This window comes from Rhinolophus sinicus, linkage group LG04 (assembly GCF_036562045.2).
Source record: "Rhinolophus sinicus isolate RSC01 linkage group LG04, ASM3656204v1, whole genome shotgun sequence".
Lineage (NCBI taxonomy): Eukaryota > Metazoa > Chordata > Mammalia > Chiroptera > Rhinolophidae > Rhinolophus > Rhinolophus sinicus.
Window position 1 is genome coordinate 27,112,174 of NC_133754.1, and position 144,179 is coordinate 27,256,352.

Consider the following 144,179-nt stretch of genomic DNA (forward strand, 5'->3'; position numbering starts at 1 on the left):
GGTGTAAAACTAGAAAAGAAACAGCTGAACCAAGTTTTGACACCAGGCTACAAGTAATTCACCTAAACTTGATGTTGTGGTTCAAATATAGTAAGGGAAAGCTTTAGTGTAATGATTGAAATTGTGAGCTTGAATTCAAGCTGTAGCAATCTTGGGGAAAATGTTTAATGCCGCTAAGCTCAGTGTACTCACAGCATATAGGTAAAGATAATAGTACTATGTCAAAGGTCAGTGTAAAGATGAGATAATTCACATCAAGTACTGAACACAGAATGAGCACACAGTAAATGTTAACAATTAGTCTTCTTTATAATAATAATTCTGAAAAGTAATAATAATTCTTAATAATTCTAGAACTTTTTGTATCTTTGAGTTCTTAACTTTGTCTCCCCTCTAAGTCATCTGGGGTGGATATTAAATCTTTGGTTTCACACAAAGTTTTATGGTAATGGTTTTTGAGTTTTTATGTACTTGAAAATTCATTTATATTGTTTTTTTATACTTGATCTTAGCCAAAAGGCCGAGAAGCGACATATATATATATAATGAAAGACAAATGTGCAAGTATTTCTTCTAATCCAAGTAATTTTCTCAAAGGATTGTAGCTGTCTCTACTTTCCCTATACAATTAGGAGAAGTCTGAGGTTTTGTTTTTTGTAAGCGACTTGTTTGTCTGCCTACAGCTTGTAAGATTTTTGTTTAAAACGTGTTTCTGCCTTCCTTCCTTCCTTCTTTCCTTCCTTCCTTCCTTCCTTCCTTCCTTCCTTCCTTCCTTCCTTCCTTCCTTCCTTTTTTCTTTTCCTGGTAAGGCATCATCTCTTTTTAGTTATTTTACCTGGAATATTATGATCCTGTTTTAGATGTCCTTGAATTTTTCCAATTTACGTCTTTTCCCTTTGACTATGTCTTTTAATATTTCTTCTATTACAAATGTTCATATTCCTCTCTCTTCTCAACCCTCCTCAAAAGATGACACTTTTAAGCTTTTCCCTTTGCTTTTTTTGTTTGCTTTTAGTAATAGCCTTTCAAATTATTTCTCTGATGTATGTATTAAGTTTTCCTTGATGTCATTACAAATTTAAATTTAATATTATTATTTTCCTTTTTGACTCTTTCTTATTCTACTGTTCTCCCTTTATGTCCCATATTTGCATTTCAGCTTATTTCTGTATTGAAATCATGTCATCATCTTGCTTTCTGATGTAGATGTCAAACTCTATAGCTTTTTTTCCTCCTAAATATTGTAGTTATTAATTTGAATCTTTTTTCTAAACTTATTCCAATGGATAGATTTTCTTTTCTTTCTTTCACTTGAATTTTTTTATATCCTTGTTTTATTCTTTATATATCATTAAAAGAAGTAGAATTTTATTCATATTTGGCATTGTCAGTAGACAGAAACCATAGATTGTTTTTTGGCCTCATTTTCCATTTACTTAGAAGGTCACATTGAGCCATAAGATAAACTGATTGCACGTTTCCAAAGTTCCCATTTTGAAGCAGTTTTGTTTGTGTGTGTGTGTGTGTGTGTGTGTGTGTGTGTGTGTGTGTGTGTTTTCATCCCAGGGAAGATCTGTTATATCTATAGGAGAGCTTCCCTATCCTTATGGTCTGATTCTCCATCACTGTGAATATCTGGTACACATGGAAAAATGTTATCTTAAACTCTCTTGCCTTCTTGCCTCTACTTTCACCTATAGCACTTGACTTCATAGAGGTATATCTACTAGCGTTCATTCTCTGAATGCAATTACTGAATTACTGATGGGAAATACTAATGAAAGCTATAGATAAGGGGATCCAAAATGTTGGAATATCAAAAATAGCACTAATAGTAGCACAGCTGACCAGTGTTTTGATTTAGCTAGGTCTTGATTGGTTGACAAATACAGAATCTATTTATGTACTTTTACATGGATAGTGAATTATGTTTCTGGCAGCATTGAAGGGATAATTCACTCTTTGAACATGTCAATCAACTTAAATTGACATTTTTGTCAGTAGAAATTCTTTTCATATTATGATGATACATTGTGTGAAAATTCTAACAGTGGCATTTGTGTGGTGTGTGTGAGTATGTGTGCACGTGTGTTTGTGTTGGTATCTTTGTTGCCATTGTCTGCGTATACATATTTTCAAAAAGAACTGGGAAAGTAAGTGGGGATAGATCATCAGATACCACTTAAAACTAGAAATACAGACTTTTATTTTAAGCATGATAAATGAATGTGTGATCTGGGACTTCCAGAGAAAGCCATGCTCACCATAAACATTGTTTACTTAATGTGCATGAATGGAAATCTTCACCCAATGCTCACTTCGTTTGTCTGCTCATTCACTTTAATATGACATATATTTTTGTACTTTGTCTGATTTTGGAGATGCCCCCACTTCATAAAGCATATTTACTTATTGCTTATGAATCTCTTGTCAACAGCAGCCAGGTAGAGCAAAGGACCATATTAGGTAGCATGAAGAGAGAATTAAAAAATTGCATGCAAGAAAACCATGTTTAGCTTTCTTTGACCGGATTCTAGTATTTACTGATCTTGCCTCAGCTTCCACATATGGGAATGTCCAGGTAATATGGAACAAGGAAGAATAGTGTTCTAGTTATTTTTGGCTTTTATTTAGCTTGATTGCATTCCTGTTAAAAAAATTGAGCATGATTTCTAAATACTTTCTGACAGCTATTCTGTGCTCTCTTTCTCTGCCTCCTTTTCTCTTTTCATTTTTCCACCTACCAACTCACTTTACCCTATTTCTCTTTCCTATTGGAGATAAGGTGAAGAGTCAAAAAAAGAAAGAGCAAGTAGAGAAGGAAGAGAATTGAACTGAATTGTTTTTTTTGCATCCTCTAATTGCTTCCACCTCAAGGCCTGAAATAATAATGATAAGCTATAGGATTATCCTTTCAGATCCTACAAATGAGTAAGTCTTGGTGCGAATAAGCATCTGTATTACAGAATGAGGACTCCTATGATAAATTTGAATAGGAAATACAGTAAAAGCATAATAATTTTTTTTCATTTATTTTAGATTCAAAGGGGACATGGTCTTCTTTGCATTACTTGATATGCGTAAAGAAATTTGTTTTGTAAATCCACGATGATCCTTTGTAGATCTCTATCTAAGCTGTCATGTTTGCCTCATTTCTGTATTGTTTTGCTGTTGCTGTTTATTTCAGAAGCATATTTTGCCTTTTGTTATACTCAGGTATTAGTTCATGGGGAATCTTTCAAGACTAATTATTCATGGTCCATATGAATCAGTGACTAATTATTAGTGATCCATATGAATAAGTTTGATGGACAGACATTATATTACTGTTTCCTGCTTTCCAATAGCAGTTTACTAAAGCTATACCACGTGCAAATGGTAATTAAGCAGAAATACTTTTCAAAGGCTGAGTATCACATGTGACTGTTATGTATATGCTGAGTAATGCACATTGAGAATATTTGTAATAGGGTGTTTTTCAAATGTAAAGAGCTCTAGCTTTGTCAGCAATTTAAATCATATTACATGACAGGCAATACCACATACATTTTTCTTTTATCCGTGGCCACTATATAATTTGAAAAATAAAAGGGATAGGAAATGAATTCCACAGCAAGTAAAAGGACCATTCAGAAGTTGAAGGTAAGGTATAGCTAGAATCATAAACATGCTCAGAGCATTTAGAAATTTCTTACAGTAATTTAACCAAGAGATGATGGAGACTTGGGCTTAGTTGGTGGCAACCAGGTAAGAGGGAAGAACATACATTAAAGAGCTGAGATCAGCAAGATGTAATACTTTGTCTCATCTTATAAGTGTTACATTTGTAGGTATAAACATAAACTTGTTGAATGTTAGAGGTCAGGAGTCCTGGTTATCATAAGCTCCTGCTTCCTCACTTTACACATAAAAACAAGTTTCCCAGGTCATACAAGTGTTTGGGGACAGAATTGGGAATAAAATCTAGAGACAGAATGTTAGAACTTAGAGTGAATCTTAGGCTTTCGGGGAATCAAGACGTCAGTATTAAAATGCTCATCTCCTTCAACTCAGGCATCAATTATCTCAAACAGATTGAATTAAGGACTGTAGGAGTAGAAATTGACTAAATGTTCTCCTAATGCAGCTGCCAGAGAGATGGCTGGGGAATATTAGGGATCAATTTTGAGACTCACCTTCTTCCCCCTCATACTAAAATTTAATTAGCCAGCAGATCTGTTGAATTGATGTGATGAAACTCAAGAGTTTGGCGCCAACTTGAGTCTGGCTTATTGAAAGAGTCCCTGGGGTAAGCTGTGACAGAAATAGATGCATTTGACTTTACCTTCTCTCCTACCTCCAGAAACAAGCCTATCTAAATAGGAATAGAATTTATAAAATGTGCTGAATAATGATGAGTGTGTATAAAACTATCACCTGCCAAAGAAGACCTTGTAATTAAATTAGTAGAAGTGACTGAATTTGTAGAGCTAAAATTTAAATAATTTCTGTGTGCATGGTCTGCCAGCCTCAGCACACAGCCTGGGCATCTTGCCTGTTAGTCTTTGACCTAGGAGGGCAGCACAAAAATTACCTCATCATTCAATTTGAAAAGTCTGATTGACCTATCCATTTAGGTAGTCTGATCCCTGCCTTAAAATTAACCATGGATCTCCTTTCTAAATGAGTTTTGACGGGGGAAACACCCTTAACTCATATTTTTCATACTACATTTAAGTTTTCTTGAACAAAATGATTCAGAATATATGCATCACACATGTTTGAAAGGCTGAACATTGCTACAGAAAAGCAGAAATTAGCGACTCACACTTCACCTATTTCCCTCCATGGCTTTGTACGTTGTAACTGGTCAGGCTTTCTGGTGTAAGTGGGTCCTGACTCCACCTTGGCTAGTCAGTATCACCTTTAGTGGTCACCATCAGGCCCAACATTGTCATCATTGACAACACACATATTTATGGAAAGGCGTGGGGGCTATTGCATTGTCCAGCAGGGGCAGCAGTATTGCCGAATTTCTGGTTATCAACAGGAATTGTTGATTCAACAGTGGAGATGTGGTCTGGCGAGTTCAATATGGTTGGCAGGACACAGTCCAGGAAGCAAAAAAGACAAGTCCATAAACAGTTTACCTTCTCCCCCAGATTCATCCTGAAACTTTTATAGCAGCCAATGATGAATATACTATTGATTGCATTTCATATTTTCACGGGGATCTACAATTGTTTTCAACTTTTGGTTTCTCTTGGGTGAGGCAGTTAGATTAGCCATAATAATCACCTCCATTTCCTTTCTTGAGTGTTTTGATGTCAAAGACTGAAGCTAGATATAAAGGTGGAACTAGATCGACTAAGTAGGCTGGGATAAGGGCCCTATATTGTGTTCTTTAGCAGAAATCCTTAGGTGTCCTGAGTAATTCACTTATGTAATACCAGGAAACAATCCCTGGGATAAAAATTTACAGGGGAGCTTAAATCCGCAGGGAATAAGTGTGACCGACTTTACTATTTTCTTCCATGTCTAACAATACAGTTCCAGCATGGCCTCACAGTGGATTTTCTGAGATTGGAGCAATGTACACTAACTAATACATATGTCAATTTTCCTGACTCTGATACCTCAGGGCAACCAAAAGAACTTCCCATTTCTCCAGTGCCACAGGTCCTTCTTCATTGAGGAAGATGAAGGAAGAAGGAGATATAATCATACTATTCTTGGAAAGCTTGGGAATTTGTTAGTGTTTGACCATGAAAATATGGCCATTATATCCTCCAAACATTGATGGCTTTTGTATGTATATTTGCTAGCTTCCTTTAACATTTGCAGATCATTTTTACCTACGATCTCTAGGAAATAGATGTATTACTGAACAAGAGGGCAGCACTCTGTGCAGGGTATTATCAGGTAAATAATAGTAGAGCATAGAAACCTGAGTCTACACTGACCAACACCGATCCAGAACAAAACCCTTTACTGTCTGATACCTCAGTCTCTCTGTCTGTTAAAACTTTTGTCTGTAGACTGTCTGTTAAATCTTTTGACTGTAGGCAATAGCTACAGTCATTGATACCTTGGAAAAGATACTGTGATGCGTGTGGCTTTGTTTTTCAAACCGCTTATTTTAGAATTTCTTTCGTAGAGACATTAATGATATTTTTAAGGGCTTATAGAATGGTATTCATTTAAAAGGTGGCTATGACAAAAATACAAAGGAGAAGGCAGCACAGTAGTAGTAGATGCTGTGATGTGCCACCCAGAACCTCCTTCAGGGGTGAAGGCCGTATTGTCCCCACTGCTGGGTGTGCTACCAGCAGCCAGCTCAGTTAGCAGCCTTCTTCAGAATTGTGTCAATGGAGGAGTCACCCTGCCCAACCTTGACATGAAGATGTAAAGGCTCAGCCTCCCCACCTTAATTCTTAAAATCTGCAAGGGACCCTCCTTGGTTTGAAGCCTCCCATGTGGTTAGCTGAGGCCTTCCTTGTGACTGCATCACAGCCCAACATCGTCTTCTGCCAAATTCTGCTTTCTTCCCTTCCGCAAATGCTGATCTCAGGAGCACTCCCTAATATCCCTAATAATCCTCCTCCGTGTTAATCTCCAGCATAGAATCTGCTTCCCTAATTGCCCAACCCGCAGCTGACAGCATATGATACCTCTCCTTTGTTACTGGGTCATGCATTACACAACTAAGATTCTAGGGCAGGGCTCTTCTTGATTTCCAATAATAAAGTTCCTCTGATTGTACTGGGGACGTAGTTTTCTGATGTGGCATTTTATGGTCTTTTTCTCTTATGCAGCATAAACCCAAGTAAAATAGCTTGTCTGCACTTTGCGCATTCATTAAATGCATTGACTATTCGAGGAAGTTGAACTTGTTATTTATGGCTTCCTTGGATAAATGTATTTCTTAAAATTCAAAGTTTGTAAATCATTTGAGTTCACTGGAAGGAGTTTGATAGGTTATTTGACAGGACATTGAATGTTGTGGAGGGAGGCATTATTTCAATTGCTTGATGTTTTAGCTGTCCTTATGATGTCTCTTGATTCATGGAAACAGCATAATTTTAAGCACATTATATTTTATCTTTAAAAAGCACATTATCAAATAGAAAACCTTGCTGCTGTATCATTTTTAGTTCAAAAAGAAGAGCTCAAATTAAGATATGAAAAGAAGGTTAATGATAGACATTTTAAAATGAATTTAGCTTACACTATTCAACATTAAAGGAAAAGTATGTAAACAAGAACTGCAAAAGGATGAACTCTAAATAGAAAAGACATTTTCTTATTTACAATCCCTGCAGAGCACTTCGAAGTATATTTAATTCAAAGGTATTTCAGTATGAGAACAGGAAAAAAATGGACCATGGAGATATTCATTGTGGAAAACAACAGATAAATATTTCTATAAATAATATTTAGTTAACATTTTAAATTTTATAGAAAAAAAATATAAGGAGGATTAATTATTTAAACTAAGGGTGGTTTTCTTTTAATGTGGACACTAATATTGAGGCAGAGTTTCTCCCCTAACCCCCAACCTTTGATTACTGAAAGATTTATGTGATCTTTTGGTACCAGGTCTATTTACTCAGTAGTCTAGAAAACAAGACAGTTGTCCTAGTCAAGAATTGATGGGTCACAGAGTAACACAACGATCAAGCAAGCAGAAATGAGACCCACTGCAAGGGCACATGCATTATTTTATTGCATTGAAATTTTGCATAGAAAGTGTGTTGTCCTGCATCCCATTCCTCGGCTTCAGGAGCATGTGAAACTTGATTATGAACCCCAGGAGGAAAGACATCACCTGAACATGAATAAGAAAGGATCATGGAAACTAACATGTTTTGCCCATCTGTTTCTGACACAGTTCTAGATGCTTCATTGAGCACACTTAACAGAGAAGTTAGTAACTTGGCCAAAATGATGCTGTTAAGAAAAGGAGAGTCAGGATGCAAAGCAAGGTCAGTGAGGCTCCAGAACCCAGGTGATTCATTCCATTACACCCGCGGGAATATCATGTGCGCCTGTGCACTCTGCTGCCCTCTTCAGACCCTCTATGCTCCCTGTCCTCCTCGTCTTCCTCCTCGTCCTCTCCTCCTGCTGCCCTTCTTCCCTCTCCTTCATTGTCCTCCTCCCCCTTCCTTCTTTTTCTCTGAGGCTCCTCCTCCTTCTCTGTCCCCTCCTCTTCTTCCTCTTTCTCTTCCTCCCCCTTCTCCTCTTCCTCCTCTTCCTCCTCTTCCTCATCCTTTTCCTCCTCCTTTAGATATATTTGATTTGTTTGTTTATTTCATAAGGGCTTGGGATCTTAGCTATGAATTACAAGGTTACGTGAGGTAAGAAAGATGTAAAAATTAATTGCTATCTAGGGTTTCCAGGCAGGAATTCCCGCCCATTGTCAGGATTTTTTGTCGCTTTTCCATTCCCGAATCCCAAGATATAAACTATTTTCTGTTCTCCATGATGAATCGTTTCCACAAAGTGACGGCCGATACTACCAACCACCTGGGTTCCAGGAGCCTATTTTCCCAATTTCCCGACCAACTTTTCTCTGGATTCGGGAACGGGAAAGCTAAAAAAAATTCCTGAGAACAGGCAGGAAATCCCGCCTGGAAACCCTACTGCTGTCTAACCTATAATGATAGTGCTATGAAATATTTAGCTTCAACTCACCTGAGTGCTCCTCTCCTCTTCAAATAGCAAAAATCAAGTGGTTTAAATCACAGAAGCAAAGGACTTTTTACATTACAATGAATTCATCCCATAGTCTTAGTGTGTTTGTAAAGACTAACCTATCTGTAATAAAGTCATTTACCACGTTTCTGAGATGGCTGTGTTTTGAAAACATTTATAGTTTTAAAGAGACTTGAAATTATTTTTAACAATTCAAAACTGAATCAGATGCATCTAAGTCAGTGGTTATCAAAGAGTCGACTTTGTCCCCTATGGGACAGTTGGCAATGTCTGGAGACATATTTTGGTTGTCACAACACAACTGGAGGAGGTACTTATGGCATCCGAAGACTAGCATCCAGGAACATTGTTAAACACTCCGCAACGCACAAGATAGCCCCCCGCCCCACAAAAATTTTCCAGCCCCAAATGCCAGTAGTTCCAGTAGTTGCTTTATTGAGAATCCTTGGTCTAGGTAATGTGCCAATTTAAAAAAACAGGACCAATCTTTCTCTTGTAAGATGTCACAGAGTCAAAAGTTGTAGGACATTTTCCTGCCTCAAACATTTATATCTTCATTTAAAAATTTGATATTTTATTCACCATGAATTTTTTGCATTTATGTTTATTTTTTTAAATATTTCATCAGAATATTGTTCATTTTGACTACCAATTTGTGATACCCCCTTAAATTTTGTGCCCAGGGTATATGTCCTCCCCTCCACCTTCCCAAATCCTGGCTCTGTTAAGGGTATAATAAGGAAACGTAATATAGTATGGTGGTGAAGAATAAGGCTCCAGAGTCTAAATGTCTGGGCCTAAATCATAGTTATACCACTTTCTAACTCCATGTCCTTGGCACTTTATTTCCTTCCTCGTCTATAAAATGGAGAGAGTAGTACCAATGGCAAATGCTTGGTTCAAGGGGTACATTTATCAGTTAACAAAGAACTTGGAATAGAGTCAACCCACTCCAAACACTGGCTATTAAAACACAGCACTAAACTGGGTGCACTTTCTGGTGTCATGAGGATGAAGGAGAATGCCACTTTGTCTGCTGGTGGGTCAAACTTTTCTTTTTCTCTGCCTATTCCTAAACTAATGGCAAAACACAGGCTTTTTTTTTTTTTTTTTTTTTTTTTTTTAATGCCTAGAAGTAGAGTCGCTTTCCCTTTCTACTATAATAACAGAAATTTGAATATGAACAGAATATTAAAGCCAAAAGGCAAGTTAATAACTTGTAATATAAAGTAGAAAATAAGAAAAAAATAATTAATTAAGGTTATAAGTAGCTGTTTCTAAATTAAGCAAGTCTGGTATATGTCTAAATCTTAGTTATATTACAATCCTGGTCATTATCATCTGATATTAAACAAACAAACAGACAAACAAACACTGACATTTCCAGATTCCCTTGTGGCTAGTTGTGGCATATGATAAGTCGTGTTGATCACCGTGGAGACATACCAACGTGTGTAAAATTCTAGGAAAGTTGTTTATAGATTTTAATTATTTGGCAGGGAGATATTTTTGCTCTATCTTTTGTCTTGCATCTGGCCTGCAATGCCAAAGTGATGGCTGGAGCTCTGGCAGTCACTTTGCATCATGAGAACACCTTGGAGCTAGCAGGCATGTTAGATTACTGAAGTAGAAAAAGAGGCATCAGGATCCCTGATGACAGCATGACAGTGCCACACCGGCCCTAACCTGCCCACCATTGGACGTCTTTTAAATAGGAGAGAAAACGTACAATCTCTTATCTTTCTTGAGTCTCAATGTTTATTTCTATTATAGCCAAACCTAATCTTAACTGATAAAATGGCCTTTCCACATGTCATTTTGGAACCTCGAAGAGTTAACTAGCTTTCCTCCACCACACTTACTGTAACCAGGATGGGTATGTGTATCAGACTTTCTTAATTTAAAAACAGCTTTTTAAGACCAAAATTTCCATATTTGTCCTTATTTGCACTTATATTTCAAGTTCTTGACTTGGCTTTCAGCTTAATATTCTGTAGCTCAAGTTTTGCTAGTTGTATGTGCAGATAAGCTGCCCACGCTTTTCTTGACTTGCTCCCAATAAGGAGTATTTGCTTAACAATGAAACACATTTTGTTTTTCACATGTAACTTCTCTGACCATAAGGTGGAAATTTGGATGTCCTTGCTTGTGTAAGCTGCTTGGCAACCATTATTCCAACATTATTTGATTGAGGCTATTTTGGGATGCAAGAAAACACATATTTGTGCTTCAAAGCTTAAGTTGCATAGCTTGTTCTCAGCGACAGCTACCAGTGTAAATCACTGAAAATTCCCAACAGGAGGGAATAATAAGGAAATTAAATGGAAAATGGGTAAAATCATAGGGTCAAACAGGTGACAGAAAAGTCTGCTTGGGGGCTTCATGTTCATCAAGTATGAATCTGCACTGTATTATCCCTCAAAGGTAAGGAGGAGAACAAAAGAGAATGAATGAATGAATGAATGAATGGATGGATGAATGAATGAATGAATGAATGAATGAATACATGCTTGTTTCTTTCACTTCTGCTTTTCTTTCTTCTTAATGCTTGAAAAAGTCTAAAAGTCTAATGGCAGAATATTTGAGCACATTGTCAAATTCTACCTAATCATTTTTTTTTAATATGTACAGTGTCTCCTTAAACATGTTATTGTAGCAGATACTGTTGTGTCCCCCTCCCCTCTATTTCCATAGGCCTCACCAACTTAGAGAACTTTCTCTGGCCCCCAGATCCTGCTTTGTCATCAAACAGAACAGGCCAAAAATGCCCAGGAACTAACACCTCTCTGGTAGTAGACCACGAATAGTGACTGACAGAAGTAGTTGGTGGTTAAAACCCCAGTTACCTCACCCACTGAGAATAATTCTAAGATGGATCTTTACACCTTGCCCCAGAGTTCCCAGTGTGATTAAGCTTAATAACCAAACTCATTCTGGCTTAGTAGTAATACACTTCTAATGAAAGATAATCATCTGTTGCTGTATAAGTGTAGCAGTAACTAATTTCAGGCAACATACTTATAATCACTAGCATCACTGGAAAGAATCTCGAGTACACCCTCTGGTTGCCTTAATCATGGACCCCCACAAGGATCTTCACGGACATCACTTGCCCTCCAGGTGCTTGCCAGGGAGGAAATCCAGAAATGTTTGAGTGACAGGAACAGTATTTGTGAAAATTCATGAATAGTATGCATTTATTCAATCTTAAACAGATATTTATATGACTACTGTGTCAAAAGCTTTGCTTGCAGCTGGGGATACAATGCTATTTTTATTCTCATGAAGCTTATAACCCAGAATGAGATCAATGGCTTAGTTATAATATGTGTTAAGTGTTGAGTTCTAAGAAGAAAAAGTGCCCTGAGAAGTATACTTACTGCCTGTGCATTCCCTTTGCAATAAAATCCACCTCGGAATCAAGCCATCCTCTCAGAGAGAATTTTGTGTGGACTGCAATACACTGTCCCTGGGTGAAATGATTTTTACTGAACTGGGTTTTGTTGGAATGTCATCTGCTCACATAAAGGTACATTATACAGAAGCAGTACAATTCCATATATCACTGTGCTTATTTGAAGGATGGTAAAAGGAGTGTTTGTTAAATAAATCTCACAATACCTCTCCAGAAAGACACAGAGAATTTCTCTCCTGTCTCATAAGGAATATTGGTGCCTGTCCTAATCAACTGATTTGCTTTTAACTTATGGATTTTGTTTTCCAGTTTTGTTACCTACTAGAAAGCATTGAACACTGATCAATGTTCTGTCCCATCTCCCATGAGTGGATGGGGTTTCACTGCCTCTTTTATTTGTGGCTTTCACTCTGAGATTCATTTTATTTGTGTACTCTGATTTTTCCTTTATTATGTTTCTCTTGCTTTTTAATAAAAATTTGTCTTTCTAGGTTGCCTGCATAGTTTTAGCTTGCCTCAAATCATTCCAGAATAAGACTGTGTATAGAAAAATCATCTAAAATATAAAATTATTAGAATATCACAAAGCAAAATTTACTCAATTTCATCGATTTAAACTTACATTATGTAGATTACTAATTTCACTTGTAGTTCTTTATCTCAGGTGCTGATTAGAAAACCCATACCTTAAATAATAAATATATTATTGATAAATTTGAATAGTGTTGAATTTATTTCAAGTAAAAGAGAAACACTTTTACATGGATGGATAGAAAGGAATAAAACAAAGATAATAAAGTTCTATATTTTCAAACTGAATAAATTAAATTCTTATGTCTTCCTGTTTATAACATTTTCAGAGGGAACTTTCTTTTTGAGAACTCAGAGAAAATTTTTTGATGGAAATGCTCAGGGTTTAATATTTGCAGTTGGAATACATCTGCACTTACGATGAGGAAAATAAAAATAATCCAGCAATTGATAACCTGGAGTTACTGGGTGTTAAATGTTACCTTAGATAGTACCAAAAAGAAGGATATCTCAATCTTTTACAGTCACTAAATAAAGTCCTGAGATTGAACAGTCTTCAGAATTTGGAGTTTATAAAATTATAATGCCTCTTTTGTGGAACTATGGTCCCTCACAGCCTTATGTCCTTTGTTTGCAGACCATTTATAACTGTCACAAGATTTTCAGTTATTCAGCCTTTGAAATATCAATCTGAGATTGTATAGCTCTGTGTGGTTCAAATTAGTCAGATACATTCGATAGGTTGTTGGCATTTTTTTTTTTTTCAGCTTAGTTCTTATTTAATTAAATTCTCCGAAGGGCACAAATGAAAGAACTGATTGACCCATTGGTTTCTTCATAAGGAAAAGAGTAGAGTTATTTTTTGAAAATATAAAAAGGATACAGACAATATCAAAAGCTTCAGGCACTTTACTTTTCCTAAATATTTTATTTTATTTGATGTATCACATGTACGTGATTTCCATACAAATATGTCTCGGAATTATTTATATCACTCTTCCTCATTATTCCTGCTCTTTTCCCATCAGAGACTTTTTAAAACAAGACCCCTGTTGAGACCTGAATTATAGTAACTTATTTTAAATGCCTTCCTGGTTCTGGATCTGTGACTTTGGGCTCCCTCACTTCTCTCAGGATGGAAGAAAAAATAATCTTACCATTAAAAATAACTATAGCAATAGAAATGTTCTGCCTTTATGTAAAACCCCTCCTAAACCATAACAATTCAAATTGATTGATACTAAAATATAGATGGTAGTTGATATTAAATTAATAACTAAAACAAGCTGGGGTGGGGACGGCGGACTGGTAGAGGACATAACTTGTTGACTGCGAATGTGTTTCATTCATGTTGAAAAATGGAGATTCCTGGAAATGAAGTTTCTTGGTGGGCCTTTGTGGTAAGAGACAAATCTGGCCTTTTGGTCTTATTCTGAAATGATGAGGGATTTTATTCTCCACGGCTGTCATTCCAGTACTTTCCACAGGCGAGTAATTGAATTTCCAAAAGCCTCATAATGGAAGAGCCAAGCTCAACATCCTCTCTTGGATTCCATTCCATGCCTTTTTCCTGCTGAATAAGGCCCACTGAGAATAACTAGATTGTAGTTTATTATGCTGTCCTGATTATGAATCAGTGCAATTTACAAATGTTTTGCATTTGGAACCTGGAGTTGTTTTAGGCTCATTTGCTGACATATGTGAATTTGCTAGAAAGGGCCAGTATCAAATGACATCCACCATCTGTGGAGGGTATTATGTCTAGAGAACTGGAAACATGAGAGGTTTGCAAAGTGAATCGACCCTGTTTCAGTCCAAAAGCAAAAGCAAACGTTTATTCCTGCAAACTACATACAAAATCATTTAGTTTAGAATTATATGTACTCTTGAATTTAAAAGAGTATTATAATGGGAATGTTAAAGTCAATTTTTAAATCATGAAGAATATTAAGAACAAAGTTAGCCTTTCAGGTAAATTTCTGTATAACAGAAATGATTAGAAATTGTGAAATAAACAAACTAAAAAAAACAAGTTATCTTTTGTTCCCAAAGTAACTCCTCTTTATTAACATATACAAAACTTTAAGTTCAAGTTTCATATTTCCATCAAAAACTATCCAACATGGTCTTCTTATATTCCTTTTTGTGAATGTAAGTTAAGGTCCATAACTTTTCCCAGGTTAAATCTTGTTTTCAAATTTAAAATTAAAGGATTGATTTCTTTGGATGGTATTTTGTGGTGAGGGGTGGTGAAGATGGGGAGGCAGGGGAGAGTAGGATTATTTGAAATCACTTCTCATAATGGACATAACACATTACCTATATGTCAGGTCATTCCTGTTTTTTTGCCAACTAATATTAAGGTTATTTTTGTTGGCAAAGCTAGGTGGGTGCCACATTATATGGTGGTCAGTCTCATAGTAGTGTATAAATACCAGTAGAGTATGGAAGGAGTATAGGTGGAATCTAGGACATTCATAATAATTATGAATGGTATTTCAAATCAAAGAACTCAATTATTATCTCTTAATCTTGGTGATAAAATGACTTATCTTTCATTTGCTTATTTATTAAGTAAATATTAAATAAATGTCTATCATACACCAAGCACAGCTATCAAACTTGGGTCTAAAGCAACAGACAATAAAACAGACAGAGCCCTTATTGAAACGACACCTACATTCTCATGGGGAAAGCATAAGAAATTAACACAGAAATCTATATATTACGTGATAGTAAATGCCACACAGAAAAATCAACCAGGGTAAGGGGATAGGAAACCATTTAGATACTAGGTCATCAGGGAAAGACTGTGATGAGATAACACTTGACCAGGACTTGAAGTAAGAAACAATTAATTCAAATAAAATGGGAAGAGCAGAACAGCCAGTGCAAAGGCCCTAAGGCAAGAATGTGCTAAGCATATCTGGGGAATAGTCAAGATACCAGTGTGGTTGTTGTGAAATATGCAAGGGAAAGACTGATAAGAAACAATATCACATAGGGAGCACTTGGCCTTATGTCCAAAGTAAACACTTTGAGATATATATATATATATATATATATATATATATATATATATATATATATATAATTGTACTAAAAAAACAAAAACAAAATCTACCGTCTTAACCATAAGATGGTATAGATGTACATTTTAAATGTGCAGATCAGTAGTATTAACTATATTTACATTATTGTGAAACAGATCCTTAGAGCTTTTTATGTTGCAAATCTTAAACTTTAGACCTATTAAACAATTCTCCTTTTCTTTCTCCTTCCCCCAGCCTTTGGTCACGACCATTCTACTTTTTGTTTCTGTGAATTTGACACCTTTAGATACCGCATATAAATGGAATCATATGGTATTTGTCTTTTTGTGACTGGCTTATTTAACTTACTATCCTCAAGGTTCATTCATAATTGTAGCATATGATAGGATTTCCCTCCTGTTAACAATATTCCTTTTTATGTATATACCACATTTTGTGTATCCATTCTTCTGTCTATGGACATAAAATCTTAGAATTATTCTTGACTCCTATTTGTATCACATCTTACATCTATCTATATTTTTATAGGCATTTTACATTTGTTATGTGAATATTACTCTTTTTGGTAATTTCCCTTTTCCATTCAAAACTTTTCTGTCTTTTTCAATCTTCTAAAACAATTCTTATCCTGTCCAATCTTGCTACTATCACGGCTGTTGCCACGGTGTCTTCATTATACTCAGTTCCATTATTAGCATTCATCACAGCTAAAATAAATTATCTGTATAACTATTTTCTTTGTACTTTTTTAATACAACTAGCATATAGCACAGAACAGATCTTAGAAGTATGTGTGTGTGTGTGTGTGTATTTAAAATTTGTTGAATGAATACTGAGAATCTGTACCATTTGCTTTTACCGTTTTCTCTGATGTATACCTAGCTCTCTGAGTAATAGAATAAACACTTCTTATAAAGCCTCAAAAACATAAAGAGAGAAAAATGCTTTTTAGGGCAATAGCATTGTTACTAGGAATACTAATTAAGATGCAGATAAGCAACACAGAATACAGTGCACATTGTTTTATAAATAAAATATCCAAGCATATCCATAAGTGTCAAATCATTGTGCTGATGTATTAAATAACATCATCGCTAGTGTTACATACATTTATGGTAGGTGAAAATAAAAAGATAAATTTTAAGACAAAGGATTAAAAAGATCTCAAGAATAAATGAAACACGTACTTAACTTTTGAGGGGTAGAATTGGAGGAAAAACATTGTAGGTAGAAGAACTGCCTAAGCAAAGACGAAAGGCAAGAGGTTAAAGACAGACATGTGGACTTAATTTCTAATGAAATAATATGACATAAAGCATGAGTATTTTAACTATTCTGTCGGGGAGTAATGGACTATAAGCCAGAAAAGAAAATCTGACTAATGCTGTGTGATATACCAAGCGGGGTGGGGGTGGGGTGTATCTGATTCAGCAGAGAGAGAGTAGGAAGATGTGGAAGGATTTTGAGATGGTGAGTGGTACAATCCAAATTTTCACCTGGGAAGGATGATCTGCTAACCTTAGAAAATTAGGGAGAAAATGCCTGCTGACTGTGAAACCAGGCAGGTGGGTATTCAATAATCTCTGCAATACGTGACAAAATGCACGAAATGGTGAGTAGCAGTGAGGATGAACAGTGAAGAGATGATGAATGGGAAACATATTTTGGAGATATACGTAACCACATTGGGTGGCTGGGTGACTATGAGGAATTAAGGGGAGCAAGGGTGCCAGGAGAAAGTTCTAGGAGCTGGAGAGCATGGCAGAGACATACCATTAAGAGTTAGGAGGAACAAGAAGTTGAGGAAAAAATTTGATAAATTTGATTTTGAATTTTTAACTTTTGGGGCTACATGAGTCATGGAAAACAAGGAAAAACTATGGAAAATCATTATAGTGGACTGATAGGGATATGACTGCAACTACTATTTAGATAAGGGTGGGTTTTTGGTATATTCATTAGTGGTTGCAGAAAATACAACATAATAATAAAAAAAAATTATTAAACATCTAAGTGTTGGAAACTAGGCTAAACTCTTCTATGCAATTTTAAAACACATATTCTTCACAATAGTTCCATGAGGTAGTCACTATTAGCTTGATTTTCTTGAAAAACAAACAGACATATAGAATAACTTGCCCAAGAATACATAGCCAGTAGGTGACAAAACCAGGGTTTTGTGACTTTCACAGGCTACCTGGATTAGTGGTAAATCTCCTGCTTTTTCCTTAAGACTAACTATGTCCTTCTATCTGTGTCTGTTTTTGATAATGCAGTTTTTGAAATTTTATTTAGGATGCTGAGAAACATCTTGGGATATGTGTAGCTCTAAACACCCAGAACTAATAAAATTACATTGATCTGTAGCATATCAAAATCACAGGGCAAAGCAGTATCCAAAATAATTCCAGCTACTTTTGCCAATTTAGCTGTAATTAGCTGTAGGGAGGCTTGGGAGTCCTGTGCTCCAACTATAGCTAGAAGTTTTTGCTTTCTCCACCATGCTTCCAATTATATTTTGAAGATTGTTTTCATTACCATCCCAGGAAGGAGACTATGAAACCTTGTTTCCCCCCTTATTCTAACTAGAATTAATCTGGCTTTAAAGAAAAACAAACTAACAACTACCACAAATATCTCATACCAAAATACCTTTATTTCTGGGCATGAAAATGAAGGTTGCCAAGAGAGCCAGAAAAGTGAAAGGCAAAATTCAACAAAGGAAACTGAAATAATGTCTGCGTGCTTACTCAGAACAACGTGCAGCTTCTTTTGCTTTCTTCTCCTTCTTCACCCTTTTAAATGAACTGGTGATGTTTTTCAAACTTCCGAGTGAATATTTATATCCCCTGGATATTTCTAACTGAATCATGACATTCAAAACAGATTAAATTTTAAATATTTCCAATATCAGCAGGAAGATATTTTCTTGCTTTCTTTTTTCAAAAGGTGCCGCTTGGAAAAATTACTCGGTGTTACTACTGGAAACCTCCCATAAGAGTGTCTAAGGAAGGCAAATGATGCTACTGATCAAAAATACGATTCCACTTTGGAGATCGGTGCTTGGTGGGTGTAATAATTACTGAGTTACACCTGCAAGATTATGCAGCATGTAGTAACCATGATTTACTAATATAAAAATATATTTACTATGTGCATTTGGGAAATAATTATACAGGGCTCCTCTTGAATTCATACTCTCTTTAAGGTCTCACATGCAAGACTAATGGGGACCTCTAAGGTCCTCGACTGTCACTCAATATTATGGCATCATTCCATGTGAATATTTTAAATATATACAAAAATGGTTAGATCAAATAATTGCTTTTGTCAGATTCAAATCATTGGGAAATCAAGCAGTTTCTCCAAGATAACACTGGGACAAGCTTTTCTTCAAACCTAGAGAGGAGTTATCATTTCATTTTTCTGTCAGAAGACATATGAGAAATATTTTTGTGCCTTTTCAACTATACAACTATAAATAGTATTTAGGATTTGCAGCTCAAATACCCCCTAGCCAGCTTCTTGTAGTGTGTTCACCATTATAACATGGTCAGCATGGAGCTGACCCCAGTGGTGAAGACAAGTCGACATTTTTGCTTTTGAGTGGAATTTCACATAATGCAACTTTAGGAAAAAACATTTTCCATTGATGACCAGCCAAATTAATTATTATTTAGTGATTGAAAGCAAAACAAATTGATTATTTACACGGCTGTTTTAATAATACCTTACAAGCTGGCGGGATTTAAGATGAGATGAGAATTAAATTTTTATTAAAAGCACCAATATGTCCAAAAGAAAAATTTATGCATAGATAAGCATTAGTGTATCAAACTTTTCAGAGCAAGGAAAAAAAACAATGGCCTATGTTGGTCTTTCATGGGACATTTAGAGTGGAAGAAGCAGAGTCTCACCATCAAGGAAAAAATGTAATGGTGATACTTTCATTGGGAACAGCCTAGAAGATGATAGCAATATTTTCTAGTTTGCTCAGGAGTCTATGAACACATATGTAGAATTTTCTACTAACAATTCCCAATATTCCGGCAAAAAGTATTCAAATACCACAAATTTTATGTAAATTTTTATTGTATGGAAAGAGCATGGGTTTGAAGATTAGAGAGGCCTGAGTCGGAATCCTGACTCCACTATCTATTCTGACCTAGCAGAATATATTCAGTTTTTCAGTCTCCTGAGGAAGAGCATCATAATTTGGGATCGCTGCCTGTTAAGAGGATTAAATAAGACATTATCAGAATACATATTCCAGGAAGCATGAAATGTATGTGCTTGTCGTATACACAGTATTTTCATTCTATGACTTCATTCTTCCCATTTCTTCTCCCTAAAGAATATGCTTGCAGTCCATGAACAGGGAAAGATTGAGTGCTCAGAAACCAGAGGGATAGCCCTATCTCACAGTCTCTGGAAGGACTAAAGGTCTGAGATCTAGAACAGGGTGAGAGATGCACTGCAGGCTCAGGACAGCATTCAACACTGCATCACACTCATCTAGATTCACATAACTGCTCTGTCATTTATGAGCTGTATGACCTTGGGAAAGTTCCTCTATGTCTTGTGCTGTTGATTTTATTATTTGAAATAATGAGGATAATAAAAGATTACTTAATATAATGCCTGTTAATAAGGCACTTAGCAAAATCTGGCACCTAATGTTTAATTGCTATTAGTCATCATCATTGTTATTATCATCATCATCACCACCATCATCACCACCACCACCATCACCACCACCAGCACCACCACCACCATCAGCACCACCACCGCCACCACCACCATCATCACCGCCACCACCACCACCATCACCACCACCACCACCACCACCACCACCACCATCATCATCATCATCATCATTTCTATGCAAAAGAACTGAAATAGAAAAGGATATCTCTGGATGCAAAGGAGAAAGTGCTGATTTCTGATGGCTTTTATTTTACCTGTAGGCAGGAAATAATGCCATCCACTTTCTTTGGAGTGGGAGCCCAAAGGAAAAAGCAAAAGGATGCTTATCAAAGCGGTGAGACTAAAAATCATTTACAAAGGCAAAAACAAGATGGGTGATCTTTGATTTTGTTTACCAATCCCCACTCCCCAAAATAATACTTGATGGATGGTTTTCAACTAGTGAGCTACTTTTTAAAAAATTATTTATTTGTTAGAATCAACCATTCTTTGCTATTGTAGTTTGACTCATATATAGAAAACAGATTTGTGAGTTAGCATTAGCATCCATCCTGAAATATAGAAAAAAACTCCATGATTGTCATTACTAAAGATACTTTTCACAGCCAATGTATACATTTTCAAGTATTCTTGTTTTTAAATCTCTCTATATGACACACTACCCACTGCAGGGGGTTATGTTTTCTTTTAAAATAAGTATTTATATTTTTGAGACTTCCATATAGGACTTCAGAATTAACATTATGCTATATTTTCAGAAAGACATTTTAATATTCGGGGTAGCAAACTTCTATTTAATAAAAGGTTAACATTATTTCAGTTTAATCACACACTTTCCACACAAGCTTCCTGGGCTTCAACAATATTTTTTGTTCAGGAATTTAGGATCTCTCTATATTTAGTTACTCTGATCTTTGCCAATGGTTTAAGTAATTGGTTAAGGTGATAAAGTTGAAAAATGACCTATAAAAAACTTTAAAAGCCACTTTAACTCATAACTTAGCTGAATATTTAACTATTTCAGCTATATATCCTTCGATAAACAGATTTAAGAATTGACAGACAATCTCTTGTAAAAATGTATTGATCCCCATCCCCTTCCCAGCCATGCCCAGTCCAAGAACAAAACAAGCCAAGGACAATATTGTGTTTGTCATCACTTACCATGTGCTGTATCATGTATTATAGAATTTATTGAAACTTCATTAAGGCAAGCATCAATATTTAGAAAGCCCTGAATACAGAGTGTAAGTTCCTTGAGGGTCAGAACTGTATAATCATCGTTGGAGCTCTAGTTTCTAATACATGACCTAGCACACATAAACACACAACATTGGTGAACGAATGAATGATTTATAAGAAATTCAGATATGTCTTATGTTTACCTCTTCCTTACATACTCGTACATCTTATTGGAAGACCTAATTAAAATTTTTGCCATCTTGGGCTTATGTCTTCATTGCAGAGGCCCATCTGGGCTCACCAATCTCACCCTCTTTACCAAGCAACTCAAGTCACACAGCAGATGTTTAGTAATTTATCACCTTAAAAAAAAAAAAACAACAACAACAAAAAACTCTAAGGAGTAATTGCAGTCCAGAAATTCTCATTAGTAAAGAACAGCAAGTGCAATCCTCCCACCTAAGTTTTCAACACTGCAAAAGAATAAACACCTGTCCAATTCAAGAAGTGATCTTATTTATATGATCTGACTGTGATGATGTAGTTTGTATTATGGCATGGCTTTGGAATAGTTTAGTTTATAGATCCATGCAAATTGTTCAGTATATGATGGATTCATTCAGAATAAGACTAAATTGCTCAGTGATTTAAGTGTCCAAATGTAAAAAAAGAAAGAAATTGTGAATGCCAGTGGTAAGATTTTTTTTTAAATGTATTCACAGCAACCATAATTCTGCCATGTCAAATGTTTGAACATATAACTGTTTTATGGAGCCTTGACCTTTCATATTTTTGAAAAATCTATTTATAGCCAATAACCTTAAATAGTAAATGACTTCGTATTTTCAATATTTATTTTAACATCTGATAATGCAGTATCATTTTTGCCTGTCTAACTTGTGGAGTGGAATATCTCTAGATCCTACTCAAGTGTGCATTCTGAATGTGTCAGACAGAACACAGTTTAGTCTACCAGAAGCCATCTATAATGGAATAGCAAAAATGCCAGAGAGCAGTGCAGAGGGTGCCTGAGGCCTGCAGAAAGCAGTAGAATGACAGGTGACAAGTACATGTTCAAGGGTCAGACTGCCCATTTTTGAATCCTGACTTAGCCAACTCTGTAAGCTGAACCTAAATTTCCGTTTCCATCCTTAACACGGAGATACGTACATAGCAGTTTCCTCAGAGGGTTCTTGTGGGATTCATTGACTTGATGCCTGAAAGCCCTTATGCAGAGCCAGCTACATCTCGAAAGCACAGTAAATCTCACCTGCTATTATCTTGCCCTGTAATTTCTGTTTGCACAAGGATGGGTAACGTTAACCCTCTGGCAACACTTCCTCATCTATAAAAAGGGATATTAGTCACACCTGTCTGTGTGGTCCTGAGGATCTAAGGGTACAGTGGAAAGATCAGTGTGAACCATGCCTAATATTTACTACTCTTATTATTATATGAGTGCCCCCAAATCAAGTGTTAACAGCTATTCATTTACCTTAATATTTGTTGAATTCATATTAGTCACCCTTGATGTGTATGTGTGTGTATGTGGGGGGCGGGGGTTCTTTCTAGTAATATATTTCAATAAATGAAAGAATGATACTATAATATTCATGGAACAGATATTTTTATATTATCATATAAGTGAAACACTAAATATCCACTCTGATTTAAGCACAGTTCTAGATGCTGGGGATATGGCAATGAATAATACTGATGGATTTTCTACTCTCATGGAGATGACTTTGAAGAGAGACAGGCAAGAAAAAAAAATGTGTCAAGTGTTGGATAGCTGTTACCAAAAACATGTGACCAGAAAGTGTCGGGGGTGTGGTCAGAGAAAGCTCCTTCTTAAGAGGGTTGTATTTGGCTCGAGATCTGAAGGAAATGAGGACTAAACCGTGCACAGGAGGTAACAAGTGCAAAGTTCCGCTGATGAGTGTCTGCTTGGCATGTTAAATAGACAATACAGGAAACGTGGCTGGAGAGGTGTGAGTGAGGGGGAGAATGGTAGAGATGAGGAAAAAGAAAACAATATAAACATAGCCTCATGGGGCATGATGAAGTCTTTGGTTACCCTCTGAGTGAGATGGCGCCCTTGGAAGGTTTGGATGGAGGACTAAGGTGATCTAATTTACATTTTAAAAGATTCACTATCTTAGTCCATTCTGGCTGCTCTAACAAAAATAGACTGAGTGACGTACAAACAGAAGTTGGTGACTCACAGTTCTGGAGGCTGGGAAGTTCCAGATCAAGGTGCCATCAGATTAGGTGTCAGATGGTAAGGGTCCACGTCCTGGTTCATCCACAGCTATCTCTTTGCTCGATTCTCACATGATGAGAAAGGGAAACGATCTCTCAGGGGTCTCCTTTAAAAGGACACTAATCCTATTCATGGGGGTGGTGCCCTTATGACCTAATAATCTCCCAAAGGCCCCACTTCCTAACACTATCCTAATACTATTACTTTGGAGGTTAGGATTTCAACATCTGAATTTTGGCAGGACACAAACATTCAGTCTGTAGGACTCACTTTGGGTGTTATGGGGAGAATAGACTGCAAGTGGAGCAGTAGTGGAAGGAGGGAAAAAAGATGGATAGACAATTGTAATAGCCTAGGTGAGAAAGCAGGGTGGCTTAGAATGGAGGATAGCAATAGTGATGATGAGACAGTTATGATTCTGGAAATATTTAGAATGTAGAGCTGAGAGTGTTATACTGATGGTTTGGAAGTGGGTGAGAAGAAAGAACGATGTAAAAGCTGCCACGAAAACTGCTGGCCGGAACAACTGAGAATGTATTAGAATGGAGATACCGTTCATTAAAGCAGAAACTACTGGGGGAGGAGAAGATTTGGAAATAAAGATGAAATTCAGGTTTGGATATGTATAGTTTAAGCAAATTGTTATAAATTCAAACAGATGTGACAAGTAGAAAATTAAAAAAAAAATACAAGTTTAGGGTTCACTACAGAGGTTTGTACTGGAGATACAAACTTGGGGGTCATCAGCACATAGGTAGTATTTAAAATCCTGATATTAGACTAGTTCACACCTGGGAAGAAAGAGAGAAGTTCAAAAGGGAAGCCCTGGGACACCCCTGCTTTATAGGATGAGAGTAAAGGAGTTGCCAAGGGGGGGAAAGTTATATATATGTTTTCATTTCTCTGTTAACAAATATTGGCTACTGATCAATGTTTTTTCAAAAGTGGTCTTTGCACTATCTGCCTTATAAATATCTGAGGTGCTTATTAATAATATAGATTCCTGGCCCCATTGCACACTAACTGTACAGAAACTCTGGGAAAGGGGTCTCAGAGTCTGTGTTTTCCCAAGTTTCCCAAGTGAGTCTTGTGCATGCTAAAGATTGAGAATTAGTACTCGCAAAAAGCTTTTTTTTTTTTTTTTTGTTGGTCATAGCACATGTAGAAGATGATAATATTTATACAATATACTGAGTAGATAAAGTGCTGATATGGGCAGAAGGCATTGCTCAGGCTGCCCAGCCTTCCATATGGCTTGAGGGATCAATATGTTGGTGAACTTATAAGCAGTTCAGGTCAGATAAGAGTGCAGTGGCCGGCACACAATTGGGAAGCTCTGCTTCAGCCTGTCGGACATGAAATTTACTATTTACAGAAGTATGGTTATGTTTGCACATTTATTCTAATAAATATGGGAGTTATTGTATATGTATAAGTATAAAATATGGATAATCTAATATCTAAAGGAATTCTCATAGTCTAGCAATTCATGGTACTGAATATTAAGAAAAGTAGAAAAGCTTCTTTGATTTCCATATCACTAATGAGTTCTTTCTTGTTTTACTCACATGGGCATTTAAGGACTAAAGTTTTCATTTGACAGCTGTTCTTTTAATGTATTTAAACTTAAGGTGATATTAAAGTAACAGTTCCTAAAATCTGTTCAGTGAAATGGTAATGGTTCCCTGGTTAATTTGGGGCAGTTGTATCTCCTTTGTTGGTAACAATTCATATAATGTTATTAAGAAAAAGATTTATGCTGTTAAAAATAAACAAACAAAAACCTAATCATTTGTCATCGCTAACTCCAGTGTACACCAGATATAGTTGACCAAAACAACTAATTTTTTCTGAAGAATTATTAATGTCGCAAAGGTCAGTTACTGTTCCTCATATTTCAGTCTTACCTAAAACCTGGTCTAGAAAACTGTCACAATATGATATGATATGAGAGCAACCCCAAGGTAGCTTTGTAATCTGCATACTGGATAACTAAGCAGAGAGAAGTGATGATGAGCGAGGTGATTAATCTGAAGAGACTCCGGAGCAGGTGGATCTTGGCAATAAGGAAGGATGTGCTGATAGAAAGGAATTGATAGGGCAGAAGGGAGCATGGACTTAGGAGAGACAAACCTGTGTCTAGAGTCTGGGAACTATAGTGAAAGAAAGAATGTTTTTAAGCAAAAGTAATTACATATGGTGTCAAAACTCTAGTTTAGGAGCTAAGAGATATATATCTCTGAAAAGTATTGAGAAAGATTATTTCATCGGGGTGATATTAATGACTGACCTTAATGGTGAGAAACCAGTTGGGGTCTATTCCAAGGAATGCAGCTCTTACTGCATAACAACTACCTGAGAACTCCGTGGTTTAGAAGAAAAATAATTTAATTAGATCATGATTCTATGGTTCAGAAATCTGGGACAGGTGCAGCTGAGTGATTCTACAGGTTTGGCCAAACTCATCGTATATCTGCATTTAGCTACTGGTCAATCAGATGGCTTTCCTTCTGAGTTTTAGAAACTATTGCCGGAGCAACAAAGGCTTATAAGCCACATTTCTTTCGTTTTCCAGAAGGCTAGCCTGAGCTTGGTCATGTAGTTCACAGGGTATCATTAGCAGCAGGAGAGGAAAGTCTTTTGAAGTATTAGCTGTGAAATTGCATGACATCACTGCCACCCAATGCTATCAGTCAACGAAAGCACAAGAAAGCCTGATATAAATATCAGGATGAGGACATAGACTCCAGCTCTTGATGGAGCTCAAAACTCTTGTGTTCCTTTTGCAATCTACTATGACAGGTGATACAGACTGCGTTGTGGAGATGCCTCATGAAATGGGGAGAAAAAGAAGGAAGCCAAAAGTATTCTGGAAGGGGCACAGGCAGAAAGGGGAGTAAAGTAACATGAGGTTATATATACAAGTATAACTGGCGGGATTTGGTATAATTACCCTGTTTCTCTCTCTCTCTCTCTCAAATCCAGCCTTTGTGGATTGAGAATTAATGATTAATATTCTGGCAAGTTTACCAAGGCTTTCTTTTAGTTACTTCTCCTAAAACTTTATCCCCTAAACCTATCTTAAGATTGATTCTAGATCATATGCTCGCCATGCACTGCTGTTCAAACCAGGCTGTTCTGGCACTTCATTGTGGCAACATTCGTCAGGGATAAAACCTGCATTAATACGCTCCATAAACACATGCTTCTTTGTTATAGGCTTGGTGTTTTACAAAATTTACATATGTTCTAAGTGTTTAAAGTTAATAATATTCTAGAGCTAACATTCCAGGTACTTTCAACCAATCCTGGGAAGTGGAGGAAAATAGAGATGAGTATAAGTAAGCTTAAAATCTTATATAATTTTCGAGGGAGTTTATAGATACATGTTTGTCCCTTTAAAATATTTCTTTTAACAGGTAATACATGTATAACATATAAAATTAGAAGTTCTAAAAATTATGGTATATAATGAAATGTATCATTTTCATTCCAGTTCCCTGGTTCACTAATTCTTCTCATTGGGTGAAACACGTTACTGACTTCTTATCTATTCTTACAGATATATATATGTGTGTGTGTGTGTGTGTGTGTGTGTGTGTGTGTGTGTGTGTGTTTCTTTGTTTCCGTCTTCATCTTCCTTTTTAATTTGAGGAGAAGTCTGCTACCTCTCCTGTTCTGCACCTTACATTTCTCTTGTTAACAAGTTATTCACAAGTTATCTTGTAAAATCAGTCTATGTGCATCTATCTCTTAGTAAACACCATGTGGCCTCATTTTTTGAACTGCTGTATCTATCTCAAATTGTATACCAAAATCAAATCAGTCCTTTATTGAGGGACAGTTATACTTGCCAATATTTTGTATTTATGAGCCATGCTAAAATGAATGCTCACATTTAATGACACATTTAAATGAATGACACAAATGTGTCATATCTTATGCATACCAGTATATCTGTGAAAAGAATCCTAGGACTGGAATTGCTGGTGTAAAAAGGTGTGCACGCATTTGTCATTTTTACAAATTACTATCAATCAAGACCTTTTGCTATGTACAATTTAAAAATTATTTTGTTGCAATTAAATTTACAATATCTTTTACTTTATGACTTCTGAGCTTTGTGTCATAACTAAGATTTATTTTTTCCAATTCAAGAATGTAAATCTCTCATTCCTTTCTAGAATTTTGAGGTTTTATTTAGTTTGCTTGTTTTATTTAATGTATTATTTTAATTGTTTAAGCTACCTGGCATTTTATTTTTTATAAAGTGTAATGTAGAAATCCAATTTATTTTTTGTATTTGGGTGTCTACTCAGGTGGCTCAATCTAGTTATTGACATATATATGTGTATGTATACATATATATGTGTGTGTATATATATATATATATATATATATATATATATATATATATATATATAGTTATTTATTTATTTTTTTATGGAGGGCGCAGTGGCCCATACAGGGATCAAACCTTCAACCTTGGTGTTATTAACACCATGCTCTAACCAACTGAGCTAACCAGCCACCCTGAGTAATATATATTTTTATTAGTGATTTTATTGGGGTGGCAATTGTTAGTAAAGTTACATAGGTTTCAGGTGTACAATTCTATAATACATCATCTATATATCACATTGTGTGTTCACCACCCAAAGTCAGTTCTCCTTCCATCACCGAATATTTAAATCCGTTTACCCTCTCTGCTTTAAGAAAGAGGGTCTGCTAATCCTAAACTCCAGAATTCTTTAGATTTAACCACTTAGTCAAAGCAGCACAACTCCAAAATATTCCCGGAATATTCTTTCTTCTCCCAGAATAGCAGCAAAGTAACACTCGCTGCACACATCATGTTTCCTAGAGGGATAAGGAAAGAACCGACAGAGCTTGTCTAGATGTTCCCAAACAGAAACATTGCTCTGGGTCACTCAAGCAGAAGCAGAGTGAGGAAAGGAACAGAAAAAGGCAAAAAGGGTATCAAAGTTCCTCTTGTAGGAAATCAGGAGGAGGAAAAGGTGTCTCTTTTAACATTAGACTTCTCATGAATGATGAAAGAAATGATCCCTGAAATAGAAAAAGAAGGCATCAGTTATAGCACGCTAAAACATTAAATGTCTGATTGCCTGGGTAAAGGAATGAGGGAGGTGGATGCTGTTAGGAACTGAATAATAAGTCAAGTTTTTGGTGTTATGGAAATGGAAGAGCATTTCCTGAGAATTTTGGGGAATAAATAGGCAAAAACACAAAGTTTAATGTCAATGACCACAAAAAAACAAAACCATGATAAATGCTTCTGTTATACAGTTGTAGCCAAAAAGAAATCTATGATTATGTTAATAAATGTTAAGCTTTAGAGATTAAAATTGTGGCCTGAATGTGGACCCTTCACACACACACACACACACATACACACACACCCTGTGATTTTAATCTGTATCCCACAAGATAATCACTATTATCCTTAACACTGACAAAATTCTGGAAGCTTACTAAGCTTCAAATACATAACTGACTGTTTGCAATAGTCTTTGAATGGCTAATTCCGAAAGTTAAATGAAAAGAAAACTATGGCAACCACTGAGCGATAGATTTCTGGAGCTGGAAATGCTAGAAGTGGTCCCCAGGAATACCATTTTTTGCCTATGCAAAGTCTATGACTTCCTTGAGCCTCTATTTACACAGTTTTAAAATGTATATAAATATTAAAACACACAGCCCATCACTGGTTGGACCCAGCTTATGCCCACCTCTTCATCAGAACTCCCAGTTTAATAATAGAAGTACTTTTAATCTTAAGAATTTCAGACTAATGACATAGGTAAAAAGCAATACCTGATTTCATTATTCTCATTTGTACCACCAACCTGCTAATTTCATAAAAATAGGATTAAATGATGCTGAACTGAAGAATCAGTTGGCTTATTTACAATCTTAGATTAAATAAGTGACTTAATTCTATTCTAAACATTGGAATGTATGTCTTTATTATTTTAATGTATAAAGTCTAAAAATTCAAGGAAGTTGTTTGTAGCAACATCACCATATGACAAATCATTATCAAATCCTGAGTCAGTAGATTTGTACTTGTGTAAATTGTGAGGAAAATACACTTTCTGGATATCTGTCTTAAAGATGCCTGTATACGTGGTGTTAGAAATAATAGATGGAGTATGTTAGTTCTTTATTGTTTCATTTCTTGAAGTCAAAACTTCTGAAAACGCTGTGCCCAGGCCAGCAGCACTTGAAACCTTGAAAGTGCAAAATCAGGCCCCACCCCACACCTACTGAGTCAGAAACTCTGGGGATTGGGACCCAGAAATCTGTGTTACAATAATTTCTGCAGGTGATTCTGACACATGCTTAAGTTTGAGAACCACAGGTACAGAATCCATGCTGCCTATTCCAGAATTCTCTCCCTAAGAAGAGAAGCTAAAATTGAGTCACAAAAACCCCGATAATGTATCCCAGAGAGTCGTAATGACATGGTAATAGTAAATTATGATATTGTATTGAATTTCTTTTTAAGGCAAATAAGTGTTTTGATGGGAATCTTGCTCTTTCTTGATCTGGAGAAGATAGGTTTAGGATTCAAGTGTATATATAATTCAGAATGAAAGGATGTGTATACAATTTATTACTATAGAGCAAGACTAAAAGGCCTATTCATATCTGTTGAAGCTAATTTTTACTAATTGTTCTTTCAATACAGATGATTCTCACTCCCCAAAGATAAATGAGCTCACCAGTACCTTTTAGATGAATATTTTCAGGATTGTCTTGGCTTGGGCCCTCAGGGCTGCCACAGAAACTAAGATGGGATGTCACTAAAAATCAGCTTTTAGCTCTGCCCAAAGTGTGTTGCTAAAACACGCTCTTGGTGTAGACAAACGGAACAAAACAAACCAAAAACACCACCTAGGTTGTCAGGGCCACAAAAATTCTGCCAATTTATGTAGCTTCCTTGGAATTGACTCAGCACCTTTTGTAGAACTAATCTAATGATGTTCATAGAACTGTCTCCTCCTCCTGTTTTTTTTTTTTCCTTCATAGCTATGTAATACTTCCTTATACAATGTGTAATACTTTATTCAGTCAGTTCTAGATAGTTCCCATTACCTGGGATATTATGAACATTGCTTTGTTAAACACCCTTATATCTAGAATTTTGTTTGATCATTTTTCCCTTAAGATAATATTTCTTTCAATTGCATCTCTGTACCAGAAGTCATGTATATTTTTAAAACTTTTCACACATGTTGCTAAATTGACCCCTAACATGATTCAATTTTTAGAGTGTGCCTTTTATTTATGTGCTTGCTAACACTAGATAGTAATACCATTTTCTTCTTTGTCCATCTAATTGTTGTATTATATATACATATATATTTTTAAATGAAATGTTCTTTGATTTCTAGTGAGGTTAGGCATTTAAAAATTCTAGCCAATTGTATTTCCTCTTTTGTTATTTATTTTATTTACCAATCTTTCTATTGGATATTTATCTATCTTAATTATTTTAAGAGCTTTTGTGTATTAATGATGTTACTCCATTAATGATATTAATGATACACTGCAAATACTTCTTCAAGTTATTCTTTTTCTTTTTTATTAATTTCTCCAGCTTAATTGAGATATAATTTACATTTAATATTGTATAAGTCTAAGGTATACAACATGTTCATTTGGTATATTTATATATACTGCCAAAATGGTTGCCTCCATAGTGTTAGCTAACGCCTCCACACCATCACATATCCAAGTTATCCTTTCTCTTGACTTTATTTACAGTGTTTTTTCATGTTTACATAGAAAATATATCGGTCTTGTTTCCTATATGTTTCTACCTATGTGACAACCTTAAACAAATGTTTCCCATTCCAAAATTATTTAAAGAGTAATATGTATTTTCTTCTGGTACTTGTCTTTTTCATTTAAATTTATACCTGAAATTTGTTTTTATATACATTAGGAGTCTATTCTTCTAAGAAACTCCCTATCCCAAGATAATATTGTTGTAGGAAAGAGCGTTCTTGGCTCCACACAGGAAAGAATTTAAGCTTGAGCGAGGAAATAAAGCAAAAGTAGTCATTGAATAAAGATCTACTCCGTAGACATAGCAGAGGTTGCCTCTGAGTGAGAGACACCCTCAATTTGAGGTGTGGTAGTAATTTTTATTTGGTAAGTATTTTACATGGAAATGAAAGGGAGGAATATATTCTATTAATTCCAGGAACTGGGTGGGCTTTTCTGAGAATCAAGGATACACCCCTTTTTTGCCCCTTATATGGTCCTATCTGGAGGTGTGTCATTTACCATGGAATTGTATCATAATGACCATATAATGTGGCTAGAAGTTACTTGGAGGTGAATTTCCTCACCAGTCTTGGTTACTTCTGGCTGGTTTCCTTGTCTCATCTTGATTTACTGGTCCTTTGTCTTTGACTGGTGGTTATGTTTTTTTTTTGTTGTTTTTTTTTGTGTTTTTTTTGGGGGGGGCCTGCCCACAACCCCCACCCTATCTCAATATAAGGTAGGAAAACTTTTTGACTGTTGGAGAACTTCTCAATACTAAAGAATATTTGAAAATTTTAGAAGTCTGTCATCTAATCTATTATTTCTCTACAAACCATTTAATATTATTTTATCATTGTTTCTTCAGTAAACTGACTGAAAATTGGCAGGTAAATGTGAGGTAGAAGAGTAACTGGTTCAGTAACTCTGACCTTTTTTCAAGTTACCCAGTTCCTTCTCAAATTTTTATCTGTGTTTAGGAAAATTACAGTGATTTTCTTTCTTATGATCCCAGTAAGCTATTTGTTTCAAAACACATTCTGGAAAGTTTCAGCTCAAAACACAAAAGCTTTGTTCCCTTGGTCCCTCTTTATTACTCTTTGTTGCAAGATGACACAATGTTAAGTCCCTTAAAGGCCAATTGCTGATTTTCTTCAGCATATGTGTCCTTTCAGAGGAAATCGAACCATGTCTTTCTCTCCATGGACGTCTGAGGTAAAGATACCATCTCAGTACCTCAGCGACCCATACATTCCAGTTAGCTTTCAAAGTAGCTTTACGCTGATCTCTTACCAAACTTGGGCATCCCTCAGGGCGCCCCTCTGTAATCATGGAGCAGTATGTTGGCTGCACTACAAAGACTCTGAATATGATTGTCCAACAGAGACTCCATAGTAATCCTTATGGTGCCGTTCATTAGCTTTTGATTCTTGCTAAAGCCCCTAAATCTTACAGTATTTCAAGTTTTGCATCTACAGCAAGGGATAATAACGCTGATATATTCTACCAGACGGTTGTTAGGACCAACAAATTAATAGTCACAAAGAGCCCTTTAAACAGAAAGTACCAAATGTCTTCCCTGATCATCATTTTCCTTGTCTTTTTATCTGCCTTGTGTTGTCATTCTATCTTCTGTGTCTACTTTCAGAGTGTTTAGGCCCATCTACTTTTCAGTTATTCAATTCCTTACAAAAGAATTTTAAACACAATGAAAACTACTTTAATTCCCAATTATGGGTAAGTCATCCTGCTTTTCTAGCTCAGTGCCTGAGGGACATGAGTCATAGGTACTTTTGGTTCATAGTCACTGGAATGTTTAAAATATCCAAAGCAAATGGCCCAATATAGAATAAAACAATTTCAAGAGATCAGAATTCAAATTACCAGACACCTCAGTTAACTGGAAAGCATCTACCCGAGAATTCTGCTTTCGTGAAACAAGGAAATTATATATCTGATTTAAAAAATATACACACAACTTCAAGGATGTCACACTCCGCTCAATCTTCTATAGAGTTATATCTATTGACTAGATCATCATAGGATGTATGATCCAAATCAGGGCACATTTGAGAATGAAAGAAGGTGCTATGAGGGATTTTACCAGAAGATCAAGCTTCTTTCAGAACCACCCCAGACTAATGGTCATCCTTTCCTACATCTACTGAATGATAATCATAGGCACCCAGTTTGATGATACTGATTGACTCAGGCAAGATTTTCAGCTTCTCTGTTATTGACAAAAATAGAAACACAGAACGGTATTTTGTTGTTTAGCTTTGTGTTAACTAATTTAATTAGAAATTTCTGTTTATTAATCATTGTAGAACTATTAATACTCATAATCCAGAGAGGCACAAGGGCGGGAATTAAATAAAACAATTGTCTGTTTTCAGAGTATCAGGGTTATATCTTCTGCTTTTTAGTAGTCCCAGCTTATGCATGCTCATTGCAGAATCCTGCCTTCCCCGGATGTGTGCTGGAAGGGAGTTTAGGCTGTTAGGGCACCTCGCAGAGACTCAGAGTCTTTTGACTTGTTCAGGCTGCATATGTTTGCAAAGACTTGCTCACTGTAGAAGGATTCATGCTACCAAGTAATGGCTCCCAACCCGGATGTTATGGCTCCAGTCAATCACACCTCTGAGTGCAAGAGCAAAGAAATAAGCCCTTTATTCTGGTTTTTAGTGTGGGTAAAAAAATCACTAATTTGTTTATCTGAAATAGAAATTTCTGGGCTCCACCCGCAGAGATCCTGACGCTTGACAAGGGACATAGGATCTACATTGCTCCAACACACCAGGTTATTCTGAAGCATGTGGCCATGGACCTTTTCTCTAAGAAAATTGTTTCTCAATTCTAAGCATCAAATTTGGGCCATAGCTATCCATGATCCATATATATATATGGTTTTACACGTATTTACATAGAAGCAGTTTGGGCAATGATGGCTGCAACTCGAGAGACTAACCAAATCTAATGTTTCCTATAAAACAAGAGAAAGTAGGAGAACCAGCTTTTCTTTTGAAGAAAAAATTGTAAATGTTAAGTCATGTAAAACTGGAAGCTTGATTTAATAACCCTTTCCCCCAAAAGTATACTTCTAGAAAATACCTCAGGCTATCCTGAAGTAAGTGGCCAAGGGTGCTTACACACACGGAAACAGTGTCATTAAAGGCTGAAGACCAACTTAGTTGACCATAACACAGATTTATATTTCATGACAATGATTTTGTAGATTTATAAAATGGATCCTACACATTTAGGGTATTATTATCATTTTTTAATTAAAGTTTATTGGGGTAACAATTGTTAGTAAAGTTACATAGGTTTCAAGTGTACAATTCTATAATACATCATCTATATATCACATTGTGTGTTCACCACCCAGAGTCATGCTCCTTCCATCACCATATATTTGATCCTGTTTACCCTCATCTACCACCCTCTCCTCCTTACCTCTGATAACCACTAGACTATTGTCTACGTCTATGAGTTTTTGTTTCTTTGTTTGTTTGACTTGTTCCTTTGTTACCTTCAGTTTTATATCCCACACATCAGTGAAATCACATGGTTCTCGACTTTTTCTGTCTGACTTATTTCTCTTAGCATAATAATCTCAAGATCCATCCATGTTGTCACAAATGGCATTGTTGTTATTTTTTTATCCAGCAACCATAAGCAAACATCTTGGAATCTCTTACAATTTAATGGGGAAAATGGATGAAGTGCACAAAACACATATGGTCATGTACATTACATTTTATTTATTTCCCTGCTTATTTAGAAAGTATATGAATATCTATATTTGTTTCTGGACTTATTCCATCTTCCCCATTAGATTGTAAAATGTGCCAAGATATAAGTTGTTATATTGGCTAATAATTATAACAATAACCAGCTGTTATATGCTAAGTATGTGCTAAGTGATGTATACACAAAGTCATTTAGTATGAATTTATTCATTCTTATTAGTTAGTCCCACAACTATTTATTTGCCTTCTCTGAAATGGGGCATATTATACAAGATGCTGGTGATGATGATGAATGCAGTAGATGATAATAGGGCTCTAACTTCACACCTCAATATTGACATTTAAAAGACAACTTACCTAGAGTTGTAAATTGATCAAATGGATGTGCTGGTATTGATTAGAGAGAAACATGCCATAACTCAGAGCCTTTTTCATAGGTTCATTTTTCTAACTGAATTCTCATAAAATACAGTTAAATCAAGAGAAAAGACATGTGGAAGATGTTTTAACATGGATGAGGAACAAAGGTTTCAAGTTGTTGTTGTTTTCTCCCCCCTGGAGTTTCCTCTATCTTTACTTACTGCAATTCTCCAAAGGCTCAGTCTGAAAGCCATTACCAATTCTTGCGATAAGCCAAAAATAGAAGTATGTTTTAGAACACTAAGACAAAAATACAGGAAAATAGCTGCAAAGATAAATAGATATTATCTCTAACTTTCACAATCCTGGAGCTAAATTTTGTGTAATTAAAATTAAACAAACGTAGCCATAGAAAAGTTTCATGAAAATACCTTAATTCAAATCAGAGAGTTGGCTATTTACTAGTTATGAGCTATCATAACTTAGTTACTGAACTGAGCTCCACTTTATAATATGAATGAGAATAATACTGATTTCACTGGGTTGTTCCGAGTATTAAGAGGTAATGTACTTAAAATAGTTATCACTGTACATGGCACATAATAAATGCCCAAGAAATATTAGGTATTATTTTACTCTAAGTAAAATCACTTAATTCATTATTTCTTAATTCTATTTTCTTTAATATGAGTAAAATATTGTATAGTATTAGGGGTCATGATGATTTTGTGGCTATTTAGGTCTCATAAGATGTCTGTTATCTTTACGTTTTAAGTACAAAAGTTATATAATTGAGGCATTTTCTAAAATATAAGCGAAAGACCACAGAAGTCCTTTAAATGTCACAATTATAACTATTCCTGTTATCATAGATTTAAAGATGCAACTCATTTCTTTTATACATACTGATCTGGGGTTGCTTATTCAGCACTCATTTTCTTAGATTCTGTACTTATAGGACTTCAAGTACAGAAAAAACCTGATGAATCGTTAAATCATTCCCCTTACAGGAATAATATCTTTGACTCAATACAAATCACATTCAGAGAACAAGCTTGACAACTGTTTCTTAGTTTTATTATGCAGAACTTCTTATATGCCCCCCGCCCCATCCCCGTGTTTCTTCCTTTAGGATCTAGTCATTTTATCACATATTATAAGATCTCTCAAATATTCTTTGGGGAACTGGAGGCAAACCTTAAGTGTTTATGGTAAACTAGATCATGCTTTCCGAAGGCACAAATGTTGATGTGTGGAAATACAGGTTATAGGACTGATTTTAAAGTTGTGTCTACTTCTTGAGGCAACTCCCAGTGCCACTCTCCTCATGTGAGCTCACGAAAACAGCTCCTCACACTTCCTGCATGACCTGAGGGCCTTCTTGACCAATCAGAAGAAACCTGATTGCCCCCAGAGCCAGAAGTCACATGGTTCCAGATCCAGTGAATGAGGTGGATGAGGACACACCGTGATGTTTTTATTTGACAGAAATTGCTGTACCAGAAACTATGTGTGACATGGGGCATTGTCATGATGGAAGATGAAACCATTTGCCCATTTCCTGTTAATTCATTGTTCATGATCTATGATTTATGGCACACTTTAAAATACGTCTTCTCTCAACCATAGCTCACACCCGGCTAACTGCACTGAACAAGTTGAAACTTGTTACACACGGTTACTAAGGTTCACTGTGCTGAAACCCATATTGAACATCCTTGCCTTTCATTGGATGGCACTTGGCAGCAGCATTCACCTTACTGTTTGATCACACATCACTTCTGGTACGGCAGTTTTTGTCAAATAAAAACATTATGGTGTGTCCTCATCCACCTTATTCACCGGATCTGGCACCATGCAACTTCTGGCTCTTCCCCAAAGTCAAAATGACCATGAAAGGTAAATGTTTTGGATCGATTCAGGACATCGAGGCAGCCACGACAGCGCAACTAAAGGCACAAAAGAGGACATCCAGAACTGCTTCAGAAAGTGGCAAGAATGATGGTATGAGTGTTTGAAGTGAGGGGAAGTATTTTGAGGGGGATTAATGGCAATGTGTCTTTTACTGTAATAATTTTTTTTAAATGTAATCATTCACTGTATTGTTTGATCACATCTCTTATTTCTAGTAATAATTCTCTCCCTGTTATAGGCCCTATATCTAAATTCTTTTAGACAGTTAAGGGGAAGGTAGAAATCTTTTCCTGAGTCTGCTGGGTCTTAACTGCCTTCAGCTGAAAACAATCCACATTTTGGGGCGGTGTATTCCGTTCCCCCCTTGCATTGATTCTGTTATCAAACAGGCAGAGGAGTAAATGTAGTGGTTATGAATGTATTTTCTTGTTTTTACCCAATGAGCACATACAAACTTAGAATTCCATATTTTTGGCTTTATTCCACTGACAAGGCTGTCATGCTCAAAATAAATAGCACCCAGTTTTCAGAATGGCAAAGGTGGAGTGCAAAATGATTATTTTGACTTTTTTGATAGCTGATACTCTCGATACATTTGAATTCACACAATTGCACCAGAAACAGACTGTGTGTGTGTGTGTGTGTGTGTGTGTGTGTGTGTGTGTGTGTGACTATATATCTGTAAGTAGGGGTAGCTCTTATAGCTCTTATTTAGATCAGCACAGTTATTTTCTTGGAGAATATTTTTTAAAGGAAATTGTATATGTGAAGAAACGGTATAGTTACTATCTTCAGTTAACCTTTTCAAATAGGTATGAATGCCACACAATCCCTTGTTTTGTTGTTTATTTTCAATCCAAGATTTTTGAGAGCATTTTCTTCTGGCAGCATCTCTCCCTACCCCTCAAATCTCTTACATGATCCAAGTTTGAAAGTTGAGGTCAGACAAATAAAATTAGTTGGGATACTTGGGGAAACTCTTTTCTTTCCTCTTTTCTTCCCCCTTCTTTCTTTCCTCCCACCCTCCCTCCCTTCTTTTCTTCCTTCTGTTGACCTAAAAATAAAAATCCCAAGTCAGAGGCAACAATTGTTTACTTGAGATCACAAAGAATTACAATCTGAGGGCATAGATTCAGGCAGAAACCAAAATTATGTCCCAATTATAAAGTCAAGAGTTTTTTTTTATGAGAAAGGGAGGGAAAATAACCACTGGAATAGAAGAAATGAATTTCAATATGTGTTAACAAGCTAAGTTACTCTTCAGCTACTGATTACTGGTGGCTGCCAACTGATTCTAAGGAATGTCTGTGATTATCAGTCCTCACAGATGTCTGTTGGCTTTACAGTTGTTCATAAGTTAGTGTTTGGCACAGTCCAAAGATTATTTTGCCGAAATCAAACATTCCAAAGGTTTGAGGAACAAGATATGCGAGGCAGTTTCTCTAGAATTGTTGCCCTAGAAATAATTTTAAATGGCTCCACTTATATCAACTTTTCACACTTCTTCCATCTTTTATTTTCTTTTTGGAATTTTAAAAGTATTTTTTAATGTAACATATACCATCTCCAGGTCAAGTTTAAAAAGCCCTGGTCAGTCCCCAGACAGATTACCATAGACTCATATTACAATTCCATGCAGCTTTTTGTTTCTCTTTAAGATTGTTTTACTGACATCTAAATACATACAATGGAGAATTTACTACTAATTAAGATTTTATCCCTTGGTTTCCGATTTCAAACTATAAATTGGCATAATGTTTGAGTGTAAGTCAAAAAATGGCATTCTCATAAACAAATGATTAAACTGTATAATGTGTACCATTAGGAAAAGCAATTTGGCTATGATCTCAAAAGCATTAGTAATATACAAAGATTGTGATCCAATAACTACATTTCTAGGAATCCATGCTAATAAAATAATCAAGCACATACACAAATATTTTAGAGTAATGTTTTTGAGCTTGCTATTTATAATATTAGAATATGAGAAATTTCTTGAGTATCCAATGATTAGAGATTTAATCAATAAATTTATCATGGTAAAAATCAATAAATTTTTATTTATCATGGTAGCATTAAAATCATGCTTGTTTTCAAAGGAAAAGTATGCCATGTGTGTATCTTCCAAAAAGATTTTGACGATATGCCTAGGAAATAATACTAAATGAGAAAAGATTTTAAAAGGGTGAATCATGTATGATTATAATTCTGAAAAAAAACAAAACAGAATACAACAAAATTATGATGTTCTATTCAATTACTTCTCTATATGATATTATTAGAGGTTTTAATTTCTCATTAGACTTTTTTTGTATTATACACAATAAGCATGTGTAATTGCTTCAAAATGAAAAAAAGTTCGTTTGTAAAATATGAAATCATTTTCCATCTGTTCCACTGTTCACGATACACTAATTTTTACTGCTATTAATTTTGCTACTATCTCCCAAATATATCTTCTCTACACATGTTTAAGCTTTCCAAACATTTCCTTTAAATGTTTTACATTATCTTTGACTAATAAAGTTAAACTGCTGCAAACTATAAAATATTTACATAGATTGATTCAGTGAAAAAAATAATGGCCTCATTTGTATTGCCAGGAAGAGTATACAATTAATAGAGATGCAATTCCAAGAAATTGAGGATCTTAAATGCATGTGAACTTTACTAAATAAGATGTTAACAATATTAGTTTTCAAGGAGTCACTAAAAATTCGTGAGATCTTAACTTACTGGCCTGTTTGTACTATAGCTCTCTGCTGGAAAGATTCACAGGGATTTGTTAATGCCTGTGTCTATAATTGTGTCTCATCAAGAGCAATTCATTATTTTTTTGATGAGGCTTGACCCAGATTTTGCAAATTGCACTATTACTCTTTTCTGAATGTTGTCAATCTACTGTGTGAAAGTGCAGTATATCAAGCTAATTTCAAAAAGCATTTTTATTGAAAAATATTATGTTTAATGTTCCCCATATATTTTCATTTCAGGTAATATTTACCATCATTATATATTACAATCATATACAAGTGTTAATGACAATTTGGCATGCTGTTAAAACTCAAAATATAGTAATGTTTTCAGGTATTTTTTTCTGAAAAATTAAATGTCAGGAATAGTTATCTTAAAAAATGATATTCCTCTGGAGTCCCATGTAAGTGAAAGAGCATGAGCAGAGGGGGCAGAAAGGACAGCATAAAAAGGGCACAGAATGTACAAATGTCTGAGGGAAAAGAGAAGAGTTATTGAAAACAGTTCAGTAGAGCTGAAACTTACAGTGAAAGCAATTTTATTTAATTCAACAAATGTTTAATCATCTACTCAGTGCCATGTATATGATCGGTACTGGAGATTTGTTGATGAACAATGGAAAGGGTGTGGCTGGGGAAGGGAGATTTAAAAAGTTACACACAAAAATATAAGTGTGCTGGGTGTTTCCAGGGAGGACACCTCTAACTAATCTGGAAGACCTAATTTAGACTGGAAAGAGAGGAAAGACTTCAAGAGGAAGTGACATTGAGCCAAGACATGGAGGGTGAATCCTAGCCAGCTGGATGGAGTCCAACTATAGGGCCCAAGCAGATGCAGGATGTAGGGAGAGCACAGGAGGCAGAAGACAGGTGAGTGGGGTCAGGAACTCTGATAAAGTTCATTGTGGCTGAGTGTGGAGAGCTTGGAGGAGAGGGGTCCTGTTGATGAATAAGAAGTGGGCTGGGTTAAACACACAGGGCATTGCAAGTCAAGGACTGTCATCTTTATTCTAAGAGCAGTGAAAAGTCTTTAGCTCTAAATACAGGGGAGTGACAGAATCATAAGTGCGATTTTAAAAGATAACTCTTAGAAGCATTATAGAACATACACTGGGTGAGTGAAGGGCTCAGCAAATTGAGGAAGACTAGTTAGGAAGCTAATACATAGTTTCAGAAAACAGCGAACAGTGATTTGGGTGGCATGGAATGGAAAGAAGTGGACTAAGGCATTTTTCTCTAGATGTCCTCTCCTAATGCCATAGATTCTAGATGGGTAGCCAAGCTGTTCTCTCTGAACTATAAACCCATAGTCTTTTCCGGCAATGCTGAGAGTCAGAACCTTTACTGCTTGATGGTGAGTGCCCTTTGTTTTCTAAATGGCCAAGAGCCAGACATCATTATGGCTTTTTGAAGATTCATTTAATCATATCTATTTCATCTTATTGTTATAAAGTTTAAATGGGATAAGTTATTTGAAAGTGCTTTGGAAACAATGATCACTTTATTATGCTCATGAAAGAGTGGAATACAAAAACCCTAAACAGATATCCAGCCATCATTTATTCATCAAACACTTCCTTTGTGCATGCCACTGCTCTGGGCATCATGGAAAAAGTGGAAGAAATTTATGGCTATATTGGTATGTGATTTAAAGTAGTGCTTAATGCAAATAAAATTAAGGGAACACTGAAAATAATGAGGTAGGGCCAGACCTTAGGCTCTAAATATAGATCATGTTTCTCTGTTTTAAATCAATGAGAACTGTGCTGAGTTAAGCTTGAAATACAATTCATCTTCTCTTGATTTGTTATTTAGAAGTGTTGATTGCCCTAGGGAGAGAATTATCATCTTATGAGTGAACTTGGGAAGTTTCTGGTAGAGATTTTCCCAGCAGCTGGAACTTAGCTGATTACTATATCTGTCCAATGTCACCGTCAGACTTTCAGTGTTTGTTTCATTATAATCCAATTAGGTAAACACAACCTTAAAGGTTTACAGATAACAGAGTTTCCAAAGTTTTAATTTCCTTTTTATTTTTCTTCCTGTAATGGAAGATTCTGTTCATAGGCAAAAAAAACCCAAACAACAAAAACCCAAACAAATAGATTATATTCTTGGTGAAATGATTTTAATCTCATCTAAACTGTCTCTGGTTTATTTCTAATTTCTGCCACAGCCTTCCTGATCTAGACCAGGTTGTTACTGAGAGCGCTTTCGCTTACACTTTATGAAAACACCATTTGTATTATCATTTAGTCTATTGCTCTGCAATTCGGTCTATGTTCCAATGAATATAAAGGTCATAGTTCCATGAAGGAAATACATTTCAGGGAGAAAACTGAAGTAAATTTTTCATTCCTCAATTTATGAAATGTTAGTCTATTTGTGAATATAGTTGATTGTCCACACTCGTCTTTATTGGACTTAAATTTTATTTTGAAAGTTATTAAAAGACACAGTTCAATAATAGTAGAAAAAGTATTATGGGTATAATTTTTGCAATTATACATTTTTTAATGCAGGGAAGACATCAAAAGATATGGATTTTGGTTCTTATCCTCAGAAAAATCTAAAACATTTCACAATATCAATTTCCTTATTTTTATAGTAGGAATAATAATGTCCGTGGGATAAGGTAGTCCTGAGGATCAAATCAGATAGCATGTAGGAAGATTGTACTTGCAAAGTATAAATCACCTCATATATCTGGCATTGACAGGCAGCTCTCACCTAGATGTCCCAGCTTAAGGATTTAAAAACATGATGTCAACTAAAGTGTATTATTAAATAAAATTCATACTTCACTCAGTAATGAATTTCACATTTAAAATATAAAAAGCAAATTCACTCATTTCATGAAATAATGAATTTAATAATTTATTTGCTTTTGAAGTCAGTTTTATTCTAAACTCAGTGATCTTATTTAAAAATTTTTAGTTTTAGAAATTAAGATTTTTCTCTAAACTTAAGTAGATTGCAATATGTCAATTTACTCGTTCACTCATTTACACATCCAATAAACATTTATGGAGCAACTAATATATACCCAGACACTATGATAAGTGCTGGGGATAAAAACAAAAATGAAGATGTCTGCTTTTTTTTTTTTTTTTAAATAAAAAGCAATTCCTAATATAGTAGAGGAAAATAGCAATTATAATATACAATGGTACACATTGGTACATAAAATGTGTAAACCAGCAATTATGATTCAAAGTTCCAGGTGTTATTTGAAAAGTGTTTAAAAGGTACAGTAAGTACAGAAAGGCAAAAAGAAGATCCTTTACATGCGAGGATTATAGGTAATGTTCTAGAGGTTTCCTTGTCATGGAGTGTTAGGAGCTGAATTGTGTCCTCCAAAATTCATATGTTGTAGTCCCCCAGTATCTTAGAATGTGACCTGTGGAGATAGTCTCTTTGAAGAGATAATCAAGTTAAAATTGGGTCATGAGGGTGGGGGTGGGGCCTAATCCAAGATGACTGGTGTCCTTATATAAAGGGAAATTTGGACAGAGACATGCACCCAGGGAGAACAACATGTGAAGATAAAGGCAGAAATCTAAGTAATGCTTGCACAAGCTAAGGGACACCAAACATTGTCAGCAAACCAGCAGAAACTAGAAGAGAGGCCCGGAACAGATTCTTCTTCACAGCCCTCAAAAGAAACCAACATGCTGACCTCTTGATCTCAGACTTCTGCCTCCAGAACTGTGAGACGGCACGTTTCTGTTGTTAAAGCCACTTCAGTTTGTGGTGTGTGTTATGGCATCCCAAGCAAACTAATATATAATTCTTTTAAAAAGATGAATAAGAATTCATGATTACACGGCAAAGGGAGGAAACATGAGGAGCATAGAAGACTTAGCAGTCTGTGCAAAGACAGGGTGATAAATTGAAGCAGGGGCCAATTATAAAGTTTCAAGTATTTCTATTTGGCAGAATGTGGGATGTGAGGGAACTCCCAGCAGGAGAAAGTCTTAGATTGATGGTCAGGAGTCATCTGTCTTGGACCATACCATGGGGTTTGGATTTTATTCTAAAAGTAATTGTGAACCACCAAAGGCTTTTAAACAGAGAGAACATGTGATGAGATGCATGTTGTAGAAAGACCACTTAATTTTTTAGTTCTTTTGAGGATGACTAGATGGGATGAAACTAGAGATCCAAGGGTCAGCCAGGAATTTACTGTGATATGATGGTTATTGACATGAGAAATGATAGTTATTCATTTAGGATAATGGGGTGAGATTAAGGAGTAGATTCAGGAGACAGAGGTGATAAAAATTCAGTAACCAGCTGGTTAGGTGAGAGACAGAGAGAGGAAATGGATTGTGATTTTTAGCAGTAGGAATGGAGAAGGATGGAGACAAGAATATTTCAAAAGAAGAGCTGAAACACGTTCTTGCTCCTAGTACGGCAAAGGAAACATACATAACCTCAACAATATTATGGGCCTATTTGGGAAGGCATTTTACTGCATTGTGATTCTGGAAGCATTTGGTGGGCACTGTTACCTACTCAAGTGCCACACATTATATACCAGCAATTTCATAAACCATTATGTTTTCATTGTATTTTATTGTACATATCACAGATACATATTTGCTTTGATAGCAAACAAATGTTTCTGCATAAAAAAATAATATTATGAGCTATGTTGTATTTTCAGTGTGCAAAAGACAAACTTCCTCTGGTAACTAAATTGTAAAAAGTTTTGCTATACAACATTAATGTTTGTTTCAAATAAAGGGAAAGGAAAACAAATCTTTCAGTCACACTAATGGAAAACAACTTTATCATAAACTACTCATTTGATTTGTTTTTCTCTTAAGTTTCAAAATGTGTCATTTAAAGGTGAAAGAAAAAGAGGATCCATAGGGCTTTTTTCAGGAAGAAATAAGAACTTTTCCATTGCAGAGAATCAAAAGGTACCCAAAGGGTACTTTTTGATGATTTTCTGGGGTTTTTGTTTGTTTGTTTTTGCACCTTGGTACAATAGCTTGACAAAATGAGTGTCTTTTATTCTTTTCCCATTAAAATCAATCAGCCCTTACAGTTTGAATTTCTACTAAGTGATTTGTTCAGACTGGTTATTTCACAGAGGATCCGCAATGAAATCTTTCCTTTACATTGTTTTCCATTGTAAAAATTTCTTCCCTAAGCTCTGGGGTACACCCAGTGTTCACCTGTGCTTTGGCCTTGCTTTGCCTTCACCAGAGCCTTTGTTCTCTATTCAGGGGATACCGTGTTTCCCCCAAAATAAGACCTAATCGGAAAAATAAGCCCTAGCATGATTTTTCAGGATAACATCCCCTGAACATAAGCCCTAATGCGTCTTTTGAAGCAAACCGTATTTGGAGCAAACCAAATAAGACCCTATCTTATTTGGGGGGATACACGGTACCCACTTATTGCTAGCTCCCCACTTTGTATTCCTTCTTTCCCTTCTGCAAGATTTCCCCTCAAGCTGCTTTTTGCAAATGGTTCTAGCTTCACATGGACATCATTTCCTTCAGGCACCAATGCTTGGACCTCATTCCCCCACTGTTTGTGCTTCCTAACACCCTATACATGGCTGTATCATTTCACTTCACTATTGTACTGAAATTATCTAAATAGATCCTCTACCCATGGAATATGACATTCTTGAGAGCAGGTTGTTGTGTAGAACCTGATACAAACTGTATTTTGTAGCACAGCACCAGCCCCTCTAATCGATCTGGAAGGTAGTCTGTTGGTGACAAATCCTTTCCGTTTTCTTCATCTGAGAATGTCTTTATTACCACTTTAGTCCTGAAGAGCTCTTTCATGGGATATGAAATTCACAGTTGACAGTTCTTTTCTTTTGGCACTTGAAAAATATGTGACACTTCCTTACGGCTGGGCTGCCATGGACTCCATTAATGTGTCATACTATTTCTCTTGGGCTCATTTCAAAATTTCTTCATTGTCTTTTGTTTCAGAACTTTAATTATGTGTCTTGGTACAGATTTCTTCAACTCTATGAATCTGTAGGTTTGTTTCTTTACCAAATTGGGGAAATCTTCGGCCTTTATTTCATCAAATACTCTTTTATCTCCTCTGTCTTTCTCGTGTCACTGGGACTGTAAGGACAAGAAAATTGGATCTTTTCTGATTGTCTTACCGATACCTGAGGATGTGTTCCTCTTCTTTTTTCAATCCATAACCTCTGTTATTCAGATTGGATGAATTCTATTGTTCTATCCTCAAATTCAGTGCCTATCCTCTGACACCTTTACTCTACTATTGAGCCAATCCACTGAGTTTTAAAAAATTTACTCATGATATTTTGAAATTCTATAAATTCCAGTTGTTTTTTAATACTAAACTTCTGATCTTTCCTACGATTTTCTATATTTCTCTCTCATTTCAAGAGAATTCGTAATTATTTCTTGAAGCACTTTTATGATGGTTGCTTTGAAATCCTTGTGCTATCAATCTTCCATCTTATTCATTTCAGTGTCAGCATCGATTGATTGTCTTTTCTCATTCAGGTTGTGATTTTCCTAGTTCTAGGTATGAAGATTTTTTTATTGTATCCCAAGCATTTTGGCCATTATATTTGGAGACTCTGGGCCTTATATACATTGTTTTATTTTAACAGGAAATCACCCTGTTTTGGTCTGGCATGTAGGTCCTGGTCTACTTTTGTGATTCCAATTGCAGTATAATTTTCATAGAGTGTGTGGTGCTATGTTGGTCCGGTTGGTTTACTTGTGCTACTGGGGCTCCTACTAGTGCCTGATGATGCTACTTGAGGGACCAGTAAGAGCTTATCAAAGTCAGGCTGCCTTGTCCCTCTAGGTGAGTAAAGGGAGTCTTAGGTCTATGGGACAGGGTGCTGCCTTGTCTGGGAAATATGGTGGTGGGGTCTCCCTGCCTATGAGGGGCATAATGCCTGTGTTTGTGGTCTCCAGATGCACGTGTGTCTTCAGATTTCAGAGGAGAACCTCCAGTCTGGAAGGGGAGATGAGCACTTCCTGGGCTAGGTACTTCTTGTGGTGGGATCCACCTTGCCATATTCCCTGGATGCATGGTGTGTCTGCGTAAGACAGATGAGTCATAGGACCAGTGGGAAAGGACAGTGCTTATCCTAGCTGCTCATTATCAGCAGGCCTCCCAGTTGATCCTTCTGCTTGTTCTGCTGGGTTTGCCTGGGGTTGTCTCAGGTACTCTCACTTGATCTGCAATAGGAATGAGCTTTTCTGGGATGCCCTTTGTTGCTAGGTCAGGAATCAAGAAATATCGGGCCTAGGTCAATTTCTTCTACTGGCTATGGGATTATAAGACAACCTGGGGGCGGGGGGAGGTGGTTAGCTCACTTGGTTAGAACACGATGCTTGTAACACTAGGGTTTGCTGGTTCAATCCCTGCATGGGCCAGTGTGAGCTGCGCCATCCACAACTAGGTTGTGAAACAACTACTTGACTTGGAGCTGATGGGTCCTGGAAAAATACACTTAAAATAAAATAAAATAAATAAAATAAAATAAAATAAAATAAAATAAAATAAAATAAAATAAAAATGGAAACAGATTCTAGACTTATATATATATAAAAAAAAAAGACACCCTCCTGCTGTGTCGTTCCTCTAACCCTGGGATCTCTAACCAGTTCAGCTTCCTCTTCCAATTTGAATGTTCTCCTTTGGTTGTCTTTTGGGTTATTTCCAGCGTTTATAGTTGTACTTATTGCACAGGAGCATGGAGAGACAAGTCTTTACCATCTTGTCATGGTAGGAAGTTCTGTTATTATACACATTCCAACCCAGACTTTGATGGCCACGTTTAGTGAGCCCTGACACATATACTACCCTGTTCTCCACTACGTACACAACTGTGTCACAGTTATGTAACTAAGACTAGACATAGAGACTGCAATTGAGCTTTGTAAATGTTAGACATGGCCCTAACACATTGAGATGTTATTCTTACAACTGAGTCCATCTCGATGAAGAGTTATAGGATCCAGAAGTTTGTAGTGGGAACTGGCAAAATGTTCCTGTTTCACTGAAGAGCATTTTGACTGTATTGCATTTCTTCCAATTTCTTTAGACTAAGGTACTTTATTTTTTTTTACCTATTATAAAGAGTCAAAGCCAAAAATGGTAGCAAGTGAAGAATTCTTGAATATCTCAGAGACCATTCAGCATCACTTTGTAGACAAGAAAAATTGAGAAAAAAAGTTTTATTGACTTTTTCCAATTAATAAAGCCAAGCAATGGGGAGCAGGATTAGGTCCCAGGTTTTATGTTTTATGACTCCTGTTAAGTGGTTTTGTTTGTTGTTTTTTCTGTTTTGTTTTTGTTTTTTCACCATGGAAGTAAGTCAATGATGATAAAGATTGAATGCATTTTCAATGGTAAATATATTATTTTAACCCCCTCATAATTTTTTCTGTACACAATTTGTCTGCACATTTGTTTCTCTTGTGCCCTGTAAAAACCACCTCTATTTTATCAGCTATGAGCCAAGCATAAAGAAAAAGAGAAAAGTTTTAAATTTTTCTAGTGTCTACGTATTCACTGATCAAGTTTTATTAAGTGTATCAAATATTCTCGGTATTGTGATAGTTGCAGAAATATTGCAGAAACCTAAAGGTAAATAAAGGATTGAAAAAACACATGTACAATGAGGCTGGCCCTCGTACTACTCCTAGGAACTTTGTGATGGACCACCATATGATGAAGCCCAGTCTAACCTGCTAAATGGTGAACCACTGTTCCAATCCTCCCCATTGCCTTTGCCCACAGACTGTCAAACACGAGAATGAATCAATTCTAGGTCATGGAGCTCCATCAACCTTCCTGTTGACAACAGATACAACCACAGCAGAATTAACTGAACCGACTTAAATAAAAACAACCACGCAGAAGGCCTATAGAATCCCATGCTGAATAAATTACAATTATTTTAAGCCAGTATATTTTGTGGTGATTTGTTATGCAGCAAAAACTAACTGACAGAACTTTCCAGGGATACAATAATAACAACAGTAGCTAAGACATAAAGATCTCATTCTGTATTAGCATGGTGCTAAATACTTTGCACAGATAAACTAGACAACATAAGTAAAACTTTTACATATAGAAATTTAATGATGCTAAAATATAAAAATGAAGAGATAAGTTTTATGACTTATAAAGTTTAAAGATGTTAACATTTAAAGAAGAGTTAAGGATTTACACAAAACTACTCAGTTATTACATGGCAGAACTAAAAGACACCTGAGGAGATCTAAGCTACAAACTTCCTAAGTCTATAAATTATTGAATCCCGGGAGTACATAGCTTTGGGTTTACTTGATACTCCAAAAATGTTGGTTGGTTGTAAAATGTTACTTTAGTTCACATCATTTTAGACCTTCAGTTATTTGTGTTAAGTTTTTCTCAGTCTGTGGCAAGGTATATTTTCTACCTTCTTTTTTTTTTAATGTTAATTCTATGATTTATGCATGCTTCATGGGCAGCAGGAAAAAAATTATAACCTTCAGATAAAATTATAGATGTGAAATGTTTCACACATAGCAATAATTTACCATATCATTTGGCTTTTTTTTTTTCTGAAACTTCTTATTCACAGAAGTTTAAATTACCAAATAAACAGGTTCTTCTAGGAGAACTATTTCATAACTATCTTTTGAATTTCTTTTTTAAGCAAAGTAAGTAAAACCTGAACGTGTGAAATAAAGGCAATGATTGTTGTGTAATTCTCTGCCTTTAATGCATAGTAGTGTGTTTGTAATTCTTGGCCATCACGCCTTTGGCTACATTTCTGATTTAATGTCTACATGGATGCTCTAATTAGCGTGTGTTTTAAGCTAAGATAATTAAAAGATGAACTAACAAATAGATTTTCATGGTGCCAATCCATATGGTAGCTAAGATATCATTAGAAATTTAGCAACATAGGGAATGTATTAGTTTCCCATTGCTGTTGTGATAAACCACCAAAATAGTGTTTACAACAGTACAAATGTATTATTTTGTAGTTCTGGGGATCAGAAACCCAGTATGGGTCTCACTAGGTGTCTTAGCTTTGGCTGCCATATCAAACCACCAAAGACTCCGTGGCTTCAACAACAGAAATGTGTTTTCTCACATCTCCAAGGTTTGGAAAGCCCAAGATTAAGGTTCTGGCCAATTTTCTTTCTGGTGAGAGATCTCAACTTGCAGTCTCTCTCCTTCTCTCTGTGTCTTTACATGGTGGAAAGAGAGCGCTCTGTGGTATCTCTTCTTCTTTTAAGGGTACCAGCCTTATGACCCCACTTTTATGACCTTATGTAACCCTTATTACTTCCCTCCAGACCCTATCTCCAAACACAGACACATTGAGGGTTAGCACTTCAACATACGTATTTAGGGGGACACAAACATTCAGTCCGTAACATAAGGTTAAAATCAAATTGTCAACAGGACTGCATCCCTTTCTGCAGACTCTAGAATAGAATCCAATTCTTTGCCTTTTCCAGCTTCTAGGGTGTGCCCATATTCATTGGCCCGCGGCTCTCTCCTTTCTTGAAAACCAGTGTATTAGTTTCCTAAAGCTGCCATAACAAAATGGATGGCTTAAAATAACAGAAATTTATCATTTTACAGTTCTGGATGCTAGAAGGCTAAAGTCAAGGTGTTGACAAGGTTGATTACTTCTGAGGGCTGTGAGAATCAGTTCCATGCTGCTCTCCTGGCTATGATGGTTTGTTGGCAATTTTTGGTGTTTCTTGGTTTGCATGTACCTGATTCCAGTCCTCTGCTTTCACATGGTGCTCCCCCTGTGTCTCTTCACATGATTTCTCTGTCCATGTCTGTGTCTAAATATCCTCTTTTTATAAAGATACCAGTCATAGTGCATTAGTATCCACCCTAGTGACCTCATTTTAACTTGATTACCTTTTTAAAGACCCTGTTTCCAAATAAGGTCATATTCTGAGGTATTGGGGTTAGGACTTCAACATATTTTGGGGAGGGGCATAATTCAACCATAGCAGTCAGCAATTGCCAGTAAAGTATATCTCTCATTGCATCACATCATTCTTACCTCCTTTTCTGCCTCAGTCTTCCACTTTTAAGGACCCTTGTGATTACATTGCACCCACACAGAAAATCCAATATAATCTCACTATTTGAAGTTCAGTTGATTAGCAACCTTAATTCCGTTACCTAGATTTACCTTTGCTGTGTAACATAACATAGATTCCAGGAATTAAGATGTGGATGTCTTTAGAGAACTATTATTCTCTCTGACAGAGAAAGAAATTGTTATTTACTACAACTCTCAGAAAGAGTCCTGGAAGGAGGAGTTAGAAAATCCACCTATGTTTGGGGATGTTCAAGTGATACGACTCTGCAGGGGCATAGTTGTTGAGCTGCCTCAGGAGAGGGTTTTTGAGTTTTTGAAAGAGCTAAGCCAGAGTTGAAGTTCTGTCGATAGAAGAGCATTTGAGCATTTCTACCAGTGTTCTTGCATAGAGAATCAGCTTCTCATAAAGCATAAAACATCAACTTCTCAACAAAATAAATGCTCAACAGATATTAAGATTAGGTTTCGGAATTATTCTGCTTTTTTGTCCATAAGTATGCAGTAAAACAATAAAAGTTCAATTTCAGGGAACAAGTTTTGGTTATAGGATACAGTCCTAGAAGAATCACACCCTAAAAATCTCCTGTACCCCCACCACAACCCTAAACACACACACACACACACACACACACACACACACACACACAGTTTATTGCTGCTTCATTGGTGAAACAAAACAGAAAGAGAATAGGGCTCCTTAAATTGTGCTCACTTAAAATCTACTCCTTTTCTTGAATCAGGTGAATATTTAGAATTCTGATATGGTTATTTCCATACTCAAAATTATTCTCATCTTTACTGATTATTTATATTGTGCTTCATGGTTTCCCCATAATTCATACAGTTAATATTTATTTCATTTTATTATGTATTTACTGACACCTGATCCATTCAAATATAAGTATGTAGGAAAGCATACATTCTAATTCCCTGGAATCAAAGACTGAATTGAGTATTCCATTTGGTGTACCTATCAAAGAAGAGGATTGATTGATTATTTGTTCATTTAATTTTCCAATTACAGTTGGCATTCAATATTATTTTATATTAGTTTCTGGTGTACAGCAAAGTGGTTAGACATTTATATAATTTAAGAAGTGATCCCCCTGACTAGTCTAGTACCCACCGGACACTATCCTTAGTTATTACCATAGCACTGACTGTATTCCCTATGCTATACCTCACATCCCCATGACTATTTTGTAACTACTAATTTGTACTTCTTAATCCCTTCACCTTTTTTCACCCAATCTCCCAACTCTCTTCCCATCTTGCAGTCATCAGTTTGTTCTCTGTATCTATGAGTCTATTTCTGTTTAAGATTTTTGTTTATTTTATTCTTTAGATTACACATAAAAGTGAAATTGTGTGGTATTTGTCTTTCTCTGACTTATTTCACTTAGCATAATACCTTCTAGGTCCATCCATGTTGTCACAAATGGGGATATTTCATTATTTTTATGGCTGAGTGATCCAACTATGGCTTGTTTATCCAACTATCTATTTGTGGGCACTTAGGTTGCTGCCATAATCTAGTCTAGTGTATATAACACTGCAGTGAATATAGAGGTGCATACATCTTTTCAAATTAGTGTTTTGTGTTTCTTCGGATAAATACCCAGAAGTGGAATTGCTGGGTCATAAAGTAGTTCTATTTTTAATTTTTTTGAAAGTCCATATATTTTCCATAGTGGCTGTACCAATTTGCAATCCCACCAACAGTGCAGGAGGGTTCCCTTTTCTTCACATCCTCGCCAACACTTGTTGTTTTAGGCATTTTAACAGGTGTGAGGTGGTATCTCATTGTGGGTTTAATTTGCATCTCTTTGATGACTAGTGATATTAAGCATCGTTTCATATGTCTATTGGCCATGTGCATGTCCCCTTTGGAGAAATGTCTATTCAGGTCCTAGAAGAAAATTTATTTTAAAAAACATTCTGAATTCTTTACAAAGTCTTTGCCAGGATCAGTCAATTACTGTAGAGACTGGGGTTTTCTTTGGAAGTATGAAACAGAGGGAAGGGGTGGGGGGAAACAGAGTAAAAGGGAGAGACCAGGTAATTAATAGAATGTAAACAGGAAAGGATGGGAGAATGATGAAAATATAATAAAAAAAAGATAAATCTTTGGAGGCAGGAAAATTAAAAGAGACTATAAAACAGCGCAAGGTTGAGAATCTTAAGGAAATAGAGGTACGACTCTCCCGACAGAGGTATACAGAAAGTACTAAGGATATAAGTAATTACAAAGAGAGGGAATTCTAGATTAAAAAATAAATAAATAAAGAGAAAATGGAAGAGGAGCTGAAAACACGAGCAAGGAGAGATGACAGAAAGTATAACCCAGAGGCGGAGATATTTTTTATTATTCCACGGAGTGCATTTTTCTTTCAATAAAAAAGGGAAGAAAAAAGAGAATGTATGATTAGTCTGTGATAAAAAGTGAAGAGATGATGGCAGCCAGAGGGCCAGCAGTTTCTGAGGCCACTTGGAGGATGCAGCATTCTGAGCGTTGGCTCGAATTCTTTCTTGCGAACATGAATCCAGGAATGACTAATCTCTGGGTGCTCTGCAACAGCCCCAGGTTCATCAGTCACCCATAGACTCACGCATGGGTGTTTTACAAATGATTCTCCAGGCATAGTAAGCATGGGTAGTGGGCAAAGAAAAGCGGAGTTTTGGCCTGCCTGGTTTATGTGCCGCAATTTTCCTCTGGGAAATTGTTGTTCTACCTCTGGAGTGCTGGCCCCTACCGAGGTGCTGCCTGTGCATTGGTCACTAGTTTGCAAGGTTACTGGATCCTTAAGTGTCCTCCAAAGATTGTACTACATAATTTTCAGAGAATTCTTAGAGAATTCACAAATTGACACTTTGACCCTGAGTAAAGATTTCATGACATGTATCTGTGTTTTGGGCAATGGGCAAAAAAAGAAAAGAAAAAACCTAAACTCTGAATGTGTGACTATCCAAACAAATGCCCCAGGGTTTTCCATCTAAATGTTATATTCCTCCTGTAGGTTCTGATCCCAGAAAGATCAGAAAAGTATACTTAAGTTGTGTAAATTTACAGTTGAGTGGTGGTGACCTGCGTTACAGAATGCCCTTGCTTTCTTAGGGTGTGTGTGTGTGTGTGTGTGTGTGTGTGTGTGTGTGTGTGTGTGTGTGTGTGTTCAAGATACCACCTAGATCCAGGATAGTTGTCTAAGTTACTTTCTATTTACTTGCCAGTAGGAAAGGAATGCTAGCCTTTTGAAATAAATATCTTCTCATTAAACTGTGTAAATGAAGAAGTACTTCCCTGTTCCAGATATCAAGATTGGTGTAAAGTAAACAGAAAGTGAAAAATTGCTATTCTAAGCACTCTAGGATCATCTATCATGAAATCTTCTTAGCAGAAAGTAAAGATAAATGAGACTGGTGACTAATGAACAGAGTCTTTTCAAATGAGTCAAGTTGCATGTTCATGTTACACAAATCTTGTCATTTTTATTGTTATTAGTAGCATTTGGTTGGATGTTTATGTCTCTTCAGGAGCAACAGAAAAGTGTAAAAGCCACAGAAATCAAAACAATTTAAAGCAATTTGAATTCTGTTTTATCAGTAGGCAGCATGCCCTCAAATGTGAGTCAAAGCATAGCATTATCCGTATCTAAACCAGCATAAAGATGAAGTCTGAAACATAGCTGGGAGTCTCCTTGGAAATCCTTCTTATTTTTATTATTTTTCAATTAGTTTATTGGGGGGACGATTGTTAGTAAAGTTACATAGGTTTCAAGTGTACAATTCTTGAATACATCATCTATATATCATGTTGTGTGTTCACCACCAGAGTCAGTTCTTCCATCACCATATATTTGATCCCTTTTACCCTCAGTTACTACCTACCTCCGTTTACTACCTGACCTTCTGGTAACCACTAAACTGTTGTCTGTGTCTATGAGTTTTTGTTTCTTCATTTGTTTGTCTTGCTCCTTTGTTGTTTTCAGTTTTATGTCCCACATATCAGTGAAATCATATGGTTCTCGACTTTTTCTGTCTGACTTATTTTGCTTAGCATAATAATCTCAAGATCCACCCATGTTGTCACAAATGGCACTATTTCATCCTTTCTTATGGCAGCATAGTCCTTTGGTAAATGATTGGGTAAGGAAGATGTGGTATATATACACAATTGAAATCCTTCTTTAAATGTTGGGTCATGGGGGAGAAACTGCTGAGAAAACAAAGGAGGTGTGACAGGAAGGGGAGAGGACAGAATTAAAATGATGGCAATAAGATCTAGATAATCATATTCATATTTTCTGTATGGTTATGAATTTGAAGAAAAAAGTAATAAAAACCTCTGTCCTTTGCCTGATTTAATCCCAGTTATAAAATAACTATGTTTAATTTGCCTCTTATTAGATTACAAATAAACTGCTTTTGACAACTACCTCTAGAAACCTTTGGTTTCCTTTCCTTTTTGTAATGGAATGTCTTAATCATTACAAAAATGATATTGCAAACAAATACTTCTTCATTGAGACAAATATTAAAAACTGACACTGTAGATGAGTTCCCAAATGCTATTCTAATTCATTATTTATATATTTGATTAATCTGATTCTCTGTGGTGGCAACAGCAAAAGATAAAACAAGACTTGGGCATTCGGAATATTTTCAGAGATCTTGAAAAATGTCACAGTTTTGAAGATAAGCATAACTTTCTTTAGCATTATTTTAAAAAATTAGTAGACTATTTTTTTATCAGTTTTAGTTTTATTAAGCAAACTTTTTTATTTCAGAAGTCCTTTACCCTCCTAAAAATTATTGAGAACTCCAAAGAGCTTTTATATATGTACATTATAGCTGTTGCTATTTAATATATTAGATATTAAAACTGAAAATTTTTCAATGTTTATTAATATAGTTAAAAATAAAAATAATAAACAATTACATATCAACATAAATAACATGCTTTTATGAAAAAATAACTATTTTCAAAAACAATTTAAGCTAATAGAGAAGGACAATTGTGTTGCATTTTAAAAAATCTATGTCTGGCTTAATAGAAGATCACTGTGTTCTCATATCTACTTATGGGTTCAGGTTTTTTTTTGTTTTTTTTTGCAATGTGTTGTTCTAAAGTATTTGAAGAAAATTGGGCCTCACACTGGTATGTTGATGGAAAAGAGAGAAGTGTTTTAATAGCTTTTTCAGGTAACTGTGGATATATTTTCTTGACTTACAACAAGACTTGACAAGTAGTAGTATCTTAAAGGTTATGATGTAGAATCTGAAACAGTATCAATCAACTTTACAGACTCTGTTAATTCAATTTAATTAGTCACTCGACTTTGAATCGATCTCTTATAATTGGATGAGTTTGTGATATTATACATTGCGTATTCAAAAAAGTGTGTAATGTTATTTAAATTTGTTAATATTACCACCAATCTCACTAGAAAAGTCCTTAAGTATTGGGAAGCTTTCAAGTTCATGGTGAAAATATGAAAGTTTTCCAAAGTTTAAATTTTTTTTGCCTGAAACCCTCAATTTTATTATTGGTAACAAATTCTGAGTTGCTTTTTTTGAGTAACATGCTCACTTTTTGCATTTTTGGGACAATACATTCTAAATATCCATGTTAATAACCGTAGCTTTTCAGTTGCTCACATTAAATATTGGGCACATGGTATAAAATTTGGGCAAATGGTAAAGGCAGCCCAAATTTTATTCACGCAATTTTCTTTCTTGATTAAATGACTTATATAAAAGCACTTAGGAAGGCCAATAAGGTAATCTCTTAAATACAAATAGAAGATGAGAGGATGACACTCAGAGTCCTTGGATACTGGACAGTCCACCAGGCCAAACCACAGTGCCTGGGTTGGCTCTTTTACTCTATGCCCCTTACATAGAATGCAACTCATATATTGGTACTGTGAACTGATCAAGAAAGCAAGGGCGAACACCTGGGAGTAAACTTTTAAAAAGCACAAAACATAGTTTTGCTTAAGTTTCAGGGAAAAATACACAAAATCATTTATTTTGAAAAATTTCTCTAGCGGAAAGAGAACTGTGAAATGTCTCTCTGAATAAATGTGCATTTATGAATATCTTAGTAGGCCTATTGCTGAAACACTCAACCAATATCATTTTAAGCCACAATTTATGACTTCTTCCCAAGCATCTCAAACAACTAAGTTATTGAAAAAAATAAATAAATGAGAACAGTGTTAGCATGTGTGACATGTTAAGCAAAACTATTAAGTTAATTTGTATCACCAAATTTCTGATCTTTTGGGGGGTGTCGGGCATTTAAGAAGAATTTTGAAGAGAGTCTAGTGTTAAAGATCCAGTTGGAAACTTGATTAAAAAGTCTATTCTGAAAGGACTTAGGAAGGCCAATTAGGTAATCTCTTATATATAAATATCTCTGATCTTATTTTCTTTCTAATGAGAGACTTATATGCTTTTCTTCTGCAATGATTCAGTGCCTTTTCTTTGTAGATAAAAATTTAAATCAGCTATGTAAAAAACATTTATATGCATTGCATTTGCGTTAGCTTTAAAAATATTCGTGAGAACATTGTTCATTACATCTCCCAGATCTCTCTATATAATTTCCATTGAGAGCTATTTTCTTTGAGTTTGGGATAGAGATATGTTTGTGTTCACTGTTATTCTATAAGGTTTGAGTAACTTTTTATATTTTTCTCTTCCTCATATCTGCCGGTTTACTCAAGGCTAAATTTTTGGGTAAAATGTAATAGCTGTATTTTTTCTCCTGTTTGTCATGTTAGCTTCTATTTCTTTTCCAAACTTGATTTATCCCTCGTCTTCCTCCCCACCTTCATTTTTTTCTTAATTTTATTTTCAAGGTTTTTATAAGATGCTTTAAATCCTTTTTCTCTATTAAGGATGTCAACGAGTACTGAACTCAGATAAGCATCAATCAAATAACTTATGTGCACTATTTGTAAAGAAATTACTGTTTCCCACTCTGACAACCTTCTCCTCGCCATCCGAATGAATTCCTGCTCATCCTTCAAGGCTGAGCTCAAGTGTCTCTCCTACTGAGCCCCCTTCTCTCATCCAGAAAGCAAGAGTGGATCACTTTGCATCAACACTGCACTTGTCTCTGTGGATTCACTCATCACACAGCATCTGTCTGTTTGCATCTATATCTGCTCACAGGTTATCAGGCTCTTTTGAGCAGCTGTTGCTCTTTTTCCATATTTTCGATGCCCGATACCTCATCTCTATGTCCAGGTTTATAGCTCATTACCAGGTAAACAGTAGATATTAATCATTGTGTATAGATGAAATAAGTTAATGAATTTGAAGATTATGAATAAATACAATACTTTGGAAGTTTTTGTAAGAATATTGAATACTTTGATTGGTAAGCTTCCATTGTGTTTCTTCTAAGTAACCAATACTGTATTATTAGGTGGTGGGGGAGGCCCTACCAGAAAGATAAAACTTCAATTTGCAATATTCTGAGGTTAAAATTAATAGAGTTTTGAACAATTGAGTAATTTTTAAGACTTGGAATGTTCTTAATATGTATCAGTTTCTTCATTCTGGATAGGGTGGTAGAACAGCTTAAACATGATATGAAGACAAAACGATGAACATGACTTATAGAGAGAGTGGTGAGAAGACCTGTCTGACAGACTTGAAGGGTGGATGGTAATTAAAGATTAGTAGGCAACATGGTTAAACAAGTAGTTTTGTGGGAGAGTAGAAAGTAGGAGTCAGATTATATGAAAGTCTTGTGATTTATGGACTAATTGATATTTGATAAGCTTAAAAATGCATAGTTCATTTTTGAATAGGAGGGTGAGAATAAAAAGTAGATTAATTAGTTAACAGTATAAATAATAAATCAGAGCAGTGTAATCCAGAGACAGGAAGATTATGTAGCTGACAGTAGAAATCCAGGTATGGGAAGGGGAAGGCCTCAATAAGAATGTTTATAATATTAATAGAAGCAATAATTTTATCTGGAAAATGTTTCAAGTCAAGAATTGTGAGCTTTATTGGATGATGTGGGGTGGGTAAATAATGAACCACAATTTTAAAATTAGATGTAAAAATCTTTTCATACAAATATTGAAAATTAATCAATTTAATATATAGTATACTAGTGTTAATCTTTAAAATCATAAATCAGTAGAGAGAATGTAATTGCTCAGTAATGGGATGTATGATGATGTATAATGTATGGCGATACTAGACATTGATTTTTTTTTCCTGTGATAGTTCAACATGGAGGATAATTCACACTCATCATTATTTTAATGTTGATTATTTGTAAATCTGTAGTTTATAGACTTTGCAAATGATGTATCTGTGCATAACATTGCCACCAAAATAGGGTTTTTTATTAGTTTGGTTGGACTAACATAAACAAATACCACAGACTGAGTGACTAAAACAACAGAAACTTATTTTCTCACAGTTCTGGTAGCCAGAAGTCAAAGATTAAGGTTTTCCTGAGGCCTTTCTCCTTGGCTAGCAGATACTGCCTACTTGCTATGTTTTCCTGTGACCTTTTACTTAAGCACTCACACTCCTGGTGTCTCTTCCTGTTCTTCTAAGAGCACCAGTTCTATTGGATTAGGGCCCCACATTAATGGCCTCATTTTAACTTAATCACCTCTTTAAAGAATTTGTCTCTAAAAATGGTTACATTCAGAGATACTAGAGTTTGAGACTTCAACATATGAATTTTGGGGGAACACAGTTGAGACAATAACATTTTGCCCTCTGGGCCTCCAAAATTCATGTCCTTGTCACATGCAAAATACATTAACGCCGTCCCAACAACCCCAAAATCTTAATTCATTCCTGTATCAATTCTAAGTCTACATCTCATCTAAAGATCATGTAAATCAATTGTGGGTGAGACTGGAGGTTTGATTTATTGTGAGGCAAAATTCCTCTGCAACTATGAACCTATAAACCCAGATAAGTTATCTGCTTCCAAAATACAATGGTAGGACAGTCATAGAATAGACATTCTCATTCCAAAAGGGAGAAATAGAAAAAATAGAAAGGGGTCACAAGTTTAAGCAAGTCCAAAACCTAGCAGGGCAAACTCCAAATGAATAATCCTGTTTGGCTCAATGCTCTCTTCTCTGGATCCATTGGGGTGATGGCCCCCTTCCTCAGCCCACTGGAGAAGCAGCATCAGCCCCTCATCCATGGGCAACAGTCTCAACTCCTTGGCCCTGGATGGGGCAAGGAGGTGGCCCTAACCTCTGAAACTTAGGAGGAAGCAGACTCACTCCCTAAATCTGTGGTGGGAGTGGCAGCCCTACCAATCTCTAAATCACCTTTGGGGACATTCTTAACTTTTCTTCAAGGATAGTGTGTGTTTGCAGCTGGCTAGCCTTAATGACCTGTCTTGCAGAATCGCAGAAATACAACAGCCTTCCTTCACTTTGTCGTCTCTGTCTTCTTCGGTCCAAGCTGGCCATGTTTCTTCTGGTATGACTTCTGCTAAGACCACAGTTTAAACCCAGGAGTAATACTCATAATCATTTTATGGTGTGATTGTCTAGCTGTGCCCTTAGTATTCTCTCTAGAACATACTTTCTCATTTTTGTTCAGTATGGTCCGGATGAGAATATTCCCAATCTTCAAGTTCTGGTTCCATTTTGCTTAACAATCTCGTCCTCAATTTCTCTCTGTCCTCTCACACTTTATTACAAGCAGCAAAGAGAAACCAGGCTGCACTTTCAACATTTTGCTTAGAAGTCTCTTGTGCTAACTATCCAATGTCATCATCACAAATTCTACCTTCCACAAAGCACTGGAACATGATTCAGCCAAGTGCTTTGACACTTTCTTACAAGGATCTTTCCCCAGTTTCCAATCACATGTTTCCGATTTCCATCTGGGATCTGACCAGAATTACCTTTGACATTCATATTTATGCCAATAGCCTCTTGAAGGCAATCTAGGCTTTTCCTAACATGCACCTGAAAATTCTTCCAGCCTCTACCCATTACTCAATTCCAAAGCCACTTCTACATGTTTAGGTATTTGTTATAGCAGCACTCCACTTGTCAGTACTGCAGTTTGCTGGGGCTGCCATAACAAGATACCACAGATTAGGCACCTTAAAAACAGAAATTTATTTTCTGACAACCATGGAGGCTGCAAATCTAAGATCAAAGTGTTCACAGATTTGGTTTCTCCTAAGGCCTCTCTCTTTGGCTTGCAGAGTACTGTCTTCCATGTCTTCACACGGCCTTTCTTCTGTTTGCACACACCTCTGGTGTCTCTTTCTTTCTTATGAGGACACCAGTCTTACTGGATTAAGGCCCCACACCAGTGGCCACATTTTAACTTAATCACCTTTTTAAAGATCTTGTCTCCAAATTCAGTTACATTCTGAGGTCCTGGGGTGTTGGGACTTCAAAATATGAATTTGGGGGCAACAGAATTTATCCAATAATAGGATTTGTGGCAGACATACTCAAACAATAGTCTATGTTTTATTTCTTCTTCATATGATGTAAAATTGTATCAGAAACCCAAAGAACCCAAAATATGCTAATGCCCCTCATAATTTTGTTCTTTTTCCTCCCCTATGGGAGCTAGTTTGAGTCTGTTAAGCTTACAAATTTTTGACATCAAAATTGATGCATATTTTATCCTCTTCTTTTATAGTAACTAAAAGAAATAAGTGTTCTCATAATAATTTTTAGATACTGTAATTATACTCTTCCAAACTTTTTAACTTTAAAAGATCATTTTTTATATATGAAAAAAACTTTTACAAAAACTGGACACCCTCTTTGATGTATGAACTTGGGTACGTTATTATACTTAGTTTTTCTGTATCTATGTTTTCTACTCTATGAAGTAAAATAAAATATTAATCTCATAAGCTGCAGTGAAGTCTAAGATACAGTATATGAATGTACATGTGCAGAGTTTGGGTCCTTCATCATTTTATGCCCCGACCCACTCTTATGAAACTTAAGAATAATAACAGCGCCTGTTCTCAGAAGATCAAAATCCAGTAGCTTTAGATCCCTGTTGAGAGCATTAATTGTTGTATTGTGTTATAATAGTGATATCTCACCCCTTTTGAAGTTTGTAGGGCTGTCTGTTTTATCGTGAATTTTATATGTAAACTGGCAGAGAACTAAAGTGCTATGATGTTTAATTAAATATCATAAAAGTACCTATGATCTTTGAAAAAATGCTAAAAGGCAGAATCATAACTAAATCACTAATGTGCAGCAAACCTGAGGCCCTTAGTGATCCACTACAGAAATACCTCACTTCAGCGTATATGATATAAATGTACTGAACCTGGCGTTACAAGAGCTGATTTCAGGTGCTGATTCTACTCCTTCCTACATATGTTTCCTTGAACAGATTACTTCCTTCAGTCTCAGTTTGCTCATCTACAAAATGAAAGTAATAATATTACCTCCTCCCTGGGCTGTTACAAGGATTAAAGGGTATAATTAGGTAAATCATCCATAGCACTGAGTCCAGAGTTGGTGCTTGATAACTACCACTCCCCTACATCTCCCCAAATTCCAATAGGCTTGATCATCTGATTTTCCAGCTCACATGTTATTCAAAAAAGCAAATTAAAGTGTGGGACTCTGACGGAAGAAGTTTCATTGATTTTGATTTAAAAAATGACAACTGGTAAACTGATGTGCAGGAAGCAACACAAGAAATCTTTAAAAAGGTGTTATGCAATGCATAATGTTTCACTCAACACATTCACTATGGTGGTCCCATAAGATTACGGAACCAAATGTTCCCAGTGGAGCTCAAAAATTCCTGTTGCCTAGTGATGTCGGAGCTGTCATGATGATGGGGCCATTGTAGCATCATAGCACAATGCATTACTCATGTGTTTGTAGTAATGCTGGTCTAAAATTTACTGCACTGCCACATATATAAGGGTATAGAACATACAATTATAATACTAGCTACCATCTAGGTTTGTGTAAGTATACTCTATGATCCTCTCATGACAAAATCACCTAATGACACATTTCTTAGAACATATTTCTATCGTTAAGTGACACATGGCTATATATAAAAGTTGAAAAAAGTTCATAGAAATCTGGAACATTTCCAAATTTTTTACTGCTTTATCCCCAATATATTAGCTCATCTACCTCAAGAAACCCAGGTGCTTAATCTTTCCCTTTTTTCCAATGCCATTCCCAATCCCTTGTCATTCCTTTTCACCTCATATTCTCAATTCATCATTCCCTATTTTCCTTCTCCATCTAACTAGACTACAGAGCCCAGTTTTTCCATTTTTTAGATACCTCTTTCTCACCATCTTATGTTACTTACCTTCTAGTTCTATCACCTAAACTTGCTCTACAAAAACCCTACTCTAGATTAATACCAACATCCAGCTTCTCTTTTCCTACAACTTGACTGTAACAGGGAAAAGCTAAGCACAGCATGACTGAGCACAACTACTAATTTATCATCTTCACCCTCAGCCTTTGGTAAATAACTTCTCCCATTCTTCACAGTAGCTATTTTCTGAACTTTACTGCTCCCTTCAGGCCTCCAACTCTACCTTTGCCCTATTCACTTTCAATAGTCACACTGCTTTCTTTTCCAGAAAAAAAAATAGAAATTACCAAGACTGAATAAGTCATCCATCTTAATTGCCATTTCTTATGTCTCAGAGAAAGAGAGCTATACTCATAACCAAAGTCAATTCTTCCACCTGTGCTGGAGATTCACTTCCCATCCGCATAAGAATCTTACTCCATCAATAACCTAAATTTTCAACGACATCTTCAACCTCATTATGGAACGGGAGGCCATGGTCTACACAGCAAATGTGATCGCCCACCAAGCTTCAAAGGCCCCATCAGCAGATTCCTCTAAGATGAATTCTGTTTGACATTATTACTATCCTGAACCAAGTTTTCCAAAGTGGCCAAAACCTCACGATACCAAAACATCTATGTGCATTTGTGTTTGTGCATGTACACGTGGATGTGTGTGTGTGTGTGTGTGTGTGTGTGTGTGTGTGAGAGAGAGAGAGAGAGAGAGAGAGAGAGAGAGAGAGAGAGAGAGAGAGAGAGAGAGAAGAGTGGAGAGAGAGATTGGGGATACATCTAAGTTGTCTGCTTATTCTTTTTCTTTCACACTCAAGGCCCATTTTTAACTAATGACCAAACCTTTGAGTCCAAAGACCCCCATTCACATTAGAAGTATATAAAATAATAAATTGGCCATCAGTAAATAAGTCATGAATGTGTAGAACCTCAAACAAAGTAATTGACTCAATACTTTTTCCACCACTTATACGAGATCTGACAATTAAGTTCATGAACTTGCCACCATGCGCTTACACTGGCAGCCCTGTACAAACAGCTCGGTAAGGTTTTATGACCTTGTTATATCAGTGTCTCACTGCTGTGTTTGTGTCAATGTGTGGCGGTGTCTTGCTGAGTGGTGTTCATTATTGCTGTTGCGTGTGTTTGTGTGCCGTCGCGAGAATGTCTGAGCTTGAATCAGAGCAATGAATAAGCATTCAATTTCTTGTTAAACTTGGCAAGAGTGGAAGTGAAATCAGGGACATGTTAGTCCAAGTTTATGGGGATAATGCCATGAAGAAAATGGTAGTGTACGAATGAATTAAATGTTTTTCTGAGGGGAGGGAATGCATCACTGATGAAGAGAAGTCAGGGCAGCCAGTAATGAGCAAAACTGATGGAAACATCACAAAAAGCATCGAATTATGTGTCAGAATCATCAGCTGACTGTGAGAAGCATAACAGACCAACTAAAACATCAACAGAGAAACAGTTAGGAAAATCTTAACTGAAAATCTTGGCATGAGAAAGGTGTGTGCAAAAATGGTCCTGAGAGAACTCACCAATGAACAAAACCAAAGTAGAGCTGAGGTTTGCCAAGATCTTGTGGACAGTCAAGATGATGTTTTGGGCCATGTTATCACTGGTGATGAAACATGGGTGTATCAGTATGACCTGAAACAAAGTGTCAAAGTGCACAGTGGAAGTCAGGCAATTCTCTACAACGAAGAAATTTCCGTCAGTCCAAATCAAGAGACAAAACAATGTTGCTAACCTTTTTCGATATCAGAGGGATTATTCAGTATGAATAAGTACCAACAGGACAAACAGTTAACCAAGTTTACTATTTGGAAGTGCTGAAAAGCCTGCATGAAAAAGTTAGATGAAAACGACCTGAACTTTTGCCAACAATTCATTGCATCACAACAATGCACCAGCTTACATCGCACTGTCTGTGAGGGAGTTTTTAACCAATATACAAATAAAGTATTGGAACACCCTCCCTACTCACCTGATATGGCCCCCAATGACTTCTTTCTTTACCTGAAGATAAAGGAAATATTGAAAGGAGGACATTTTGATGACATTCAAGACATCAAGGGTAATACAATGACAGCTCTGATGGCCATTCCAGAAAGAGTTCCGAAACTGCTTTGAAGGGTGGACTAGGCACTGGCTTTGGTGCATAGCTTCCCAAGGGGAGTACTGCAAAGGTAGCCGCAGTGATATTCAGCAATGAGGTATGTAGCACTTTTTCTAGGATGAGTTCATGAACTTAATTTTCAGAACTCATACGTGCAAAAAGCTTTTAAATATGTTTTTAATATTTTAAATATATTTTTCTAAATTAAAGATTAAAAGTCTTCAAAATATCTTTTGATGTATTTTTTATCATAAACTGCATCTGTAAAGCAGATACATAAAATTCTGCTAACTGTGTTATAAAATATCAGTAGGATAAAGGGCTAATGGTAAAAAGAATAATCTGATTATATATTACTGTCAATAAACCCACCCATGAGCATAAATCACTTTTCTTTTACTAAAATGAATGTATTAACAGCAATAGGACATAGATGTAGTGTGACTAGAAATTCCCTGTAAAATATTTAAGAGTTTAAGATTTGCCTTATTGAACTCGGAATAACCCTGTCCACCAAAAAAAAAAAAAAAAAAAATGGTATTTCTTCACAGCTATGGGAATGGTGATTCTCAGCAGAAATTCCATAATGGAGAACCTCAAGTAATTAATCATTAATAATATTATTAAAGGCAATTCTTTAGGGTCGAAAACATGTGAAAAAAGAAATGTTACTCTCAGGCAACCCCAAAGAATGCTAATTCCTTTCCTATTTCCACTGGCTTAAGAACAAAACAGAGCCAGGAGGGAGTTTGGCTTCTTTCATGTGAAACCAAGCATAAAATATGATCATTATGGGCATCACCGAAAAGAAGAGAAACATATTAAGTGGCAAAAATATTTTTAGATCACTAAAGCAAAGGAGTTTGGAGCGACAAAATAAAATAAGAAAAGTAGGTTGGTGTGTATATTAGGTGTTGGGGATGGTGAAAGGGTGGGAGAGATACTTTCTTTGATAAGAATACTCTAGAATCCTATGGGAGGCAGCTTTCCAGCCTTGAAGTCCCAAAAGGGCTATAGCTGGAGAAGCAACTAACAGGACATTCCCCTGTAGATGCAGAATAAGGAAAAATATGGTCTTGCCTAAGAACAAGTTGTGAGTCAATTCAGATTCTGTCACTCGCAAAACAATTCTATCTACCTGCTTTCTACCCCAAATCCCCAAAGCATTCTTCATGTCACTAAGAAATCTTAAATCTCTTCTGTTGAGGAAGGATTGGAAAGGACAGAACAAACTAGCTGTTAGCCCTAGAGAGTGTATAAAACATGGAAAAGGGGATCTGCTCATGGGAGAGGGCGGGAGGCCCTCTAGAAGTTCAGGCCCATCGAGTAGTACCATGTCCATCCCACACACCCCCCCTGCCAGATGCACCTGTGGTGCCAGGGAGAAGGTAATGGTGCACACACAATTGGGTCAAGGAGTAAATCGCCAGGGGAGCAATTTACCAATGTACTAAAATATGCCCCTGGCCACTTCATCTAATGACATTTGCAAATGCCATAATCTCTCCTGTCTTGAATGTGCTAAAAAAGAAACTCTCTACCCCCTTCTAACCAAATGAAACTGGGAGAATGACGGATAATGTGCTTTTCATGCTTGCAGCTCAATTCGGAGGAAGTTTCCATATAAATAGAAATATTTATTATTAGAATTATGCATTATTATAATTCTGGTTGCCCAGATTTCTTAATAAAGTTCAGAAGGTTTGCTAAGAGCAGTGGGGTAAGGCAGTTATAAAAAGCATCAGGAATACTTCAGACTGCCTTCTAAGCAGGCTTTGGAAAGTATTTTTATTTCCCTTTGTCCTTTATTCTTTTTCCTGACATTAAGATGAACTCTGAAAATGATGGCATCTGTCATCCACCCATCAAAAGATTGGGCCTCAGACCATCTGTGAGACTGTTTGGCTAAAATGAGATTTTATTTGAAAACTTCTGCCTAAATGTGGGGAAAAAAAAATTCCCTGAAAAGGTTAAAACTATAGTGAGGGATATCCTGGTGGCTAAAATTAGGCTTGATCCTATTAGCAAAGGCCAGGACCCACAATGAGAGGTGTGGAGGCATCTGCATTGAAAACATTCTAACCTTTTGTCATTGCTGATTCCTATGGAGCAGGCATAATATGTCCCGCTTTCAATTGTGCTTTCTCATCTTCCGTGCTGTTTTAATTTAATGATTGGTAAGACCATTTAAAAAAGGGAAAAATACCATCTAACTGAGGTTCTCCTTTTAAAGTATATCCTTTTAATGAGATTTCAAAATGAAATATATAATCCTTGGTGATATTTTCTGTCAGTGTTTTTGTTTTTGTTTTCCTGTCATAGCTAGAAATAAAAATGTGACAGCTTCTTTGAGCCATTCCCTTTTGAATAACTGAAAACATGAGGAAAATAACGTCAGTGCTTTCTCATCTTCCCAAACTTTAGGAAGGGGCAAAATCAGGAAAACTGAGATTTTAGAATTGAATCACTTATGCGTAAAACAAACAAACAAAAAAGGATCACTTTTCCTTAGTGTGAGCCTCCAGTCAGGACTAAGAAAACCCAGTTTCTGACTTTGCCTCAGTTTCTCCATAGCTTCAAAACAGAGAAACATGAATAAATATCACAGAAATAGCATCACATAAAAGAAAAGTTGGTAAAATTAGCGCAGTAGCCTTTAATGAAAGGGTTTCTTTCCAGCTTTGTCCTTAAAGATATGGTAGTCTTTTTATTCCCCAGTTTTATTGAGGTAAGATTGGCAAATAAAAATTATATATATTTAAGGTATACAATGTAATGTTTTGATACATGTATACATTGTGTAATGATTATCACAATCAAGCAAAGTAACATACCTATCACCTCACATAGTTACTGTGTGTGTGTGTGTGTGTGTGTGTGTGATAAGAGCACTCGAAATCTACTCTTAGCAAATTTCAAATAACTATGGTATAGCCACCATGTAATACATTAGGTCTCCAGACCTTATTTAACTTATAACTGAAAGTTTGTACCATTTTACCAATATCTCCTCATTTCCCCCAGGTGTGGTAGTGCTTGGTGGGAAATAATTTTCATCATATTACAGTGAGAAGAAGAAAAATAAGTAGCGTATCTCTGAAAGCAGGAAATATCTCCAGGGAAGCAATCAATCTGCAGCTCTGCTAGAGGAGGAAAGCCAGTGGTATTTATTTCATCAATGCATCTTTACAAAGATGGAGAAATTCGGTTTGTGAATGGCAGCCTGTCCTCACTAATCAAAATATTCTGTAAGGATGTGAGTTATCCAGACAGGGAGTGCTAATCAAATATCCATTTCATTTTCAAGTTCTAGATTGGGAATTTTAATAAGGTTCAACCACATGAATTGCTTTTCTAGCAGTGTTTTCTTTTTTAAAGCCTAGTAATTATGATTGCTGCCACAGTCTTTTTATAGTAATAAAGTCAGCCTTGGTTTGATGATTCCTGTGTACTCATATCAACGGATTTAATTTTAGCTTTATTCCAATTATTTCATAGATCGTGACATGGAAAATGTTTAGCAATATGAAGTAGGGTAATTTTTTTTTAAAAATAGTGGTCTCATGTCCCTGTCTTCTTCTGCTCTCTAAAATAATGAAGAGAATAAGAAACAGAAGTACAAATGCACACGTTAATAGAATGGGAGACATTGGTAACCAGAACTACATTATATGCAGAAAGACTGCCAAATGCAGTGAAGGTCAAATAGAAATGAGGCAAGATGCTGAGAAAGCATGCTAAAAGCTAGGATTGCAAGCAATGGGGCAAAACATAGTTTTTCAATGCAGGTTTTATGCATTTAACCAAGCGGTCAGAGTTAATGTTGACAATAATGGCAAAAGTTGACATCACGGGCCTCGTGAGAAAGGCACAAAAATCACTTATTCTTGCTCCCCCTCCCTAAAAAGTACAGACTGAAATGAATCGTGAGGAAACAATTCCACAATCTAAACTGAGGTTGTCATGGGCATCCAGCAAAAATGAAATGGACTCTCACCAAAAATTTGGGTCCAGTGTTGAGACTGATGATGCCACACACACCAAGACAAAACGGAAACGTCTTAGGACTCACATAATGGAGCTTTTCTGGGTAAAGTGAAGTAGACCCCAAGAACATCAAAAAATAGTTAGAAAGAGAAGACCAGGAGACTGGCTTGGGGCTTATTGTGATTAGCAGGTAGGGCCAGGGCAGGTGGTTCCTATCTGCACATGGGTAGGAACTTGCATGGTTTGAGCCTTCAGAATGTACCCAAAAGGGGATATCTGGATATTCTTATCAGCTTGCCCAGATGGGGCAGAAAGGAAAGAGGCAGAGAGAGACTGAAAAGTTATCAGTAAACACCAAATAATAATAATAAGAAGAAGAAGACTCTTTATTACAAAGGGGCCTGTTGCAAAAGAATTGGCCTACACTCTTCCAAAATGTCAATATAAAGAAGTAAAAGCAAACAGAACTGTTCCATATTAAAGATGATTAAAGAGACATGACAATTCAATTCAACGTATGATTATGAACATGAACCTAGATTAGAAAATAATGCTCTAAAATACATTATTGAGACAACTGGTAAATGCACAATATATCATTCATTAATATTGTCCTTATTTTGTATCAAAGCTAAATTTCCTGAATCTAATAATTATACTGGGGTTATCTCCAGGAATGTTTTTGTTCCCAGGGTCTACATAAAGTATTTATGGGTAAAAAAATTATGAAGTCTGCAACTGGTTCAGTAAGTAATATTTATATATGTACATTTTAAGTGCGCATATACTTATAATATACACAGAGAGAATAAGTGTATCAAATGTTATCAAATGGTGCATCTAGGTGAAGAGTATACATAGGTTTACCTTCTTGCAGATTTTCTGTGCTTCAATTCTTTTCCAAAATAAAGAGATGAAATAAAGGAGGTAGCATGAAATCTCTTTTCTCAAAATAAAGGAACAGGATTCACAGACTGACAGCTGGGAGTCTCTTGGGCCCTTTGTACCAATAAGGAAGATAGGGAAGGACCAGGTGAATAGAGACACACAGGCGTGTGGTGGAGAGAGTCTAAGTTCAGAGCTCTTACTTTTTGTTGCATGTGGAGAAGACAAAAATAACTTACATTCTCACGTGTACTCTGGGTCATACCAAAGAACTTCACTCCATACCAGAAAGACAATTTACTAACCCAAACAACTTCCTTGCCTAATTTGAACATAAACTTCTGCCAACACCAATTTCACTTCATGGAATCCACACAAAGAAACCAGCACATGATCCATGCAAATACCCAATAACCAGTGTTTGGAAAAGTCTCAGTACTTCAAGGTACAAATTTGACCAGATTTTACTTTTCTATGCCTTCAGCCTTGCTATATCAAATTCCCTTTTCATTTCCTTAAGGACACCTTGGGGGAAATTCCACACATTTCTAGTCATGTTTAATCATTAACATTTTTGTCTAATGTCAGTTTTTCAATCCAACACTCAAATCTCTCCTTCCCTCCCACCCAAAGTAGATCAGACTTGAGATGGAGGGGCTGAAACATGGAGGGTAGAGACAAAAGACACTCCCTCAGTCCTGCTTCTCTCCCTCTCTCTTCTGGATCCAACTACTCCAGCACTGGTGTTAGACAGAAGGGAAGAGAGGAAGAGGCATTTTCCTTTATTTACTGGGAGATAGACATAATCTTCATTTCTTTGTTGTGAGTCTTTTCTGGCTAGTACTGAATGGTTATAGATGTCTTTTGTGTCTCAGGAGTCTAAATGCTAGCTTACTCATAGTGAGTTACGAGGTCTGACAATTAAGTTAGTGAGCTCATATCCATGAGACTCAGATCTGATTTTGATTCAACTTCTACCACCTCCGCTCCTTAACATGGTATATTCAGCAGCATCTTGCTGCTGGGATCCCTTCAACCTGAAGACAGCTATCTTAGAGCAATAATACCAGCCAAATAGCTCAAACACAGCTACCTCCCAGAGTGCTCTGGACACACTGGATATTTCGCCTTCTTGCCTCTTCTAGTGAAGAGAGAGAGAGCAGCCTGCTTGCCCACTAACCCCTCATTCTACTCCACAATCTTCCTCTGCTACCAAAGCAAATGGCCAGCTAGGAAAGGGAATGGCAGACCTTCCATCACATTAATTTCTTCCAGAGTTTCCCTGAAACTTGGCTTTAAGTTGGGTTGTGACATAGCTTCCCATCACCAATAAAAGCTGGAAAACCTTTATGGTGATTTTTCTTTTCAACTGTATCTTCTCCTACTCCCTTTGGTCACAAAGAGGATGGCATAAATTATGTATAACTAAAACTGAGAAAGAAAGGGGAAAATAATATGGAAGATAGTATATTGTGTCTTATTGTGAAGAACCAAGGAACAAAAGAAAAGATTTCAAGTTATTAGTAATGAATAGATACATGAGTATACATAAAGGTAAAAAATTAATTACCAAGACAATGACAAAAATGCAATATTAAAATAACATTACCTAGTGGAAGGAGGGAGGAGAGGGCAACAAAACTATACTTATTTTGTCATTGTTCATACTGGCTATAGACATAGAAGTTTAAATACATTAAGTTATATATGTAAGTAATAGCTAAAGAATAATAAAAAATAGAAACATTCCAAATTATCAGTGGGAACATAACAGTAAAGGAAACCACACTATATAATAAAACATGAATAACAAAAGAAGCATTAAAAACAGATAATTTAATTATAATCTATAAAGACTAACTGAAACAAAACAAGTAAGTTACATCCATTAATATAAATGGGCTATAACTCCCCCCTTTTGAAATGACAAAGCCTAAACCAAATTATTTTCTGTTTATAGTTGATTTCTAGCCTCTAAATCCAAAGCAGTTGAGAAAATTTGAGAATAAAAAGGTGAGCAAAAAGCAAACAAAACAGGCAAATATAAGCACAAATAAAATAAGAATTAAGATCTTAACATTAGACAAGATTGACAAAGAAAGTCATTCTACAATGATAAAGGGTATAGTCTATAATGAAAATCAAATAATTTTAAAACATTGTTCAAATACTATTAACATAAAAACAGATTCAGCCACAGTTATAGGAATACAATATAAAAATATTAGTGATAGTAAAATCTAATTCATCTCTCCTGATCCATAAAAGTTCAAGTAACTATAAGTACGTAAAGAATGAGAGACCTAAATAGAAACAAATACATTCTGATAATTATGTATTTAACTGTATATCCTAAACAGAAAAATGTATCTTCTCAAGTATCCATGGATCATTTACAAAATTGACCATATATTCAGCAATAAAGCAAATATCATTAAATTCCAATACTCTGTGGCCACAAAACAGAAAAGAAAAAAAAAATCACACAATTGAATGCAAAAATAAGGAATGGCTAGAAAATAACAATAATAAAACTGTTCCATATAAACAGATTTGAGAACGATTAAAAGCAACATTTAAAAAAATACAGAAAATGCAAAGTCTTAAACACATTAATTTACCAAAAGAATAGAAATCAGTAAATTAATTGTTTAATAAAAAAGTTAGAAAAAAAACATAGGAAAGTATTAAAAAAGTCTAAGAAGAGAAGAAGGAAAGTTAATAAAGACAACAAGCAGAAGTTTATCAGTTGTCAAGTATAAAGATGGTAAAAGTATTGAATAAATCAAAGATGTGACTATTTAAAAAAATACAATAAAATGAATAAAGATTTGCCAAAATTTCTAAGGAAAAATGTGAGATAGCATATATAATAAATAAGAAATGAGAATGGGGTGATAACCACATAGCGATAGAATCTTAAAGATTCCTGTGAGATCACTTTGTTTAAATCTCAACAAATAACTTGAAAATATACATGAAATGGATAATTTCAGGGAAATTAGAACATTCCAGATTTGCCAGATGATATAGAAAATCTAAAACAACAGCACAGTATAAGAATTAGAGGACTACTAAAGAGTCTCCTCAAAATGACGGGCTTGCTATTTAAATTGTTCTGTTTTAATGCTATTTAAACTGTTCTGCAGCATAGAATAATAAGTAAACCTTATGAATTATTATTTAATGACATGAGCATGAAAGTGATATTAAAACCTGAGAAAAATGGTGCCCAAAAGAAAATTATAGACAAATCTCAATTCTAAGCCAAGAATTTAGCAACAAATATCAAGTAACTGAAAGACTACAATTTATTGAAAGAAGTTCCACCATGTCCAGATGTAGTTTATAAAATGCAAGATTATTTTAATACTAGGAAATTTATTGTTATAACTATGATTTTATAATGTAAAGGAGAAAAATAATTCCTTACATGTTGCTAAGACATTTAGGAAAATTCAACATTAAATCTTAAAAACAAACTAACAAATCTTAATAAAATAGGTCTAGCTTGGTACATACTAAACCACAATTGTCTGTATCTATCTATCTATCTATCTATCTATCTATCTATCTATCTATCATCTATCTATCTATCTATCTATCTGTCTTCCTCTCTCCCCCTTTCTCTTTTACTCCCTCTGTCCCTCCTTCCATATGGAGACACTGGAAGCCTTTAGAGGGGCTTAGATATGTGCCTCAAGAGAAAGATAGAAGGTCAGACAATTAAGTTCGCGAACTCATCCTAGAAAAAGTGCCACATACCTCATTGCTGAATATCACTATTGTCACATTCGAAGTACTCCCCTTGGGAAGCTATGCACCAATGCCAGCACCTAGTCCACCCTTCAAAGCAATTTTGGAACTCTTTTTCTGGAATGGCTATCAGAGCTGTTGTCATATTACCCTTGATGTGCTGAATGTCATCACAATGTCTTCCTTTCAATATTTCCTTTATCTTTGGGTAAAGAAAGAAGTCATTAGGGTCCATACCAGGTGAGTAGAGAGGGTGTTCCAATGCAGTTATTTGTTTACTGGCTGAAAACTCCCTCACAGACAGTGCCATGTGAGCTGGTGCATTGTCGTGATGCAAGAGCCATGAATTGTTGGTGAAAAGTTAAGGTCATCTTTTTCATGCAGCCTTTCAGCACTTCCAAATAGTAAACTTGGTTAACTTTTGTTTGTCCAGTTGGTACAAATTCATAATGAATAATCCCTCCGATATCAAAAAAGGTTAGCAATATCATTGCAACAAGTTTGCAAACTTAAATATCAGACCTCATATAAGGGCAGAAAGAAATTCATGGTGGGTAAAATGATTTGTGTATATATAACTTCAACCAAAATAATACAAGATAAATCAGGGCCATCATGTCATATCCTTAGTTGACTATGAATGCCATTATGGAAAATAAGTTAAAATCTACCCATACTTTAGCACTGAAGTGGTAAGGTTTATATAGGGTGACACTTAATTAGATGAGGTGCCGATGGGAACACCTACATCATTTGGAAGAAAATTATGAGATAAATACAAAAGGTTACTAATTACTGTCAGAGCTCACTCTCTTAAAATGCAGATTGAAGGAAATGACATAGCATGAAATTGCTTTATACATCTGTCAAAAGCAAACTAAAATGATTATATCCTATTTCATGCTGTTTTGAACATTGAGACTTTTTAAAAAGAACTCTAGAATTGTAATCTTATTGCTATGGCAACACGATACCAAGTTTCCCTTTAATGTAATGGAAAAAATAAAGAATGATTTATTTGAGTTATCAAAAAAGGAAATTTTGTTCGAGTAATAAAATGAGTTAGACAAGGGTGAAAAGAACAAGACACTAAATAATAAAAATATTATGAGTAATGCTCCTATACTGATATCAAATATATACATGCTGTCAGTATATGCAAATTCTTAGCATCATATGTTCCATTATAAAAATATCTCCTCTAAGTAGTATATAAAGCATTCAACATCACGGTCATAGCTTAACAGTTTAATATAAGTTAACACTGTTAGACATAGTTTATATAACTATATACACTGTTGGAAATATTAAATATATATTTTTTTTTCTTTTAAAAAATTTCTGTAGCACTAACTAATTTCCTAGAAAAAAGCTCTGCTCCTAATTTACTTTCATCTAGAATTAGTGAACAAAAAGCTCTGGGAAATTACTGTGGAATGGAAATAAATAAAGGTGCTGAATTGTTAGAGGTGCGGGTTTGGTGCCATGGAGAGAGTGCTGAGGTGGGAAAGGAAATCTTCCAGAGGATATGAAGCTAGATCTTTAAAGGAGAGGCAGTCCTTTTTTAATAAGAGTCACGTGTGCATCAGTCAGAGGGAAGCAGAAGGGCATTCTAGGCAAAGTGAGCAGAAGCATAGAGGTGTAAAATGGGTTGGCCTCTCAGGTGTGCTGCAAGCCGTTCTGTATGACTAGCATAAAAGGTCCAAGAAATGATGCAGTAAAAGAAAAGATGGAGGAGAAGATAAGACTGAGAGGGCCTTTGGTGTGATACCAAGAAGTATAAACTTAATTCACAGTAAAATGTGTAATGAAAGGTTTTAAACAGAAGACATAATATTGGGTTTTATAAGGTCACTTTGGTGAGAGTATGAATAGATAGGAGTGTGAGAGTAGAGGAAAAATAGTAGGGAAATCATTCTAAGAAATGATGAACACTGGAACTAAGGCAATAGAAGTAAATATGCAGAGGAAGACATGGGTATGAGTGATTCTGTGGATATAGAATCTATAGAATTTGGCAATTAGTGGACTATTAAAAGTATTATAAGATATAAATGAATAGTCTAGATTTCTGTCTTGTGTGATAGGGTGATGTTCTTTTCATTGATATCAGGAATGCAAGAAAGAATGTTCTGGGGAAACATGGTGAGTTTATTTTAGATAAGTAATAAGAGGATGCGGGACGTCCCGTGAGGTGGCTGAAGCTCTGAGAGATCAGGCTGAGAAAGTGATTTGCAGTGGTGGTTGTGTGTTTTTTCCAGCACATAGGTGGACAGCACACAGAATTTATTAATAGGTTCTTTGATAAATGGATTTGGGAAGAAAGACCATGAAATAAAGTTTAAAAACTTAGAAAATAAACCATTTGTAAGTTCAGCTTTATCATTTCATTAAAATATATTTACTTGCTAGAACAGACTATATGGATTGGCTTCTCCAAACCATCCATGGTTCTCTATTTCTTTTCTCTACCGTAAAATCCAGAAACCTCAAATACTTGCTTTTGTCTGGCTAGGTATGGCCATGTGTCACAATTTTAGTTGGTGAGATGGAAGCAGCAGTCACTGAGTAAGGACTTTTAGAAACTTTTGAAGTGGAGCAGACAACTCTAGCAACACAGTCTTTGACTTTTCCCCATTCTTGCTGGCAGGAAGACCCAGTGCCTAAAGGGACAGCAAACATATTACAAGCATTAGGATGAAAACCACCCACTGAGGCTAGTGGGGCAGGAAGAAGGGAGGTCTGTGTTCTGAATGACATCCTTGAGCAATTACTCCACAGCAAGGCTGCCACATCTTATTCTGATGGGATAAAGGCCCTTATCTGTTTAAGCCAGTGGTGGGCTACATTCTGTCACTTGAAGTAGAAATCCTCCCTAGTTGATATGTTTGTTGATTTTCTTGCTTTTAATGAGAACTGTCCACCAAAAAGTTAGGCTATTGGCAGGTAGCCAGGGGACATTGGTACATGTTCTAGATTTTTTTGTTACTCAGAGATTCTGTGGGTTGTTCATTTTAGCCACCCATAGTTTAATACTATAAGCAATATGAGGGAATATGGTTTACTTACTCTGAATTCATTTAATGAAATAAAGTTTGGGCTTGGAACCAGATGCCTCTGCCTCTTCTAGCAACTTTACTAACTATAACAATTAAAATAGGCATCTGAGTTTTCTCTCCCAAAAGCTAGAGAACTAATCCTTAAAAGAGAATGAATTGATATAATCTCATTTAGGGAAGTAGAACTTCATATATGAAAGGAAAAAAATTTGCCTTCTGAGTTTTCAGATGTTTTCTTGCCATCCACTTAAGGCACTCATGATTTCTCTCTGTAATAAAGATGTACTTTAGTAATCTAAGATACCCCATGGGCCAGAAGGATAGCAATTCTAGAGCTTTCTAATTTAATACTTCGTGCGGAGAGTCATCTGCCATCTGATTAAAGATGGTTCTTAAATGAGTGTGCTGCATTTTCTTCTTCATATATATTTTTAAATTAAAGAAATGTAGTTTAGAGTTCAATTCTCAAGACTGAAATTTTGTATCATTTTCTCACTTTTGTTTACATTACTATTTTTATCAATTTCCATATAACTCCTTTTTACCTACCACTGTTTTCTTCAAAATAAAATGGAGTGGAGGAAAATCAGTAAATGGATTCAAAACACTTGATTTCTAGACACAGCTCTTCAGTGATCACTTTGACCACAGTATGTCTGGCCTTGACAGTGATCTCCAGGAATTCTACTCTGGGGAATGGAGGCAGCTGTCTGGCTAGCCAGGAGGAGTAAAGACTTAACGGCATGATACGTTCTTATGTTGGAGATTGGATGACGTGCCAAAGCCCTCCTCATTCACTTTTTTATGTACCAGGGACTGTTCCCAGGTGATTTTACACGTTATTTAATGTATTGTGAGCATTCCTAGTTGGCATATAGTATTCCCCTTTTCACAGGTGAGAAACCTGAGGTTTAGAGCCATTGAATATCTCACCTGAGGTCATACGCATGGTGAATGGAATCATTCTGATTCAAGCTCAGATCTTTTTGATGCTGACATCTCTTTGAACCACAGAATTCTGCCACCCACTAGACTCTACCACATTTTAATGAATGCAGCTGTACCAGCTCTGCTTACTTTCTTCTTGATGGATCAAAACTCCAAAGAAACACAGCTTTAACAATCATCACATACTTTACTAGACTACGGGAGAATATACCAGTTTCAAGCTCAATTCTTCACTCCACAGTCAAATAAAATATTCCCAGACACCAAAGACAAAGGACCAGGTTCTGTCCAGGTTCCCACTCCAACTTTGTGCTGTAGTATGGAGTTCATGGCCCAGGAGCAGCACTGATTTTAGCAGTGATCACAAAGGCCTTGACAGGGAAGGCAATTTTATTATTAGGTAGCTGATACAAATAGACTATAATCTGTATACTTCCTAAAAGTGATTTATGGTGATTTCAAATGAAAAAGAACAGATAGAATAAACCTCAAAAGAGATATGACAAAACGCAAAGCTAATTTTTAAAGTAAAAATAATAAGATAGGTTTCACATAGTAGAAGGCAAATAGGAATGAGAAGAGAAAACTTGTGTCAGAGAGGTTTAGAAAGGGAAGTTGCCGCAAGTGAGCCATCTCTAGAAGCCCAGCTGGATAAGGAAACAGGATGGGCTACAGCAGCACTTCTCAAACTTGAAGATACATATGAATCAGCTGGAGAGCTGTTCAAATGCAGAATCTGATTCAGCAGGACTAAGGTGGGGCTAGAAACTCTGCATGTTTAACAAGTTCCTGGATGATGCAGACTACATTTGAAGTATAAAAGAGCTACATTCATAGTCAGATAACTGAAAAATATAACATGGAAAAAAACCACTTTTATTATTTTTAATCTCTGAATGTTATGAGTTGATTTGTGTCCCACCCCCCAAATTCATATGTCAATATGTTATTAGGTCATGAGAGTGGGCCCTAAGCTAGCATGACTCATGTCTTTATAAAAAGGGGGAAATTTAAACATGGAGATATGCACACAGGGAGAATACTATGTGAAGATGAATGCAACTGTCGGAGTGATGTTTCTACAAGCTAAGAAATGCCAAATATTGCCAGCAAATCACCAGGAGCTAGAGGGGAGTGCATGAAACAGATTTTTCCTATAGTCCTCAGAAGGAATCAACCCTGCCAACATCTGAATCTTGGAGTTTTAGCCTCCAGAATTGTGAGACAATACATTTCTGTTGTTCAAGCCACTCAGTTTGTTGTATTTGTTACAACAGCCCTAGCAAGTTAATATAAAGAGAAAATAGACTTCTGTAGAAGAAATATTGCACCACATGTAGTCCTTGATTGTGGTGTAATGAGAGGTTTCTAAAATGTCCCCTTCTCTCCAGACATAGCTTTCTTCTACTATCATTAGCATGTTTTTGCTTTTATGAGCTCGTGTCTGGGATATCCAGTCATCTGGGCACCAAGAAAGATCAATGAATGGCATCCTGTTCTTTCCAACTTGAATAGACTTACTGTTGTGACTTTCTGGGCCTCAACAGGAGAATGAAGCTGAAAAAAATAAAACTTGTCTCCCTATAATTATTTTCCCCCAAGGATTTCAAACTGATAAAGAACTCACCAATTTTGTTGTCCTCTACATATATATGTGGATATTATTTGACAAGCCTAAGGGCTTAGTTTTATTTCCTAACCTTTTCTCCTCCTCTGTTCAGAGAAGCAGAATAGAGAATTCACCCTTCTCTCTGTCACTGCCATTTTAATATCTTCTTAGTTTCTTTGCCTCATAGCTAACTACTTGGTATGATTTCTGGCTATGACCTATGGAGTGGAAGCCCTGTCCATTAGCAAGCTTATTGTAATATATAGCTAGTGTATATTACTATAACATATAGCTAGCATATGTTACCTGTATTATATAGTTAGTGTATATTTCTATAATTATAGTTAGCATACTCATTTCTCTTCTAGATATATGACACATATTATGAGGTACTACCCTTTTGGAAAGAGAGAGTAAGACTAACAGGAAACCTATCTCAACCTGAGTCTTCATTTGATAAAAGAGAAAATATGATAGAATACAGAATGGATGACTGTTCCTGTAACGTGCACGGTACCTGGTGTCAAAAATTGTTCTAGACAACATTAAGCAGTCAGGATGATTTTATTTAAGGCTTTTGCAATGGGGGAGAGCGACCAGAACTCAGTTTGATCTCAACTCCACTGAAACAAAGAGCTGGACTGCTTTTAAAAGCTGGGGTAGGAAGGGAATCATAGGACACCTGTGTTTAGTAATTGGCCTTGCTCAAAGTAAAACCAAACTTTTTCATATCTTCACAACAGGAGTTCATTTTACAATTTGGAGCAAGGTACCCTCAAAAGCTATAGTCCTACCCTCCCACAGAAACTGGGAAACAGAGGCGTTATGTTTCTTGATGATTACAGTTCAAAGGGATGACTTGCATGTCCTTGAGAAAGATAGTTCGGGGTTGTAACATGGGCAAGAAGATTTTTAAAAGAGTTGCATCTCAAAGAGACAGAGAACTAATTTCCAGTTACAAGTTTTCTAACACCTGTACTCTAAGGAAGGGGTCAGGGGCCTAGATGCAAGAAGATGCCCCTCTGAAGTTTAGACAAGCTGAGGCTTGTGCTGGTGCTGTCTGGGTCATTTGATATGCATGTGAATAGATATTTCATAGCACAGGTTTAAAATGATAAGTTGGCAATCACTAGGAGGCATTGAAGCTCATGCTGTGTTTGTGAAATCAAGTCCAGATGTGCTTATTTCAGATGTTCCATCAGCACTCCAGACCTCAGAATCCTGATGTAGAAAATAAAAGCTTGAACTAATTTTCTGGACAACTTGGAATTCTAACTTTGTCTCTCATCAGTACCATCAATCCTTTAGATCTAACATGAATGTGCGTTCACAGGACAAAATTCTAGATAGCCTAGAATCAACTATTGGTTTTTTTTGCTGTGAAGTATCCGGTAACAGTTTGCTGTGATGCATCAACCAGGTAATTGACAAATCTCCTATGTGAATCGGTAGTACTCAGATTGGGTTAAAAAAAAAGAAAAAATTCCCAGACCCTTCCCTGGACATTCTGATGTTCTGATTTCATAAATTTGAGGTGGCTCCAGAGAACTTGAATTTCTGTAAAACATCTCAAGTTAAAAATAATCAGATATGTTTCAGAACTAGTGGTTAAAGTTAACATTGTGGTGACAACGTGTCTCACGACATAATTGAGATATGACGTAGGATTTTTTTCCCTTTCATTCCAGTTTCTATAGTGACTTTTTTTAGCTTTAGTTGAATAAATCAGTTCACCTAGTTGACACACTGTATAAGAGCAAAAACACTTTGTGAAAAATTTCTTGTCCAGTATTTAGAATTACACTCTTATTAGCTTTTGGTTCCACAACCTACTATTCCCCAAATAGAATGTATTAAATAAACCAGAAAATTGATCTATTCAATTTGTTATAAATTCACTAATGTCTTTTTAAGAAGGAAGAATGAATCACTTTCACCCCTCTTTCCAAGCCCACCCAGCCTGAGCCCTTGGGTTTGATGAACAAACCAAAGAGTGGCAGCTTCAGAGAAGGGCAAGCGTTCCAACCCCTCCCCACAGCCGGAATTCCATTAGTGTGAGACCTTGAAACCACATCTGGTTTTCCTTAGGAAACTCAAACAATTGCCTAACCTCTTGGCTCTTAAGTAAAATGTTCGAGGGCTCACATGACAACACTTTGTTGTATATAATGAATCCGTTAAATTTAAACTGTTTTGCTAAAAGAGGAAAAAGGGAGAATAAATAAATGGTTGTAGAACAGCTGGTTAGGCTCTGCAGAAGGGTGCATTTTTTCCATGTCTCCAAAAGGTTTGTTCTATCTGTCACCCATTGCTTTGTTTGAGTTCCTGCCGGCAACAAAATTGTGGCAAAGTGCTGCAGATAGAAATACAATGTCTGAAGCCTGCTATGGCTTCCTGTTTGGCTGGAGCTGAGCGGGTCTGTAGACAAGCAGAAAGCAGCTGTGTAGGAATCTGTGTTTAGAATAGGGTCGCTTAATAGACACAAAGGCAACTCACAGGGCCCTGCAACACATCTCTAGTGAAATATTATACAATGTGCAAATTTGTTTGTCCAAGATTCAATTGTAGATGTTTAGTAGGTTTGTATAAACAGCAGAGAGAGGGGAAATGTAAGATGAGAAGATGCAGGAAAAAATATAAATGCTTTAAAGTTTGTTCAGATATAACTAATTATGTGCCAGAGTGATTAAATGTATGTTGCTTAAATTTGGTGTGTGTGTGTGTGTGTGTGTGTGTGTGTGTGTGTAGACACAGTGTAAGTCTACGTAACCAAGGTGAAGGGGAGACTTTAAGAATTTAAAAGATGGAAAAACTTCAAGCATTTAAAACTGATAAACCTACATATTTAAAGCATGATACTTTTAAAATTAATTACATAAAAATAAATACTGATTTGTTTCATCTGACAGGTACTTCCTTTAACTTGTCAGCCTATAAAAGTGAACACTAACAATCAAGGAAAAATGAATAGTCAAGATGGTTTCAAATAATCAATATAAGACAAGAACTCACAGAACACACTTGAGGGACAGTGATATTATAGTAATGACTTTATTTCAAAGATCATAAAACTAGAAATTTAAGTTTTATAAGCTTGTGCTCTTAGCTAATATATATTGAACATTTGCTATACATCAGGGAATATTCTAAGAGCTTTATGTGAATTAACTAACTTAACTCGCACCGCATGGTAATGGGATTCTTGTACACATTTTTATGGGTGAGGAAATCAAGGCTTGGAGTGATCAATATCTTGAACAAAGTCAAAAGTTTGTAAGTGGCAGAGCTGGGATTCACTCTCCAGGCTTTTAATTTCTTTCTGTTCCTAACCTGATTCCAGGGTCTGAATTATGTAAATTCAGCATTTCATTTTAAGTTTAAACCCAATCCGGCCACCCAAAAGGTAAAAATATGCTTGTACTTCATGCTCATAGCAAACTGATGCTGCTTTTATCTGGGTTCTGTTTACCCTCTGTCTTTTAATATTGGTGGGAAATGGGTGGTGACTAAAAAACTAAATTCATATTTTTGATCACAAAAGGTTTCTGCGAAAAATTGTCAGGGAGTAGATTTCATTATTTAGCAAGTAAATGATTCAGAGGGGGGGCTACTACCTAAATCGTTGCATTCTAGGTTAAACTGTGAAGTGACATTGATTCTTAGTGTGCCTAAAATTCAAGAAGTAGAAGGGAAAATTTTTTCTATGAGATAGACATTTCAGTCAGTTAATGCCTGGCTTTTTTTTTTAATGGAATTGCCTTGTTGATTTACTATTTGTGCTGGTGTGATATAAACAAAGGCTGAATGTTAGTATATAGTAATAGCTAAAATTGCATAAAATTTAAATGTGTTAAACCACTGCAATATAAAGATGGAAGGGTTCTTATTAATCAATGAACCCTGCTCAGTACGGGCCCCTCTCTATTATTTATAGTCTAATCCTCCCATTAAATTATGAGGAAACTGAGGCTAAACTCATTTAAGTGGTTTAAGGTTAGAAAGGGATTAGTCCTCAGATGTTACAATTCTCAGCCCACGGTTCTCATATCATGTTCTCTCACAGTGGCCTCTGCTTTAATGAATTAGTGGTGTGTACAGTCAGCTACCCAAAGGCACCAAAAAGTGAAAGGCAAACTTATCTGTATATCAAGAGTAGCAAGCTGCGCACTAAAAGACATAACATGTCATGTTAGAAAATACTTAATTTGAATCATGAGTTCTCTGATTTTACACCAGTCTGCTTCTCCTGACATGCAGTGTGCACACCTCTGCATGTACACAGACACACAAACCACAAAACTCGTCCCCCATCTGTAATCAAGCTGCTTGTGGCTCCCAGTCCCTTTATGTAACCCTCACTGCCTCTTCTACAGGCACAGTGGTGGCATTTGCAGGATGCTTCAAATGCTTTCTTTTCAAGGAAAGACAGAAACCCTGCTCATAGAAATACGTGCAAGCAGGGTGTCGTGAGGGGTGGCCTGCGGGGTCTCTGGTCCTGCTCCCCACATAAGAACGCAGGACATGGTGAGGCCAAAAAGGAACATCCACGGAGCCATAGGTAGGGGAGTCATACCACTATAGTCTCACTGGAGGCTGGATTCACACGACGTGCGACCTGCCGTCCGCTTTTCTGCCAACTGACCGACTCTCTCCTCAACTCCCCTTGACTTGACTCCCCAACGTAGCTGAGGCAGTGGCTCAATGGTTACAGCTGACAGCCAACTAGCGACAGCTGATGGCCATCTACTACCCGAGCCAGCACCTTTCCACGTGAGGCCAAGAGCCTGGAAACTGCTCTCTGGGGCTCTGTTCCCACACAGGGTCAGGACAGAGAGCAGATTATTTCACAAGACCGATGATAAAAAGTACTGTGGTGATCAGGGCCGTGTCTTATGTTGCTTATATCTATATATATAGTCAACATAAGACACAGCCCTAGAGCTGTGCAAACAGTGAGGACGGGCTCCAGTATACAACAGCTCAGCACCTCTCAAAAATTCTCAATCCCTCATCCTTTCCCTCCAAACTCAATCCTGTTGAAGCTGATAACAGTTTGCTAAAACTTTATTTTAGTAAAGACTTAAGTAATTAAAGTGATTTAATAAAGGACTATAGGCCCTTTCATCCAAGTCCCTGTGATTATTAGATCCTCCTTCAAGTGGATGGCTTTGATCCTTTGTGATGCAGAACTACCCATGTGGGAGTGAAGGCTTAAATTGAGCTTGGTATCACGTAGTTATTCTTTGTAGTCAAGGATGCTGCTGATGCTGGCATTGTGTCTTGTACTTTGATTCTTACCATTAGCTGTATTCACAGGCGACCTGTTTTTTAGCAGAACTTGGATGTGATTTCCAGCACTGTTTGCATTAACTTGTTACCTTGGGAATTAATGAAAACTTGAGTGAATGTTAGTGTCTAGAAAAAGGCATTTTAAGGCAAGGATAGCTTCTAAAGCTGCATTTCCCCTAAGGTCTGTGTCGCAGTGAGGGTGTCGTTAACGGCATCATTTATGTGCACAGGAAAGCCCATTAACAATGTTAGAGCTTTAAGATATTAGGTACTTTCCTATTCCCTGAGTATTCAGCCTCTTTGGAAACCAAGTCCACCACACAGTGTGTAAGGCTATTATTTTCACTCTGTTCTCAACTCCTTCTCAAAGCATTTTGGAGGGACTTCTAAGCTTTCACCTAAGGCCTTAATTATAATGTAACAAACACGGATGCCTGAATAGTCAGATGACGTACTTACAATCTTGCTCAGGGAGACATCCGTTTGTTTCACTCTGTATATCCCTCACGTCTTGCTCGCTGCAGACCTCCAGATATTTATCTATGCAACCCTCTCCTGTGTAGTGCTCTGCCCTGCAAGCTCTGTCTGCCTTGTCTCTGTAGATTCCAGCTCTATCTCTTCAACTTAGGGTGTCCCCTGGGCTCTACCTAGATTCCCCTCCCTGCACCACAGCCTGGAAACTCTCTCCAGGAGGTAAGCTGGTGCAATTGTAGTGCTCACCAAACTTGTTTCCCATCTCTAATCAACTTTTATCCTTCCTTGTCAGTAATATTCAGCAACTTCAAAACCACTGTGTCCTTTATTTTGTCATTCATCTTGGTTATTTCAGATGGGTGGGTAAATCTGCTCCCTGTTACCCTAGATTTAAAGCAGAAGTCTCTAGTCTGTTGTTAGAAGACTTTTTAATCAAACTGTGGGATGATGAGAGAATATATTGCTGGTGATCTAGATCAATGAGGAAATTTTTATTTTGTTTTATTTTAAACCATGGGACCAAGACGAGAAATGGCAAGGGTGGGGTTGTAAAACTGCCAGGTAGAACATTAGAATTTTCCCTTCCCATTTGATAAGGTTGTGGTTGTTTCCCTTGTGTGCTATGTTTCTGATTAATGGAGGAATTTAAACACAGTGTAAAACATTTGACAGATGTGATACAACTGAATGTAGCTGCTGAGTATTTGGAGAGGGACAGACAACACCAGTGAGTATCTGGGTGAGACTGAAGACTTAGAAAGGTGTTGAACTTCAAGCCATACACAGAGGTTCTGGGAGCTCTAACGGGGGGATTCCATGCCTCATCACACAATGAATGAGGAAATGACATTCAAAATCATAATTGTTTTCTCCTCCACATCCCCAACATCTGCTGTTATTTATCTCCAAAGGGGGAAAATATGTAAATATTACAAATTAATCATTACATACATTGTGAAACAGCAATGGTTGTGTGTGTTTAGTGGCAATGCAAAATAGACAAATTTGTCATCAAGATAGAAAATAAAATCACAACAAACAAACACAAATGATGAACAATAACAAAACTATCAATGATATTTTCATTGCACCTCACCACCCACATTCATAAACCTGTTCATTCATTTCAACATTACACAGTATAGAAATACTTTGTGTTTGTTTTCCTCTGTCCTTTCATATTTGGACATTTTGTCTAGCTTGTGTGTAAGTATGATATATTTTCTAGGTAGCTATAATTACTTGGAAATGAAACCAAGAAGCTTCTAATAAAAATGTCCTAGGCTATTAGAATATATGAAAAAGTAATATACATCTGAAGCTATTGTCTTTGGAGTCAAATGGATTTTGTGATAGAACTGTTTCAGATAAATGAATTTCTAAAATAAAAAAGTGTATTGAAGGAAATGCAAGAAGCCTGAAATTCAGAGCTGAAAATATTTACTTGTTAAAAAATACTCTTAACTGTTTAAGGAGTATGATGACTCTATTTCATTTGTAAAGAAAAGTATATTTTTTAGTTTTTGGAAATCAGAAGGGTAAGAAAGAGGTGTTTTTATTTATGAGCACACAAATCAATTTGAAAATTCTCTAAGCAGAAAAATAACATCCAAAATGATGCTGAGTGTGTAAATGCATTGTTTTCATTAACTTAATAGACTGTCATGCAACACACAATGGGGCAACAGTGGTATGGCTGCCATTAATGTAAAATACTCTCACAGATGATCAAAGTTTATCTTAATTAAAGAGAGCATTTTGATTTTCATTATATTGGAAAGATGACTGAGACCAATCTAAACAGAATTATAAAAACTTCTCTGTAGCAAATAGGAATTGATTTTAACATAATTAAGCAGGTAGAAACATAACAGTGCTGATAACAGGGGTGGAATGTTTAACAATTTTCCCAAAATTTAGGAAGAGAGAGAGAAAACTTTTATATATGTACCATCATGATCACCATTTAGTGTTAATTTGGATGAGGCTCTTTCAGCAAATGGAACTCCAAAATTCTGACTATTGGTAATTTTTGATCAGTAGAATTCAGGCATCTGTAAAAAAGATTGGCAGTATTTCAATATGTTATAAACCAGACAAATAGATAATATTGAGGAAACTAGGTAGCTCACAAAAATAGATTGAACTGCATGTTAACAGACACTGGAGCCCTGTCTAAACATTTTTAGATGCTATTGAAATATTGGAAGTGGCATCAAATGAATATATAAGTTACACAGGTGGCAGGTGAATTAAATGGTTTGGTGAATTTGGTTTCCAAATTGGAAATTATTATTATTATTATTATTATAATTATTATTATTATTTCTTTAAAAAATCTTCAGCACATGTTAAGGACCAGTACTAGAAAAATTCTTCCTGCAGAACTTCAAAATAAAACTATGAAATTTCCTTTAAAACTGAAATAATTCTGTACTGTTTATCATCTTAGGAAGATGATGAATATTTCAGAACATTTTATGACAGGGCAGAAACGAAATAGTACTTTCTGACTTCACTTTCTGAATCTACATTGCTTGAGATTTGAAAGAAATGTCAAAAGGAAGAGGATTTTCACCACATTTTTTCTTCATCAGAATATTATACAATTCATTCAAATTTCTAGATGCTTTAAGTGGAAAAAAAACGCAGTTTAAGCAATAATCAAACGTACATAAGAATTTTATAGATTTCATTCCTGGAAGATTCTATATCTTTGACTCTTACAGGAATTATGCAAAGTTTGGATTCATTGTAGAATGTGACCAATAATTCTCTATGTTTTTGAGAGCTATTACATGTTGTATTATCTTGACCAATCTCTACATCAGCACAGAATGTTCATTTTCTACTTTGTGTTGCAGAAAAAAAATGCCAATTCCTACTGCTAAGGTAGAAGAGAGATTCAGTGGTCTGGGATTGAGGATTATCAAGTAGAAATTGGGAACCAATTTATCTAGCACGAAAGGCTTTCTGTTCCCAGAGGGAAAGTTTGCAACATCAGTTTGGATAGGGATAAGTATTTTTCAAACTCAATCATAAAAATTTTACACTACATTTACTTCATCTACTACCCAATTTAAATTTCCACGTTTGATTATAGGTTTAAAATTTGCTCTGTTTTTGGTTTTATGCAATGATGGCTCTTGTTAGGACTATGTACTGGAATTAGCATGTTATTTTATGAAACAATGCGTTATTATTCAAGATAACAAACTTGAAATATGTTTAAAGGAAATTGTTTACAAAGCTACTTGTTTATCAGCAGTGATTCATCGAGAAATATTTTTTTACCTCTCTATGTAATCTACAATCTCAATTACCATTTCGATAATGCTAGACTTTAGGTCCAAGAAGGAAAATAGCATTGGCAGCATAGCATTTTCAACTTCTATATGCTGTTTGCTTTGTTATAGACTAAAGTGTGTTTCCTGAAAATTCATATATTGAAATCCTAATCCCCAATGGGACTTTATTTGGAGATAGAAACTTTAAAGAGGTAATTAATATTAAATGAGGTAATAAGGGTAGGCCGTAATCCAATAGAACTGGTGTCCTTATAAGAAAAAGACACACCATGGGTGTAAGCATACAGAGAAAAGCCATTTAAGGAAACATTGAGAAAGCAGCCATCTGCAATCCAAGGATAGAAGAAGCCTCAGGAGAAACCAAATGTGCCAATACCTTGATCTTGGAATTCTATCCTCTAGAACTGTGAGAAAATAAATTTCTGTTATTTAAGCCTCCCAGTCTGTGCCCTAGCAGACTGATACATGTGCCAACAAGTGCTACCTTATTTCCTGTTAATTAGACTTCTAGCTATCATATATATGATTTATGTAAATAAAGTATGTGTGGGGAGAAATATTTATTATTCATTATAATAGATATTCCCAAGTGCAAAATGGAAATGCATACACCAAACAAAGCAGGCTATTCCCAAACTTAATAATTAGACTATTTTCCTCAATCTGAATAAGTTATAATTGTTTTAAAATTGATCTTCTTCAGTCACCGAACTTATTTTCTTAATAAAGTGATACAGAATCTAAATCTATTGATCATACTTATATTTTCCCAATATATGGATTGAATTTACAAAACATTTTGGACTTCTTATGAATAAAAATCACCAAAAATGATCTCAAATCTTATTCCTCTTATATGTCTATCATGGAGTATACTTCAAGCAATTACTCTCAGTATTCTTATTTGGGGGTTTGTTACTTGTTAGCCAGTCAGAGGAATTCTCATATTTCTCTCTAATATGCCCATATAGTTTCATTTCACAACACAAAGGTATAAGTATGGGAAAGAAATTGACACCATACATAGACACATGGAAGGAACACTGCAGAAATACCTTCTTCCCATTCCCATTGATACCTGTCAATCCATTCCTCCATATTTGATTCCAAAGCAGGCTACACTTATGTGAATGGCATTTCCCCTCTTAAAATGGAGATTGTCGATAATGGGATTTGTATTCAATGTTCTTTTTGTGTCATGACTTGGCTAGGCCTCACCCTCCAATATGATCTTGTTCTAGAGCAAGGGTTGAAAAACTGCCCTGCAGACCATATCTGGCCTGCTGCCTGTTTTTGTAGAGAGTTGTACTGAAACACAGCCAGGGTCATACTTTTGCATTTTGTGTATGGTTGCTTTCTCAATACAACAGTGGAGTTGAGTACTTGTGACAGAGACTTGGCCCCACAAAGCCTAAATTATGTACTAAATGGTCATTAAAATAAAAGGTTGCAGATCTGTGCTCTACAGTAAGGATGGGGACTAGGAAGGAGTTAGAAGAATAGGATTTGTTCTCAGGGAATCATTCAAAGAAAAGGGCTAGACAACCTGTGTAAACATGTTCAGTAGTATGCGATGTCAGAGGGGTAGTAGATGGGGGGAGGGGAGCTATCACTGTGTGAGGGATATAAATGATAAATGTCTATTACATTGTTTTGCACACCTGAAACTAATAAAAACACAACAACAACAACAAAAACACCTCTACACTGCATCTCAGGTACAACACCTGTTTCCCGTTGCCCTTTCTAGCTCAAGTTTCCCACATTACTGTTAGAGGTTTATTTCCTCTGAATACCCAATCTGCAGAGAAGGGGTTTAAATTTTAATGGCTTCAGGATTTTGTCTCATTGGATAGTAAGATATCACTAATAGCTTGACAGTATAACAATAGGAGCTCTTGCTGAAAGTGCTTTTTAACTCAAATCTGAGTCTAAGCACAAATGCTCTATCTGAACCTAAATAAGCATGATTCTTGTTTCTTCTTTCACAAAATAAGAGGATTAGAACAATACACTTTACAAAATTCACCTTACCTAGGTTAATACTTGTTCCCACTTTCTTATCCTTAAAAGGACCCAATCTCAAACACAATTTTTTTTATATATTTTATTTTATTTTATTTTATTAAATTAAAATTTATTGGGGTGACAATTGTTAGCAAAGTTATATAGATTTTAGGTGTACAATTCTGTAATACATTATATCTCACATGGTGTGTTCACCACCCAGAGTCAGTTCTCTTTCCATCACCATTTATTAGACCTCGTTTACCCTTTTCTGGAGCCCCCCTCCCCCCTTACCCTCTGGTAACCACTAAACTATTGTCTGTGTCTATGAGTTTTTGTTCCGTCATTTGTTTGTCTTGTCCCTTTGTTGTTTTCAGTTTTATATATCACATATCAGTGAAATCATATGGTTCTCTACTTTTTCTTCTGACTTATTTTGCGTAGCATTATAATCACAAGATCCATCCATGTTGTCACAAATGGTACTATTTCATCTTTTCTTACCTCAATCAAAATTTTAAGAAGCTTCTTAGAAACTGACTGAATAAACTGACTGTACAAGGGTGGTTAGAATGCAGGGAAGGAAGCCAAGACTATTGGGTGTTAGAGAAATTAAGCCACACTTAAATGAACTTTGGAAGACATACAGTTTAGAAAGAAAATCTAAGTGAAACGAAGAGTGTTGAGCATTAATTCATGAAATAGTCTGAAAATCTCTTGTCCTTATCAAGTCACAAGCCAAGAAGTTCATAAATCTATTACAATCCTGCAGAGCTAATCAACTAGATCCAAATTGGCAATCCAAATTGTTAACTCAGTCTACCAGAAGTCTGGAATTTGTTTTTTGTGTTGTTGCTTAAACTTAAAAACTAAAAATTGCCAAATCTGTAGCAATCTGAAGAGATGGTGGCAGTGGTGGTATAGTTTTTAAATCTACACAAATTGTACCTAAAAACAGACAGCAGTTAGAACAGCAAAACTAAAAACCTAGAGTCGACATCTGCAACAAAGTTAGGCAAAATGTATCACCACAAAACCCCAAATTTGAATAAACAGAGACAGAGCACCACAGCAACAAAACTCACATGGAATCAGAAACTAAGCAGTAAGAGTCAAAGAGAGGGCAATGTGATTGGACCACCCTGAAATCTAAAGAACTCCATCATAAACAAATACCCACTGTAAAACTTAGTGGGCCAATCAGAGAAGAGTAAATGCAACCAAGGGGGAAGGGGATAGTCATCAATTTGCAACCCATTGTAAGGGCTCATGAGAAGGTCAGACGGCATTGAAATTATCTGAGTCTGTGGAACAATGAAAACAAACTGAAGCTCCCTTTCAGGATGCAGCCTCCCTGGAAGAAACTGCTGACAGTATAACGCATACTCTGAAGAAACTGCAAAAAGTGGAACACAGAAATTGCTAGGAAAAACAAAAGGTTTTACCTAAAATTGGCAGAGAAGAAGCTAGCATAACTCAGAAGTTACAGGATCATAGTTTTATTATCTTATAAACACAGCAGGAAAGGGATCTGAGGAGCTGTGAAGCTAGGAAAACTATCCCAGTTCTCCTTTCCTCCTTAAATTTCAAAAAAAGTTCTGTCACCTAAAAATAAACAAAGTCAAATATTGCTGTTGAATCTGATACAAAGTTACTTTAGGAAAAATAAAGCAAAAAACAAACAAACAAAAATCCCTAAGAAACACAATAGTCATACTACAGACAATGAAAGAAATCCAGAAAGAACACCCATTAACTGGTGGAAATAGCAAGCTTATATTTTACAAAGCACTAAAAAAAGTATAATAATAATAATACAAGCAATGAAAGAATAGCACAAACTGGAAACAAATGAGGGAGTGAAGTGATCTGGATTGGCAAAGGTAGAACTATCTAAATTTTCCAAAGTTATGATTAATATTTGGAAACCCAAAATAATCAATAGTAAAATTTCTATAATAATGTACGATTTTAAAATAAAATAGCATGTTGTAAAATTATCAAACAAAAACAATTAACCTTTTATGTATAAACAAAAACCAATTACAAGATATAGTGAAAAGTAGGACATTTATAAGAGCTAATAAAAAAAGTAATTAATAACAATATTGATCACTGAATCAAAAGTGCGGTTGACTGAAAGGAAGAAAAAAAGGAAATTCACTGGAGAATGCTAGGAAACCAACCCACTATTTTGAAAACTGTTTTGTTTTGTTTTTTAAATGGTGGTAGTGGTAGAGGGAATTGTTCAAGCATTTATCCTCCCTTCTTTGTAAGAATTATCCCACAGAATCATCAAATAGTTGATAAAGAATATTTTACCTGCATGTAGTTTTCCACTTAACATATGAATGGTATTTACTGTCCTGTAGACAATGAGTCATTGTTTTTTTCTTTGTTTTCAATATTTTCCTTTTGTCTTTGGCTTTAAGAAGATAGCTTCTGATGAGGGAAAGTGTAAATCTCTTTGTGTTTATCTTACTTGGAGTTTGTTAAGCTTTTGGATATATATATAGATAGATAGATATAGATATAGATATAGATATAGATATAGATATAGATATAGATATAGATATAGATATAGATATAGATATAGATATATTTCCATCAAATTAAGGAAGTTTCTGGACACTATTTCCACTCATTTATCTTTCTCCTGTCTGGGACTTCCACGGTCCATATGTTGATTATGTTTAATGATGTCCCACAGGATCGTGAAAGTGTTCCTTTTCTCTTTAACATTTTTTATTCCTGTCTGTTCTTTAAATGGAATAACTTCTATGGATCTATCTTTAAGTTTACTGATTCTTTTTTCTGGTATCTCAAAACTGCTGTGGAGGCCACTTATTGAAATGGTCATTTCAGTTATTGTGCTTTTCAACTCTAAAATTTTTATTTGGCTTTTTAAATAGTTGATTCTTCTCTATTGAGATTCCCTGTTTGTTAAACCATTGTCTTTTGTTGTTGTTGTTAATTCTTTGAACATATTTAAAATATCTGCTTTGGAGTCTTTGCTAAATTCAACCTTTAGGCCTATGCAGAGTCAGTTTGTATTGACTGCTTTTTTCCCTATCCTTTTGCATATTTCATAATGTTTGATTAAAAATAAAAATTTTAGAGAATATATTGTAGCAATGTTGAGTTCTGTTTTTATTTTTGATATTTCTCCCTCCCTCCCTCCTACTGTCCCTCTTTCCCACCTCCTTTTTCCCTCCCTCCTCTCTCTTCTCTTCTCTTTTCTTCTCTTCTCTTCTCTTCTCTTCTCTTCTCTTCTCTTCTCTTCTCTTCTCCTCTCTCCTCTCCTCTCCTCTCCTCTCCTCTCCTCTCCTCCTCTCCTCCTCCTCCTCCTCCTCTCTCTCCTGCTTGGACTTCATCTTTAGAATCTATTTCCCTTCCAGTGTTTGGCTACTAGTGTCTCTACACATTTTTAAAAAATTCTTATTTATGTTTTTAATCCTGATTTTGTATGGCTCAAACTTCTTTCTACATAATGAAGTGGTCAGCCAATGACCTAGACAGAGTTTTGTTTAAACACCTTGTTCCCATAAGTCTTCCCACCCCCTGGAGATCAATCTCTGTAGAGTTGTGTGTATATTAAACTTTTCACTCAGTTCTCAAATCTGTCTTGGCTTTTACCTTTCCCTAGGCTCTCTAGGATCTCTCCCATGTATGTTTATAATTCCCCATTGTGCCAGGGATGTGTGAAGAGTTTATCTCAGCACCTCCATTGTTCTCTCATTTTCAGGATTTCTTGTGGCTACAACCGCAACTAGGAAAGCTGTAGGTTTTCCTTATTTATTTTCCAACAAATATTACCACATTTAGTTGATAAAGCCTGGACTCCAAATATAGCTCCTTCTCCCTAGCAGCAAATTTGTTGCTTCACATGGTCAGACCCACGCTTGAAAACTACAGTTCTCAAACACCAAGTACCCAGAAGAGGACGGGAGCAGTTGTAGGCATGAGTACACACTCCTGCTGTCCTTATCTAAAGCTCTAGCAGTTTTTAAAGAATGAATGCTTCTCACTGTGTTGTCTACATTTGGTTGATTTCCACAGTTTGAGATTATTGTTTTTGACAATTTTGTTCCGTTTTATACTTGTCTTCCTTTTTCCTTTCCTTTTGTTTTTTTGCAAAGAAAATCTGACGACACATTTATGCTGCCATAACAAGAACATAGTTTTTTGTTTGTTTATTTTACTGACATTTAGATGTGATAATATCACGCTTAAGATTTTAAAGAGTTTTTATCAGCATGAGGTATATACTAAAATATTTATGATGAAATTATATGATGCTAATATTTGCTTTAAAGTAATTTGTGTCTAGAAGAGTAGATGGAGATATGGATGAAACAAGACTGGATGTGAGTTAATAATTGTACAAGCGTGGTAATAGGTACCTGGAGATTCACTGCAATTTTCTCCAGTTTTGTATATGTTTGAAATTATTCATAATAAAAATGTAAATGGGAGAGAAATAATTAAATTCTTAGAATCCTATTAGTTAAGTGCAGCATCAGGAATAGAATGAGACAAATATAACTTGTTCTAACAGTATATTATAGTGAAGCACTGCATACGTAACTCACCTTCCCTTCATATATTAATCCAAACTCCTTTGAAAGGAAAGCTGTTAGCCTACTGAGATTGTAGTGGTGGTGACTATCATCTTTATAGTTGTTTTTTTTTTTCTAAAATATGATAGCTTTACATTTATTGGATGCTTACTTGTGCCAACTACTATATTTAGCATTTGGCATTTATTGCCAAGAGTTAATTCTTGGGGTTCAAAGTTTCTGATAGAACTGTAGCTATTCCCTGATCTTCTTGTCTGTTGAAGTTTAGATTTAAAAAGCAACAGAAAATTAAAAGCATGATAAGCTCGATGAATAATTGTAAGGGGTGGGTGCAAGTGCAGCCCAGCCCCTCCCCTGTGTTCCCAAGAACCTTTTGTTCGGAACAAGACATGCTGGCAAGCTCACAAGTCATTCCTCATGCAGAGACTAAGAGCACAGCCAGTCTTCCCTGCTCCCTCTGCATCAGGCACGTGTAAACTTTGCTTGGAACTCCTTAGTTATGCATGCCTCTGTGGCCCTCAAGCACCCCCAAATTTTTGTGTTCAGATCGCACAGGACAAAGGTTGAGGTCCTTCTACTATAGTATGCTGTGGGGTTTATGAAGCCACACTGCCCACCTGGACTGTAGAATGCATCTATTAGACATGGGGGACCCACACCTTGCAAGGGGCTGGATCTTGTGTACTCTCTCTCCCTCCTCGTGCTGTGCATAAATGCTGTACCACTTCAGTGCATGCTGTCTGTTCTGAGCAACCTTGAATCATACTCTGGTGTCTTCCCTGGATGGTACTTACCTGCCTTTTGACCTCGGCCTCACTCATGTTATGTTCACTCCTATGGCACAGCCTGACCATCTAGTTAAACAACAATCTTACATTATATCTTTTGTATCAGTAATGGATGCTTTGGGGAACTTTGAACCACTATGATTGGGATCAGTGAATAGGGTAAGGGAAATAGTCTAGTATCCCTAGAGTAGAGGTCCAAGGGTTGTTGCAACACTCTAGGAGTCTTCAGAATTTGGAGGGCTCTTCCAAAACTAAATTAGGACCCTAGAAAAGAAATCTGCAGAAAGATACAGGTCCTCAAGACCTACTTCTGGTTCATGCTACATGTCCAACTTAATCCTGGAAAACTCTCCACCTACAATACAAGCCTTGGTGTCCTGAGGATGATATAGACATTTTATGTCAGGAAAACAATTGGCTGTTAGCTGACCTCAGGGCAACATGGTGCTTTCAGAATCCACAGTGATGGCAGGGGGACAGCTTTCATGACCATTGATTCATAAGCCAGCTTAATTTTCACCTCTCTCCAAAAGGATTCTTCTCTGTCAAAGTTCTAAATCTCTTTTAACTGATTTCAGAAATAGACATTACTGAAAAATCTCTTCTCAGTCTAGTTAAGGACATGTTGTTGTCTTCATGTGGGTATTTTGACTTACAATTTGACAGCCCATAAATTGAGAAGCCATTTCAACATTATTATCTCTGCTCATACAGATCTGGGAAATTTCCATGAAGTAGTCAGTGGATGAGGATATGCCTTTGTGCACATGACAGGATCCTTTTAAAGAATCATGCGTGAAAGCATAATGTGAATGGAAAAGTGAGGCAGGTAAGGGCTAATCTGTTCTGATGAGGGAAGCCAGTAACTAAACCTCCCTGCAAGAAGGAACAGATATTTTCCAACAGACTCAACAATGGATAATGTGAATTCTGGATGTCAGACGTGAGAACAGAGGGAAAGTAAATGGAAGTCAGACAGGCCTGAATTCCTCAATAAATGTACAGTTTTTCTGCATTTATTTAACCTTGCAACCTGGCACTCTGAAATCCTGTTACTCTTTTTCTTTTTTTGGTGGTGGAAGAGGATTTATCTTTAACTTCACAGTAATGGGAAGTTGAATCCTTTTTCACCTGAGCTTCTACATTTCAGATTTAATAATTGTTATTCTTGGAAAGGTAGGACATTTTGTTTTTGCTTAAATAACTCTTCCACTCCCGCATTCTTGACTAAGACTCATCTGAAATGTGTAGTGCTAGTTCATGTTTTTTGATGGCAGATGCTGTGCAAGAGAAATGAAAGGACATTCTTCACAAGGTGAAATCATTTTCTTTGCATGCCGTCAGTTATCATGACATTAAAGATTCGAGAAGAATGGACGATAAAAATATTTAGTTAGCTTTTTAAGCTATGCCATTTCCATAAGAGTAGGATAAGAATTGTAATTTGGAATACAAAGATCTACTGATCCAAACATACTGAGTATTATCTTTGAGTTTGCTTTTAGCTACATGAATTTAATGCATCAAAAACTCTGTTTCTTCAATGTTTTGCTCCAACACCTCAATGAGGTTACCTTAAAAACCTGATCCCCTTACCCTGCTCTCATTTTTCTTTTCCCATAGCATTTATCACCTTTAAGAACATGTATAGTTTACATCAATATTCATTTTATTGCTTATTATTTACTTGGTATTCCTCTGCTAGAATGTAAATGTCTTGTGGGCAAACATATTTGTCTGTTTTGCTCTCTAATATATTATACCTTAAGTACATAAAGCAGTATCAGGCACATAGTAGGTAGTCAATAAATAATTTTCAATTATTGAAAGCATTCATGACACAAACAGCACAAAGGTGATTTTTATTATTCTACAGAGTAGGTTGTCTTCAGGTAACAAATATATTAAAGTCACCAAATTTCAAAGTCTAGCTAATATAACTCCTTTAGATTTTCTTAGTCTTCTGAATCATGCTAACTTATTGAGCACATGTAATTAAATGGCTCATATCCCAGATAAATTATTCTTCTGGGACTTCTTAGCTTACCCTTTTCTTTGGTAAAGTTATTTATTTTTAATCCTTTTTCAAGTTCATTCAAAACAAAAAAAAACTGCAGTCAATACTCATCCATGAATATTTTTCTATTGGTATATTCTGTTACACCTGAGAAATTTTTTAAAGATTGCGTGTTTGTGTGTGTGTATGTGTGCGTATTTACACCATGCTCCCTGGCAAAAGTTTTGTATTGGAAGAAGTACTAAATATTCATTGTTTTATATTAAGTATATGAAAGCAATATTGTTTCTATTTTCCTGTCAAGATCAGACTGTCTTTCTCAGCCACTTTGAAGACTGATTTAGGAAACAACCGTGGCAGCTTTGCTCTGTCATCTTTACTCTGTCATCTCATCCTTTTTTATCCGAATGCCTTAAGTCTTTAACACCAGTGTTTAAAGGCTCTTTTCTCCTGAAAGGACTTTAGACTCTACCTTCAAAATTGTCTCAGTAATGTTTGGACACCCACAGGGTGATGAGACCAGTGTGCTTAAGAAAAAGCCCACCCTGTCCTCTGGCTCTGGCCCACCAGTTAAGATGTCTTATCCCTGCTTCGTGTGTCTTCCTGGGGAAGTTTGTTACCCCGGCCTGTTCTGTGTTGCTCAGCTATGCTGTGTTGTATGGGCAGGAAAGAAGCAGATGGCCCTCTTTAAACACAAAATGGTATATTGTGGGCCCCAGAGGTATGCCACTTGGGCCTGTAGTCTTCAGAAACCTTCACAAATACAGTTGATTTAAAACCAAACCATCATGTCAAGTTGGTAATGTGGGGTAGCAGCAAGTCTCACTGGGTCACTTCCATCTTTCTTATCTTTTGTACTTTTTGATGTACCCAAACTTGTTGAATAATATATTTTATCCTTCAAGGAAAAGACAAAATCCCCCATGTATATCTTTTGTAGCAGTAACAAAACAGCCATGTACCTTGAGCTTAGTTAGGACACCTGAAGCTCTAGAACAGCCACTTCTGCTTTCCCTGGTATGAAGAAGTTTAGTTTGAATGCAGAAGACAATTTACAGAGGTTGGGGGACTGTCTAGTTAGTTCAGGCTGCTATAACAGAATACCATAAACTAAATGGCTTAAACAGCAAACATTTATTTCTCACAGTTCTGGAGGCTAGGAAGTCCAAGATCGAGGTGGCTGCAGATCTGGTGTCTGATGAGAGAACTCCTCCTGGCTTGCAAGTGGCATTTTCTCATTGTATCCTCAGATGGTGGATTGTAGACAGATGCAATGCAAGCTCTCCCATGTCTCTTCTTATATGGGGAACTCATCTTACACATGAGGGCTCCACCCTCATAACCTAATTACCACCCCAAATCACCACCTCCTAATAGGACCACATTGGGGATTAGGATTTCTACATTTGAGTTTGGGGCAAATACAAACATTCAGTGTATAGCATGGGGTGTAAATCATAAGAGACAGGCAGAGCCAGAATATTATTTTTAAACCATCTTTTCTTCCTTCAGTTCTTAATATTTTTAGTAGAAATTAAAATTTTGAATATGCCAAGAAATTATACACTTTAGCACAAATTACTGAGTTAGTTATGGGTACACAACTATAGAAATGCAAGGCAATGCTAACAGGAACTAACAAAATCCTAAGACTAAATCATGGCAGTCATTCATTTAATACACATCACTGAGTACTTGATATGTGTGTCTTTATCCCCACAGAGCTCTTTATAGAGGAAACACATGTCAAGTATTTACCATACTGGTGACTTGCACAGATAATACGCACAATAGTCTTCAGCACCAAGAAATACTTAGCTGACCACCTGTTACTTAACAGACACTGTACTAGACCTTTGGAGGTTCATAAAATGAATTAGCCATGGTCATTGGCCATGAAGATGGTATAACATAAAATAGGAGAATAAACAGTAAGGCTGAATGAGTATCAAGATTCTTGACTGAACCCAAGAATAGCGAATAGGCCTTTTAACCAAAATAAAAATAAATGGCAGACAAAGAAATATGATTCAATACACTTGAAAATTCCTTTTTTTTCTTCCTGTAAGTGGTTTTGAAGCAAAATCAGAAGCTACAGAGTAAGACAAGAAATGTCAAGTTGATATGTAACAGTCTGAAAAAGCTCTCAATGTTTCTTTCACAATCAGTCATTGCAAACATGAAAAAGCATAAGGCCATCTTTTAAAGCAGCAATAATTTAATTGAAATTGATCACTTAAGGAGGACAAAGAATTACTGAACCTAAATGCACTATCCACACTAGTTGAACTATCTCCAAACAAAATACACAAAGGCAATGAATGAATTGAATATATATATACACATATATATACACATATATATATCCCACTGTCACATGAATTTTCAGTCTATCTAGAGACAGAAAACAGACAATTTCATAGTTCTCTAAATTATTTAAATATCAACCTTCAAAAGAAGTAAAGGAATAACAATGCTTCATTATGATAAGAACAGAATTATTAAAAAAAAATCTTATAAGGGATTGTGTAATTAATATTAGCCATTAAAAACACTCAGTTAAAATGTCACTGCAAGTTAATTAATGGAAGCAATATGAAAAGGGCATGAAATTAGTATAAATAACTACATTTGTGAATGTGGCATTAGTCTCATTATATATATTGTTGTTTATTTTATCAGAAACACAGCTAATTCAAAAATGCCTTGAAAATGTGTTACCGAAGGTAATTTTTAAGACTTAAAAAGTACAGAATTATGCACTATAATTAAAAAAATTAAATCCACTCAGCATAAATGATCTCTTATGCCACAGAGAACAGTTAGTATTGGTAGGTTAATGAAGACATTCTTAGTAAAGTCAGTAAAGGCTGACACCTAGTCATTTTAAATTGATCTCTCAAGGCACAAGCATAACTGATGTTTCTTCAGAGTTCTCAAACATGTCGCACAAAGAAGCTCTGATGGGCAGACTGAGCTTTAAGTAAAAAAAAACTGAGAGAAATATGCTCAAGATAGTTACTGATGTTCCCAAATCAAATATTTCTATGAAAAAAATGTGTAGGTTGTTCAGCTGCTGAACACTCAAACATAAAACGATAGTGCACAATGCACAATTCCTAGTTGCCTAACCAAGATGAGGAGGCATGATTCATAGCATTTTAGTCTATTTTCCATAACTGGTGTTCGTAATTCTAAGCAAAGTCAGGTTTTAGATTATTTTATTAAAATTGCAGAGTACCTCCATAGTCCATTGAGGACTAGTTATACAGAGCTCATCACAAAGGTGTCAGAGATGCCATCTGGTCCTATAAAAGGCTCCCTTGGCCCTGGGTCCTGCCCCCACCATATGAAGCAACGGGTTGGTGGAGGACTGGCCAAGACTGATAGCAAGTTTCCTGTGGGTTCCATTTGGGAGAAACAAGAGCAGTACTCACCAACAGTAAGAAATAGATAATGGCAAATAGATATGGCAGAGTAGATAGGTAAGTGGTGGTATATACTATACCCACTTTAACATCAGACCATGAGAGGAAAAGCAAAATCTTTCATTCAACGGTTAAAAAAGTATCCATTACTCCAATAAACAAACTATGTGCTAACCACTTCTTATACAGTATCTAATTTAATTTAAATTAAATTAGTGAGCCTTGTCTTGTTTTGTTTTTAACTCTACTTTAAATAATTCTTATACTTTTAAATTCCACCATGGTAAATGTCTGATTCACAGTCCCATATTGCACTGTTCAATGTTCTCTAAAAGGACTAAAAAGATCGTGTGACCTGTCTAGATGGATGGATTAGTTAACTATGGACTATCTCTTTGTACAGCTAATGGGATTTTAATATCATACAAAAACAAGTGGTGCATTTTTAACAAAAGGGAGCCTTAAAAACTGAAAATCAGTCAGAATCCTAGACCAGCCTCAGTGACATGGAAAACCCTCAGAATCAAGATGACATCTCCCTCATTAGCTGTAAGAACATCACTAAGTTCTATTGGAGACTCTTTTCTTCTTTTAAAACGAATGATGTCAAAACATAGCCTGAACACAAAGGGTTTAATGAAACTACTGTTTCTGAAATTTTATTTCCTGAAAGAGTCAGAATTTCATTCACCTCACTAAAAGAAAGAAGGAAAAAACAGTATTCTATTTTAAGCTTTTTTTGCTATGCTTTGCTGATATCTGAACAGGAAATATTGAGAGGGAGAGGGAGAGGAAAAGAGAACAGAGGGTGAAGAGGAGGAAGAGGAGGAAGAGGATGCAATCTGGTTTTATCCCCTGGTTGAAGAAACACAGAAACCACTGGTCAAAGGAAATAAGTATTACCTGGAAGTTCCTAACATCTTTCAGCGAAGTTCACTATGACATATGGACAAAAGGAAATAAGATGTGACTGGAAAATACTGCACAGTCAAGGTTTGTGTAGACAACATTTGTATATACAACCTTTCTTAATAGAAAAGAATATTCATTTAGAGCTTCACAACGAAGGAAGGGTTTGCAACCTGCTTCTTGTTAATAGGAATGTATAAATAATCTATTAACTCCTCGGGATGTTTGGCTTTATTGATGGGAAGGGTGTCAGGTTCAGTCAGTAACACTGGCATCAGTGTGTTCAGCTGCCAGCCTGGGATTGGTAATGACTGGCCACAGCAGTGCGGAAAGCCATTTTAGAGAAAAATCGGAAATAAATCCTGGTTTGAAGCTGAGTTTTAAACATTTGGGAACTGAAGATGGAGATCATCATTAAAATGAAGACGTGCTTGCAGAGTAGCAAAGAGTGCATGTGGAGTTCATTAAACCTTCCTTGCTGTGCCTATTGAATTACGCTGATCAAAATGTACCTTAGCTTTTGCATTTTAAAGAACCCATTGACTTCTTAACAAAAATGTAGTAAGATCATTTCTTCATCTTCTAATAAACAGCTATGACACATTCCATCAGATTATTTATATTTCTTGAATGCATCCATTATGCATGCCAAAAGAAAACTTTTTGAAAGTCTGTCACTCCTAAGAAAAATTTATGCTCCCTTTTATAGGAAAAATAAAAATATATAATTCTTCATATTTCCTTCTATTGCTTGTTCAGGTTAATATTGATTACAATAATGACAGAACTTAATCATTTAGTTTTACTATATTTATTGTCACCAAATAAAATTTTGCACTTCTGGTTTAATTTTAAAGGTCTAATGAAATATATCTACACTTATAAGGTATTTCAATTTCTTTTCAGACACCAAACAATTTGAACACGTATTATTGATTCATCATGAAAATTCAGGGCATTTAACCTTTTTCTACCATCCAAATTTACTGAAGAAAAATCGCTGGTGTTCTACATATATCTTGCAATAAATTTCAAATTCTAAGTTGATTATTTTCTATGGAATTTTGGTATTTCTGTGTTTATTCCCAGAACAAGAAAATGCTGAAAAATATTTTTGAAAGAAAAAAAAGTTTCAAGAGAAGTAGAATCTAGCGTAGAGACTGTGTCTCTTATAAAGCATATGCTTTTTTTTTTTAAATATTCAGTTGGACAATCATTGTTTATAACTGGAGCATTCAGTTCCTTACAGTTAATATAAAAGTGATGTATTTTATTTATAACTACCATGTTTATTATGAATCCTATTTACTCCATTTGTCTTATTTTGTTTGTCCCCATTCCTTTGTCTTGCCTTCTTCTGAAATCATTTTTTTTTTTATGATTCCATTATCTCCCTTTTGTTGGTTTGGAAGTGATAGACTTGTGTTTATTTAATGGATACTCTGGAAATTACAATGTGTATACTTAACCTGCTAAAATCTACACTCATCCATGTTTTTATCTTTCTCTGTCTTCCTCCAAAATACAAAGATACTAGAAAATTTAGCTCCATGTGACAGTGACAGAACTTTGTTTCTCATATCTTCTGCCATAGGCAGCACAGCTCCAGTTACTGCCTCTTTGTATCTTCTAACAATTTCATGCCAAGGCCATGCATCCCCAAGGCTGCTCTCATGCTTTCTCCAGAATTATCACTGTGAGGGTTAGAAAGTCAATCCATTCCTGCCCAATGCTGGGTTCCTCTGATGGACAAGTCTTACTTGAGAACTCCCCATTGGCCTGGTTGAAATATTCTTAGATCTATGCTGCCGTCTGATCTTCTTCCTACCCGATGCTTTCTTGGCCCATGTGGAAGACCTGTGTTGTGATCTGACTGTTCTCCCTGACTTCTCTGCTTTCTTTACTTTGTTCTTTGGGCTGTTTTCTCCAATCAATGTCTTGCACATCTAATCTCATTCAATATATGCTTCTTGAGATCCTAATCTAACACAATTCATCTATCCACTTCCCAACTTACAGGATGTTACTAGATATTCACTTACCTCTCTTTTTAATCTCATGAGACATCATTTTATTTTACATTTTATACAATCAAGTTTCATCTAGACAAAACCAATATTTAATGCTTTTTTAAATCTTTATTCCTTTTTGCCCTTCAATTTGGAATAATTTTTCTTCTGAAAGAATTCCTTGAGATTTATTAGGCTTCTCCAATCTTTGAAGTTATTCCTCTTTTTGAAACTTAATTATATGTCCATTAAACCGTATACATTTTCATGTTATTTGTATTTCTATCACATTGCCTCACTATGTGGCATTCTGGGTAGTTTCTTCAGACCTACCTCCCAACTCACGGATTTTCTTTTTTGGTATTTTAAATGGCTTACACAGTTTTGTTTTTAGCATGGGAATATTTTTCATTCCTAGAATTTCTATTTAAAAAAATCTTCTATAACCTTTTGCTTGCATTTAGTTTTTGAACGTAGTGAGAACATTTGTCTTATCTTTTTCTGATACTTCCAATATTTGAAGTCTGTTTGGTTTGTTTCTGTTATTGTTTCTGCAGCTATTCATGTACGGTGTTTTTCTTTCTTGTGAGTTTACATCCTGATGGGTTTTTGTTTCCTTCCTTCCTTCCTTCCTTCCTTCCTTCCTTCCTTCCTTCCTTTCTTTCTTCCTTCCTTTCTTTCTTTTTTTCTTTTCGAGAGGCCAGGAGATGTACATTGGGCTATAAATATATAGCCCAATATGTAGAGGGAATTTCCAGTGATTACAACTTTCCCGTGATGATGTCCCTCATCCTGCACCCTGGTCAGCTCTGTTTAGGGTCAAAAAGTATTTCATTCATGCCCAAATACCACCAAAACCTAAGTTCAGGTTCACAAGGTTTGGCAGTATGTCCTCAGCAAAAAGAAGTCTCAAACCCTGCTTACCTGTATGTTCTCACTTAATTTAGATTTGGGCTTTTTAATTTCTAATGTATTGTCAGCTCTTCCGTAGTTAAAAAGGTATTTTAAAACATATTTCATAAAACATTTGTAATTGTTTTCAGTGGGGGTACTTTGTCGAGAAAAACTAGCTAGTGATTGGAAAGGGAATTTCGAATACTGACAATATAAAGGTAATACGGTAAAGACTAATTTTAGAATAACAAATATTAAAGTGTTTATAGGCATTCTGCATAAATTTTCTAGGTGTCTTAAAATGTTTCGGGATAGGCCACATCAAGATTATCAAACAAAATAGCTTTGTTACTTTTAGTTGTCCAAACAAATCACAATACTGAAATTTATGAACACCCAACTGATTATTTAGATATTGAAAATATAATATCATTGCTTGCACCAGATAGAGCTATAATCTAAATTGAGAGAAGTGCCCTTCTCATTGTAGCAGATATTCCTATTTTTTCAAACTAGCACAACTGAATAATGAAAATATTCCAAATCTCTATCTCACACACACAAAAAAATACGGACAAATTTAAAATGTAAGCTCTGGGTCCCTCAAACAATATACCTAGATAAGCATATCTTTAAGCATATTAATGTGGACCCTCTCACCACAATAATTACTAGATAATGTATAAGTTTACTAAATCCAGATCCCAGTGTGAAATAATTAACCTAAGCCAGTATAAGTTGAGCAAACAAATGTTCATCGGATAAATGACCCTTATCAAACGATAAATGAGGTAGCAACGAGCTTTGCCCTGACTTGAGATACCCATAATCACTATTTAATATGTGATTGGGCTTTACCCAGAAAGTGAGTCTCAATAGGACAAGCGCCCTATCAATTAATTAAGAAAACATAATCTGTTGAGAAGAGGGAAAATAGCAGAGGTTACCCTACAGAAAATATAAAACAGATTATATGTTTATCCAGTTGTAGGCCTATTTTAATTTTTTTTTAATTAAAGTTTATTTGAGTGACAATTGTTACATAGGTTTCAGGCATACAATTCTGTAATACATCATCTGTATATCACCTTGTGTGTTCACCACCCAGATTCAGTTCTCCTTCCATCACTGTACATTTGATTCCTTTTACCCTCATGTCCCACCCCCCACCCCTCTTACCCTCTGGTAACCACTAAACTATTGTCTGTGTCTGAGTTTTTGTTTCTTCATTTGTTTGTCTTGTTCCTTTATTTTCAGTTTTATATCCCACATATCCATGAAATCATATGGTTCTCAACTTTTTCTGTCTGACTTATTTCGCTCAGCATTATACTCTCAAGACCCATCCATGTTGTCGCAAATGCCACTAGTAATATTTCATCTTTTCTTATGGCAGAATAGTATTCCGTTTTGTATATATATATCACATCTTCTTTAGCCAAGCTTTCTTTATGGTGGCCAAGACATGGAAACAACCAAAGTGTCCTATTCATTTTAATTTTACAATCTATTTTACATTGCCCTGGAGGAATTAGGAAACAGCTCCAACTCTATTTTCTAAATTTTTCTTGCCAGTCTTCTTTCTTCTCTTGTTCAAAATTTTATCCTCATAAACATCTTGGTTCCATTGAGATCCTGGCCTCTGACTACACAGAATTCTTTGTACTTTTATTTATCTAATCATTTATCCATTTAGTAATATTTGTTGAGCAAATACTATGTGTCCAGCAATATCTAGGACTTAGGGATTCAGAGGTGGAGAAAACAGGCCCAAACCCTACTTTCTTTTTAGAGACAAGCCTACTTTCTAATGTGAGAAAGGAGAGAGAAAACATGGCAAGTAGTAAATGATTAAGATAATTTCAGAGAATGAAAAAAAAAACGCTGTATAGAAATTAAAAGAAAGTACTAGTCAAGAGCCCTATGGTGGTAGAGGGTTAGGGAGAGGGCTTGTGGATTTAGCTATGGGAATCATGGAAAGTCTATCTAAAGAGGTACCATTTGGGCTGAGACTGTAGTGATATGAAGGAAACAGCCATTCAAAGATTAACTTAGATATTTAATGAAAATCACATGGCCCAGGAACTGATGCATAGCGCACACCTTTTTAACTCTTCTCTAACCCAATACCTTATACTTCTCTGTTCTTTTAGTTCAAAGGGGAAAACAACATCCAAGGACAGCAACAGTAAGAGGAAACTGAAGAAAAGAGAAAAATTATTTTACACATGCAAGTGCCAATGGAAATGTAAAACTAGTACAGGAGAACACATACTGTGGAAAGGGGATCTGGGAAAAGTTTAAAGAAGAGATACAGCATTTTTGCTTTTAAAAGTCCTATGTAGAGAAATAAAGAAACTAAAAGGGTTAACCTTGTAAACAGAATGCTCAAGTGTGCTGTCAAACGGTTACGATAATATTAGACAGAGAGTGGCCAGGTGTTCTCTTTAGCTCCAAAGATAAATTTATATTTGCAATGGTTCATAAGGAATAAGCATGGGGAAGAATGTTCTAATTAGGGTGTGCTTAGACTTTTACAAACAAAAATACTTGTGTTTTTCAGTTAAACATTTACCACATTCCTTTCCACCTAAAAACTTTCAGCCATGTATTAAAATGAGTAAACCCTGGATTAGTCAAACATCATGAACTTCCCTGTGAACTTTCTGGGGCCAGGCACAGAGTCCTTCTGTGAGACCACAATTGTGAAATAGTGCTTTAGATTCATTTTCAAAGGGTTTGCATTGCACTTAGGAATGGCCTAAGCAGAGACAACTTCAAATGTGGATTGCATCAATTTCTATCTTGGTGACTTTGGGCAAATTACTTAACCTCTTTGGGTTTCCTTTTGTCATCTGAAAATATGACAAATGATAATACTTATCTTGAAGGGTTTTCTGAAGGAGAGATAAAGGAATACCTGTAAAAGCATCTGCTTGAGTATACTTGGGTATACTATCATCAGACAGGATATAAATTAAACTTTGGGGGAGACAAGATCATGACAGAGGCTATCACTTTAATCTGCTCAAATACTGTCATTAAAACAGACAGTGCAACTAGGATAGCAAAGGAAACAATCTGTGGAAAACATTTTCAATAAACTTGATGAAAAAGTGCCCTAAATCCCAGATTACAAATTGGTGAAGGTAAATTACCTGAATGGTTTAGCATACACTGGAGGAGGAAAAAGAGCTGGTTGTTGTTTTTTTTCATTTTGTATTTTAATCTCAAGAGTTCTGAATTCAGAAATAGCCAACAAGTGTCCCCAAAGAAGAGGAACCACTGTGAGTGGACTTCTCAGCAAGTGGATCAAAGAACAAACCAGAAAACAGAGGGAAGTATAGAAGCTTTGAAAGAATGTAATATTAACCAAAATGCAAAAAGTTAGGAAATGAGATTATTTAACAAGAGAATCATAAGAATTGACAAAGCTCAGGAAAGACTTAAGAGGAGGGGAAGGGAAAGAAAAGGAAAAGAATTTCATTCAGCAGTGAGTATAAAATTGCAAAAACAAACAAACAAAAATCTTAGAAATATCCATTTTTATTTCTTTCCAATGAGAAATCTCGAGGTAAGGCTGGTATGGCACCTCCATTGTATCACCAGAAATCTAGGCTCTTTTTCTGCTTCACGAGACTAAGTGAGGATTATCATTCAAAGTCAAGGTCATTAGAAGTCACATGATTACTGATGCTACAGCTCCTGTATCATTATTTCAGGCTAAATAGTAGGGCTGATGTGGCAATTAGGTCTGTGCTAATTGAATCTTCCCCATTTAAAAAGTTTTCCCTGAAAACCAAGCCAAATTGTACTTGTTTCTCCTTGACCAGATCTTCGTTATTTAACCACCCTATCTACAAGGCGGCTTGAGCTTGTCCTTTTTTATTGAGTCCATTGCTGTCCTTCCTCCCCAAAATCAGAGATCTATTAGTAAAGAAGAAATGACAAGGGGACAAACAACTAGCAGTGTGCTCAGTTCTCAGTAAATGTCAGCGCCCTGATCAGGTGGAAACTACAGGTCAATTGCTGGCAGAACAACCAACAAGTGCCAAATCCAGAAAACCATTTATATCTTGGACTTTTGCTGGAAACCACAAGCACATGACACATTTTCCAACCTGTAAAGTAGCACTTGAGCAGACTAGGAAAATGACTATCCAGTTGAATTTAGACTTAGAAGCTGAACTGGGTCATGTTAGTTCTGTGGTCCTTGCTTACATTCATTTTATCTCATCTTCAGCTTTCTCAGACCGTTAATCCTCATTATTCAGATTCCATATTTGCAAATTCATCTAATTGCTAACATTTACTTGCAACACCAAAATCAATACTCGTAGTGCTTTCATATTTGTTCATAGACATGTACAGAGCAGAAAAAAAATTGTTGCCTGACTTGCATATTTTCACCTGCTTTTGAACAGGGCGACCCTCAGCCTTCCCATTTCAGCTTTCATACTATAAACAAGTGTCCTTTTCTCAGCCTCTTGCCACTTTTTTTCCCCTCATTTTTGTTGGTGATTTTACTGTTTAACATGGCCCCAAGAATAGTGCTAAAGTGCTGTCTAGTGGAAAAGTTTACGATGTGCTTTACAGAGTAAATACGTGTTAGATAAGCTTTGTTCAGGCATGACTTACAGTGCTGTTGTCCATGAGATCAGTATTACTGAATTAACAGTATATAAGAAAATGTCTTTAAACAGAAACAAACATAAAACAAGTGTATGGATTGCTCAGTTGATGGAAACGTTGTTCCCAGAGGCTTGCAGAACCCTAGTCCTGTATGTCCCCAATGTGGTTCAGTATTCACTAATTCGGTGTTTGTGACCACGCAATTTTAATACTAGTATGTAGAACATTAACTACCATGAATAATGAGAATCAACTATATATCCCTATGGTTGTGTGCTGCAACTTGGTAGAGCTGGTGCCCAAAGAAACCGTCTTCAGACAGTCAGTAGACAGCTCAGCAATGTATTACACAAAACACTATTCAATACCCTACATAAATGCAAGGAACTGTGGGGACATAAGATGCCCAAACCCACAGCTTACATTTTAGACTCTTATAGTTCACTGAGAGAGGCAAGTACATACAGTATAACATAAAGTATACTGTGATAAAAGATATACTCTGAATGCAGTAAACTTTGGCCTCTTTAACGCACTGGCAAAAATGAGGCTGGTACATTTCCTCTTTTTTCTCCTTTAAAAATCAAATTTAAAAAGTGTGATTAGACGCCTTTAACAAAAACCAGTCTTTCTACAAGGTTCACATTGTCCACATATATCCTTACAAGTAACCATGGAGCTCATTGTTTAGAAAATATAACTCAAAGTGATATATTTTGGTTTTTGTAACACTTCTGCAGGTATATTTTAACAAAAGTAAGACCCTTCCTTTTATGAGCTAAATTTTGGTATTGTCTTTGATTTGTTCAAAATCTTCTCTCTATTATACTTTCACGGCATTTCTAATTCCTCAGTATTTTTCCTCTTACAGTAATTTAATTCTTATTATGACTTCCATTTGTTCCTGTTTCCTTCTTATCCTTCCTCAGGATAACTTCTCCAACTACAGAAGCCTGTATCACCTCATGATATGAATCTAGTTATTCCGGTCATCCTACAGTCATTTCAGACATAGTTGCCCTTGGCAACTTAATCGTTTAGATAACCGGCAAAATGTCACAAGATGTCCTTGACTATGTGTCATAGTGAAGCACTTAAATAGGAATCTGCAAATAATGTTCAGAATGAATCTTTATTTGCGCTTCAGTTTTTAGCTGCACAACTGAATTAAAATATTTTTCCACATTTCTTTCATGACATTTAGAATTTAAATGAATCATTCTACTTTTTATAATTTTTACATTATAATTGAAAGAAAATCTCCAAGCAAGAGATGTTCCACTATTGCTGTGTTTCACAGATTATTTAGACTGAGATTAAAAATTGCCTCCCAAGGCGTAAATTTTGTGTTCTGAGATATATTCTTGTCAATTTTCTGCTAACCACATGGATGCCTCACTAGAGCGGGCATTTATCCACCATTAATAGTATTTTATATTTTACCTAGTGTAAAGTCACCACTAAATAGGAATGCCATCAGAGTAGTGAGGATATAAATTTTGACCAAATTAAATGCCTTATTTTGTCTCAGCTGTTAGAAAGATGAACTAAATGGCCTCCACTCAAATGTCTATATTGATAAAATAAAAGACTGCAGTTTCCTCAGAGTGTGTCTTATTGACACTTAGACATATATGAAAGAGTTCTCAGAGCTTACAGCAGAAACACGAAGACAAAGGATTCTAACATGGAGCTTTCCCTTAGCTAACAAGCACTGGTATTGAAGGACAAAAGTGGACTGAACACCCTTCCAACTGAATCCTAATAACTGGATGTCTGTTTTTGAAAGAGTCCAATAATGCTTCAGTTGTTAAGCAGTATCTGAACTACATATTTCTTCCATCTTTATCTCTTCTTCAGTGTTGACATTTGTAGCCACTGTTGCCTCTTTTATGGGCTAGTTCATATAATTAAATTCTCTAAATTACACATTTAAACTTTTTTTTTTCTTTGTTGTTACAAAAGATAGAAAATATACTATATTTTTTAAGCAGAACATGGAGAATATCCTTGTGCCTTTGTGAATGTGATTATATGACACTGGAATGCAAAGATACCCCTAGCCTTCAACACTCAAATAATGTGTTTGATGTGGCTGAGACAGGGAGACTGAGACTATGCAGCGGAATCAGGGACCCATTACGTGGAAACAAAATGTTTATATTTTTGATATTGAGCATTCTGAAAATCTATTAATTAGCCCAACTATTTGAAAAGCACTTTTCTAAGCACGCATACATCCAAAGTAGGAGGCAAGGAGGATAAGTTATGAAGAAGAAAAAGACATGATCTATGTTCTTAGAAAAACTAAATATATAGTAGGAGAATCATATATTTCCACAAATGTGAAAAATGTTTGGAAAAAAGGAAATGTCAAAATAAAATTTAAATATACAATTGTGAGAGCAGATGTAGGTTTTAAATTCTATCGCAGTGGCACTCTGGGGAGAAAGGTAGGGAAAGATGGAAGAGACATCAACGAGGTAGAAAGTCAGCCTTCTGTTTCTTCCATCTCTGCTTCATCTCCACTTTCCAAGTTCTAACCACAGCTGCCTCTTCTACTACCTCCTCTTCTGTTTTCGCATGTTTTTCCCATTTTTCTTTTATTTTCCACCTGGCTAATTAGTCTCCTTCGATTAATTTCTTTTTCCTTGTAGATCTCCCTTTGCAATGAGAATCTTAATTCTTCATAGCCCTTGAAGGCCAACAGAAGAAATTTTTTCTTTCCATAACATAGCATTAGGCATAACCTTAAGCATATTGAGCTATTGTTTTATACCCAAAGCTTTTACTTGTTTTCCCATATCTAAGAGAAAATGTCTAGTTTTAGCACTCTGAGTGTTTGATTTTGCAGGCAGCTGTTTTACAGATAACTGTATTACTATTGATTATCTCTTTTAAAGGAAGGAAAGAAAAGAGGAAGAAAGGAAGGTGTATTTTGAACTTAAGAGTAAAAATAATTGTACTTTAAACTTGAGAGAAAAGTTAGTTCACAATTAAATCTTGACAATTTTTTACTTTTAAAAAATGTACTTTTTCTGAAGATTAAAATTACATTTGTCTTTCTCAAATATTTTTATAACAATGTAACAGAAAAAATTTACTCATGATACCATTATTGAAAGTCAAGTATATTTTTATTTCAGTTTTTTTAAAAAATGTTTTCTGTAATTAGCATATGGATTACATTTTTATAGATCTGCTATGTCTCTCAGTCTTGGCAGAGTGGCGTTATATAGTAGGTGTCCTGTAGGGCCCAGTGGCGTAGTCTCCCTTTACACCTGAGCTGGCTGCTCTGAGGTGTCCCTTGTGTGGGTTGTGTGTACCCTCCTGCTATAGGTAAGCCTTGATTGCTGTTGGCAAGTCAGTGGGTAGGATTCACCCTCAGGCTGACTGGCTGTGAGGACCAGCCATGGCTACAGTGAACAAGCTATTGCTTAGGGGCTGACCCCAAGGAGTGGGATTTGCTTTAGCAGGACTCTGGTGTCTGCCAAGACCACCCTTTGGGTATATCATTTGTGGTGCTCATTGGGTGGTGCTCTGGTGTTGTCTGAAGATGGCCACCAGTTGGATTGGTTCTAGGGCCTCTTTTGAGGTTGGTTCCAGTGCAGGCCAAGGTCAGCCACTGCCTTTATTCAGCCTGGGACAAACTGGTAGGAACTAGAAAGTAGTATGTGGTTGGTAACTGTCTGTACTCGCCTTAGAGGAGTCTGGGAGTGGTTATGCTTCCACTAGTGCTGGGCTTGGGGCTGCTTAGCAAAAGGTAAGGGGCATGCTGAGGCCAGACACAGCAGCCCCCTGTCTACAGCAACCCCCTGTCTCACCTGAATGGAATCCCGCTGAGTTTTCACAGCCAACTGCTGTAGGGCCTCCTCTAACTAGCACTAATGCTTCAGGCTGGAGAGCCCATTGTGAGGATGGGACCATTTACTCTTCAGGGGCAACTTGCAGAGCAGAGGCCTCCCTCTCAATTCTTAACTGCCACATGTGGGTGTGGCACCAGCCTGTTTCTGATCTCTGCCCCTCCTACCAGTCTTGATGTGGCTTCTTTTTTATATCTTTATATCTTTTTTATATAACTATATAGTTATAGTAGTTCCATTCAGCTAGTCTTAAGGTGGTTATCAAGGGTAACCACCCTCGATAATTTAGTTGTAATTTTGATTTAGTCATGGGAGGAGGCAAGCACAGCATTTACCTTCTCCATCATCTTGACCAGAAGGCTTACATGACCAGAATAAAACTACCAACATTTTGTATTTTGCTTTTTTCAAATCTTTATTTAGGTACATAAGATAAATATGTAATAAACTACACATTAAAGTCATACAATTTGAAATGTTTTGACAGATAGGTATATTGGCAAACCATTACCACATAATGAACAGATTGGGATTCTCAGAAGTGAGAATGGGTAGGAGAAATGGGTGAAGGGGAACAAACGGCAAAAAAGAAAAATAAGTACAGTACATTACTCAGCAACACCAGTAAATAGGTTATTATGGTCTAGTAATTTGTGACCAAAAACCAAACAAAATGAGTAAACAAAATAAAAAGCCTCTTTTAAAGAAGAAAACCAGCTTCCAATTGGATGTAAACTGCTGCATGTATACTGTGTTAAGCAGTGGTAACAAAGCCATACTTCAAATTCTAAACGCTTTCTGCTAGATAGTATACAATTTATACCTAGGTGAACTACTCCACAATTCAACAAATATCCTAAATGTGACATAGTTTAAAAGGAGAAAAAAAGATAATGAACATATACAACACCTCCTAAAATTCTGCATGCCCCTCCTGCCTAGCCTTCCTACCCTGCCCCCATCACAAGGCAACAATTGATCTGCTTTCTGTCACTCTAGCTTATCTTGCGTTTTCTAGAATTTTTAATAAATAGAATTATGCACTATGTGTTCTTTTCGGGGGTGGCAGGTCTGAATTATTTTGCTCAGACATCTAGTAAGTATACAGTATTACCTTATATTTTTTTCATTTGAATTTCCCTAATGGCTAAATATATGTGTTTTTATTGTCATTGATATATCTTCTTGAATGAAGTATCTATGCAAATTGTCTATTTCATATTGAGTTGTTTGTTTTCTTATTACTGAGTTTTGAAAGTTCTTTTTATATTTTGGATACAAGTCCTTTTACACATATGTGATTTGCAAATATCTTCACCAAGTGTGTAGTTTATCTTTTCATTCTCTAAAGAATCTTAAAAAGAGCAGAAATTCTTAATTTTGATGAAGTTCAATTTAGCAGGGTTTTTTGTTTGTTTGTTTTTCATTTATAGATTGTGATTTGAGGATTGTATCTAAAATATCTGCCTAAGCAAAGCTAAAAAAATTATCTCTTATATTTCCTTCTAAAAGTGTTATAATTTTAGATTTTTGGTCTATGATCCATTTGTGTTAATTTTAGGATAGGGTACAAGATATGGATTAAATTTCTTCTTTTTTTTTTTGCATATGGATATACAATTGTTATACTACCATTTGTTGGAAGACTGTCTTTTCCCCCACTGAATTTCCTTTGCACTCTTGTTCAGAATCAGTTGTCCATAAATATGTGGGTTTATCTCTTAATTCTCTGTTCTATTCGATTGATCTAGTTCTCTGTTTTGACACCATCACCACTTTCCTTACCACTTTAAGGGAATTATTAATATTGTTGGGTTTAAATTTACAAACTTACTATTTGTACCTAAATTGCAAATGTTGGTTTGTTTTCCCTCATTTTTGCCTTCGTTGGGATGAATTGAGTATATCTCATGGTATCATCTTATTGTTGGTTTATTACCTATAACTCTTTGGGATGTTATTTTAGCAGTTAATCACTTTATTGTTTATAGCATACATATTTAATTGATCATTGCCTACCTTTCAGTTCATTATACCTCCTCATATAGCGTATAAGAACCTTATAAAAATATACTTCCTTTTCTTTCTTCCAAGCCTCTGTATTATTATCAGACATTTTTTCCTATGTATTATAAACTCCATAATACATTATTATTTTTGCTTTAAACAGTTAAAATTTTAAAGATTAAATGATAAGAAAATTTTTAAATTATGGCCATAGCAGTTACCATTTTTTGCTACTCTTTACTCCTTTGTGAGGATCCACATTTCCATCTGGTGTCATTTTTTTTCTGTGTGAATGACTTTCTTTAGCATTTCTTGTAGCATATTCCTGCTGTGATGAATTCTTTGAGCTCTGTATTTTGCCTTTGTTTCTAAAAGATATTTTTGCTGCATGTGGAATTCCAGGTTTATATTGACTTTTTTATATGTTAAAGATGTTTCTAGATAGAAATTTGCTGTCACCATAGTTTTGTTTTTTTTTCTTTTCTTTTTTCGCTGCATCTAAAGAGACACTGTTTATTTTCTCTCATTGTTTTTAAGTTTTTTTCTCTTTATCACTGGTCTTAAGCAATTTGATAATGATGTACCTTGGTGTGTTTTCTTTTTCATTTTTCTTGTACTTTGGTTCATATTGATTCTTGGATCTATGCATTTACTGTTTTAATTGAATTTGGAAAATATTTCATTTTCTTTATTTCTTTGAATATATTTCCTCCCCCGTCTCTTTTCCTTTTAGGACTCCAATTGCATGTATATTTAACTTATCAAATTCTCTCGTCATATATTTTTTTAATTTTTTTCCACTGTGTTTCATTTTAGATAGTTTCTATTGCTATGCCTTTAAGTTCATTAATATTTTTCTGCAAAATGTAATCTGTTGTTCATCCTAGCCCATGCATTTTCATGCCAGATATAGTTTTCCTCTTTACAAATTCAGTTTAGAATATTTAAAATCTTCCATGTTTGTATGTAACAAGTTCAATCTTTGTTCCATATTTTTGAACATATGGAATATAGTCATAATAATGGTTCTGATGTCTTTACTAAGTCTCTCATGTGGGTCATTTTGAGTCAGGTTTAATTGGTTTCCCTTCGCATTATGAGTTTTATTTTCTGATTGTTTGAATGCTTAGTAATTTCTCATTAGTTATCAGACGTTGTAATTTACCCTTCTTGAGTGCTGATTTTTTTTTCCTATCAATATTTCTGAGCTTTGTTCCAGGACATTATCAAGTTATTTGGACAGTTTGAAAGACTTTCAAGTCTTTCTTTTAAGCTTGTTATGTAGGACAGTATTAAATTTAGTCTGTTTGTTTTTCCCCACTACTAACACAAGGCACCACTCAGTACTCTAACCGATGATCAATGAATTCTAAAATTTTCAAGTCTTTCTAAGAACAGATATTAATCTCAGTTCTACGCAATCTGAGTACTATTTTTTTCTGATCCATTCAGATGATTCTTTTCTCCAGCTACTAGAAGTTTATTCACATGCATGAACTCATTAGGACTCAACTGAATACTGACAGGGACTGTCTGTAAGTCTCAGAGTTGACGCTGTGCTGTTTTTTCCTCTATTGTACTACGAACACTACCAGCCTTGGCTTCCTGAAACTTCCAGCTTGGTTTCATCAATTCAGAAATCAGGTTCAGCCTGGGTTTTCCCTCCCTAAGGTACAGCCTGAAAACTTTCACGAGGCAGTAAGTTGGGAAAACCATAGGGCTCACCTCATTTGCTTCCCATCTCTCAAGGATCGCTAGTTTTCATTATTGGCCATCCTATATCTTCAGTGTCACTGTTTCATATACTCTGTTGGGTTATGTTACTCCATCTTTAGCCCAAGGGGCCGTTTCTGTGGTTATTTTAAAACAACATTATAGAATAAGATTTTGCCTGTGTTATTAAAAATTGTTCAAAAATACATTTAAATGGGTTTATAATATTTTACTGTGTGGATACAGCAAATTTCAAAATAAATGCCATTATGAATAATGTTTTTACAAATAATTTTTTTTGTTTGTTTGTTTGCTTTTTACTCTTCCTTTATTGGCATGGGATTATTTATCTGGAATGTATTCACAGAAATGGAATAAAAGAGTCCAAAGAATTGAACATTGTGTTAGTTTTCTAGAGCTGCCCTAACAAAATACCACAAACTGTGTGGTTAAATAACAGATTTTATTGTTTTAAAGTCGTAGAGTCTAGAGGTCTCCAATCAGTTTCAAGCAAGATTGGTTCTTCCTGAGGGATGTGAGGGAAAATTTTTTCCACACATCTCTCCTAGTTTCTGGTGGCTTGCTGTCAATCTTTGGCATTCTTTTGATATCTCTGCCTTCACCTTCATATCGCATCCTCCATATGTGCATGTCTGTGTCCAAATTTCCCCTTTAATGAGGACGTCAATCCTATTGATTTAGGGGCTCACCCTAGTTCCTAGGACCTCATCTTAACTAATTATCTCTGCAAAAACCCTGTTTTCAAATAAGTTCCTATTTTGAGGTAGTGAGGATTAGGGCTTCAACATACGAACTTTGGTAGGATACAATTCAACCCATAACAAACATATTTAAACTTCATTACATGCTTCCAAATTGACTCTAGAATGGTTACAGCAATAGACAAATTAGGTATTAAATATGCTGTTTTTGCATGAGAATTTAAAGAACCAAGAAAAGCAACTCGTTTTTGACCACAATAAACTATTGCAAGTCAACAGCTTATTGCTATATATACTCATTCTTCTATAAGTATTCTATAAGCTTTAAAATACACTATTGCATTTGCCATTCTCCTTCTCTGAACCCTTTAGTCTCACTCTAGTCCTGGTCTGGGATATATATATATTTAATTTGTATATTGTTTAATTTTAATATTATATATTATAACATATAATATATATGATATACTATACCATGCATACATATATAGTATATCATATATATTATATGTTACAATATATAATATTAAAATTAAACAATATACAAATTAAATAAGCTAAAAATGTTATTATATATATATATATATATATATATAAATTATATATATATATATAAAATTGCCTGCTAATCTTTTTTTTCTAAGTGGAACATTTTTAGCTTATTTAATTTGTCTCTCTTTTCCAAACTGCTTTTACAAGTAAATGTTTAAGAAGCGTGTGTGACTTTCCTAAAAGGAAATGAACTATTTCAAAAAATGTAGTATGTGTGCCTTTCCTAAGTTGAGGTGCACTCTATCCTAAAGTGTTATTTTTAAAAATATCTGTCCTAATGTCTCTAAAATATTCTCGAACAAGGGAACTCAGATTAATTCAAATAACTGTGTATTCACTGACTATTCCCACTCACACTTCTGTAGGTGTATCAGGGTCCAGGCATAACCTAAACTGGAATTCAGAAATATCTGAATTTGTACAATTTTCTGGTAGCTCGATGCAAATAAAAGTGTCAGTTTTGGTACTGAAGGAGGGAAGATAATAGATGGTCATAGCAAAATGGTATCTTTCTCAGTTATGTTCTTTTCACCTCCTCTTTTACTTCAGCCACCACAATAATTGTTAATATATTAATGTTAACATCATCTTATTACTGGGGTTGAAGAAAATTGGGTTACCAAAAATAATTCAGATTATTCATGTAACAATATTTAGTAACTACTGTATGCCCAGTGCTATGGTATGTATTAAATGGATAGAGGTGAAAAATGGATCTTAATTAAGATTTCTCTGAATCTTAAAATCTAGTCAAGAGATGAAGATTAGCCAAAAAATTATATATGCTACTAGTCATTAATAAAAATAATAATGGTCTATATTAAGACAAGCACTTGGTTCAAATTGGGAGATATGTACGGGTTATCTCAAGAGTGAACTTTAAGCTAATACCTGAGGACTATGTGGGCATTTGCCAGGAACAAGTAAAAGGAAGGGTATTTCAGGTAGAGGAAAAGAAGGAATGAAGAAGAATGATGCAAGAAAGACCTTGACCTATTCAAATAATTAAAAGACAATATGGCTGGAATATGATGAAGTCACTAAATTAGGCTGGAGAAGAAAGCAGGGGTATGATAATGTAGGACATAGCTAGGCCTCTTTGCAATTTGGGGTTATATTTTAAATAAAAGTATAGTCGTTTGAAAAGTATATAAAATATGTGTGAGACATTATTAACTCAATGGTTTTAAAAGGGATGGTCTGTAAAGAACAAAGGAGGAAGTAGGCAAGTCAAGATGAGAGATGTGGCAGTTGATGTGGGCAAAGTCTATGGATTTCAAATACATTTTTGAAGAAGCAGCAGGACCAGCAAAAGAGAAAAACCATTTTTTGATTTGATGAGGCAAGTAGAGAGAGGCAAATGGTCATCTCAAAATCTCCTAGTTCTTTGGTTCAAGTAACTGGGCAGCTTGATGCCCATTACTTACAACAGGAGGACCCGAGTGAGATTAAGTTTGCCACAAAGATTGAGAGTTTAGCTTTCGATAGGTTGCGGAATTTAAGTTGCCTGCTTGATATACTTGAGACGTCAAGGAGAAGCTGATTTAAAAAGTCTAGAGATAACAAGAGGGACGTGAATTAAGAGCGCACATTTGAGTCACCACCATATAAATGTGATTGAACACCCAGGAAGCAGATATGAACACCCAGTAAGAAAGTCTAGAACAAACTGTGAAGACAGTCCAAGGCCACCCTCTATAGAACTCCAACATTTAGCGATTGCTTAGAGCAGGAAACAACAGTTAAGGATCTGGGGAGGAGCGCTTCAAAGTCAGAAGGCAACAGTGGACAAGAAAGGGTGGTGTCTGGAAGACAACAAAGGAGAGATTTACTATGGTAATGGCTGAGAGGCTCATTGTATTTTGGCTATGTAGAGGCTTCTGTGGCTTTAGCATAGCTGTGTCTTTGAAAAAGTGAGGGGAGAATCCCAAATGGTGTGAGTTAGAGACAGACAGGTAGATAAGAATGAGAAACAGTATAACAGGTGATGCTTATGAGATTCTGGGTGATACCGAGAAACAGAAAAAGAGAGTAGGGCTACAAAGGGATGTGAAATCAAAGAAAGTTTTGTTTTTGTCATTTTAAAGAGATATAATCGGAGCTTGTTTGTAAGCTGTTGGCGAAAATCCTGCTGAAGAAATAGACTGAACATGTAAGTAGAGAGGGGGCCCAAAGAATAAAGGTCAGAAAATAAGGGGTATTGGCGTTTGACAGGAGTAAGTTCTCCCCTTTGCCATAAAGAAGGGGAGAAGACTAAGATGGTCCAGAGAGATGCAGACTTGGTAAAAAGATGATGGTATTAATATGGAAAAGAATGAAGGCCAAAGGTTCTCTAATTCTTCTTGGCAAATGTGATATAATCTCACTAATTCTAAAATATATTATAATAAGTGCTACTTTATGTAATTTATATAGATATATTTTCTATAAAAATAAAGTATTAAAAATAAAAAAATACAGTTAAAATATACAGCAAATTGAGCAATGGGATTTTGCCCTTTTATACTTTGTCTTATAAAGCAATTGTTAGGTTTTATTTTATACTAATATCCAAATGGCAATGCTGCTTTAAATTTTAAGGATAGAAGTAAAAGCCCAATTTATGTGAATGTTTGGGAGTACATTTGGTGAAATATGCTGCTGGAAACTATCAAAAGCTGAACGGCTTATGACTCTAATATAAAGCCAGCTTTATTCCATCTGTAGATATTTAGTAACATGTGCAATAAAATATAACAGCCCCAATAAAGGATATTGTTTTCCACTGTTATCCTCCCCCATAATCTTAGGTTTACAGAGTTTTCCTGTTAAGTAAAATACATTGGCAAGGAGCTACTACATAATATAACAATCTGGAACAAAAAATATCTTCTTACTTTGTTTACTTTTCGTGATTTATATTCTCCTTTCCATTGTCCTTAGATTCTGACTGAAAAACTAAAATCCAGGTTTAGTTCAATCAAGAACCAAATCCTTTATTAGGATTACACGTTATGATTGGAGATTTCCTTCCTTCCCCTTCTCCCTTCCCTTCCTTCCTTCCTTCCTTCCTTCCTTCCTTCCTTCCTTCCTTCCTTCCTTCCTTCCTTCCTTCCTTCCTTCTCTCCTTTCCTTTTGTTCCCTTCATTTTATTTTTTGTCATATAATAAAAGTTTTTTTAAAAATAGGATATCAGCTTCTCAATTACATTTTTTAATAAATTAAGTAATACATGTAAGAGTATATCAGTAAGGTGAAAACCTGTAATGCACAGCCCGGACTTGAGTTAGAGAGAATTTCAAGTAGCTTTGAAGGCTCTGACACTGCCCTTCCCAGCGTCACCCTTCTTATTGGAGATGATTTTTATACTGAATTGATGTTTCTCATTCTCTTCCTTTTCACTATACTTTGTCTTACTACATACATTTATATTCCTTACAAAATATTGCTTCACTTCTGAGTTCTTGAACCATTATTTTAGGTGGAATCCTATTAACGTATTCTTTTGTGACTTCCTTTTTTTGCTCAACATCACAATTGTAAAATTCATCCATGCTGATTTTTATCACAGTAATTTATTCACTTTTACCAATATCTGGTACTCTAGGACATGCCACAATTGATCTGTTTTCTTGTCAATAGACATTCAAGCTGCCTGCCATCCTACCTGAACATTTGAAGATGGAAAGATGTTTATTCCAAAATATCTTTCATAAAACTCACACAATGGAATTATTGGCTACTGTGAATATCTTCCAAGGTCACTTTTTAATTCTGTGAGTCAACATCATTGTAAAATGATAAATAGTCTCATAAATAAGTTTAGAACTAGGAAAAAGAGAAAACTTATCAGCAATTACATGTATAATCCAATTATCCAAGGCAACCCCATTACTTTCTGGTTAAATTTGCTGTCTGGCATTTGTTCAGAATGCCCATACACTAGTCTTATTTTGGAGTTGCACTTGGAAAGCTGCCCAGAATAGAAATCCTAACTATAGATCCTGTGGCAGTGGTAATATCAGGAAATGCCAGGATAGTTTTCAGGACAAGAGACAGATGAGGCTTGTTGTTCTATGTTACTTGTTGGAGACTTTTGGAGACAATAAAAAAATAAGTAACCTTTGAATTATAGAAAGAAAAACTAACATTTTTCCCAATTCATTTAATCAAATTTGAATCAGTACCAACTAACCCCAAAAAGAATTTCAAAAAATCTGATCTCTTCTCCTATTTATTCATTGAACTATATGCTTCTACGTAAATGGCAATTATATTCTTAAATTATGTTACAAATAACTTAGACATCTTCATAAGAAGTAGTAATCAGGCCATTGTTTTTCCATTGCTGCTCCAGAGACTCACTCACAGTTTGTATATTTCCCTACTTATATTTAGAAAAGCATTACATGTTGCAACTTAAATTGACTCCTTGTTCTGACTCTAATGATGATGGCCCATTTTATATAATCTCATCAGAGCAAATTCAAAGCCAAGCCCCTTTAAAGGCGTCAACATATTTCTATAGAGGGGCAGAGGAAATTTTCTTAATGCTTTTCTCAACTTTAAGAAATGCACCTTAGTTTAGTTTTCAATAACGAATTGGTAAGGAAAAAGTTATTACAAACTTAAATGTAATTTATGATTTCTCTGAAGTATAATCTTGGACTTTAATGTTATTCTCGTCAATGATCAACTTGGCATTAAGATTAAATATTAGGATAAATCATACTTTTGGGGAAGCCACAGCTCCCTAAAAAATGGGGGGATTCTTTTTTTTTTAATTTTTGTTTTTTATTAAATTTATTTTGAGTGACATTGGTTAATAACATTATATGAGTTTCAAGAGTATAATTCTATAATACATTATCTGTACATTGCATGTGTGCTCCCCATCCAAAGTCTAGTCTCCTTTCATCACTATATTTTGACCTTGACGTCCTTTACCCTCTTCATCCTCCCCCCATTCCTCTTCCCCTCTGTCAACCACCACACTGTTATCTGCATCTATGAGTTTGTTTTGTTTGTTGGTTTGTTGCTGTTTTATGTCCCACATATGATTGAAATCATGATTTTTGTCATTTTCCGTCTGATTTACTTCACTTAGCATAATCTCAGGATTAATCCATGTTGTCACAAATGACAGTATTTCATCCTTTCTTATGACTGAGTAATATTCCATTGTACATATGTACCACATCTTTTTTATCCAATTATCTATCGAAGAACACTTCAGTTGTTTCCATGTCTTGGCTACCATGAATAATGATGAAGTGAGCATAGGGGTGCATATATCATCACAAATAAATGGTTTCAGATTTTTTGGGTAGATACCCAGAAGAGGGAGCACTAGGTCATATGGTAATGCTATTCTTAATTGAGGAACCGCCATACTTTTCCGTAGTGCTGTACCAACTTACATTCCAACCAGCAGTATATCAGCGTTCCTTTTTCTCCACATCCCCTCCATCACTTGTTATTTCTTGTCTTGTTGATAATAGCCATTCTAACAGGTGTGAGGTGGTAGCTCATTGTAGTTTTGATTGCATTTCCCTAATAGCTAATGAAACTGAGCATCTTTTTGTATGTCTGTTGGCCATTTGTCTTTTTGGGAGAAGTGTCTCTTCAGATCCTCTGCTCATATTTTAATTAGATTGTTTGTTTTTTTACTGTTGAGCTGTATGAGTTCTTTATATTTTTTTGGATATTATCCCTTTATTGGAGTTATGGTTTCCAAATCTTCTCCCACTTGGTTGGTTGCCTTTTTTGTTTTCTTATGGTTTCTTTGGTGTGCAGAAACTTTTTAGTTTGATGCAATCCCATTCATTTATTTTTACTTCCCTTGCCTTTGGGGTCAAATTCACAAAAACCTCTCTAAGACCAAGGTCTATAAGTTTAGTACCTATATTTTCTTCTATTGTTTCAGGTCTTATATTTAAGTCTTTAATCCATTTTGAGTTAAATTTTGTGTATAGTGTCAAATAACCACCTAATTTCATTCTTTTGCATATGACTTTCCAATTTTCCCAACACCATTTATTGAAGAAGTGTTCCTTTCTCTATTGTATTTTTTTGGCTCCTTTGTCAAAAATTACTTGCTCATATGCATGTCAATTTATTTCTCGGCTCTCAATTCTGTTCTATTGGTCTGTGTGTCTATTTTTCTGCCAATGCCTTTTTTTTTTTTTTATTGTAGCTTTGTAGTATAATTTGAAGCCAGAGAGTGTGATATGCCCAGGTTTTTTTTTTTTTTTTTTCCAGAATTGCTTTGGCTATTTGGGGTGTTTTGGGTTTCCACACAAATCTGATATTTTGTTCCTTTTTTTTCTTGGAAAATGCTATTGAGATCTTGCTCAAGATTTTTAATTATGTTGATTCTGCCAATCTATGAACATGGAATATCTTTCTATTTCTTTGTGTCTACTTCAATTAGGGATGAAGGGATTCTTAAGAAAAGTTCAGAAAGCAGAAATTCTGAATACCTTTCTCAGCTGAGGGAACCATGATGATATAGGGTCATTGTGAATATTTCTTAAAAATCTATTATTTTGTTTTGTTCCTGTTTCTGAATTATTATGTCCTTTTTCTCCTGTTTCCATTACATATTCCTTGTTCTCAATGTCAGCTGGCTGGCTTTCTCAATTCTATTTATCATGGTGCCTGTAATCAAGGAAATAATTTGGAAGGCTGTTGCTGTAGGTTTCAGGATTCTGCAATTTGACAATATCACATTGCTATGTGAGGGTATCCATGATGTAAGGCAAGTATTTGCCACCACAAGCAACTCATGTCATAAACTGACTAAAAAAAAAAAAAAAAAAAAAAGAAAGAAAGAAAGAGAAGAAGGAAAAGACTAAAAGCAATATAGAATGTTTCAAAATTTTGTCATAAAGGCCAGAAGACTTCCATTAAGCATTTTACCAAGCATCTTTACATACCGTATCTCAAATGTCATTCTGATAGGATAGGATTTTCATCAGTAGATATAAATAGAGCTAAATAGAATGTGTGAGCAAGAATTAAAATAACTTTTATAGAAAAATAATTTTATGTATAATTATTTATATCTATCTAATTATATAGAAGTGGTTATATAGATATTTTAAATGCTAGATTAAAATTGTTACTATAATTTCCCTTTTTAGAACACAAATTACTTCTTTTTCATAATTTAAATATAATTTTCTTTCTCACTCTAAGAATGTGTTTCACAAATTCCCAGGAGAGAGTCTTAGAAATGACAAGCCAAATCTAAGCCCACAGCATATCATGATAGGATTGTCAGCACGCTGACTTTTTTTTTTAACATTTTTTTAAAAAATTAAATTTATTGGGGTGACATTGGTTAGTAAAACTATATAGGTTTCAAGTGTACAGCTCCATAATACATCATCTATATATTGCATTGTGTGTTCACCACCTGGAGTCAGTTCTCCTTCTGTCACCATATGTTTGGCCCCCTTTACCCTCTTCTATCACCCCCTCCCCCCCTACCTCTGGCAATCACTAAACTGTTGTCTGTGTCTATGAGTTTTTATTTGTCTTGTTCATTTGTTGTTTTCCCACATATGAGTGAAGTCATGTGGTTCTCAGTTTTTCCTGTCTGACTTATTTTGCTTAACATGATCATCTCAAGATCCATCCATGTTGTTGCAAATTGCAGTGTTTCTCATCTTTTCTTATGGCAGAATTCACCATTGAAATCATTAGAATTTCAATAATTAATAATGAATTATTTCTGCTTAATGTATGAGATATGGGCATGTAATTGAAGCTCTATATATGGCATTCATTTACATTTTAAACATCTCTGTTAAATGGCTCATGTAAATTTAAGCCTTAAGCTAATTGTATATCATTTAATGTTTATTTCTGATTTAGACCCTAATACTTCCAGAAATTATGTAAAATGTCTCACAATAGAATACATATATATATAAAATAATTATTAAAATATAAATAAAATAATACAATGCCAGCGGGGAGAAGTTAAATATTAAGTGTAAAATCGGGGGGGTGGGGTGAATGTGGCAAAAAAACTATTCTAATTGAATACTAACGTTAATTTAGACTTTTACTAAAGGCAAGGTGAAAGAGTATGTAAAGCAATTCCATATTGGAGGTTCTCCCACCATATCATCAGAAATTTACACAACTGGACACTTTTCTAAGCAACTATAGGCATGAAGCAATTACTATGGCACACTAGTTGTGATGAAATCTCAGGCTGGAAATATCCAGGAGCAGGTTCTCATGCTTGAGTGGGGCTGTGGGGCCTAAAACTATGGCTTGGAATTGAGCTACAATCAAAAGGAAGCAGTATATTCCATAACACCATGATGTGGCCTCACCCCAAGCCTGTGTTTCAATATTTGAAAAGAAAAAGGAGGTTGAATCAAATACAAACCTGTTATTGGCTTCAAGCATACTTTATGTTGCCTTCCAGTTAAATGAGATTTACAATTCAAAGGCCACGTTGATTTCTTTTTATGTGCACATTTGCCTGAGACTCTGTGTCAACTTCATTTGCATATACATGAATAAACATATGTATGTTACAGAAAATACCTCTTTGAAAATAATCCAACTTTAAAACATCCTCAAAAGTCATGTTAACATGAAATAATAAAAATGGTACCCTTATCTTACAGCGTACATGAAAATCAACTAAAATGGATTAAAGACTTTAACATAAGACATGAAATTGTAAAATTCCTAGAAGAAAACATAGATGAAAAACTCCTGGATATTGGTCTTATTTTGGCAATATTTTTTTTTTTTAAATTGACACCAAAATTACAAACAACAAAAGCAAAAATAAACAAGTGGGACTACATCAAACTAAACAGTTTTCTGCACAGCAAAGGAAGCAATCAACAAAATGAAAAGGCACCCCATGGAATGGGAAAAAATAGTTGCAAACCACATATCTGGTATGAGTTAATATCCAAAATATATAAGTATGTCATACAATTCAACAGAAAAATAATACATACCAAATAACTCTAAAAAATGGACAAAGGACCTGAATAGACATTTTTCCAAACACATACAAATGATCAACGGGTACATGAAAAGATGCTCAACATCCCTGATCATCAGGAAAATGCAAATCAATGAGATATAACCTCACACCTATTAAAAAAGCTCTTGGGTGTCAAAAGTCAAAAGATAAAAGAGTTGGAGAGGATGTAGAGAAAAGGATACATCTCTTTTCTCTGGTGGGAATGAAAAATTTGTACAACCGCTATGGAAAACAGTATGGCAGCTCCTCAAAAACTTAAAAATAGAACTACCCTGTGATCCAGAAATTTCACTTTTGGGTATCTACTGAAGGAAACTAAATCAGTTTCTTGAAGAGGTATCTGCATTCCCAAATTCACTGCAGCATTGTTCACAATAGCCAAGACGCGGAAACAACCTAAGTGGCCGTCAACAGATAAATGAATCAAGAAAATGTGTGTGTGGGGGGGAAATATATATATATATAAAATTCAGCCATATGAAAGAAGGAAATCCTGCCATTTGCCACAACTTAGATGAACCTGGAAGTCATCATGCTAAGTGAAATAAGCCAGACACAGAACAACAAGTATTGCATGATCTCACTTGTACATGGAATCTGAAAGAAAAAAGAAAAAAAAAAGTCAAACTCATAGTAACAGAGAGTAGAATGATGGTTACCAGACTCTGGCAGGTGAGGAAATGAGGCGACAATGATCACTTTCAGTTATAAGATGAATAAGTTCTGAAGACCTAACGTACACAACAGTGATTATAGTTAATAATATATTCTATACTTGAAATTTGCTAAGATCTCAAGTATTATCACTGTAAAATAAAGAGGTAACTATGGGAGATGATGGATATATTAATTAAATTGTATTCATTTCACAGTGTATACATAAATCAAGACATCACATTGTACACTTTAAATAAATGTGATTTTTGTGTGTCAAAAATTCTTTTAGATAAATACAAAATGAAAAAAGGCTTTAAAATTCAAATGTCAGATCCATAAATTGTTAGCAAATATTGCGCAATATATTTAAATGCTCAGTGTCTCTATTTTCTTATCTGTAAAATTAGGATCATATCAACTTCGTAGGACTTTCTTAAGTGTGGTAGACCATGTCTAAAAGGACTCTTGGTATTAACGGCCGTGTATCGTCCCTTCCCTTTGAGTATGATTAGACCGAGCAATATAGTTCTAACAGAATACAGCAAGTGTAATGGGATATTATTCGTGATATTAAACTACAAAAGGTTGTGAGTTTCATCTTGCTTGTTCTTTCTTACTCTCTTACTAGCTCTGAGGAAGCCAGCTACCTTGTTGTGGGTTGTCCTCTGGACAGACCCATGTGGCAAGGAGCTGAAGGAAGCCTCTACCCCAAAGCCAGTAAAGAATTGAGGCTTTTAGTCCAATCACCATGAGAAACAAGATTCAACCTCATAAGTATGTTTGGAGATTTGAGACTGTGGCCCCGTCTGACACCTTGATTGCTTCCTTGAGCCGTATAACCCAGCCAAGCCAAAACCAGATTCATGTCCCACAGTAGAATAATAAATGTTGTTTTCAGTCATTAAGTTTGGGACAATTTGTTATGCAGCAATAGACATCTAATACAGTGAAGTAATCCATAGAGCGATTGAAATATGAGTCTGGGGCTTACGAGAAAGCACTGAAATTAAAAGATATCAAGAAAGAGATTCTGCCTTAAATTTGATGCTTTTACATGGTGACTGAATAGAAAAGAGAGTCAGACAAATCCTTGGAGAGAACCAATGTTTAAGGAAAATAAGATCTATCAGAGGAAGAAAAATCCTTGGTGGGGGCCAAAAGGAACAGTTATAAAGTCGAAGCTGAGAACTAGCAGAGAGTGTATCATGGATACCAAGCAAGGAGAGAATTTCAAGAAAGAAATTAATACCAAAGTTAATGAACATTGGGGCAGAAGGAAGAGAATATTAAAACTCATTTATGAGATAGGTGCTTAACAGGTGTTTTGACAAGTACTGATTTATTTTGGTCCCCATAACATTAGAAGATGATTGTTCCCATTTTACAGATAAGAAAGATTCTCAAAGGAGAAAAACATCTTGCCTAAAGTCACACAGCTAGTGTGTGGATGCATCAGTGTTCAAATCCAGATTGGTCTAACTCCACTCTGTTGCTTTTTCTTACAGATAATGACTCACTAACTTGTATGGAATAGCTTATAAAGCTCACCTATAAACAAAACCTATTTAGACTGCTAGAAAACCGTGTGAGGTGGTTAGGAAGTTCCTCTCCAACCATTGGGTGGTGCTCAGGCTTTGCCATTTGGTGTTCCTGAAGGAAACACTCTCTCTCAGAACCTCGCACGTACTGGAAGGGCTAGTCGTCCCTCCTGCCTTTGTGACTCCTTCCAGATACCATGTAAGCATTACCTCCTCCAACAAGATTAACCACCTATCTTAGGTGGAGTTGGTGACTCGAAGCTCAGATACACACTTCCAGATTAGCACATACTATGCTCTGTTTTAATTGTTGATTTAGGTCTCTGTTTCCTCTAGCATAGGTTGTATTTTTATGTGTGTCATCATTTTTATATGCCTGACTTACAATAGACAATATATATTTGTCAGATGTAGTTTGAATGAATAAATAAATGACAGGAGACTTTGGCTAAAACCTGAATAATACTGGATAAGATGAGAAAGATAAAGGAATGGCAAGCAGAAGCAAGAGTATGTCTGAAAGCCTGAAACCATAAAAGAGCATGGAGTGCAGAGAGAAAGCATTTACGTATGGAAATGTAATGCTCACTTCATCACACATAGACTAAATTCAGTACCATATGGTTATGGAATTTGCTAGGAAGTGGCAGACAAAGAGGTGGGAAAGCTCAGGATTGTAACAGTTGCTGTCAAATAGCTATTCCTCCCTTCCTCCTAATAGATCTGTGCCAAGCACTATAAAAAGTGCTTTATATGCCTCATGTATAAACAAGCCCCATGATCAATGTCTTTTCTGGGATAAGGGTTCAGGACTAACTTAATCTCTAGACAACTTATTTCAGTCTTCATTAGCTAATCCATGTTGTTCTAGAGAATTAAGCACTCTCTGCCCCCAGTGAGAAGAAAAAGACCTATTTATTACATATAGTGGATTAAAAATGAGAGGAGGGAGGGAGGGAGAGAGGGAGACTGAGAGAGAGAGAGAGAATTAAACAGCCCCCTTCCCTATCTCTACCTTGGTCACAAGGGAGATTTCTTTATAACCAGATATTCTTCCCCAGGTAGATGAAATATTGACTTTAATGAACCTACCAGGGCAAAAGCTTGACTGTTGCAGGACCTCCACTTTACTCACATGTTAATGCTTGTGGATAAGCCATCATGGTGCAGGTGTGTCTCAGAGCATGATCTCAATATGCACTATGTGAGACCCTCTTCCTGACCAGGGCCCAGATTGTTCTTCCAGCTCTGGCCCACAGCAAGGTTAACCTCTCAAAAGTCCTTCTCACTGAAAGCTATTCCATCCAAAATAAGGGGGCCATCCAGCATTTTGCTTAACTGCAATCTAACCACCATGCCTCCTTGCACTTTTCAACTAAACCAATATTTTTCCCACTTCATTCCTTTGAACTCTATGTTCTCTCTGGCCAGATGAGTCTTCCCCAAGTAGTCACGTGACTCATTTCTTCATTTCTTTCAAACTATCAAAATTTTACACTCTCAAAGTAACCTGATATCTGTACATAAATTAGCAGTTCTGTCACTCTATCACCTTAGCTGCATTATTTTTTCATAATATTATAGAACTTGTTGCTGTTTGGCATTCTATTTTTTACTCTGATAACCCCAATGGAAACGCAAAATTTCTGAAGGCCAGACTTTGTCATTTTGTTCCTTCTTTTCTCAGTGCCCAAAAGAGTACCTGGCACAAAGTTGGCACTCAGAAAATATTGTTGCATAAGAAAATAAATCTTATTTATTGCAGAGATAAAAGGTATTAAACTAAAAAGTAAGATTTTTAGCTAATCACAGTATGCTTTAAACCATGGGATCTTGAATATTTGTATGTTCTGTATTTTCTTTCTCAGTTGTGTCTATGTTGGGGGAGGGGAGCGTGTTCTTCAATTTATTATGCCTATTGTAGAAACCAGGAACTTGAGATTCACATCCTTCTGTAAGGCCCATCTAGCATTCCTCCCACTCCCCCAGGTGGTAGGCTGACTGGCATGTCCAAGGTCTAAATGGCAGGAAAGAAGAGAGTTGCCACATAGGAAACGTTATACTTAACTCTAGCATTGACCTGGCATTGGTACTCTCTGGGCTTGTGGGAGTTTAAGTCTAACTCTGTTTCTTAAGGGAATGGTTGTGATTCCTTCACTGCTGGGGATCTCTCACTGCAGGTCAGTTTAATGCAGACAAAGTCTTTCCCTGACAGCAACTTACAAATCTATGCTGTCCCAGACTCTGGTTTTCTTGCTCAGCTCCTCATAGAATATCATATAAATTGGGATCCTATCATCCCTCTAGGTAGCCCTCTTGAACCCTCTTTTTAATCACCCTTGCTCAGCCTTCAAAATAACTGGACAGCTGCAGTCTCTCACTTTTGCGCTTTGTCAGGCATAGAACCAGGCTTCCTTCTGCACAGACTCCAAGTAACACAAGGAAAGCTGTTTGAATGTTCTCTTTGAAGTCCTGTCCAAATCCACACCTGGGGAAAATGTGAAGTATATTTTAGATTTCTGAAAGTTCCTGGAGTCTTACTTTCCAGATATCCTTTTTCAAGCCCCAATCCCATGGCCTCTACCCTTGAACTGCACTCTGACTCTGAGTTGTGCCAAGAGAATCTGGTCAAACCAAAACATTAGTGAACCATGTACTTTATTCAGGACTTTGTAGGCATGGCAGAGATGATAGAACCACACTGCTGACAGTCCCCAACTCAAACTACATCGTGCACAGTGCACAAACTTTTATCATGCAAAGCAATTCAGGTTTCTCTGACTCCTGCTCCCAAATTTGCCTACACAAAATCAAAAATTCTCAGTGCAACAAAAGCCATTTCCATAAAAAGGACCCATCCTTAAAAGAGAGCAGTCCTGTTTATTAAATACCAAAGTTCTTTTCTTGTATAAATGTATATATGTATATGTGTCTGTTTACATTAACAGAAAACAGTACATGAGGGATTTTCTTACATTTTAATTGAAATAATACTGAAAATATAAAAATGTCTACCTTAGCTACATGTCTTAGATATGAACACTTTAGTGAAGGTGGTGGATAGCCAAATTTTTCTAGGCTAATGCATACATTTGCATATATGCATATAAGCATGCTTGCAGTTTTTACAGAAATGCAATCATGTGAAACACATTGGTCTGCAAGCTGTTGTTTATTCCATTAACAATATATCACTAATTCCTCTCTGGGCAGTATATACACCTGTCTGTTTGTTTGTTTCTGTGGCTACAGAGTATTCCCTTTCATGAATGCAGTATAATTGATCTAGGCTATGCTTTCCAGGTCTCCCAATCCGCACCACAGTTTTTCCAATCTTTGATAGCGCATAATCTGTGATTAGCACATCTTTTTCAAAATATTTTTCCTATCTTGTCTTTATTTTTCCAACTTTAAAATGATTTTTGAAAGTCAAACAAGAACAAACACCCCACTGAAATTTGCTTTATAGGATAGGTAGATATTAATTTTAGAGTAAATTAGCATGTTAAATATTGTCTTTCCAGTCAGGAACATGATATGATTTTGCATTTATTCATGTTCAAGTTGTTTGTTTGATTGACTTTGTGTCCCCTAATAAAGTTTTGTAGCTTTTATAGTAAATGTCAGACATGAGCAATGATAAATGAGTGCTAACGCATGTCCCATGAAGTTTTACAACTCAGTCCATAACCCAATTTCTAGATTTAAAAAACAAAAAATCAAAAACACTACCTTTGTGGTCCTACTTCTCAAATAATTTCAGTATTAACTTTTAATAGCTTCAACGTGGCACCAATTTTTCATTGCCAATAATACATTCAATAGTTCAAATAATCTAACTTTTAAGAATGTGTTTTTCCCCCGGAAGGCTCAATAAAGCTATTAAAATTGTGAATGAAATACCACCTAATATGTATACAATTTTTATCCTAAATTGATTCCATGCAAAAAAATTTTCTTGTCAGTGTTAGAAGTACTAACCATTTCTTTTAAATTGAGTCATTTTAATGAAGTATCCATGAGATATCAAGCAGGACACTTGTAAAAATTGGTCCTGTTTTTTTTGTTGTTGTTGTTTTAACTATCGGTGTTTTCTATTGTAGTTTACAGTAAATACTTACTTGGAGGAAGAAAATGGCCATTCATCTCTTCACTTTATGGCAGGTTTTCCCCACGCCCACCCCCATTGGGCCTTTTTCTGGCCTCTGGATTATTGCTGTGGAAAATTTGTCTGAAATAATCTAATAATCTAGGTAATTATTCTAGATAATTTTTATCACAATATATTGTGTTCATATGGAATGTTTATTTCCAATACTCCTAGGAAGATATTGGGTTATAAAACCAGCTAGCACTGTGCCACTGTTCATGCTCTTTGTTGACCATTAATACAGGATACAAAGTTATGAAAGAAATTTGACTTATATATGAAACTCTAAATATGTACACTATACATAGATGCTAAGAATTCTATTGTGTAAGCTTAGCATTTAAATGGTCTATTAGTCACATTTTTGTAGGAAAACAAAAACCACTCAACTTTTTTTAACAGGAAGGGCTTGAACAGAGGAAACTGGATACTTAAAACACTGTTCATAAGGCTGGGGGACTAAAGGTTAGGGCGCACCACTGCTGGCTCTTAGGAAATCAGAAAGTGGGGAGATTCAGGAAAATGTCTGAGAAGCTCTCAGTTGCGTACAGCACTTAAGCAGATGACTCCCAGGAACTTATTCAGAAAATGCTGTAAACCTTATGTCTGCAGTCTGCCAAACAGCTCACCTGTTGCTGCCAGAAGCAAAAAATAAATAAATAAATAAAAAGAAGACTTCAATTCTGTCATTCAAATCTCTCCTGACTGATTTTCTTGGAATCAAATTTAAATCATGCAGCAAAGGATTCTGGGAAATATATTTTCAGACTTTGACAAGGGAGTGGGACAAGGGAGTATCTTAACATGAATCCTAGCATGGATCCTAAGATTGTAGTTTCCCATTGGAGACCTATAATACACATACTTATTTCAGATTTAATCAACACTCTATGATTTTCAGCTTGATCTAAACTCACCTGGGTGCCCTGATTCCCTACTTATAAATCCTAAATTAACGCTTACTCAAAAGGCAGCCCCTGTTGGCATTAGTCTTTTAGACTTAGAAAATGGTTTTTAAAAACCCCTTTCAGAATTGGCCTAGCAGAGCTGATTTATGTCCTCTCTATTTTCATGTCTCCTATTATGACAGTGGGAGAATGAGTTACAGAATTTGACTAGCACTTCCTCTAGCAACAAACCAAATGAATACAGACTCATTTCTCTTGGGTAACATTTCTATACAAAAAAGGTTAACATGGTTTCAAGTCTGGCTAGGTGGTTTTGGATGACTGAAACTCTGTCAGTTTTATTGAATTGTTCATGGAATTGATTTAAATCTTGTAGAGAGTTCTATCTGTCTTTAAAAGCTAATTTGAATATTTGCAGATGGACTTCATGGGGTTTTCAAAATATATTATCTGTCTCCATTTCAATGAGCCTGGAAGTTTGTGTAATCCTGGATAGGTTCCAGCCACATCGTTGCGAGGGACTATGAGAATCAAGATCCAAAAACTTTAGGCAGCAAATTTCCACTTACACCCCTTAATTTTCAGCTCCAGGCTCTCTCCTATAACGTGACTTCATATGAATTCTAAATATTTGTTAATATCAAAATCCCCACTATAGTCAAAAAACTTTATCCCCGAAGTTATTTTTCTCTTCTGTGTATTGGAAAGAGAAATGAACAATTTAAGCAAATTGCTGGCATGGAAAATCCAGAAATGCTGACATGAACTAAAAGGAAAAAGAAAGTTGCAATGTTAATGTTATTCTATTTTTAATAATTTAAAGAAAACTTCCAATTGGATCATCAATTATCCAGTTTTCAATTTCCCAGAACGATGATTTTCTGAATTTGGTTGATGCACAAGAATATATTTTGTCTGTATCTGGGAATGGTTTAGCTGGATGGTTTCTCATGGGGTTTCAATCAGGAGGGCAGACAAGGCTGCAATCATCTAAGGCGGGGCTGTGCCTGGAGGATGCTGTTCTAAGATGGCTCACGTACATGGCTGTTGGCAGATGGTCTCTTTCCCTCTCCACTTGAATCTCGCCATAAAGTTGTTCTGGTCTCCTCCAGAGCAAACAATCCAAGAAAGAGCAAAAATGAATCAATGGTGCTTTTTAAGACAGTCTTGTAAGTGACATACCATCACTTCTGCCATACTCTGTTAGTCACACAGACTAACTGTGATATAATCTGAGGCAATTATAAAGGTGCATGAATCCCAGGAAGTAGGGCTCACTGGAAGCCATCTTGGAACCTGGCTATGGCATATGATCATTGTAGACTATGATAGTATTTACATTTGGAAGTGAAAGCTCTTAGTTTCCCCACAAAGTTAACATTTTCTGCTTATATGTATTTTACAAAAGATATCATACCTACTGTTTCATATTTTTTTCCCACTTAGCACATTATGGACACCCTTCTGTGTGAGCATGAATTGGCTCATAAAGATCTATCTCATCTTTTTTTTTAAACAACTTTATTGATATATAATTAGCATAAAATAAACTACACATATTTAAAATGAAAAAAATAAAAGCTTCATGTGCTTATCTAAAAATAATGAATTGACCTATTTCAATAATTAAATTTCTGCACTTTTTCTATTTGTACCCTCTGCTAAATAAATTGGTATATGACAAGAAGCATTTTAATATAGAAGATAGAAAGGTTAGGTATACTTTAGACTTACCATTTTCCTTCTAATCATGTTATACCTTCTTGGGTTCCTTTGTCTTGATGGGAGGTTTTGAATATGATATATTTGGGGTATTTGAGATCAGCAAGAAATGAAGGGTCATTGCAACTTCAAGACAAGATGAAAGAACAGGAAGAATCTTGGATCTGTTATATTTCTTCCCACAATGCAAGCAGCTGGCAATGAGATATTTTCATAGTAATCATTCCATTAATAGTATTTATTTAGGCTTTAGGATCTTTAAGGTAATATTATAGGAATTATAATTATTTAAGAAAAACATCATGCGTAGTATCGCATGAGTATAGACAAGAAAAAATATTTAACCTCACTATTATTACTTGTATATAATCTTCATAATGAATTAAGCATTGAACAATAAACCTCTTTCTCATAAACTGAAAGGAGTATGAATTTGACAAAGTGGCTTAATCATCCTAGCTCTTGTATTATTTCAACTCCAAAATGGGATTTACAAAAGGTTTTAAGATTTAATGTAATGTTTAATATTTCTAAATTTAATATTTATGATTCCATAGAAAATCTTTCACTTTCTTTTTTATAATTTATTATAACAAAATACTGCTTTTATTTTTTATTAAATTTATTGTGTTGACATTGGTTAGTAAAATTATATAGATTTCAACTGTACAATTCTATAATACATCATCTATATATAGCATTGTGTTCATCATCCAAAGTCAATTCTCCTTCCGTCACCATATATTTGATTCCCTGTACCCTCTGGTAACCACCAATCTGTTGTCTGTGTCTGTGAATTTTTGTTTGTTTCTGTGCCTGTTTGTTTGTTGCTTTCAGTTTTATATCCTACATATGGTTGAAATCATATGGTTTTTTACTTTTTCTGTCTGACTTATTTTGCTCAGCATGATAATTTCAAGATCCATCCATGTTTTTGCAAATGGCAGTATTTCATTCTTTCTTATGGCTGAGTAAGATTCCATTGTATATATGTACAATATCTTCTTTATCCAATCATCTATCAAAGAATATTTCAGTTGTTTCCTGTTCTTGGCCACCATGAATAATGCTGAAATGAACACAGAAGTACATATATCTTTACTGATAAATGTTTTCAGATTTTTGGGGTAGAGACCCAGAAGAGGGATTTTTGGGTCATATGATAATTTTATTCTTAATTTTTTGAGGAATTTCCATACTATTGTTTCCATAATGACTGTACCAATTTACACTCCCACCAGCAGCGTACGAGAGTTCCTTTTTCTCCATAGCCTCTCCCACATGTTATTAGTTGTCTTGTTGATAATAGCCATTCTGACATGTGTGAGGGGGTAGCTCATTGTGGTTTTAATTTGCATTTCCCTAATAGCTAATGAAGCTGAGCATATTTTTATGTATCTGTTGTCCATTTTTATGTCTTTTTGGGAGAGGTGTCTCCTCAAGTCCTTTGTCCATTTTTTAATTTGATTGTTTGGTTTTTTGTTGTTAAATTGTATGAGTTATTAAATCTTTTGGATATTAGCCCCTTTTTGGAGGTATTATTTGTAAACATCTTATCCCGTTTGGTTAGTTGCCTGTTTGTTTTCTTGATAGTTTCTTTTGCTGTGAAGAATGTTTTTAATCTGATATAGTTCCACTTATTTATTTTTGCCTTTACTTCCCTTGCCTTTGAAATCAAATTCACAAAATTTTCTCTAAACCCAAGGTCCATAAGTTTAGTACCTATGCTTTCTTCTATGTAATTTATTATTTCAGGTTTTATATTTAGGTCTTTGATCCATTTTGAGTTAATTTTGGTGTATGGTAACTAATAGCAGGCTAGTTTCATTCTTTTGCACATGGCTTTCCAATTTTCCTAGCACCATTTGTTGCTTTTAGAAATACTTTCTTGGAGACTTTAAATTGTTTAAAAATACAGAGCTTCATCAAAGCACTCTTCAGGCCAATATGGAAAATTAAACAAAAATGGATTGTAAACTTCTTGAAGGGAGTCTTACCATTCTACCACCAGGATCTGACACTGCAGGTGCCCAGGAAATAAGGATTCAAAGAACAAAGGTTAAGAGAGCTGGACATCAAGTATAGCTCCACAGCAAACAAGCTGTCTGTTAACGTATTAAGGCAATCACTTACTTCATTTCTCATTTTAATTGTTTGTAAAATGGAGCGTTTCTAATAGATTTTATTAATTGGGACTTTTAATTGTAATGGAAATTCAAATGAAACTGGACTACTCAAAAAAAAAAAAGAAGAGGAATTGGGAGCAGAATTTATTGACACAGGAGTTTTTGCTTCTTTGTGTATTAGAGGCTTTTAGTACCCTCTTCCTTATCTGGTATTGGCTGAAAAATCCTAAAATAGCACTGCTTCTATCACAGGTCTGTTCACAAACAGTCACTGTGGCCAGTGGGCATGTAGTCTTCATGTGGGCAAGGCCTGTATCATGTATCTACCTCTTAATGCTGGTTGGGCAGGAAAATAAGGAACAGGGTTCACTCCATCCAAATCTCATAGAATGGTTTCCTATAGCAGAAAGTTTTTTGTTGTTTTTTTTTTTTTTAACCAAAAATGAGAAAGGGATGCTGGACACATAAAAACAGCCTACATCCATTACAGGGATCACAAAATAAATAGCCTTTCATATTTTAAAGATGATTAAATACTTGGTCCTGTCTTCCGGACTTAACACCTACTAAATAATCCTTATTAAGTAATTCTTCTCTGTTAGGACTCAATATCTTAACTGAAAAGGTCAATTGTGTCAAAATACCATGGGCAGCTATTAATTATTTTGTGGTATGATATTTCCTAACTGAAAACAGAAACTCTGAGGTACCTATGTGCTTTTAGAGAAGCTTTAGAAAGTTGCTTTGCATTATAATTCCTCTTATCCCAGACACAATCCCCAACACTGTGCTGTCAACTGGGTTTGATTAAACCTGCACGTTTACTCTTTTTTTGTTTAGCTCAAACTAACCGCATTGGCACACTTAGGGCCATTCCCCAGCAGTGTCTCCAGAAGCAAAACTCCTGTCTACACAGCAGTTCTCCAAATTGTGACCATATGAAAGAAAAAATCCAGCCCAGGAGACCAATGTTTATATTTTCATAAGACCAAAGTTAGCCAGTAATCACTTTTGAATTACCATGGTATCTGCTTTAGTTAATTTAGAATAAAGTTGTATTTTTTTAAAGACCTATACATTTTGAGTGTGTAAGTGCTAAACATTGTAAAGGAGGTTTATAAAGTGTGACTGAAGTACATGTCTAGTTTGAAAAAAAAAAGTGCAGCAGAAAAATCAGAAGAGATGAGAGAATTTTGAAAGTTTCAGTCAGATTATGTTTTACTGAGAGAAATACCATCCATGGAACCCAATCTAAAAATCATTTCACAAGGATTTTTGCCAGGGTTGTTGAGGCTGGAAAAGAAAAACTTGGAATGCCTTAATCAATGTCTTCAAGTATGTGAAGGGTTTCTATGAAATTGAAACTTATTACTTTTTCCCTTTCCATGGTGAATTGAATGAAATAAAATAGCATTAAATTAAATCAGAGGCAATTTAGGTTGGACATAATGAAGAACTTCTTGGCTATCAGAACTGTAACACAGCAGAATTCCTCCAAGGGAAGGCTGGGAACTTTTTGTTCTTCATGGTCATAAAAAACAAAACAAAACAAAACAAAACAAAAACAGAAGAGGATAGAGTGTTTTTCCCAGTTCTCTCAGTTGAAATGGTTGTATCTGCTGCACAAGTAATTGGTGTCACTTCTATTGCATTGATTGTCACTGTCACTCTTTGTCTCATTCATTTGTCTTTGACAAGGGAGACCCTGCAGTAACTATGACCACAAGATTTCTAAACTGTTGCCAAAGAGAGGCTGCAAAGAAACTGAACGGAGCTTAGAGCAGCACACCCAGGGTTGCTGGTCTCTCACATATGGTATAACTTAATAACCTGAAATCCAAGACATGTGGTGAAGCCAGACAATTGTATAATTTTGGGACCACATGGCTGCATCATGTCCTTCTGTGTGGAATGAAAGTGATACCAGGACAGAAAATGAGCATGTCGGGGAAGGAAATATGTCTTTCCTTTTTCTGGGACTGGGGTCAGTGTTGCTTGGATAAGAAGGTATAGACATAGCAAGGTACTCCTGGTTTAGAGATGTGACAGGAGGAAGCAGTTTCACCAAAGAGGGGAGTGGTCCAGAAGACGCTGCCCAAGCCTGGCTGTAAATTTTCCTTTCTGTTTTAAGGCACTCCACTACAGGTTAAAGTCTGGGCTTTGCGCGAACATGGCTGTAGCCTCAAACATTGTTCTCTTACGCCAGCCTGAAATCAGCCGAGAAAAATGAGACAAACAGAATAAGAGTGGTAAACACGCAAGGACAAAGAGAGCAGGAGTTCACATAACAGACGAGAGCTAGCAATAAATCTTTGAAGAAGTAAAGCAGATTGTGAAATGGAGAGTGACCGAACGGACTGTAGAAAAGAGGAAACCCCAGGTCTTAAGAGCTGCATACTGACAGGATGATTCACTCCTGAGAACGAGGAATGCTAAAGATGAGGTGGAAAGTAGGGTAAGTCATGAGAGACTAAAACAGGAATTGGCTGACACATTACATATGGAACAATTTGAGGGTCTAGTCCCCGTTCAATCAAAGCAACAGCCCTTCCTATATCCCTACAGAAATTGTACCAGAGAAGGTCCTGGCTCAGGATCAGAAAGCACAGATGAGGGCAGAAGTGAGGGACAGCACACATGCCGAAGAATGAGTCCTCTTTTCCCATCAAAACCAGCTGGTTTTCTACCCATTAAGGCAGAAGTTTGGAGAAACTTCTCTGAAAGAAAAAAAGAAAAAAAAAAGCAAATGAACAAACCAACAAAAAACTACAGATTTGGGGATTCCTCAATATTATAGCTGGCCTGACAGATACATAGCTTTACTGCCTCTCTCTTAATCCAGTCAGAAATCAGCAGATGTTTGAGTAAACTTCTAACTCTAAAGAGAAGACTAAAACTCACAAAAAGTTACCACCGTTCATACACGGTAAAACAAGACAATGTTTCAAAGTAAATGAGCCAAAACAGGAAGCAAAAACAACTTTAAAAAACTAAAATAATTATCCTTAAAAAATAGGAAATATTAAATTCATGAAATAAACATGATGCCCTTTTAATAGAACTCTTAAAGAATATGGAAACATTACATATCCTAGATGGAAATTTTTTTAAAAATTTAAAGAGTAAGAAGATAAAGTCAAAGAACCTGCATAATAGAATAAAAAAGACAAAGAGATGAACAACAGAAGAGGAAAAAAATAAGTAATCCTGAATGTTGGTCGAATTGGCTAACCCAGAGTGGTACCATTTCCAGTATCCTAGTGTTTTCACATGCCTTAGGCTTTGGGAGTCCTGGGGTTAATGTGAAAGAAAAACAAATATGAATCAGACTGGCAGCATCATGAGATCACTCCTTCACATGTGAGACGGGCTGCTCAAAAGCTCCCTTTCGGCTTAAGACATCTATAGGTCTCAAGCAGTCCTTTTATGAGTGTGGCATTGCACAGGCTTCTCTCATACGCAGAGCCTAATAAACAAAATGCAGTCACCACTCATATTCAGGGAATATTTTACAGAGATTTGGGAGATATCCGCTTGCCCCTGAAATCATTCATTCTTTGCCTCCACGCTGTCCTTCTGAACTATTGGAACCTTATGATTCGCATTATCCTCTCGCCTAAGGAACCAAACTTCAGTCATCCTATCACTTAGGTACTTCTCCCAGATGATGTTAGAAGCAGATTTATATGGATACTTACTACCTACATACCAGGACAAAGTTGTAAAGTGTTCTAAGGCAAAGGGAATAGAAGTTATTCACTAATTGCATTTGTTTAATAGATAAGGAAATTGTGGGTGAAAAGCTGTAACATTTCTTATTTATGGAGTAGGTATACCATTCTTATTTCTAAAAAAGCCCAGAAGAAGGATACGAAGAGTTTAGAACACCTCTCTGAGCAATAGGCATATTCCTATACTACAAATCCAGCATCTTTCTGGAGAGAGCTAGACAGACACACTTTCAAAGGCCAACCATTTGACTCCTTTGTTATATTAATCATTGTCTCTCTGTTGATATATACTTTTCAATGCATTCTTCCTTATAGATTCATTTCAGTCAGGCAAATCTTAATTAAGAAAATATAGTTCACAGAGATTGCTTCTATTTCTTTTATTTCCAAATTGTTGGAGAATCCATTTACATATATAACTGTAAGTTCTATTTAGCATATATAAGATATATATAAGATATATGCTAAATTGTTCTTTGGTTAGAAATACTAATTATGATTTCTTTAAAGAGGTTTATTAAATGTATCTTTTTATCACTCTTAAAAGATTCCAAAATAAAAATAACATAATTTGATAAAATAATTTTAAACCAAAAGCTTTTGAAAAGTTTTAATCCTAAAAGAGTTTTAATTTTTCTTGCAAGAAAAATGTTGATATATCAGAAGGGTAGTGAAAATCTTTCATTTTTCTTTTTTAAAAATTTAATATTGAGTCTGTATTGATTTATCCATGACATCAGACTTGCATAAGCATAAGACTTTATTTTAATTATTTGAATATGGCCCCCATAGTTAAAAAAATATTATAAGAGGCTCATACTATAAACAAGTTTATAAAGTTTTATAATCTAAACATGCATATCTTTAAAATCCAAGCCTAATCTTTATGCTATCAAACTCTGCAATACACTTTCACTTGAGAGAAACT